Source organism: Rhinopithecus roxellana, chromosome 4 (assembly GCF_007565055.1).
Source record: "Rhinopithecus roxellana isolate Shanxi Qingling chromosome 4, ASM756505v1, whole genome shotgun sequence".
NCBI classification, from domain to species: Eukaryota; Metazoa; Chordata; class Mammalia; order Primates; family Cercopithecidae; genus Rhinopithecus; species Rhinopithecus roxellana.
In genome coordinates, this window is record NC_044552.1 from 51,140,785 (window position 1) to 51,284,963 (window position 144,179).

The following is a 144,179-nucleotide window of genomic DNA, read 5'->3' on the forward strand; positions in this document are numbered from 1 at the left end:
CCTGTAATCCCAGTACTTTGGGAGGCCGAGGCGGGTGGATCACGAGATCAAGAGTTCGAGATCAGCCTCACCAACATGGTGAAACCCCCGTCTCTACTAAAAATAGAAAACTTAGCCGGGCGTGGTGGCACGCGCCTGTAATCCCAGTTACTCAGGAGGCTGAGGCAGGAGAATCGCTTGAACCCGGGAGGCGGAGGTGGCAGTGTTCGCGCCACTGCACTACAGCGTGGGCGACAGAGTGAGACTCCGTCTAAAAAAAATTGTAGTACATCCTTGGCACAGAAATGGAGGTGAAAGTGCTGGGGGAGAGGGGAGAGAGAGAGAGTGAAAGGGAGGGAGAACGAGCTACAATAAGGTAGTCCAAATGCCATGTTTTGTTTTGTTTGGAACGGAGTGTCGCTGTCGCCTAGGCTGGATTGCAGTGGCGCCATCTCGGCTCACTGTAACCTCCGCCTCCCGGGTTCAAGGGATTCTCTTGCTTCAGCCTCCTAAGTAACTGGGATTACAGCGCACGGCACCAAGCCCAGCTAATTTTTGTATTTTTAGTAGAGACGGGGTTTCACCATATTGGTGAGGCTGGTCTCGAACTCCTGATCCACCAGCCTCGGCCTCCCAAAGTGCTGGGATTACAGGCGTGAGCCACCGCGCCCGGCCTGCCATGTTTTAATATTGGGATCCACCCTTCGGATGCGTGTGTTTTTATTTGCGTGGTAAGTCAGGTACCTATAAAAGATGCCTTAGTGTTTAAAAGAAGCCAAAAATGTAGGTTTTTAGTTTTAAAGGAGACTCTAGGGCTTAAATCTTTTTAGGGATAAATTTCCTCCCAAAGAACTCCTTAAATTTGGACTTTGAAATTAAATTGGGGGGAAAGGTTAAATCTAAAGATTTACAATAGAATAAAATGATAAATATGATTCTTTTACAAACTGAGAATGAAGTATTGAAATAGTTTCAGAACAAATCTGTTTCATTTAAAATGTTGAGTGCTAGTTTAAAATAGCCTGGTCAATTACACAGATGGTTTCTTTTATTCTAGCAAGTAGTTAAAGCTTAATAACATAATATTTGTAAAGATAAATTGAGCATTAAAACACTATTATGCTTCATAGCTACTAATTTTCTATTTTCAGTCAATTCCACAGTATACACTAGACCTCATTACAAGGTTATATTCTCATATTATATTTACAGGATTATAATTTCCTGAGGCCAAAACTACTGATCTAAGCTACTTAGTAGCCTAGCGGACTCTTGCTAAAAGGTAGACCTCTGTTTGCCAGGTAGACTTGCTTGGACAATTTGACTAAAACTGATCATTTTACTTTAGAAATTGCTTTTCATGGCAGTAGTATATGACTTGTTAGATTCCTTGTCATGTCTCTCTATCTTTTCGCTGATAATGATTTTCAGTTTTCATTTGCCATATGGGCTGGCTGTTAAATAGGTAAGCACAAAGGTAGATATCAATGTTATACATATGTCAAGTGACCAGAAGACCTTTTTCCATTTGGGAGAGGAAATCTAAAGAAGGTTGACTGTCTTATATCTTGCATGCTTCTTCCACAAGATCAAGAGGAGAGAGGGATTCAGGCCTTGGTATAGATTTTTTCAGTAAAAAACAATCTTCAGTCTGTAGAATTAAAAAATAAAAATAGTGAGAAAAAAACTGATATGATGATCAGCTGGTAATTGTAAACTCAGCGAACAGTCCACGAAGTGTTAAAGAGTTACTGCTTTATTGATTAAATTTGTGTTGCTTATGACCATGTGACCCAGCAACATTGGCACCAGAATCTGAGATTGCAGCCCAGATATTTGTTTTAACAAGTCCTCCAGGTGGTTTTGATGCTTCCCGCTAATGTTTAACAACTGTTGGCTTAGAACAATTATGTAAATTTAAAAATCAGGGACCTGGAAGCAACTTCTTTATTCAAAGCCCTGTAGCCTCATAAAGATGATTTTAGGTAATGTCTACAATATCACTTATGACATAAATGAATTTGTTATAAAATTACATGTTAGTGTTAGATCAGTTAACTAGTTAGATTGTTAACTAGTTATAGGGAATCTAACATGTTGTGTAGAGGGTATCTGACTAGAGTCAGTTTCCCATCTGGAGAAGAGTCTAGTCTTTACAACTGCTTGCTAACAACATAAAAACTGTTAAGAGTTCAAAGGAATGCTAACAATCAGTTGGGTTTTCATTTTATTTTTCTATAAAGGTAACATGAAATTTGCTGTTTAACCACTTTGAATACAATTCAGTGACACTGATTACTTAATTAGGTGGCATTAATGACGTGCCACCTCAGCTACGTTTTTTCAAATAAGAAAAATGTTTTCACAACGATTACCTTTCATTAAATGTGCTCAGAACGTCCATCGACAGCCTCCATATTTCTAAGTCTTGATGGTTGATCGAGCCTATCTGCAATGAGGCGTTCGTTTGGAGTCGGAGATAGCCTTGTGGTCAGCAGGCGTTAGGGGTCCCTGGGCGCTGTGCCGCCCTTGGCCCAGAGCTGCGCCGCGCGGCTCGGCCGGGCGAGCCGAGGCGAACGGGACGCGGTGCAGGGACGCGCAGGGCCAGCGAGGGGAGCTGCAGGGTAACTTTTCCCAGGGAAAGCAGCCGGTCGTCCCCAGTAGAAGCCACCCAGCCTTTTGTTTGTTTTCCTGCCGGAGGCTGGAAAACGGCCGGGTTCCTGCTGCACTACCATGCGCCGTGCGGCCCGTGCGACTCGGCGGACCTCGCGGGCGTCCCTGCACGGAGCCCTCGGCCGGTCTTAGCAGCGATTGTCCCTATTTCCAGCTCCGGAGCTGGCGGCTGTGCCCCGCTCGTCGAGGAGCTGCGCTCACCGCAGGGGCGGGCCCCCGCCTGAGTTCGCGGCGCCAGTAAGTGGGGCTCCGGGATTTGGGGGCTTATGCCGGGCGACCTGTCACTTTAGTAGCTGCTGGGCTGGGGCGGCGGGGAGACCCCTGGCCGGTGGCCCCGTGATGGATCGGAGGCGCAGGAAGACACTAATGGGTTATAGTTTCTTTCCGCGATCATATGGTTCTCTCCTTCCTGGTATGAAAACTCGGAGCCTAGAGGATTTTGATGGGTGTTTATCTTTTAGTCTTAAAGAGAGGGAAGACCCTAGCCCATTTGAAGCCTCGTTGCGGGGCACGTTGAGGACTTGCTCTTGGAATTTCCCTGACTAGGCCCTTGGCTGTCCCACAAGGGGTCTGAGCAAAAATCCTCGCGTACTTATTTTGCAACCATTTTTTTTACTGGATTTCTTTCTGCTCTGATTTCTTTCTTATTAATCTGAATAGCTGTTATGAGAAGGATATTGAAGGATTTTTCAGAACAACTGATTCTTTTGTAATGTTAACCTTTTAAAGTTTGACTTTGACACTAACATTAAGGACTTATATGTAAGGTAGCTAATGCATCATTCTGCAGAGAAGAGTATTCATTTCCACTTATAACTAAATAAGACCTGCTTTTGCTGGAGCTGGGCTAGGCTGAGGGATTTCCATACTGAATTTTACAAAGCGGGACTGGATTTCTCTAAGGTATTGGCGCTTGTGGTTTTTTTTTTTTTTAAACCGGGAGAACTCTTTGTAGTAACAGAAGTTTGATAGTTACAGTTTTCACTTCTCACATTTCCCAGCGAGTGGGGTTTCAGGGTGTGCTTCAATAGTGAATGGCACCATTGCCGAATATAAAGTTTAAATGAGCTTTAAATTTCTGTAGTCAACATATGAATTATTAAGAAGAATTTGTGTCTCAATCATATGCTGAACTGTGCTGGAGTTAATATATGCATAAATATGCACATTTAAAATAGTTTCTGAACAATGCGCTACAATTTGGTAAAGACTCTTTAAGGCTTTCCTATCTACTTGAGATCAGGACTTGTAAAACACTAGGAAATAAGCATAGAAAGGAAAGCAGTCCTGGGATCCTTTATTTAAAATGACATCCCGTACCATTCCCCATTCTCTAAATGACCCTGCCCGCTTTTTATTTCTCCGTTTCCACTTTGCCTTGTCCCCTTCTCCAAAGTCAAAACTGGCGGCCAGGCAGCGGCGAGGCCGCCACATTTCCTAATGAAACCAGTCTAGGTTCAGATGGTGGAGGGGGTTGCTGGAGGGTTGATGGAGCCTGTCTGATTAGGCAGACCCCTGCTGTCCTTGCCAAGGGAACTCAGCATTTGATCACAAAAAAAAGGTCTTTTCACTGAAGTTTCTTCTCCACAGACTAAGTGTAAATGAGCTACTAGGATGTCAAACAAGCCATTTAGGAGTTTTATTTATTGACTGTTCAATATCATCAGAGCCCTTTTTATACTTTATTGTTTGTTATTCTCATTGCTTTTTGAAGTTCCTAGTACAGTGGAAATTACATTAATCTTGAAACGTTGGAATTATCTTTAACCATCTTTTCCTTCATTTCCTTCATCCTCTGTATCAATGAGTCATCAAGACCTTTGAAATATGTTTTATATAGATCCCTCCTTCTATATGCTAATCTAGTCCTCACTCTTCCTCTCCTGCAGTACTGCAACAGCCTCCCAAGCCTGACTCTTAGTAAGCTCTCATTAAATGTTTGCTGAATGAATGAATGAGAAGCTTCCCTCTGGTCTTTTCAGTGTTCTGTTGCCTGTCTAATCTTTAAAATGACCACTTCATCGTGTCTATTCTGGACGTGCAACCTTCAGTTTCTCTCCATTATGTACTATCTCAAGTCTAAAATATTATGCCTGACTTCTCAAGGCCTATCAGCCTTGCCCTTCCTGTCTAAAATCCTCTTTTCATTTCAGCATGCATCTTTGCACTCTAAGCAGTCTGGTTTTCTCGCTGTCCTGCTAATGTCCCACAGTGCCACTGCTCATAGTGCTTTCCCTAGAAACCCCCTCCCTTCTCTTCACTCTCCTGTGTGACTCCTACCTGTCCTCAGAGGAGCCTAAGTCTACTTCTCTTACAATATTTTCTCTTTCTGTTTCTCAGGATACTTGTTTGTTAGCCCTTCATTATACTGGCTGTATTGATCTCCAATTGGTTTAGGTTAATTTAAGCCTCTTTAGGGCCGGAACCATATTTTATGCATGGTAATGTGGTATCATGGGCTTTGAAGTACGGCAGAATTGGGGCAAGGGCCTGACTCCACTTATTAATTGTGTGGCCTTCTGTAAATCTCCTAGTATTAATCTCACATGCAAAATAGGGAAAATGCTTCCCCCCAGTTTCACCCCTGAGTTGTAGTGTGAAGATGGTCTATAGTGCCTACCCATAACTAGCATATACCTGATAAAGGTCTGCTTGTCCCTTGACAGTAACTTAACAGAGTCCAATTCCTGAACACTCAGCCTGGAGGCCTAGAGAACCAGGGTAACCATGCAGTGAATCCTTAGTAAGTATTATCCTGCCCTTACTTAAAATGGCTTGAGCTTAGGTTATTCCTGGCTGCAGCTCTGCTTCTGGGATCTGTTGCTGTTTTTCCATCTGAACCTTGCCAGGAACACTACTGCTTAATTTTTTTTATTTTTTTTTTATTTTTATTTTTGTACTGCTGCTCTTGCAGCAGTCTCCTCGGTTTCATTTTGTAGGATCTTGCAGAGCTAGAGTGGTCCCTAATCCTTCTATTGATGTTTGCCCTGATAAAATGCATTTTTCTGCTTGTGGGATCTGTGTGAGTGTGTGTATTTGCCTGGCGGTTCCTTGGGAGAATTCTGGGTCTAATGACCCCTCTGTATGTTGATCTGAAAGCCTGTGAATAGTATCTCACTTAACTGTTGAGTCTTTCACCTGTGGTCTTTGATAACTGTCTCTTTCTGAGAAGGGCCTATGTTTAGAGTATTAGAAATCTCCTATCTATAGACCTCAGTGTTTATGGCTGACGTGGTTGACAGAGAGAATGTGCAAACAGAGGTATGTGCCAGATGACTTATACATGTGTTTTGGGATTATAGTATAATTGTATCTTAGTTTGTGGTTGTGCTTACCTTTGAAATACAGTTTTAACTTCCTCATAAAAACACATATGTTCTAGAAAATTACCTAGTAAAAAGAATTTAGTGAAACAGATCATTTTCTGGGGTGAATTGCATTAAAATGCTAAGGAAATGTTGTGGCAGAAAGAGAAATGTTGTGGCAGAAAGAAAATCAGAGATGCCTTTGATTGCAACCAAAGAAGTAAAAGCAGCAGCTCAGGTCTATGTCAAGATGGTAACCAAGGTTGATGTGGGCATCCTCATTCAATCTGTCTGCTCCTAGTGAACTGTTGTCCAATATTAGGAAAAACTACTACTCAACAGGTTTTAGGGAAACGCTCAACCCAAACAGTGGGCTTCTATTCCTGATTTTCTTCCAAGGAAACTGAACTACCCTTGCACATTAATTACCTGACTCACTGTGCTTTGAAAGTCTTCCTGGGTAGGAAGAGTGTCTTGTCGTGGCACTCATCTGAGCAGGCTGAAATCAAATCCAGCATATGTTGACATGTGAAGTCATGTTTGAGTTTGAGGATAGCACATCTTCAAAGATCTGCTCCCCTTTTTTTAAAAAACTGTATGGGCTCAAGATTAGCAAAATATTCATATGCTTTTTACTAACGGGAACATGGGGAACATTTGATACATCTTTAGTTGACTAGAAAACATGTATTATATTCACACATTTAAAAAATATGCTACTCGGGGCGGGGCGAGGCGGCTCATGCCTGTAATCCCAGCATGTTGGGAGACCAAGGCGGGCAGATCACAAGGTCAGGAGATCAAGACCATCCTGACTAACACGGTGAAACCCTGTCTCTACTAAAAATACAAAAAATTAGCCAGGTGTGGTGGCGGGTGCCTGTAGTCCCAGCTACTCAGGAGGCTGAGGCAGGAGAATGGCGTGAACCTGGGAGGCGAGCTTACAGTGAGCCGAGATCGCGTCACTGCACTCCAGTCTGGGCGACAGAGCGAGACTCCGTCTCAAAAAAAAAAAAAGTAAAAAAAAAGTTACTCAGAAGATAACAAGGATTCTGTTCTTCTTAGTTGGGTCTCTGGATCTCATCTGTAAAGTGAGGATGTTGAATAATCATTAAGGTCCTTTACAGAAAAAAAAAATTATAACTCTATTGTCTGAAGTTTCTTCAACATTAGGCTTTGAACATAGGTCCTAATGAATTTAGCATTCAAATCTATATTAATTAGCATTCAGTTATATTTTATCTTTAAATAAGCTAATCGTGGCTGTATAAAAAATAATGCCTCAGAACCAAACAATAAAGTATTGTAGTGTAATGTCCAACTGTATTTGACAATATCATGAAAGTAACTATCTGCTTGAACTTGTAGCTCCTAGCAAATGATTATCATCCTCACTCACTTTTTTTGAAATGAAAGGGCCAAAATGGTGCCTTACTTTTCATTTGGTGCTTTTCCCACCATGTCAAGAACGCTTAGTAGCCACTTGATAAATGTACAACGATGGCCCAGAGCTTATGAGAACCACACGTTTTTTTTAGGAGAGATCAGTGTGAGTTATTTTTTTACCTTTCTGTAGGTGAAGCATGACCTGTGATAAAGTATTGATAACATGTAACTGCCCTTGTGACTACCATAAAAGATGATGCCTGAGAACCGGAAAGGTAAAGTACTATTGTGTAAAAATGCCCAGCTACATGTTTGGCAATATCATGAAAGTTACTAGCTGCATGAACTTGTGGTTCCCCGAAGATAGTTATTAATAGTTTTGCCCTCTTGGACATTGCCTTTGCTTTAAAGGAGAATTTACTAGAGAATGATTTAACTAAGACAAAGGTGAGTGAGAAAAATGTAAGATATACATGCCTTCATGTTATCTTAGCTGTTGAAAAGCAAATTTTTTCCTAAATAAGTGTAAAAGTTTTTAGAAGGAATCATAATTTTGGTACCGTAGTCTCAATACAGTTGTCCAGTTTGCAAAGAAGTGGGGCGTGACAGGATGGCAGTGAGGGTGGACATGGTAGTATAGGAAAATCACCTATGGTCAGGATTGCCTTTTGAAGCTCCATAAGTTGTTCATTCATTAGTTAATTCATTCAACATGTCTTTATTGTGAGTCCGTACTTGTGCCAACTATGCCAGTTCTCTGGGAACTGAGTACTGGGAATACAGTTGTGAACACAGCAGTGTTTCTGCCCTCACAGAGCTTATATTCTAAGGTTAAACACAGCTTGTATGTAACCCTGTAACCTACGGGTAAATGAGGGTTCTGTGGAGAGTACTAAAGTGCTTCTGCTTATTTGGGAGGTTTCCTCATTTTCAAGGCTTGACAAAGTATGGCTTGTGTGCCAATCCTTCCTGCTGCCTGTTTTTGTAAATAAATTTGTACTGGAACACAGCCATGCCCATGTATTTACATATTGTCTTTGACTCCTTTCATGCTACAATGGCAGAGTGAAGTTGTGACGGAGATGGAGAGCCTGCAAAGCCTTACCTGTTTACTGACCCTTCACAGAAAAAGTGTGCTGATCCCTGCCCTATTTTATTTTTACATTTAGCCTTTACTTCCTTTACGTTAATTCATTTTGATTTTTTGTATACATGCTAGGAAAGCATCTTACCCTGAGATCAGCTCCTCTGTCAAATGTGTTGTAATATGTATATAGATACTGATAATATGTGGCTGACTTTGTAACTACCATAAAAGATAATGCTTTAGAACCAGAAAGGTAAAGTATTATTGTGTAATGTCCAGCTACTTATTTGCCAATATCATGAAAGTCATTATCTACATGAACTTGTATGTGATATGCTCTTAGTCACTCCCCTATCTTCACTATCCCTTATCTTGCCCACCCCTGAAACACAGGCAAGGAGGACTGTTGCCACCCTCGGCAGTTTTCATTAAGCTGGGGACTCTCATTCTAGCTCATCTACAGTTTCACACATGGCAGGGTAAAGGTTTGTTTTTCTGGCTGTTTTATTTTTTATTTTTTTAACATTTCACCTTTACATCAGTTCTTTACAGTCCACCAAAGCCAACTGTGTGTCCTAGTTTAAAAATCATCTGCAAGCGATTGAAGAATTTTTTTAAGGTTCAAGGCATGAGCACCTTTGATATTGTAAGAGAAGCGACAGGGAGTTGTGGAAGCTTCTCGTAGGATTAAGGACCTAGTGCAGGATGAGTTCTTTTTTCAGAAGTTGGGATTGAAAGAGGAGAGGGATGGTAAAGGTATGAAGCAGTTTCTGGGGCACAGAAGAGGGCACATCACGTAACGGATTATCTTGTCTTGTTAGCATCCAGTTGATGCAATAGCTGAACGCATCTTTAATTCACTCCTCTGTCAAGGTAAAGACAAAGCAAGATCCATGTAAAGAAGGTCCTTTTGGCTTTGTAGCTACTATCCTTATGCAGAAAAAAAGCAGTAGTCCAAGAGGCAAAATGCTTTAAAGATTCGCTTGCTAAAATGTACAGAGGCAGAAGAATTAGGTCCAGGAGAAAAATAAAAACCCAGATGTACTATTTCTAGTACCTTTTTAAAAGAAATTAACAATGTTCACTGACTTTTGTAAAGTTAGGACACATTCAAACCTAGAATACAAAGTGTAATTATAAATCTGTAAAGGTAAAAATAGAACTCGGAAGTACCATGAGAAGGGTCATCTAATGATTTTGCATATAATCCACTTTTCCCAGGAGGATAAATGAAAGTAACAGAATCTTTTCCATGTAAGATAATTAATGCAAAGGGAGACAAGCTTCTTCTAAGGAACTGAATGGTGTCAATGGGCCTGGTAAACCACAACTCCCAGAGAACGCCAAGTTTGTTGTAATTTTTTGTCTTCTGTCTTAGAAAATGTGTAATGATGGCATTAATTCATTGATTAAGGTTTCAAAATAAAGAATGAACTACAATTTTCCCTGCCCCTCGCCTCCGTTTTTTAGGCTGTGAATGAGCAAGGCACCTGATGCGAGCTGCTGGCCTTGAGCAGATGTTCTTTGCCTGCACCGAGGATTGAAGCTGAGGGGAGGGAATTGGGGCAAATCACAGGAAGGTTTTCCCCAATGTCACCTAGCCAGGAACATCCTAACATTGACTTCAGAGGTTTGCTGGAACTCTTTGAAAGAGAGATAAAGCTGTCTTTCTTTGTTAGTTGGGTACAGCCTTACCCAAAGGCCAGAGGCCTGATCTGACCGCATGGAGGGGACTTTCTGTGACTCTCTGAGACTCAGTCGTCCTGGCATTGTTGTGGGAGGGCCCAGGCTGCCTCCCTGCCCCAGCTATTCTATGGTATTCACTGTTCTTCCACTTCAGAACTTCCAAACTTTTAGTTGGGCCCAACAGTTTATCTTTATTTTGCGTATGACAAAATAGAAGCACTGAGAATTTTGAGGTACTTAGCCAAGGTGGTACAGAAAATAAATAGCAAAGACTAAAACTCAAATTTGGGCCCTTCAAACAATCATTGAGGACTTGCTACTGCAAGTGGAGTGAGAACACGAAGATAAAGGAATCTTGGAGAGTGTCGAGGATGAAGCAGAGGGTGCACCTGCAGGTCAGTGCCACAGGGAAGGGGCCGGCAGTGAGGTGAGGACAAGGCACTATGGCATCAAGGGAGAGGGGCCATTCTCTGGATCTATATGTGTGGGTTGGGGCAGGAGGCTTGGAAGATGTGATGTGTGAGCTCGGAAGAGAAGGAATTGATGTTTAATGTTCACTGGGGCCTGGCTGAGGCACTGGGGCCTGACTGAGGCACTGGGGCCTGACTGAGGCACTGGGGCGCTTGTGCGTCTCTTGAAAGAAAGGTGTGTAGCATATGGGGTCCTTCGGTGGCACTGTCTTCTCCACTAGCCTTTGTTCATGTGATGCAAAAAGCAGAAACATTTATCCGTTTTTTTCTTAGACAAATGCTAGCTCAATTCCTGATACAGAGTCACAGAATCACGCAGCTTTAGAGGAAGAAACCACCTTAGAGCAAGTCCAATGCCCTGATTCCACCGAAAGTAAACCCAAGGACCAAGAGATGCCCCGAGGCACAGCAGGTCAGTGCTGAGTGGAAACTGGGACCAGTCCCTCACTTTGCCTCCACCGTGGGCATGTTGGTGCTGCTGATGGCTCCAGTGGATTTGCTGATGTTTAATTGTAGAATGAAGCCAACAAGAGCATAGCCATATCACTGGTTTCCATATTTGGGCTTTGAGATACAAAATACTACTTCTGTTCCTCTCATTTTCAGATCCTCCAAAGATTTCATGATCTTTTGAAACCTTTTCCTTAAGTTTGGTACAGTCAGCCTGGGCTCCTATCTCATTTCTGCCGTATTAGTCGTATAACCTAGACATGTAACTTGTGTCTCAGTTTCCTTCTCTGTAAAATAGGGATAATAGTAATAGTACCTACCTGGTAGAGTTATGAGGGTTAAATATACTAATAATATATGCATAAGCACTTATAATAGTACTATGTGCATACTACTAAAATTACTATGTTTGGGGCATATTTGATATATTAGGGTGCTAAGTGTAGATTTGTTATAGTGAATGATTTATCCAAGTGAATTTCTTAGAGTCAAAGTAGAATTTAGAAATACTGCGAGTTAGAAATACATGCTAATTCTCAAGGTAATGGACAGGCTGCTACATTCCATTCATTTCTCAAGCAGTGTTAACTGTCTGTACCAGAAGCTGAATTTAAATGCTGTCAGGGCAGAGGAGGAAAATAAAAGACTCAAGGAAGCTGGGTGTGTGCTTGTCAAACAGTAAGAAATTGCTCTTCTCTTCTAAAAAAGAACAATTTTATTCCCTTCCAATTTTTCTTTAAGCACAAGGTGGTTTTTTTTTTTTTTTTTTCAGGCTTTTACTTTGTCACTTTTGATATAGGCATAGGAACAGAGAAATATTTTTCATCCAGTAAAACAAGTGGCTATGAAGGCACACACAAAAAAGGACAGCTTTAAAAAAAAAAATGGCAAGTGACAACAAGGAAAAAATGGGGACTGTGGGGAGCTGCAGAGCACACACCCAGCCTGAAGAGGTGGGGACATTTCTTCCATTTCTTATTACCATGAAGGGCTAAGGACCCCAGGTGGCTCCAAATCGGGATTTATATAGGACATTCCGTTTTTTCTTTTGAGATGGAGTCTCACTCTGTCCCAGGCTGGAGCGCAGTGGCGTGATCTCGGCTCACTGCAACCTCTGCCTCCCTGGTTCAAGCAATTCTCCTGCCTCAGCCTTGCGAGTAGCTGGGATTACAGGTGCACACCACCATGTCCGGCTAATTTTTGTGTTTTTAGTAGAGACAGGGTTTCACCATTTTGGCCAGGCTGGTCTCGAACTCCTGACCTAGTGATCTGCCACCCTTGGCCTCCCAGAGTGTTGGGATTACAGGTGTGAGCCACTGCACCAGGCTGAAATTCCTTATTTTTAAATCTGGGATTCAGCCCCCAGAGTGCCAGTGTGCCATCTCTGGTCCACACAGCATGGAATCTCCATATGCTAATGTCGTATACTCCGAGATTTCAGGCTAGAATTGTCAAGTCTTGTTCACTGTGCAAAGTTAAAGAGAAGTACGCTTCAATAAAGAAAATGTGGTACGTACACCCCATGGAATACTTCGCCGCCATAAAAAGATATGAGGTCATGTCCTCTGCAGGGACATGGATGAAGCTGGAAGCCATCATCCTCAGCAAACTAACACAGGAACAGAAAACCAAACACCACATGTTCTCACTCGTAAGCAGGAGTTGAACAATGAGAATACATGGACACAGGTAGGGGAACAGCACACACCAGGGCCTGTTGTGGAGTAGGGGGTCAAGGGGAGGGAACTTAGAGGACGGGTCAGTAGGTGCAGCAAACCTCCATGGCACACGTATAGCTATGTAACAAACCTGCACATTCTGCACATGAATTCTGGAACTTAAAGTGAAATCAAAAAGATGAGTACATTCTATATTTTAAAATGGAATGTCCTTGTTCACTGGGTAAGTAAGCACAGATTTCTGATTTCATTTCTAAAACACCCAACTTTGAATGGATGAAAATCGCTGCTGCGCAATTTAGATGACTGTGTAAAAGTCTTTGGGATGTTTTGCTGGGGAGCGATAGGCAAAATAATAACCTGCAAAGATACCAAGTTCTAATCCTTGGAACCTGTGAGTGTTACTTTATATGACACAATGGACTTTGCAGATGTGATTGAATCAAAGAATCGGAAATGGAGAGATTATCCTCCAGTATCTTGGTGGCCTTAAATGAAAACACAAGTCCTTATAAGCGAGAGACAGAGGAAGATTTAAAAACAGAAGACAAGAAAATGTGATCATAGGGCAGAGATTGGAGTGATGTGGTCATAAGCCAAGGAGTGCTTGCAACCACCAGAAGCTGGAAGAGACAAAGAATGGATTCCCTCTAGAGCCTCTGAAGGAAGTGCCAGTACCTTTACTTCAATGCAGGAATGTTAGTTTCGGACTTCGGACCTCCAGAAACCTGAAAGAATAAATTTCTGCTCTTTTCAGCCACCAACTTTGTGAACATTTGTTGGAGCAGCTGTGGGAAATTAATATAACTGACAAGGAAAACTGTATAGTTAAAAAAAATTAATTTTTGTTATCTATACCTGTATCGGAATATGGATAAGTGACCTGTCCTTAACAAGAAAAATTAGCTGTAGTTTAGAAATTGGTGGCCCAGAGCCTTCCTTGAGATTCCTAGCCAGTGATCCACAAAGTGACTCCTTCCTTGTGCACCAGTAGCACTCTCATCTCCACTCCACGTAGGAACTTAACCCAGCGTCCATGTCTCCTGGTCATTTGTGTATTTCCTACCTCTCCAACTGCATGAGAAGTCCCCAGAGGCCAGATCTGCCATTCGCAGATCTGTGGATCTTCTATCTCAATACTGAACATAGGGCCTTATACTTAATTTTTCACTTGAGTGATGCTTTGTTGATACTTTAGTGTCTTGAGCATATTTCACATATTGCTATGTATATGCTTTTTTAAATTAAAAAAATTTTTTGGGGGGACGGTCTTGCTCTGTTGCCCAGGCTGGAGTGTGGTGGTGTGACCTAGGCCCACTGCAACCTCCACCTCCCAGGCTCCAGCAATCCTCCCACCTCAGCCCCATAAGTAGCTAGGACTACAGGAATGCACCATCACGCCCAACTAATTTTTGTATTTTGTAGAGATGGGGTTTTGCCATGTTGCCCAGGCTGATCTTGAACTCCTGGATAAGCAGCATGCTCACCTGGGCCTCCCAAAGTGCTAGGATTACAGGTGTGAGCTACCACGCCCAGCCTATATAATTTTATAAAATAAATAACATATTTACATATATATTTATATATAATATATTTATAATATATGAATATTATATTTATATGTATGTGAATATGTATATAGATACACACACACACACACACACACAAATGCGAGTAAACCTCACAGCCATAGAAAACACAATAGTTGGCTTTTTTTTTTTTGAGACGGAGTCTCGCTCTGTCGCCCAGGCTGGAGTGCAGTGGCCAGATCTCAGCTCACTGCAAGCTCTGCCTCCCGGGTTTATGCCATTCTCCTGCCTCAGCCTCCCGAGTAGCTGGGACTACAGGCGCCCGCCACCTTGCCCGGCTAGTTTTTTGTATTTTTTTAGTAGAGACGGGGTTTCACCATGTTAGCCAGGATGGTCTCGATCTCCTGACCTCGTGATCCACCCGTCTCGGCCTCCCAAAGTGCTGGGATTACAGGCTTGAGCCACCGCGCCCGGCCAATAGTTGGCTTTTTTAACAAATTGTAAAGAATCCAACAGTAGAAACAGTCTTCTACTTATGGACTGAGGTCTCAATGGAGTGACTTATGGGTAAAATATTATGCTGCCAGTGTGTGGTGTCTGGTCTACACAGTGTGAAATCTTTGTATGCTAATGTCATATACTCAGAGATTTCAGGCTGGAATTGCGATGTCTTGTCAAGTATCAAATTTTTGATATTTGCCTGCTTCTTTGAAGCACTGACTCTGTAGATGTAGGTGTCTCCCATTAAGTATCAAAGAAGGATGTATTAATATTAATACACTAAAAATAGTCATTAGAGTGCTGAAACCTTTTTTCCTGTTAGAACTCCAATTGAGGCTGGGCACAGTGGCTCCCACCTATAACCCCAACACTTTGGGAGGCTGAGGTGGGAAGAGTGCTTGAACTCAGGAGTTCAAGACCGACCTGGGCAACATAGCAAGTCCCTGTCTCTACAAAAAATACAAAAGTTAACCAGGCATGGTGGTGTGTGCCTGTAGTCCCAGCCAATCAGGAGGCTGAGGTGGGAGGATTGTCTGAGCCCATGAGGCTGCAGTGAGCCATGATCACACCATTGCACTCATCTGGGAGACAGAGCAAAACCCTGTCTCACAAAAAGAAAAAAGAACTCAGCTTGAGAGTTCTGTGTTTGCCTTGGTTGCCTTTGACTGAAGCTCTGTGGCTGTCTATAGTAAATGTCACTATCGATGACATGCAGGGTGGTCCCCACATTGTGCCCCACTTGTCATGCAAAGTGGAATCCTTTCATGTTTCCCACCTGCCGTGTTACAGGCACATGACTGGATTCCACAAGGTCACACAGCTTCAGCTAGCTAGCTGTCCAAGCAACCTGGAGTGATACCGAGTGCCATTTTTGGACATTCTTTTACCACAATAGGTTTGTATCTTATTTGCATCATATTTTCTTTCAAAATGGAAGCAGGTAATGGAAAGGAAATGAACATTAGGCTGACAGTTACTTCTAATTTGTCTCCAGCTGTACACCTCTTTCAGTCTTCAAAACTATGCTAACCATAAAGGTCTATCTGTCACCTCCTGTAGAGAATTTTGTATTTTGTCACCTAAGTTAGCATAACCCACTGTATCAGGAATGCCTTCAGCTGTACTGGATAGATTAACAGTGACTTCTTCAACAGAGACCTTCAGTTAGGTTGCAAAACAATAAACCCAAAGGCATATATTTTCAGGGTTCAAGCAGCAGCCCACTGATGTCATCAAGGACTCAGCCTCTTTCTGTGAATACATCCTTCACAGATGGGATTCTCATCTTTAGGGTTGATGTCTTGTAGTCGTCTCTGCTTCAGCCCTAAATGTCACAACTTTACACAGCCATATTCAATGCAGCTTCTTTGTCAACTGTCTTTAATAGGGAGTAGATTCCTTCTCAGAAGCTCTTCTCCTTCCTCATCAGCTCACTTCACTTTTATTCTCATAAGTCCGAGCCATGGCACCACTCCTAAACAGATTTTAGTAAGGAAGTAGAATTCCTTTGCTTAGCTTAGATCTATCGTAGTACATGCCCTGGGGTGGCTGCCGTGCCTGAGTATGTCGAATCCTGAGTAAAATCAGGGTCCTGTAAACTAAGCAAGAAGGGGAGCATTGCTATGGAGTAGAGCAGCGAAGGTGCCTGCCATGGCTCCCTTCTTTTTTCTAGTGCATTGTCCATCGCCCTGTTTTCCCAGAGCAACAGTAAGTTTTTGTTCTTTACTTTCAGATTATGACATGAGTCATCATATTTGGACAACCACAAAAAGGATGAATAACAATAACACCATTCTCAAGTGTATTTAACCACATCCTGCTAGGATATGCTCAGATTTGACTATGAGCTGACTGGTGCTTCTTGTCTAATGCTAGTTTGGCTAATACCATTCACTTTTTTTCAGTATGGGAAAATTCACTAATGTGAATAATAGAAAGCTCAAAGAGTGCTCATGGTTTTGTCCTCTGGATCCATACCTAGTGTAACTAACCCTTCTCTCTGATGTCCCTTTGTACACTTGGGACAGTTATCATGGCTTTCCAAGTCTCCTTTGCTTCCAGCATCCGGTGTTTCTTCATCTACCCTTCTTGTACTTTCATTTAGATGCCACACTATGTTCTTCAATGTTTATCTTGAAGCATCTGGAGCAGTAAAACAAGGGTATGATGGGACTATTGCATTCCTTATTCTGAACACAGGCTGCCTTATCGAACAACTCCAGTGGGCACCTTTCACGTTGTGTTCTATGTGAATAGAGTACCCTGGAGTGATATGGTGTATCAGCCTTGTCTGAATGCTGTGTTCCCAATAAGAGCTCCAATAATACTCTATCTTTGGGGAAAAATAAAACAACCTTAGAGCTATTTGCTTATTGAGCATCTCCAGTGAGAGGTTTGGTACATACCTCAAATTCAGCGCCCCAGAAAACAGAACCCATATCTCTGTACATTGTCCAAATAACACAAGCACACACATTCGCTATCTCAAACCCATAGTCTCCTGTTGTATCTAAGACTCACCCAGTCCAGTGCCTTTGTTCGGGCCTTCATCATATTTCACCTGGGCTACTGGAGTAACCTCCTAATTAGTCTCTGCGTCTGATCTTGGTATGCTGACATCTATGTAGTCTCCAGAGGGATTTTATTCATGCTGTTTCTCTGCTTTAAAAACTCTGAGAAACTCCCTTCTGTCGGACAAAAATCAGACTCCTGCGTGAGGCCAGGTGCACTCACACCTATAATCCTAGCACTTTGGGAAGCCAAAGTGGGAGGATTGCTTGAGCCCAAAAGTTCGAGACCAACCTGGGCAAAAAAAAAAAAAGACCTCATCTCTTAAAAAAAAAAAAAAAAAAAAAAAAAATCATGCCTCGTAGTGTACACTAAGTACCCCCAGCTACTTGGGAGGCTGAGGTGGGAGGATTACTTGGGCTTAGGAGGTTGAGGCTGCAGTGAGCTGTGATTTTGCGCCACTGTACTTCAGCCTGGGTGACAGAGTGAGACCCTGTCTCAAAAAAATAACAAAACAAAAGCAAAAACAAAAAACTCCTGCATGATACACATACACGTTCATAATTGGGCCCATCCTAACTTTCTAGCTATTTCCTGCAATTTCCCCCTCTGCCCTCCGTTGGACTGATTTTATACCCTAGCCTTGTACTTATCCCTGGTTGCACATCAGACCTGGAAAACTTTCAGAACTCTCAAAGTTCAGCCCCCATCTTGACCTGCTTCTTGGGGCTGGGGCTAGGCGTGAGTAAATGTTAAAGGTTCTCTAGGTGATTCTGTATTCAACCAGGGTGAGAACCACTAGGCTGTGCCTGCCCTCTTGTGAACACACCAAGCTCTTGTATTCACCAACATTTTTACAGTTTCCTCCACTTATAATTTCTTTCTCTCCTTTTCTGCGTAAGAAAACCTTTTTCATTTTTTAATATCTTGATACTACCTCTTCTCTGAAGGATTGTCAGATCTCTCTCCTCCTCCCAAGAGTTGGTTGCTGTCTACTGCATTCTCATAGCAGTTTCTACATTTTTTGTTTATTGGTCAGTTGTGTGTGATTTAAAGGAGAGACCCTAGCCTTATCCATAGCGTGCCCAAGAACCTTGCATAATGCTTAGCATCTCATTAAAGTTTAAATAAAATTATACCATCTGCCATCAATGCTTGAAGAGACACTAGTCTGATCTATTGTATAGTTGTTAGGTAATTAGCTGAAGTAGCATAAGAAATTAGAAAGTAACTACCATGGTGTCGTGAGAGTCATATCTTGCCAGAGTACTTAGATTTTGTTCCTTGATAATATGACAGACTATAACAGGGAGGAATTGTTGGGGTGACTGTGCATTGAATGAATCCAATCTATCTGGATTTCCATGAAGTTCTTAATTCTTTCATAAATAGCTTTCTCAGTGATAATCTAGGAAACCATTGTTCCCATTGTACAATTTAAGTGGATGATGAAGGGACATTAACTATCCAGAAAAGACTTTATTATTAATAACGGATATAAATCAGTAGTATAATGCCATTGCAAAAAGCATGAGGGAAGCCCACGTGCTACTGTAATATAGGTTACTATTAAGTTTTGGTCACTATAGTTCATCAAGGAGATGGAGAAATGAGAAATGTGTGAGGATTCAGAGATGAATGCCAAAGGTAATTAAAGGAGTGGAAAATGCTTTCTCTAAGAAAAGGTCGTGTAATTAAGGCAGGAGAAGGCTGAGAGACATGCTTGATTACTAATTTCATGTGCATAGACATTTTTATCACATGGCTTCTTTATATCCACAGAAAAGTAGGCATGAAGAAATTTGCTTAAATTAGAATATGCAAGTGTTGGTTGGACATGAAGAAAAATATTCTAACTGGATTACAAAATGCAGATCTGATCATGTTAGCCCCTAGTTACAAAACTTGAGGTGACTTCCCATTGTCTCTAGGGCAAAGCCTCCTTTAAACAAAACATTGTTTATCGGTTGGCTGATTTTTTTGATAAATCAAGCTTCCAGTGATTTTTTGTTTTAGGAAGATGACATACAACAATGGTTTGGGAGTCTTAATTTGTTAGAAAGTGAAATAATGAATGATAGAGAATCCATACACAGATGTGTCTCAACTGAGAGTGGGGTTACATCGTAAGTTAAAAAATCATTGTAAAAAATACATTTAATTCACCTAACCTACTGAGCATCATTGTAAGCCTCCCCTGTCTTAAACATGTTCAGAACACTTACATTGGCCTATAGTTGGGCAAAATAATCTAACACAAAGCCCGTTTTATAATAATGCATTGAATAGTTCATGGATATATTGACTACTGCACTGAAAGTGAAAAACAAAATAGTTGTATAGGCACTCGAAATATGATTTCTACTAAATGCATGTAGCTTTGGTGCCGTTGTAAAGTCAAAATATCATAAGTCAAACCATCATAAGTTGAGGACTGTGTGTATGCTACATGAAAAAAATAGTTGAAGATAAATATTAAGAAGAAAAAGGGGAAAACAAATGCAGAGCCAAAACTGCTTGTGCTGTGGTCCAAATGTACTTTTTGGGTTAAAGCACAGCCTGAATCCAATCTATTCCATAATACAGTAATCATGAAGTGAAGGAACCATGGTATATCACAGTGTTCTGTCCTCTCAACAAGTTGTATTGAATAAGTCTGCATTTGTATATTTTGATCTAAAATAAAACATTTAAGATGCTTGTATCTTTTAAAAATTTCCCTTCTACCATTTTAGGGATAATTGAAATTTTTAATCTGTAATAATTTTAAATTTACATAAATTGCAAGAATACTAAAAGAATACCCATACATCTTATCTTAGTCTGCTTGGGCTACCATATATAACATAATATCAAAGACTGGGTATCTTAACAGAAATTTATTTTTTTCACAGTTCTGGAGGCTGGAGAGACTAAGATCAAATGGTTTGGTTTCTAGTGAGGGCTGTCTTCCTGGCTTTTAGATGGCTGCCTTTTTCCTGTGTCCTCGTGGTAGGGGGTGTGGGGGAAATTTGGAGGAGGGATATCATTCAGTCCATAGCATACCGTTTACCCAGATTTACCTGTTGTTAACATGTTACCCCATTTGTTCTGCCCGCAATGCACATAAAAATTTTGTTCTACCCACTTGAGAATAAATTGCATACATCATGGTCCTTTAACTGTAAACCCCTCAGAGTGTATTTCCTAAGAATGAAACTACGTTCTTTCTGAATCACAGGACAGTAACTACAGCTACAGTAACTTTAACACAGATAAATATTTTTATCTAATATACTGTCCATGGTTTCAGGATGAAACTGTTCCACCTCAGATCATCAGGCGTTAGTGTCCTAAGGAGCATGCAACCTAGATCCCTTCCATGGGCAGTTCACAATAGGGTTCATGCTTCTGTGAGAATCTAATGCCGCCGCCGCTGATCTGACAGGAGGTGGAGCTCAGGCAATACTGCTCACTCATCCATGGCTCTCCTCCTGCTGTGTGACCTAGCTCCTAACAGGCCACAGACTGGTTCACAGCCCTGGGTTTGGGGACCCCTGCTTTATAGCATTTTCTTCTCCAGTGCAGATTCCAGTCAAAACCTGTATTTTAAAAAATGGCATCTGGGTTCCTCCATAAACAAAACTCTGCCAACTCTTTCTACAAGCTCCCCGTTTCCCACCCCCTAATTTCAAGCCCCTGTCTCTTAGTTTCTGCTTCTTGGAGTACTAGAATCCCATTTGCCCTACAAAACACCTGCTTTTCTCTTTTTTAAGATAATCTTTTACGAAGATTTTTTCTGCCCTCCCTAAGCCCAGATGGAATTGACCCAGCTGGAAACCAAGAGGGCTTTCTCCTTAATTCCCCTCCACATCTTGTGCCCTAAGCGTACTGGAAATATCTTAGTTTGTATTCATGAGTGGTACATATCTGCTTCCCCCTTCCCATCCACACCCCATCCCCTGCCAGGAGACTCTAAGCTCTTTAAAAGAAGGGACCATATTTTATTGGTCTTTGTATCCTCAGAGCTTAAAGATAGGATCTGTCACACAGAATGTACTTTATAAATATTTATTAGTCATCAATGGAATACATCACCCTAAAGAGCTGCTGAAGGAGGTTGTAGGGAGTCTGATCCTGAAGAGTTTCAAGAAGGAAAATGCCCCTCCAACCAGTGGTTCTAGGGGAAAGGGAATGAGCGCAGGGTGGGTAGAGCGGGGCTTGATCTCTAAGCTTGTTTGATTCTGTGATAAAGCATGGTGAAATCAGGCAGGACCTTTATATTTCTTAAGATTTTTCAAGCTCACACACAGCTTTCAGGAGAATGTAGTCTAGATTTATTTATTTATTTATTTTATTTAAGAAAATTCTTTTGAGACCGAGTCTCACTCTGTTACCCAGGCTGGTGTGCAGTGGCGTGATCTTGGCTGACTGCAGTCTGTGCCTCCTGTGTTCAAGCGATTCTCCTGCCCCAGCCTCCCGAGTAGTTGGGACTACAGGCACATGCCACCACGCCTGGCTAATTTTTGTGTTTTTAGCAGAGACGGGGTTTCACCATGTTGGCCAGGCTGGTCTCAAATTCCTGACCTCAGCCTCCTAAAGTGCTGGGATTACAGTCATGAGCCACCGCGCCCAGGCCTATTTTTAAATTTTTAATCTTGAACTAATTTTAGACTTACAGAAAACTTGCAAAAATAGTACAGAGTTCCTAGAAACCCTTCACCCCACTTTCCCTAATATTAATAGCTTACATAACCATAGAACAATGATCAAAACCAGGAAATTAGCATTGGCACAATACTACTAACAACAGATCTTACCAACTTTTTCACTAGTGTCCTTTTCTATTCCAGGGTCCTGTCAAGGATCCCACATTGCATTTAGTTGGCATGTCTGCTTAATTGCCTCCAATCTCTGACAAATCTTTAGTCTGTCCTTGTCTTTTGTGATCTGGACACTTTGTAGGAGTAGTAGTCACTTTACATTATTACTACAGTTTCTTTATTATAGGCAGCCTGAATTATATAAATGAAAAATCAGTGACATTATTTTTAAGACACAAACTGAATGACTTTAAAAGGAGCACACCCTGCACATAGGCCTTGAATTCCTAGTTCTTTGTTTGGCTTCTGAATGTCTAGTAGTGATAATAATACCATTGATGCTGGGCCACACGTAGTTCATGGAACACACATAAGTTCTCTATCAGGAAAACTTTAGTTTAGCATTTCTTAGCTTTTGTATGTTTACATTGTTAATTGTAGCTCAAGTGTATAGAACACAGTATATTTAGCAGAAATTTTCATAGCTTGACAATTTTCATCGACCACAGTTATCTCTCAGTGTTTGCCCAGAATGGTTAGTCAGCAGAAAAGCATTGAATTGGAGCTGATTCATTTCTGAGTCAGTGACAAATTTACTTTCCAAGCATAATATCTCTAGTTGTATAAGAAATTATAAAAGAGCATTATTTAGACCAAGGGTTAGTGAACTGTGTAAAGGGCAACGTAGTCAATACACTAAGTCCTCATTTAACCTATCAGTAGGTTCTTTGGAAACTGCAACTTTATGCCAAACAACATATAACAAAACCAATTTTGCCATAGGCTAATTGATATAAACAAGAGTTAAGTTCCTACAGCATATTTCTGGTCATAAAAACATCACCAAACTTCTAAATAAAGACTAAAACACTTTGAATATTAAACATTGGAATAAATGTAAGTTATAAATACTTTTAAGAAAGATTTAAAAAAAAAAGGTAAGGTAATTATTACCTGCTTATTCCAGTTTACAGTTGTGGGTGGTAAACCTAAGCCTATCCCAGCAGCTTAGGGCCCAGAGTGGGAACCAACCCTAGACAGACACCAGTTGCAGGGCACATTCACACACACACCCCCTACACTCACTCAGGCCTGGGACAGTATAGACATACCAGTTCACCTAGTGTGCACCTCTTTGGAATGTGGAATGTGGAGCACCTGGAGAAAACCCACACAGACACAGGGAGAATGTGGAAGCTCCACATGGACAGCAGCCCCAGCTGGGAATCAAGTTTTTTTCCCTCATCAACATTATAACGAAATAACACTGTTCCAAAACCTGCTGTACTTTGGGCTTTGCAGGCTATACAGCATCACACAACTATTCAGCTCTGCTGTTGTAGTCATGAATGGTATGCAAGCATGTGGGTATGACTGTTCAATAAAACACAGATTTAGACTTATAAAAATACATATACTCAAAATGTATATATTAGCATTTATCCTTGTCTCTCATTTTTCTCTGCAGGCAGAAGACTGATTTTTGAAAATATGTATTTGGGAGATAGTCACGTCCTATTGAATACCTTGTGCTGGTGCTGCCATCGAAAAATCTGGTTACATTCTGGGGAGGACTGCTACCACTGCAGGACTGAACCGCTTCGGCCGTGAGATGAGTGTCTGGCCTGAGCAGGCACACCATGAATAGATACACAACAATCAGGCAGCTCGGGGATGGAACCTATGGTTCCGTGCTACTGGGAAGAAGCATTGAGTCTGGGGAGCTGATTGCTATTAAAAAGTAAGTTTGATCCTTCACTACTGTGATAATTTTATCTCTACCCTCACCATTTCCCGTCTTTGAAACAGTTCTAAAGGGGAGTGGATGGGATGCCTGGAGAAGAACCTTAGATAATGATTGCCGTGGGTTAGATGATTATTGATTCTGTAACACTCATGTTAGAGGTATTAAAAACATTTCCACTTTAGATTTACTACTTTGCACATAGTAAAAGTACTTGTTATCAAAGTGTTTTCTCATATTGTGAGGTAGTAACAAGCAGGTTAATAAACATCATTTTACATGAGAGGAAACTGAAACTCCAAGAAATTAAGTGACTTCGTTTGGGCCATCTACATGTGTGTGGTGGTCTGGTGACTGCTGTCTCTTTCCCTCTGCCCCCTTTGCCCTTCACAGCCTGAGTCCAGACACACTGTATTAGTTATCTGTTGTTGTGTAACAATTTACTCCAAGACTTGGTTGTTTAAAATAACACACATTTATTATCTCAGTTTCTCTGGGTCAGGAGTCTGAACACAGCTTAGCTAAGTTCTTTGCCTCAGTATCTCTCATGAGGCTGTAGTCAAGGTGTTGGCCAAGGCTGGGGTCTCATCCAAAGGTTGGACTGGGGAAGAATCCACTCCTGGGCTCATTTTGTGATTGTGGGTTGATCTGTGGGTTGTTGGCCTGAGGGCCTCAGTTCCCTGCTGGCTGTTAGCGGGAGGCTGCCCTCAGTTCCTTGCCATGTGGGCCTCTAAAGAGCAGCTTACAACATGGCAATTTGCTGCATCAAGACATGGGGGTCAAGAAGGCAATGAGAGACTTGTAGTAAGATGGAAGTCGTATCTTGCTTTTGTAAATTAATCACAGAAGTGACATCCTTGTCAAATTGCTATATTTTGTTGGTTAGAAGCAAGTTGTCGAAGGAGAGGGGGTTCTAAAAGGCTCTGGGTAGCAGGAGGTGGGAGTCTCTGGGAACCACATTGGAGACTGCCACAACCATCTCTATCCAGTTGCCTTGTCAGCATCTATATTTGGATGCCCGGCAGACATTTCAAACTCACCATGCCCAAAACTACACTCATATTTAGCATATTCTCTCACTCATACGCCAAATTTGTTTCTTCTTCAGTGTTCCCTATTTCAATAATTGGCACTATACCCTCAAAACCTGGGAGTCCTCCTGCCTTCCCTCCCCATTATGCCTCACCTTTAGTCATCTAGTCCTGTGAATTCTACATAATATTTATGTGACCCACCTACTTCTGTATATTCCCACTGCTAACCTCCATTCAACCCATTACCATTTGCCTCCTCCACCATGAGGTCCTCCGCGCCACTAGGGCTCCTGGCTTTTTTTCCCCCTATTCATATCAGACCAAAGGGATTATTTTAAACATACAACTTCAATCATCTAAAACTGCTTGACCAAGTGTTCTTTGTGTTCCATGAACATATCCCTTGCTCCCACCTGATGTCAGTGCAGTTGTAGTGCACAGCTCTATGCCTATGCCAGCACCCCACCCCAAGTGCATGTGGGAGACTTTCAACCAACGTGCATTCTGTCCAGCTCCTTAAAAGGTTCCCAGCAGGTCTGAGCCAGTTGCCAACCTTGTTACTGACTTACTCATATACCCGTTATTGGGTTCCCTACCTCTCTTTTCTCAGTTTCCTGCTCCTTGCCCTGCTTCCTGGAATCACCTCCCAAGTAAACTATCTGCACCCAAGTTCTTGCCCAGGCTCTGCTTTTGGAGGAATCCAAACTAAGACAGCTTCCAATGTCTTCCTGTCCGTTTTAGGATGAAGCCCCAAATGTTTAATGTGACCTACAAATTGCTGCATCATTTGGCTGAGCCACTGCTCCCTTCAGGTTCACTTTTATAGGCTCTTTTCCTTTCTTCACAACACTTGGTACAGAAAATTATTGTCTACCTTCCTGCCATGATATCAGTTTCATGAGGGATGTCTTTCTCATCATTGTCTCTCCAGTGCCTGACAAAACACCTACTGTACCACATAGCAGGGGCTAAATAATATTTGGGGCATGAATAAAGGATTTGATCACTCTACCAGGAGACAGTGTGGCAAGGACAGAGTGAACTGGAGAGATGGGAAGTTTGTTACTGGCCAGCAGTGAGACCTCGGGAAAAGTCCTGTACCTTCTCTATTTCTCAGTTTCCTCAGCTGTCCTGTCTGTTTCACAGGGCTGCTATAAGACAAATGAGACAATGTGACTGAAATGCACTGAAAAATATAACCTTGAAACCTGGATTTCTGATTAACTCATGGAGTTTTCTTTTCTCCACTCAGGCTCTAGACCAGGGGTTGGCAAACTTTCTCTATGAAGGGCCAGGCTGTAAATATTTTAAGCTTCACAGGCCATATGGTCTCTTGCAGCTACTCAGTTCTGCCGTTGTAGTTCGAAAGCAGCCACAGGCAGTATATAAATGAATGAGTACGGTAGTGTTCCAATAAAATTTCACTTACAGAGACTGGAATTTGAATTTCACACAATTTTCACATCGTGAAATATTATTCTTCTTTTGACTTGTCCCCCAATTTAAAAAGGTAAATGTCGTTCTTAGCTCATGGCTGTACAGAAACAGATGGGGAGGTTTTGGCCCATGGGTCATAGTTTGCTGACTCCTGCACTAGAGGGTCTAGAACTCTGCTGTCTAGTGTGATAGCAAGTAGCCATATGTGGCATTTAAATTTAAATTTAATTAAAATTAAAATTGAGTTCCCACATGGTTCTAGCCACATGCCAAGTGCTCGGTAGCCACATTTATCTGGTGGCTACCATCCTGGACAGCACAGAACAGTTTCATCAATATAGAAAGTTCTACTGAACAGCTCTGGTCTAGATAGAATAAGCCTGAGAAAGTTCCTTCCAGGGCAAGGTTAACTGGTTAGTGTAGAGCAAGACACTAGTCCAGGCCTCTCTGGACTGCACCACACCACTGCTACTGGCAAAGTTTGTGACTTAGGATTGATTATTGCATTGCCATTTGAAAATAAATGCTAGTTTGGGATAGTATAATACTGGGTAGAAATTTAAACCCACTTTAAGTCCTGTTAATTAGGTTCAGAAGGAAAGCATTTTTCTAAAAGCAAAGTTTAATCTATTACTGAGAGTAAGTAATAGATTTTTGTGCTGTTTGTCCCTTTCTTCTCTTCTAGAATGAAAAGAAAGTTTTATTCCTGGGAGGAATGCATGAACCTTCGGGAGGTTAAGGTATTTATTAATATACCAAGGAATAATTTATGGATGATTAAAATAGCTTTGTACATGCTTAGATTTATAGTTGATATAGTCATTTCGTTTGAATTTTTTCACTAATGCTGGAAAGGGAGGCAAATGATAACATTATAGCTGAAGCAGAAGATTATGATGTAATTGTATATACTGTTATTAGAAAGCTTTCATCTTTAATGGATCTCTTATATCAATATATTTCAATATAAAGAAGTTGAATATGTTGATTTAGTGAATTATTATTGCCTAATTATTTTCTTAATTATTAACATAAAGGAAAATCTATTTGTTGAGTGTTTTTCCCTAAACATAATAGCAGTACTTACTTCAGTTTCTTGCTCTAATAATTTGCACTCCACTTTCTGTGAGGAAATTCATTGATCAAGGTACACCCATGTCAAGCATTGTGGAGCACAGATCTTTACTTTTATTCAGCCTTCTGACTGGATTCACTATTCTCCTTTCCCCCTGTACCTTCTTCTATTGATTTGGTTCCAATTTTTCTCTCTGTCAGAGTAGATTGACCACATTGAGTTTTACATGCATAATTCTCTTCCTTGTGCAGTGGAGTGGCGCTTCATCTAATTTTAGTCTTCTCACCCAGCCCTGTTTGAAATACCTAACAGAATATTGAAAAACACCCTTTCTTTTTCTCCAAAGGAGTCCTGTACATGGAAGTGGGGTTACAAGTCTAAAGCAGGGATCGGCAAATGTTTTCTGTAAAGGGCCAGATAGTCAGTATTTTATGCTTCTAGGACCAAAAGGTCACATTGAAGATGTTGTATAGATACGTGTGTAACAAGAGCAAAAACAAATTTCCATAACATTTTTATTCATAAAATATAAAATTTAATAATAATTTAGTATAATTTTCTGTATTAGAGGTCTTCCAATGAGAAGAATGATATTCTTTTTGAGAGGACATAATATTTAACTTAATTGGAGTTCAAAGTTAGTGTTCCCTATCATCAAACTGATGACAACCGTTCATTTATAAAAGTATTCTTTTTTATCTTTTTTGGGCTGGGTGTGGTGGCTCACACCTGTAATCCCAGCACTTTGGGAGGCTGAAGCAGGTGGATCACTTGAGGTCAGGAGTTCGAGACCAGCCTAGCCAACACGGTGAAACCCCATCTCTACTAAATATACAAAAATTAGCCAGGTGTTATGGTGGGCACCTGTAATTCCAGCTACTCAGGAAGCTGAGGCTTGAACCCGGGAGGTGGAGGTTGCAGTGAGCTGAGATTGTGCTACTGCTCTAGCCTGGGTGACAGAGCAAGACTCAGTCTCAAAAAAACAAAAACAAAAATATTCTTAGCTTGTGGACCATACAAAAACATGTGGTGGGCTGGATTTCACCCATGGGACATGGTTTGCCAACCTCTGTTCTAGAGAATAAAAGTTCAAGATGATCCAAAAACATCAGATATAAAAAAACAAACATCAGAGATAAAAAAACAAAGATAATCCAAGGACATTTTCTCTGTGACATGAAGTTCTGAGAGGTATCCATGGCTTGGATGTTAAACCTTTATTTTTCCATACAGCTAATTGTATATTAGTTCTATTGCAAAAGAGATTACTCATATAAACCAGTTTAGAAAAACTGTGGGCACATAGCATCTTAGGAAGCAAGTGACTGCCTCAGCAAGGTAGTTGAAGAAACTGCTCCTCTAGCTGATGACCACCAGACAACTCTCACTCTTTTTCCTTGCCTGCACAGATGCCACATCGGCTGCCAACTGGGATCCTCCCCACCCCCACACCCCCGCGCTTGTTAAGCCTCACACAGACTTAGCAGCACTGGGCTACAGCCTAACCCTGAACACGGGAGGGAAGGCGGAAGCGGGTAGAAAGGAGGCACCTTACAAGATTCCTCATCCCTTCCTCCTTGCTGAGGTCCTTCTTTTGTGCCTACTGACTCAGAAGGGGAAGGGAAAGGAAGGTCACTGAAGGCCTCTTGTCACTATCATTTCTCATTTCCTGCCAGCTGCTTCATTCCAGCAGCAGAGGGAACTGAAGGGAAATCCTGGGTACTCACCGCATCACTGTTCCTTCTTCATTTCCTTTCTCCTTGCTTCTGCCTGTCTGTACATTTCCACGTCTGCTCGTGAAGACCCTGTGGACTTCAGGGAGATTCTGCACCTGACGGCCACGGCAGGGAGAGGAATCCCTGCTCCTGTGATGTTATGTGGGAATGGCACCTGGTGCTATTTTTCTTAGAAGGATAGCCTTACATGGCACTATGCTATTCTACACACCATCTTGAAACCATAGGCTGCCTATATTCTGCCTACTGTGTTCCTTTGCTGTTTCGGTTTTTTTTAACCATCTTAATTTTTTATGTCGGTAGGTTCTTGCTCCAACAATTTCCCCCTCCTTCCCATATCTTTAAACTCTTTTTTTTCCACCCGCTCGTTCTCTTTAGTCTATAAATGTGCCCACCATTCTCTCTAACCCAAAAAAGTCCCAAGCCCCTCTCCCCTTGAGTTTCTACCTCTTTCCTTTTCTTACATTACCTTCCAAACTTCTTTCTTCAGTGCAGCTTTCCCACACCCCAGTTACTTTTCAACCTCCTGGAGTCAGGCATCTCCCTCTGCAACTCTACTTAGGGCAGCAGATTCACCAGAAGAACTCAGCAGGTATATACCCTGCGTCCAAATGGTTTGCCCCCTGCCCACTTCTCCAGCCAAAGTCTTACAGATGAGTCTCCCTCAGAACCAAATTAGGTTGATTCTCATCCTTCATCCCCCAGACAGAGTCCTCCACTCAGTTTCCATGCCTCAGCTGCAGTGGGCTTCCCTCCTGACATGCCCTCTTCCTCCCAGCAAGCTCATCCAGGTGTCACTCTTCCTTCAAGTCACATCTCGGTTATGCTCCCACTGACCACTCAGGGTTTGCTGATTACTCCTTGACACATCTCTGATGGCCCTTGTTTCTGTCATTCCCTTGGCACTTAATATGATCTTTCTTATTTTATTAGATGTATTTTGTATCCATGTCCTGACTTTCCAATTAGGTTGTTTGCCTCTTAAGAAAAAGCACTGCATCTTAAGCCTCAGTATACCTGGGTGCCCAGTACATTGTTGTTTTAATAGTTAGAAACTGTTGATCAGTCCCTGATGTGGACAACACTGGTAATATCCAACTGAAAGCTTCATCCATGAGGATAAACAGTCCCCATTTGGACTGTTGATCAGGCTTAATTTCCTACTTCTGCTTCTCCACTCTGACACAACTGACCTGCCTCTATCTCTGCTTTGGAATCCTTTCCTGAGCCAAAATAAGATGCTTCTTTGGAAATACATCTTCATAAAGCCAGTCACATGACATCCCCCACACAAAATTACTTCTTCTTATTTTAATCTACTATGGACTTTCTTGTTCATGAGCCTCACCTAGAAACAAGAGCTGTGAGCTGCTGTAGAGTTGGGCCAGTAATTCATGGCTCCAAACACACTTCAGGCCAGGAGCTGGAGGCATCCCACTCCTTGCCTAGAATTCTCTCCCAGAAAAGCTTTAAAACCACTTCGTTTTCCACTGAATGAATTTTCCCCAAGGCTGCTCATCCACTAGCTACCTCAGGCATGCTTGTGATGCGTTTTAAGCAAACAGGCATAAAAGATAGCTGCGATCACTGAGAGTTTAGTGAATACTTACAAGTTAAGCAATGTTTATATTTGTTACTCATGGAGAACCAGGAATCCAACTCAACTAAAAGAAGTAATCAGCCCCTTTGGTCCATACTAGAAGGATCTAGCAAAACAATTGACCAAAACAGCTGAGGATTCCCTGCCAGAGAAGTATCTTGGCAGGAACTATTCTTCTGGCAAGGAAGCTCCAGAGAGTCTTATTTTGTTCTCTTTTACCGACCATATTTCATCTCTCTTGCCAGCTGCTTGAAGTAACTGATCATATTACACATTCCCAAGCTTTGAACCCTGGGTACTTTATCACTGAGTGTTCTTCTAGATGAGGATATTCGTTTTAACACTTTCCTCTTCACATGTTTTCTTTGTTTTATAAAAAAGGATGTTCTTTTTAGTGAAATTCAAAGATAGCAACTTAATATTGGACTCCCTTCTCTATGTATGAGGAAAGGGCTATTTTAATTAAAGGACTCACCTCACTGGCCAAAGTGACACTTGGAGGCTTTCATGAAGGAGACAGTCGATCAGATTCTGACTATCCAAACCAATAGTTTTTAGGTGTGTCTGCTGTACAAGAACAGGGATGCTGCTCACTAATACAGAAGTGATTGGTTCACTATCAACAGAACTAAGGATACATACAGAAAACAGTGTGCACATGGCTATACTCACATGTATGCATGTGTTCAGGAAGACAAAAGGTACATATGTGTGAAGATGAGTAATCAGAAGGCCATGCACCATTTTCTGAGCCACCCTCTAATTCCTCATCCACTGCCTGACTTTTTGCCTTTGTTCTTGGAAGCAGAGGGATTTCTCTTGTCTTACTGCAGGGTCCTTCCGTCTCCTTCTGGTCCTCTGTAACTCAAACTCACATTGTAAGAAGAAGTGCTCTATGCCTCGTGGACACACACATGAGTCCGACAAAAGTCAAGAGAAGCAGGCCATCAACCCTTTGTCATTTTGAACAATTTCCTATTCAAAGTGTCTGCAGCCTATTAGCTGGTGATCTCAGCCCAACACAGCTGCATTCTCCAGTGCTAGAAAAATCTAAGCTTCTTTTATTGATTCCCCTCTGGCTACTTCCACAGCCTAAATTCTATCATCTGGAGGGGGTGGGCCCAAAATAGCCCTGATACATTGCCTGGTGCTGGGGGCAGCTAGAAATACCAGTTACGGGTCGAATATGTACTTTTTGTCAGTTCATTGAAGTAGTTTTTCTATATAAGGTTACTATCAATTTCAGAGATATACTGTTTATTAAATTGTCAATAAAATATAATTTAGGACATTTCTGTGGTTCTAAAATTAGATGTTTCTTTCCAAGTATACATAGGATTACTTTTCTATTTCAACAACAGATTTTCTCTAATATTTGTTTTGTTTTGTTTTTCTTCCTTGCCTTTTAGTCTTTAAAGAAGCTCAACCATGCCAACGTAGTCAAATTAAAAGAAGTTATCAGGGAAAATGATCATCTTTATTTTATCTTCGAGTACATGAAGGAAAATCTTTACCAGCTCATTAAAGAAAGGTACAGTTTGGTCATCATTATCTTATTATAGAAATAAATAGGCAAAGCAAATGTGTTTTCTTTCTGCTTTTGTGTTTTCTTTCTCTGTCTCTTCTTTTCTTTTTGCATTATTCTGATTCTTTCTCCAATCCTTTAACATTCACGCTACTGGGCTTTAATGTTGAAAGCTGCCAGTTAGGTTTGGGGCCCACCCATATTTCTACTTTAGAGGCCCTCTGTTAGATTCAGGGAAACTTCTCAATGCAGTCGTTTTCTTGTTTTAAAGAGTTATTCATCCAGGCTGGGCGCAGTGGCTGGTGCCTGTAATCCCAGCACTTTGGGAGGCTGAGGTGGGCGGATCACCTGAGGTCGGGAGGTCAAGACCAGCCTGACCAACATGGAGAAACCCGTCTCTACTAAAAATACAAAATTAGCTGGGATGGTGGGGCATGCCTGTAATCCCAGCTACTAGGGAGACTGAGGCAGGAGAATTGCTTGAACATGGGAGGTGGAGGTTGGGGTGAGCCGAGATCGCACCATTGCACTCCAGCCTGGTCAACAAGAGTGAAACTCTATCTCAAAAAAATAATAATAATAATAAGAGTTATTCATCCAAAGAAGCTCAGATTTAATAGACATTGCAGTTTTCCATTCCCACTAGGACATATGGGCAGAACAACTAGAAGTCAAGGGTAGACACAGCTTCCTGGATTTTGAGACCTCTGTTGAAAAGTCCTAGGTTTATTTCAGTTCCTCTCTTGCTGCAGTACTCAGTTGCTTGCATGCTGGCAAAAGGAGGCTAATAAGAAATTTACCTGTGACGGTAATTTTGAACTTTAAAGGTGAACCATGTGGAACCTCTTGGGCACATTTTTTGTGGCAAAATGAATGCCATTCTCAGTACCCCTCTGAGTGATCTGAGTGAACAAATATCATCTTTATTGACAATGACAGCAGTGTGCTGTGTGTTTTGCTCAGCCAGGAGGAAAATATTAGCCATTGCATTACATAAGGGCTTCATCTGGAAGACCTCAAATTTTCCCCACCAAATTATTTTAAAGTTTTAGTTTATATCATGGAGAGAGGAGATTTTTTGATTTGTGTATGCTATGTTGGAGGAAAACTTTTTTTTTTGGCTTACTATCGAATGTTTACTCTTTTCGTTTTTGTAACATGTGAATATATTTGGTGTTTATAAGGTAGCCCCCCTGTATAGACAAATGGTATTCTTTAGTATTTATTATCAAAAGATCTGGCCTTTGATTTATAACTTTGTTTTCCTCTGCCTCATACAGAAATAAGTTGTTTCCTGAGTCTGCTATAAGGAATATCATGTATCAGATATTACAAGGACTTGCATTTATTCACAAACATGGTAGGTGATTCGGAGTGTTGTGCTTTTGAAGAGCAGTGAAATGTTGTTATCAAGTAGAAGTTGTAGGAAACATTAATATTTTTTGTAACTGACTGCCAGAAAAGGTTAAAGAGGTAAGAGGCTGACAATGGATTTTAAAATATATTAACTTTTATAACTTGATCTCTGAATTTCCCTCGTTACTTATTGTGTCTGTATGTTTTTATTCTGTAGGCTTTAACATTAAGCTTGTTGGTTATAGATCTAAATATTATTCCTGACCATTGACTAGTATGTTAAATGAAAAACTTACAATTAGAATTCTGAGAAGTTTCACATACTATGTTTGGTCCACTAACAGTGCTTCACTGTTATTTCTCATTTTTCTAATGTATTTATATTTCAACTTGTTTCAAACGAGTTTCAAAGTAGTCTCACAAAATGTATGTGACACAGGAAAATAGAATAAATTTAAAATTAGCAAACTAAAAAAAGAGACAAAGGCAAAACATGGTGTGGATATAGCCAGAGGTGAGGTTAGTCCTCAAAATACATGCCAGCAAGTTTTATTTCAGTAGAAGAAGCAGGCTAAGATTTGATTGTGAGCTCGTTGTGAGACCATACAAAATGTGAAATAGTACCAGTTACAACACACATAGGTAAAAACAGACCAGTTGCCCAAGAAAAGCAGAACTATTCTTGATGCCAAGACCAGGGAGAAGCTTTTTTCATGGACCCTTTAGAAAGGATGGTATGTAACATGACTTTATCATAAACACAGTGACGGGTTTTAGAGGGCAGTTTGATATCAGTCATATCCCTCAATGGAGGCCAATTACATCACCTAATCAGAGAAAACATTTCTACAGGGGCCAGTCTGAGTTGTTCTACAGATGGTCTGGTTAGGCTGGGGAGAAATTTAGAATATCCGAATGAACGATGACCACATACCATTCTGGAAATCCCCCATCACTGTTGTTCTTAGCTGAGCTTTTGAAAGGTATTAAGAAGCAATGAGTTTGAGGTTCTGTTTTCCAGCAACTATCTGGAGTATTGCTGTTTGTCGTTACTAATTAGACACAGACCCAGCTGGGGTTGGATCAGTACTTGTGAGCACAGAGCCACCAGATGGATGTATCCACAGGTGGGTCAGAAGTCTTCGCAGGAGGTCATTTGAGGTCATTGTAGTATACAGACAGATGGGCCAAGCTGATTTTGCATAGGTAGAAATCCATTTACTCTCAGTCCAAGGATGTTGTTGCCATTGTCAATATTGTACCAAATGAGTTTTATTACTCAATAAGGAGACTGGGCTGAAGCCCTTTGATAATATAGTCAGTTCAGATTTTTAAACTTTTTTTAAGAGATGGTCTCTTTATGCTGCCCAGGCTGGCCTTGGACTCCTGGGCTGTAGCGATCCTCCTGCTTCAGCCTCCTGAGTAGCTAGTTTAGATTTGATGTAAATTGACAGTGAGAAGAAAAGACCTTGTGCTGAAGAAGGTGGCATAGTACATCTGGGATCATTACCAGCCTGTCCTTTACTTCCAAGGTAGCCCCTTACAATTAGAGACTAAATGAAACATAGACAAACTTAGGCTATCTACAAATCCTAGTCTGCCTTAGGCACATACTGAGTAATCAGCATGTCATGCGCAAGACTGAGTCAAATTGTGAACCAGTTCTAGTCAAAAGTTTCTAGTACAAGTTTTCTCTGATTCCACTTACATTTGTAGAACTAGCACTTGGGCCTTTATTCACAAGAATTCACAAGAGATAGTGTGAATTTGCAAAACATTAAAAACTTCTGGCATGGTATCTTAGGGACAAATAGGAGAAAGGTCACTTACTAGATTAAGAGCTCAGGAAAAAAAAAATAATGAGAACTCAGTGGGATTCTCAAAAGAGATGGCATATTTTCAGATAGAGATCAGTCATTGTGTCTCAGTTATTCAGGCTATTTTCTCAGTACTGGGAACTGAATGGTAGACTTAAACAAAAGTTAATATTCTTTGGTTTTCTTTTCTTTCTCATTTTTGTTGCTGTTCTTTAGACCCAGATACTTGTTGCCAGAAAGTAGCCTTTTGTCCAGGCTTCTACCTAATCAAATGTATGCATATATATATATATATATATACACACACATACACACACAAACACGTAGACCACACATAAGCACCCCAAGCCCCAAGACACGTGCATACACATGCAAACATCTACATGTACACATACCCACATGCATATATACCTACATATACATTCATCTTACACACACACACACACACACACACACATCTGTAGTACATAATTTAGCATCCATATATTACTGTGTCAAAACAGTCTGTGGAACTGCACTGTGTTTCCCTCTATGCACTAGACACTCAGACCACAAGGTACCAGGGAAGGCTCAGTTTATGGAGAAGGTTGGACCTCGGCTTTTATAACCTCAACACCATTGCCATTACCAGAGATTCTTGTTGACACTTTTCCTCAGCAATTAAGTGCCCAGTTCCAGTTTGAGCTTAACATTTTATCTGTTACCTTATTTCCTTTCCAATTTATCAGGTAGAACGAATAGGTGATATCTAGTCTTTACAAAAAAGAGGAAACTAAGGTTCAGAGAGGTTCAAAAACCTGTGAAAGTTCCCATTACAATAAAGTGGTTGAGTAGAGATTAGTTCAGATAGCCTATGCCTGTTTGCCACGCTTGATTAGAAAAACCTGTCTGTGCTCAGCGAGAACAAGAGAATAAGAGGTGAAGAAAATAATAATCATTGTAAGTGGTATAGATACTAATTTCAGTCTTGCTCTGTCACCCAGGCTGGAGTGCAGTCATGCAGTCTCGGCTCACTGCAGCCTCTGCCTCCCAGTTTCTAGTGATTCTAATGCCTCAGCCACCGGAGTAGCTGGGACTACAGGTGCGTGCCACCACGCCCGGCTAATTTTTATGTTTTTAGTAGAGATGGGGTTTCACCATGTTGGCCAACCTGGTCTCGAACTCCTGCTGTCAAGTGATCCACCCATCTTGGCCTCCCAAAGTGCCAGGATTACAGGAGTGAGCCACTGCACCCAGCCCCTATCCTATTTTCACTGATAATGATTTTTAGAAACTGTTTAATGGTTTTTGTGTGGTATTGACTTTGGTTAAGTGCACATGTATCTCTATATTCCTTTCCTTCAGCAATGGAAAAAAAGCACTTAAAGCACTTCAAAGTCACATGAATTTCCGGCTTGTCTCTGGTAGCCCATTCTCACTGTGAGGAGGTACATTCTGCCCCTGGGGAGTAGACTCCTCTGAGAGGGGAGAACAGTGCTGCAGTTAGTTGCTATGGCCATACTTCGTGTCACTGAGTATTTCCTCCCCACAGAGAATGAAAATGCAGCTCTACTTGGTGCTGATTGAGCAATGCCAAAGCATATGTCCTTTGCAGGAATTAAATAATTAATGCAAATAGTCTGTTTCAACTCTGACTTGACCTTACAGATATCCAGGTCACACTTATCCGTGCCAGAAATAGAAATGCATTGGGCAGTCTGAAGGACAATGTTTTGCACCAAGAGATGGTTCTCTGCCTCTGTGTTTCCTCACTGTCTTGCTGTGCATGACCTTGAGACAGCCCATTGCCTTTCTATGCTATTGCTGTCCTTGTAGCCTTCTTGATAAAAACATTGTAGGTTTGAATTTAATAATATCTGGGAAATTAAAGTTTCCATAGCAGGAAAGTATCCTATATAAATTCATAGTGTTTGAAGATTCTCTGGTTATTTCCATATATTCATATCCGATTCATCAATAACAAAATGTGGTAGAGGGGAGAAAGCCTTCTTTGTAGCTTGATGTTTTCCTTGCCCAAGGGTTATTAATGAAAAAGTAAGCACACACATTTTCTGCCAGGATGAAAGAAAATCCCTCTGTTATTCAACTGGCATATAGGACTCTGAAATTAAATTGAAGGTCTGTTCCTGTCTTCTGGAAGTCAAACAGTTTTCAACAGGAAAGTTCTTATCATAACAGCATTTTGCTGTTGCGTGATCTCTGAATGACCCCAACTAAAAGGGTTTCCATTGTGAATCAGAAGCCCAGGGGAAGAAGTAGGCTTATTGTTATAGGTCACGTTGCACACATCAGCAGTACTGGAACCCTGCTACGAATCAGCTTTAGTACCACCTCCTCACCGATGGGGCGTGTCAGATGTAATTCTTATTGGCAAAGAATGGAGCCATGTCTGCCTCCCTACTTTATCAGGTTGTGGGAGGGTAAAATGAGAGAATGTGTTAATAGTAGTACTGTTAATGACCAGCTCTTGCAAGATATTAATGTGCAAGCACTGCTCAAAAAGCTTTACATGCTGGGCACGGTGGTTCATGCCTGTAATCCCAGCACTTTGGGAAGCCAAGGTGGACGGATCATCTGAGGTCAGGAGTTCAAGACCAGCCTGACCAACATGGCGAAACCCCATCTCTACTGAAAATACAAATATTAGCTGGTCATAATCCCAGCTACTCTGGAGGCTGAGGCAGGAGAATAGCTTGAACCCAGGAGGCAAAGGTTGCAGTGACCCGAGATGGCACCACTGTACTCTAGCCTGGGTGACAGAGCGAGACTCTGTCTCAAAAAAAAAAAAAAAAAAAAAAAAAGCTTTATAAATATAACATATTTAATCCTGCAGAACAACCCCATTAGGTGCTATTATTTCCCCATTTTACAGATAAGAAAACTAAGGCACAGAAAGGATAAGTACTTTCCAGCCAGTGAGTAACGGAATTATGATTTGAAATTAGGCAACTTGGCTGGTCTGCACACCAACCCACTATGTGACATTGCTACTCATAAGGAAATACGAATATCATGTTAAAATAGACATGAAAAATACCTGTATGTGACGTAAGGATCTTATACTTTTAATTACCAGGAATAGATCTTGTAAGGCTGATAATAAGGCTGATAATAGCCCATTGCTATATTATTCAGTACTTAACAGAGGGCTAGATAGTCTACAGATATATGCACAAATTTGTTATAAAGGCTTCTACTTGAAGACAGTATAACAAATACAGCATATATCAACCTACAGATACAGTCTTTCATCAGTCATTTTTATAGTCTGTTAGCAAATAATTTTCTTTCCCAGCCATTTTCCGTCGCTTGTTTTGAGCCTGAAGTACAGCCCATAAAAAGAGAAGTTGCTTAAAGAGATATGTGGGGAATCGGAATCTTCCTTCCCCTCATTTCATTAGTGTGCATGTCCTCTGTGGAAGTAGGATTAAAGAAGAGTTAGCAGTGAGGGAGAGGATAAAGCTTGGCTGATGGGAGGGGTGGCCAGTGTTTGCAGGAGCATGACTATGGTGGAAACAAAGAACGAATCTGGAGTATGAGCATGATACTTGCATCTGAGTACGAATTGATGATAAGATGAACTGAGCAGAGAGAAGACACAAGTTTGTTGTGGTGGGTGTTCTAGATGATGCCAGGGGAAGTTGCCGTAGTGGGTAGGGACTGCAGAACAGAGGACTCATTATAAGGAAACTGCCACATAAGTTTGGAAATAATAATTACCCCAACTAAATGAGAAAAAGGGAGTCTACGAGGAGAAACAGCATTAATCTTAGGCTTGATCAAAACAACAAATCAAGATTTAGCTATATGGGCCAGGCACAGTGGCTCATGCCTGTAATCCTAGCACTATGGGAGGCTGAAGCAGGTGGATCACTTGAGGCCAGGAGTTGGAGACCAGCCTGACCAACATGGCGAAATCCTGTCTCAACTAAAAATACAAAAATTAGCCGGGCGTGGTGGTGCAGGCCTGTAATCCCAGCTACTTGGGAGTCTGAGGCACGAGAATTGCTTGAACCTGGGAGGTGGAGGTTGCATTGAGCTGAGATGGTGCCACTTCACTCCAGCCTGGGCGACAGAGCAAGACTCTGTCTTACAAAGGAAAAAAAAAGGATTTAGCTACATGCATTGAAAGGGAGAGTAGAGCTGGACACTATAACAGCTATGACACATTTCTTGGTGGAATTGGGAGTAATTCATCTACCGCCCCCTGCCACCATGACTCAGTTTTCCCATCTGTTCAGTAAGAAAATGATGCCTGCCATTCGTTTTTTTCACTGGAATGTTTTGAACGCTCTGAGTTTTTAGGAAGACAAACCATGGTCTCACAATTCATCTGTTTTCAGAGGTCGCAGGTGCATTGACAAAAGATCACTGTAATCACTGCTTGTATCCTTACACATTCTTAAGCCAATTCCAAAATGGAAACACACAATCAGGCCTTCTGCAAGCTGGAGGGTGCTCTGAAGAACGGAGGGTCTAAACACAATGACTCAGTTATACTAAGTCTTAGAGATGTCACCCACTGTGGTAGGCATGAATAAATCTTCATTTAATTAGGCTGATCATAAGCATCCAAATGTGTCCATATCAGAAATCTTTTCTTTCATTTTAAAGGCCATTCTTGACTGATACTGAATGCTCTTTGCATTTATTGAGTTGACAACCTCAAGTTTGGTTCTTATTATAATTTTGGTTTGATTTACTATTACATTCACTAGGATATTTCAAGGAATTGTATGAGGATTGCCATTAGGTATGTACCAGTACAATGGCAGGATAAAGAATGAGCAGTGGAATATATATATTCATAAATATTTCACAATATACCTACAAACCTGTGTATGCATGTGCTATAAAATAGCAAACTTGCTGTGCCTGTCTCTGGTTTAACCCATGTCTAACTTTTTTTAACTCGTCAATGCCTTGGATTGTGGAAAATAGAAGCAACCCCGTGATTGGAAGGAAGTACTTCCTCCTCTCACTTATGCCCTCTTGAATGTATCTGATCACTTCTATACCTTCATCCCCTTCTGTGTTTACTGGGTTCTAGGCTCTGTAATTACATTCACTTTGTCCATCTAAGCCAGCTACTTCTCCTACAGATCTGCCATTATGCCATAGTATAATACTGTCCATTCGGAACTTGACCCAGTATTAAGTACTGTTGTCTTTAGAATGATGAACAGAGAGGATTGTCCTTTTACTAAAATATTGTTCCTTTCCATGATAATGGCAATTAGTGTATTTTCACATATAACCACATCACAATCACCCTCCCTTTGCTCTAGGGCAGAGACAGAAAACAACCTTGACCAATAGATTTAGTCCTACTAGAGTTCCTGCCTTCATTCATTCAACTAATACTAATACAACTCCCTCTGTCACAAGGACGACAAGCTCTGAGCCCTCATTGTCCCCCGCACTACTGGGTTATTGTTCTCTCTCAGTTCTCAGTGCTGTCTCATGGATTTCCTCCCTCCTATCCTCACAGCTCTGGTCTGCTCTCTGGTTGACCCTGGCATTTGGCTCAGGTAGATGTGTTGACATTAAGCTGTTTATGTTCCCTACAGATGAAAGTCCTTTGTTCAACGAACAAGACTATATTATGAGACCACTGTGTTCCTGCCACTGTGCCAGGCGTTCACAAGAAATATAAATGTGGCCTCTGCCCTTAAAGTGCTTCCATCTAATTCATAAAAAATAGTTAACATACCTGAAGTTGATAGAGCTCAACTGGAGTTAGAGAGGAGGGCCTATTATGTCCATGAGGGCAAGAGTCATGTCCGTTGCATTGTTTCTGAATCCTTAGAACCTAATCTGTTGCCTGGCATGGAGTAGATGCTCAGCAAAAATTTGTTGGTAGAATGAATGAATGAATGAAGGCTAGCATATTAGAATGGTATCATGCTGTGGTCCCAGCTACTTGGGAGGCTGAGGCAGAAGAATGGCATGAACCCGGGAGGTGGGGCTTGCAGTGAGCCGAGATGGCGCCACTGCACTCCAGCCTGGGTGAAGAGTGAGACTCTGTCTCAAAAAAAAAAAAAAAAAAAGAATGGCATCATGGAAGAATCAAAACAAAACAGGTGTTGGAGGATAGCAAAAGTTGAGATTGATATAGACAAAAAGGAGCAAAGGGCAATTATTAATGGAAATAAATACAGTATGCATAACTTGATGACTGGATATGTTCTGAGAAATGTGTGGTTAGACGATTTCGTTGTTGTGCAAACATCATAGAGTGTATACTTACTTAGACACAGCTAGATGATATAGTCTACTATGTAGCTAGACTATATGGTATAACCTATTGTTCCTAGACTGTAAGCCTCTACAGCATGTCACTGTACTGAATACTATAGGCAATTGTAACACAATGGTAAGTATTTGTGTATCTAAACATAGAAAAGGTATAGTAAAAATATAGTATAAAATATTTTTTTAAATGGTACACCTGTATAGGGCACTTACCGTGAATGGAGCTTGTAGGAAATGGCTCTGGGTGAATCAGTGAGTGAGTATGAAGGCCTAGGACACTTTATAAACATTGTACACTGAAGCTACACTAATTTTAAAAATTTCTTTCTTTAATAATTAATCTTAGCTTGCTGAAACTTTTTATTTCATAAACTTATACATTTTTTAACTTTTTGACTCTTTTGAAATAACATTTGGCTTAACACACATACACATTATATGGCTGTACACAAATATTTTCTTTATATCCTTATTCTATAAGCTTTTTCTGTTCTTAAATTATTATTATTACTTTTTAAACTTTTTTGCTAAAAACTAAAACACAAATACACACATTAGCCTAGGCTTACACAGGGTTAGGATCATGAGTATCATTGCCTTCCACCTCCACATCTTGTCCCACTGGAATGTTTTGAGGTGCAGTAATACACAGGGAGCTGTCCTCTCCCATGATAACAATGCCTCCTAGGTACCTCCTGAAGGACCTGCCTCAGGCCATTTTACAGTTAACTTTTGTTTTTTGTTTTGTTTTGTTTTGTTTTGTTTTTTAGTAAGTAGAAGGAGTACAATTCTAAAATAATGATTAAAAGTATAGTATAGTAAATACCAGATAAGTATTTTTCAGCTTCATTATAATATTATAAGACCACCATTACACATGCAGTCCATCATTAACTGAAACTTCGTTATGTAGTGCATGACTGTACAGTGAACTTAAAAGGAATGAGGAGTTGTACCTGATTGGAGCACACTTTACATGTATTAATAAGTGTTGGAAAATAAGTTTCTCTCTTTAGGTAGAGTGAAAGGAGTTCAGCCCTGTTAAATATAAAAAGGAGTCATGGATGGCTTTTGTGGGTGAATGAGAGAGTGACAAGGGAAAGATAGTGTTTAAATGATCAGGATTATAGGAGAGAAACTGGAGCAAGGAAGATCTGCAAGAAAGTAGTGGCAATGCAGGCATAGGCAGTGAGAAAGTAGAAAGAGACAGATATGAGATTCCCACTCCCCCAAACCCCCTGCGCCGCTCCAAAATGAAGTCTTGCTTTGTTGCCCAGGCTGGAGTGCAGTGGTGTGATCTCAGCTCACTGCAACCTCTACCTCGCAGGTTCAAGCAATTCTCCCACCTCAGCCTCCTGAGTAGCTGGGATTACAGGCGTGTTCCACCACACCCGGCTAATTTTTAAAATATTTTTAGTAGAGACGGCGTTTCACCATATTGGCCAGACTGGTCTCAAACTCCTGACCTTCAAATAATCCACCTGCCTCAGCCTCCTAAAGTGCTGGGATTACAGGCGTGAGCCACCACACCTGGCTGATATGAGATGTTTTGATAGAAAATACAACACAATCTCATAACTGGGTAAGGATGGATCCAACATAACTACAAGGTACCTAGAAATCTTATCCAAAGTTTAGGAAGGAGAGATGATTTGAGAGAGGACAAAAGTGGTTTTGGATAAGTTAACACAGGGATGATAGTGACGTCCAGTTGCTATCCAAACAGAGATTTAGGTCTTCAGAAGGGTAGAGAAGGCACATTAGAAATGTAGACTTGAGCATTGTCAACATACAGGTTGTCAAGGAATCGTGTAGATCTTCAGTGATCGCTTTTAATTTCTCCCATAATGTGCTAGTTAGAATCCAACTTTCACAACATTGATACAGATTGAGTATCTCTTATATGAAATGCTTGGGTCCAGAAGTGTTTCTGAATTGGGGGTTTTTTCAGATTTTGGAATATTTGCATTATATTTTACCAGCTGAACATCCCTAACCCAAAAATCCTAAATCCAGAATGCTGCAATAAGCAATTTCTTTAAGTGTCAGGTTGGTGCTCAAAAAGTTTCAGGTTTTGGAGCATCTCAGATTTTGGATTTTCAGAGTAGGGAATACTCAGCCTGTAATGATAGCAATGATAACGTGTAACAAATAATAGCAGCTGCAGCAGGTGAGTTATATTTCCAGTGTTGGTGTCCCATTAAGATTTGGAGCCACATTGAATGATGTCTAGGTTGGTGATACTCTCAGGAAGTGGGAGGTTTGGGGTTTTCAGTGACATATATTGCAATTCATTGGGTGTTTGAGTGAACTTGGAAGATTGCCATGTTGACTATCTCCTGCCTGTACCTCCAGAGCTCTGCTATGGCTGAGACGGGCTTCCCACATGATGAGTTATCTTTGCCTTTCATGTCAGCTGTAGATGTACCATTGTACTTCCTCATTAGGCAAAGTAATAAGTACTTAACATTTAAACATATGTTGCAACATACTCCACAATCTCAGATATGAGTAGGTCATATTCATAAATTCTTTCTTAAACAAAAATTATAATTGTGTTTCTGCTGTGGTATAAACTCTCAATTCCCATCAGACAGTTATCTGGGCTGGGCATGGTGGCTCACACTTATAATCCCAGCACTTTGGGAGGCTGAGGCAGCAGGATAACTTGAAGCCACGAGTTCAAGATAAGCCTGGGCAACAGAGCAAGACCCTGTGTTTACAGAAAAAAAAAAACTAGCCGGGCACCATGGTTTGTGCCTGTAGTCCCAGCTGCTTGGAAGGCTGAGACAGGAGGATCGCTTGAGGTGACACTGCAGTGAACCATGGTTGTGCCACTGCACTCCCACCTAGGCAACAGAATGAGATGCCATCCGTGATATTTTTCCCTTGAGTGACAGTTTATTTTTGCAAAGTTATCTCGGCCTGTGATCCTGTTTGATATTTTAAAAGAAATTTTCTGTCTTGTAAAAAAAATTATGAAGATCACCTTTGAATGATTTGCAAAGGGAAATGAATGTAATCCTATGAGAAGTTCAAAGGACTTTACATTATCTGTGGGAAGAACGCATAAAGCCTTTGGTGCCATGCCAGACTACTTTTTAAATTATAAGTATTTTGCAGAGAGCAATACAATTGCAAAGAATAATATGGAAGCAAACCTGCATTTGGATTTCTTCTCCTCTACTGTCTCTATAGGCTTCTTTCATCGAGACTTAAAGCCTGAGAACCTCCTCTGCATGGGACCAGAACTTGTGAAAATCGCAGACTTTGGTTTGGCCCGAGAAATCCGATCAAAACCTCCATATACAGATTATGTATCTACCAGATGGTGAATACTATTTTTCTCAAAATTATTTAATTGCACTTCTTTAAAAAGATATCATTATGCTAAGGATAATGTTAAAGTCACAAACGTTAACTTTTCACTAAGAGAAATAGTGCAGTCTGAAACACATATTTATAGATATGTTGGTAGTGTATAAGGTTAAAAATCTTGTGTTCTAAATCATGTTAAAAGAAAACCTATTATGCTTTTCTATAATGTACGTAAAATTTTATATATAGGCCTTCCTGAGGACAGCTTCCCAAAAGAATTGTGTAAAATATTTTGCAAAGACCTGTCTGAGAACCATCTAATTGCTATTGTGAAAACTTCGAGACACTGGGAATTTGATTTAAGCAGTTTGCCGTGACCAAGTAGCCTACACACAAGTTGTAGGTTTTTTCCTTCCTCTCCCTTTCTCTCTTAGTTTTCCCTTCCTCTTTCTCTTTTCTCTCTTTTTTCCTAATTCTTACTTTCTCAGTGTTTCTCAAAGATGCCATAGAGAAGTCTCCTGTAGATAAATGCTCAATAGAAAATATTGTGAACTAGAGAGGCACTACTTGTCAACAGCAGCCCACGGCAATTGCCACGTTCTCACAATTCCATTACACCACAGTGAACTAGAGAGAAAATAGGAACATATTCACCCCCTCACTGAGAACTGATTGTTATTTAATTTAATGTCTGAGCAGTGGAAGCAATAGCTAGCAGTTAACCTTTGTTCCTCCAGGTACAGGGCTCCAGAAGTACTCCTGAGATCTACCAACTACAGCTCCCCCATTGACGTCTGGGCTGTGGGCTGCATCATGGCAGAAGTTTACACCCTCAGGCCACTCTTCCCTGGAGCCAGTGAAATTGACACGATATTCAAAATTTGCCAAGTGCTGGGGACACCAAAAAAGGTAATGATACAGAACAAAGGCCGATGGGCCAAAGCCAACAGCCTGCCATGCTCCCTCCGCTCAGCCCTGTTCAGCACTGGCACGATTGATCACCTGCCCATTCTAGACTTTCTCTTGACCTCAGTCATTCTCCACTGCCCACATTTTCAGACATGGCTGACTTCTCTTCTTCCTCCTGTTCTTAAGTATGACATCTGTCATGGCTCCTTCTGTCTTCCTCTCTATATCATCTCGCCTCCCTTGCAGAACTTCTCAGTTCTCTTTGCTACAACTCTTATGCCTATTCAGAAGTCTCCTAAATGTAATCCTTAGCCCCTGCCTCCCTCCATTATTACTCCACTCACATGTTTACAACTCTCTATGGGATTTTCTCCTGACTCCCTCACCATCACCTCAAACTCATCATTGCCTTTTGTTTACCACCCTACTAGCTTCCTTCTTTCATTCTCCATGTTCATTTGTGGTCTGATCATAATCCCAGAGCCCCCACCTTGAAGCTGAATTTCAGCTTTGCCTTCTATCTTTCTCCTACTCCCCGTGCCCTTCATCCAAGCGGCTGGTGGGTAAATCCTGTTGAATATTGCCACATTACATGTCTCACGTGGCTCTTGTTTCTTCAAGTCCACTGCTGCCATCACAGACTGGACCGCAGTCACCTGCCTGTGTCTAATGGCATCTTCCCCATCTTTCTGCCTTCAAGTATTTTCACTCTGGCTTCTTGTCCAGTCTGTGGCCAGATTCAACCTCCTAAAGAACAGCTCTGGTACTGACTTGCCCTCATAAAAGTATTGGTTGACTCCCCATTGCCCAGCCTCGTAACTCCTATTCCTATCGCTCACTTCATTCATTCATGTGTGTGACTTGGTTGGCGGCTGGGCAGGAGGGATTGGCTTAATATGAGGAGGTGGGCCTGCCTTTTCCAGGGATGCCTTCTGTGGTTTTTCTGAATCCTGAAGGTTCTCTGTGGTGCTGCCTAGTGGGTGTCCAACTTGGAAGTAAGGATATGGAAGTGCCTGGAATGACAAATAAGGCTGGACTTGAAGCCAAGAGTTCAAGACAAGCCTGGGCAACAAAGCAAGACCTTGTCTTTACAAAAAAACAAAAACAAAACTGCGATCCTCCTGTCTCAGCCTTCCAAGTAGCTGGGACTACAGGCACAAACCATGGTACCCAGCTAGTTTTTTGTGTGTTTTTTTGGTAAAGACAGGGTCTTGCTCTGTTGCCCAGGCTTGTCTTGAACTCTTGGCTTCAAGTCCAGCCTTATTTGTTGAAGTGCCTAGAATGACAAATGTACCCCTAACAGCTGCATGCCCTGAAATTTCCCTGCTTCTGTGCTCTGCATGTAACACCCTCTGCCTGAGTGATATCTGTCACATGGGCATCAGTAATCTCCCTCCTCACTGTTTCTCTAATCTCCTCCCCATCTTCATCTGTGTCCTATGTTATTAATATAATGATTTGTATACATAGTTGTTTCTTAGACCATAAGCTCACTCAGGACAGGGATTTGTTGTACGTTTATTTTCCCAGGTCCCAGCACCATTGCTGGTACAAACTAGATCCTCAAAAAAATTTTTTAATCATTTGAATGAATTACTAATGCCACCTCTTCAAGAAAATTTCCTGAGTCCAATGCTGGAATCTTTCTCCTCTGCATGTCTGTACCTTTACCTCTCTTGCAGCTTCTGTCACTTTTTACTGTGCATTATTACTTTGTTTTTAAATAAATGCTCTTTTCTCTTTTAAGAACAGTAATACTCTTAAGCCCAGGATTTATATTGGATCATTTTTGGATCTCCAACAACACTAAGCATATAGTGGGCATTCCAGAACTGTCAAGTGAATGAATGATAAAAGCTATATGTATTGCCACTTGGCTTTAAAAAAGAGTGGAGGAACAATTACCTTAGGCTGTATGTTATAAAATAGTAGAGTGTTAGAACTAGAATGAACCTTAAAGACCATTTATTTAGCATTTTCCATCATTCACTCCAGCATTTAGTGTCCCATAGAAATGATGCATGAAAAAGTGGAAAGCTTGAGACTGGGTGAAACACCTTTCTTTGCTGCTGGTCTTCACATGTATACTCTGAATTATCAAGTTGAAGATAGCATAGGTAGAGTTTCACAAATTTATTTATCCAGGAACGGGATTTTGTTTTGTTTTCTCCAAAAGAATATCTCGTTTGCAGTTTCAGAAACCTCTGTCTCATGGAACACAGTTGGGGAAATATTAATTTGTTTCAATCCCAAAATCTCAAGAGATGGACTATCTTACTTAAAGATTATTAAACAAGTTGGCAAATCCAGTGTCTTTTCCGCTATTCCCCCAATTTCATGATCTTGATAGTCTCTCTATTAATCCAAATCTATGTCTCATTCCACACAGTGCCATGGTAGTGAATGTGGGTGGTTAATGAATATGGGTGGGTAATGGCATGGTTGCCTTTCCATTTGAGGCACACGTGCCAGAATACAAACTTATATCACAACAATTGGCTGAGCAAGATTTTCTATCTTTTCCTTCTTTCAGACTGACTGGCCTGAAGGCTATCAACTTTCAAGTGCAATGAACTTCCGTTGGCCACAGTGTGTACCCAATAACTTAAAGACCTTGATTCCCAATGCTAGCAGTGAAGCAATCCAGCTCCTGAGAGACATGCTTCAGTGGGATCCCAAGAAACGACCAACAGCTAGTCAGGTTTTCTTCCATTTTCTTCTGTTATGGAGTTCATATCTAACTCTGAATAATTTCTATAAATTGCATGGGAAATATTTAGTATTTAGTATTATGGGTGAGAAATAGTACAGAATACCACTAATGGTGTACTATACAAGGTATGAGAACTTAAAATAGTTTGAAACTTACTGGGTATAAAGTAGTTACGATGTAAACAATACAGTTGCTTTGAAAATGGGCATATAATTCACATGATACATCACCATTTATATGAAAATGGAAATAAACAAATATTTATCTGTCTTTGGAGAATGTTTTCAAATCTATTCTCTAAGAGTTTCAATTATATAATAGTTGGTTTATAAGCCGGTACTGGTTGTTGAAAGGCAACTTCTTGTTATGTAAAGTCCAACTGACTCATGACCTAAAGAGATTGACAGATGAGACAGAGCTAGGATAGTAATTGCACTTAGCATTTCATAGCACTTTATAGAGTGCAAATGCTTGAGTATATTTTATATGATTTTTAATCCAATGAAGACTCCATGCAACAGGCATTATTGTTTTCAATTCTGTAAGTGAGAAAACTCAATCTTGGAAAGTTTAAGCAATTTGCTGTAATAACTCATTCGCTAATTAGTTCAAACAGTGCAACTAACTACAATTAAACCAACTGACCTGAAGTATGAAGTCAGGTCCACTGATTTCATTGCTCCTGCTTTCCCAATCTATCTTCCCTTGGGCCACTTAGACTTAAATAATGAAGTATACCCAAAAGAGGTGTAGTAATGCTGTGGTCTCTTATCACTCACAGGCCTCTTACAAGCCTCCTTTTGTGCTAGTTACATCTGGCTCCTTCTCAACTTGTCTCACTGACAGTTACTTTGCTCAGAGGATCAAATAAGTGACCAATTCTAATCAGAGAAGATGATTCATAAGAGTGATGAGGGTATTTGAAGAAAGTGCCAATGTGGTGGTAGAATTTGTGATAGCTGGAGAGATGATAGCTGGAAGAATAATTAAGGAGTGTAGAAAAGCAATTTTTCTGAAAGCTGAAGGAAAAAAGAACTACGGTTTGGTGTCGTAAGGCTTTGGATGGCTCAAGGGTTGGAAAGCTCTCAGGAATGCACTTCTGGTGGTGAAATTCACAACTGGCTACAGGGCAGAGAAGAAGCTTTTTGATGAACCCAGTTTTTTAATGGATGCATATAAGAAATGAAAAGAAAAAGATTCTGTAACAAGGAACCAAGAGAGGAATATATGCTTTTAAGAATAGTGTGAAAAGCTAAAAATACCCCCCAAATCAGTTAAGACTTGCAAAAATGTCTGCGACTACAGAGAAGGCTCTCAAGTTATAATAGATGCTAGAGTCTGGGACCTCTACCAGGCTATTCCCATTAATTGCCTCTGTATCTACACTTGCATATAATCATTACAGATGTTTTTAACTGTCCCAGGCCTACTCAGAAAGATTATGTTATGCTTAATAACTTTCATTCAAAAAGACAAGAGAATACAGGGAATATTTCAGAAAGAATTGTAAACCCCTCAACTTTAAGTTATCTCTTGGCCATCCAGAAAACTCAGTTATCCAGAACAACTGACACGGTTTTGTTCTTGATAGGGAAGGGTTAACTATATCATGTGTTACACTCCTGGCACTTTTGGGATAAAAGCATATGTGCCTGCTTATTTTGTACTCAATTCTTCAGAATCTTCCAGGATCATTATGTTTGGCTCTTTCAGTTTTATATTATTTTTTTCTTCTTCTGTGGAATGAGGAAATAGGCTTGGAAGGATGAAATACCCTATTTAAGACACATGGCAAATAAGTTACAAAACCAGGATCTGTGTTGATCCAGAATGCTTTTTAGAAGTAGCCAGGGTAACAGCAGTGTAACTGACTACCATATATAAATAACTTTGTGTTGCAATCATTACATATATTTTATGGTATCTTAGATAAGAAAAATCACAAGAGGTGTTAAAAATTCAAGATGCTGTTTTCTCGTTGGGCTAAGAAACAGTAGTAAACTGGTCACAATGAAATATAGCCCAGTAATCAAGACAGTGGTAACTTTCCTGGCTAGATTTTTCTCCTAAAGCCTTTTTTGTCATTCCAGGCACTTCGATATCCTTACTTCCAAGTTGGACACCCACTAGGCAGCACCACACAGAACCTTCAGGATTCAGAAAAACCACAGAAAAGCATCCTGGAAAAGGCAGGCCCACCTCCTCATATTAAGCCAGTCCCTCCTGCCCAGCCGCCAACCAAGCCACACACACGAATTTCTTCACGACAACATCAAGCCAGCCAGCCCCCTCTGCATCTCACATACCCCTACAAAGCAGAGGTCTCCAGGACAGATCACCCAAGCCATCTCCAGGAGGACAAGCCAAGCCCGTTGCTTTTCCCATCCCTTCACAACAAGAATCCCCAGTCGGTGAGCAGCCCAGATTCACCAGTGAGCTTCGTGTCTGTTTATTCCTCTTCTGACCCCATTATTGGGTGAAATATTTTCTTTTTCAGTATACAGAGTGTAATCATGGTAGATTTATGTTTGCAACAGCATGGAATTGTGGAAAGACCCTTGGCTTTGGAGTGAAAGATCTAAATTCAAGTTCTGGCTCTGCCTGTTAATAACGTTGTCACTAATGGGGGCAGTATAGGGTAGTGGTTGAGAGCTGGCTTCTGCAGCCAGACTGCCAGGGGCTCAAATCTCAGCTCTGCTGTTTAGTAGCTTGATACTTGTGCAAGTGATCTGGCCGCTCTGCTCCTCATTTTCCTCATCTGTAAAATAAGGATAATAATAGTACTTACCTGATACAATTGCTTTGAGGGCTAATGAGTTAATACTTGAAAAGAATGTAGAATAATACCTGGCACCTAGTTACAACTCTGTAAAGGTTAGTAATTATTATTAATCCCTATGGACTCAGTTTCCTCATTTATAAAAGGAAGATTATAGTACATGTCTTATCTACCAGACAGGGTTGTCATGAGGATCAAAGGTCATGATGTTTTTGAGATGTTTTGAAAAGCATGAAGTGCCATATTAAAATTTTTAGATTGTTATCTACATTATTGCTGTTAATCGATACTGTTAATGCTGGGCTATTAACTGAGCCCAGATCTTTCTGCTCCTCTTGGGCTGGTTTTCAAAAGAAAACAGTGAGTGTTAGATTTAATAAAATAATAACTTGTCAGGGGGTTCTATTTTTCATTAACTTTGCAGTGCTGTCTGAAGAGGCCAACTGTCTATCCTTTATGAAAAAGTGGCACTTTCTGTGTCAGTTAGTATTTGCTGAGTGCTGGCTCCCAACCACTGTGATGTGAGACACTGCCAGAAGCTGCAAGGGTGGTATCTCTGGCCTGCTCACTTTATTGCAGCACACAGTTTAGAAGTGGTGTGTGTATGGAAATATCCTGTTATAGCTAATTCTTTGTAGCTAAGAGATAGTAACCATATCTAATGAGAAGGCAAAAAAAAAACATTATTTGCACTGATTTCTATAAAAGGGCAAGCTGACATCTTAACCTTAATTTCTTACATCCATATTTATAACAGTGGAGATCGTATTAACTCATCTAGGATGAGACTGAGTATGAATTTAGCCATCTTCCTGGTGTGTGAGAAGTATCTTAAAATTTTTTTTATCATTATTTTTTACAACTTTAACATTCTCCATGGATGGCAGCCGATGTGATCCGTGAAGGATGAGTGAGACAGAAAGACTGGGAATGTGTTTTCCACAGTTGCCCCTTCAGATAAGTCATGTTATGCCCCAGGAGCCTCCTTTGCATAGCAGAGGAAGTTCAGAATGGATATTACTCATGGATGAGTTCTGTTAATGCCATATATTGCTTCCCCCCAACCCAATTTGTTTACACAGAAAATCACAGCTGGCCTGGAGCACAAGAATGGTGAGATAAAGCCAAAGAGTAGGAGAAGGTGGGGTCTTATTTCCAGGTCAACAAAGGATTCAGATGATTGGGCTGACTTGGATGACTTGGATTTCAGTCCATCCCTCAGCAGGATTGACCTGAAAAACAAGAAAAGACAGAGTGATGACACTCTCTGCAGGCAAGTGTGCTGCTCACATTTGTAAACAGACTGATTCTGGGATTTGTGAGATTATCGGTATGTATCTGAGGATACCCACTGTCTCTCATGCTGACCCATGCCATGCTGTCTTCATTCAGGTTTGAGAGTGTTTTGGACCTGAAGCCCTCTGAGCCTGTGGGCACAGGAAACAGCGCCCCCACCCAGATGTCATATCAGCGGCGAGACACGCCCACCCTGAGATCTGCAGCCAAGCAACACTATTTGAAGCACTCTCGATACTTGCCTGGTAATATAAATGACTTGGCTTTACTTTGATTATTAATAAGAAACCCTGTCCTTGCAATCACATATTCACGAAGGTTCTGTTTTAGAAGGCAGATACTAGGGGGCTTCCCTTCAGAACTGAGGGGAACATCATAAATATTTGCTGAAGCCCAAGCCTCACTTTTTTTTTTTTTTTTTTTTTTTTGAGATAGAGTCTCTCTGTCGCCCAGGCTGGAATGCAATGGCGCCATCTCGGCTCACTGTAGCCTCTGCCTCCTGGGTTCAAGCGATTCTCCTGACTCAGCCTCCTGAGTAGGTGGGACTACAGGTGCCCGCCACCATGCCCGGCTAATTTTTATATTTTTTAGTAGAGACATGGTTTCACCATGTTGACCAGGCTGGTCTTGAACTCCTGACCTCAAGTGATCCACCCGCCTCTGCCTCCCAAAGTACTGGAATTACAGGCATTAGCCACCGTGCCTGGGCCCAGGCCTCACATTTTTATCTTTTATAGTCACCCAAGATAAGAAATATGGTATAGGAAACTGGGTCCAGCCTCCAGGGAGGGAGGAACTGGCAAAAGCTGGGCAGCATGTCTGAGGCTCCTCTACCAGACCAGGTTTAGGGGAAATGGCCACTAGGGAAACCAGGGTGGGAGCTTAGTCACAGCATCCTGGCAGTACTACAGGGGTTAAATGTCAATGCTATAGTTTGGTGGGTACCCAAGCCTGTCTCCTGATTTTCTATATTCCAAACTTACTGCATTAGTGAATCATTCATTCAGTACATACGTATTAAGCATCTACTGCATGCCAAGCACTGCGAATATTATTGTAAACAAAACAGCCAGGCAGGGCCACTGGGTCACACAACTCTGGGGAATTCCTTCACTCTGTAGTCTACACAGTGGCTTTATACAGCAGCTTTGCAGACAATATCCTCACCCTCACACAGCTTATATGCTAGTGGTGGGAGAGAGACTTTAACAAATAGACAAACAGTAATCACAGATTGTTAAAGAATGGTCTCAATAAGCAACTTGGCTGGGCCCCCAAAGAATGAGAAGGAACCAAATGTGCAGAGAGCTGAGGGCAGAGCACACCAGGGAGAGAGTAAACAGTGAGTGCAATGGTCTGGAGGCAGGAGAGGGCTTGTCCTGTGAGAGGAACGGCAGAGGCCAATGTGGCCAGAGTGTAGTGAGAAAGGATGTGACGTAGTGTGTAGTATGAGGCATCTTTTGGGGCCTTGTAAGAAATTTGGATTTTGCTTCATGAGCGATGAGAAGTCCTTGAAGGGTTTTAACTGAAGGAGTGATGTGGTTGTATCAACACCTGTATGCTGAATAGGGGAGGAGCCAGCAAGCTGGAGCTGTTGTCCAGGTGAGAGGGGGTGGTGGCACAGGCTGGGGTGCAGTCAGAAGGGAGGAATGGGGTGAGAATGGCAGGCCCTCTTGATGCATGAAATTCCTACCCTCTGATTGGGAATGTGGTTTCTAAAGATTGCTAGACTTCATCAGGATTGACATTTTGTTCTTAGAAGACTGGCCTGACAGGCCCCAGGGTGAGCTGGAAGAAGAGAAATCCAGATGACAGGTATAGAGTGATCCAGTATGAGGGGCCAAGCCTTGAATTACAGTGACCACAGGCAAAAAGGAGCAGGAAGTGAATCAGAGAGCTATTTTATTTCTTTTTGGTTGTAGGGGAAGAAGAAGAAGGATAAAGGGGGAATTTAAACTTTGAGTTCTGGAAGAAAGCCGCAGTGCCTGTGGGAATGGGAGTGATCTGGATGAAAAGTGGCTTTTGTCTTGAGGTCAGGGTCAAGGCAACCCTGTTCTGGGAGAGACAACAGTTGGTGAGGGTTCCTTGTACATATCAGAGTCATCAGCATGTGATGACAGTAATGGTACAGGTCGGGTGAGAAGATGGAACCCTGGGGACGAGACAGAAAGAGGAGAGCAGAGAGCTGCAGAGTTGGAGGCTGGGGTTGGGGGATGGAGAAGAAACTGAAAAGGTGACTGAAAGGAAGTGGTCTGTGAAGGGGAAGAACAGCATGTCCAGTAGCAGTGAAGCCCGGGATGGCACCAGAGGGTCAAGACGTGGGACAGATCCATTGGTAGAAGCATAAGAGGCCTCTCTTGGGCCACCCACCAGTGAGTTATCTTTCCTCGGACATCTGTCAGATGACATCATCACAGTCAGTTTTTGCTTTGATTATTGCATCATACAGAGGTTTTTGACAAATTGAGTTCTACATTAATTTTATCTTTGTCGTCTGGTGTAAGATTCATTGTGTGTTTTGCATTTTAAAATCATTTCTTCTCTATTAGGCATCAATATAAGAAACGGCATACTCTCGAATCCAGGCAAGGACTTTATTCCACCTAATCCATGGTCTAGTTCTGGCTTGTCTGGAAAATCTTCAGGGACAGTGTCAGTAATCAGCAAAGTAAATTCAGGTGAGTAATGATCATTAACCCCTAAATGACAAAAAGCAAATTCCCTGGATGCAGCAAGGTGGGCAAAAGGAGCCATGGGACGAGCTTTGGAAGCACAGGGGCCTTTGTGGTCTGAAAGCTCAGGCCTCTTTACCAGCCCTATCCTCCTCTCTTTCTTGGTAGTGGTCCCTCGGGACTCAGCCAGCTCCCATGGGAGTCTGCCTTCAAGGGTAGCTGGAGAGTAGAGCATAGTCTTTGCTGGCTCAAGGGAAAAACAAAAATACCTTTACAGACTCCTACTAGGCCTGACAGCTAAGGCCCTGGCTGCAGCAAACACCCTCCTCCTGAGGTAGAAGTCACCCTTGGCTGTGTCTGCCTTGTTCCAGCCCGTTCCCTCCTGATGACCGAGCCGCAGGCCCAGAGTATCAAGATCCCTTCTAGTTGGAAGGTGGACAGTTTGGAAGACCCTCCCCACTTTTTTTGTTAAATGGATGAATGAATTTCCTGAGTCCAAAGGCTGACCAACCCTGTTCACAGTAGAGGCATTTCCTGCATCATTTTTCCCTCAGGCAGGCAGCCCCTGCTATGTGCTGCTTCCCCTCTGCACTTCCAAGTGCACTGCTCTCATCCATTAGGTGTTTGTTTACTTTAAGGAATACAAAAAAGAAGGAGATAATATAGCAACACCTGTGTAGCCACCACCCAGCTTAAGAAGTCAAACTTTGGCCAGGTGTGGTGGTTCATGCCTGTAATCCCAGCACTTTGCTCGGCTGAGGCTGAGGCAGGCATATCACTTGAGGTCAGGAGTTTGAGACCAGCCTGGCCAACATGGCAAAACCCTGTCTCTACCTAAAATACAAAAATTAGCCAGGCATAGTGGCAGCAGGCCTGTAATCCCAGCTACTGAGGAGGCTGAAGCAGGAGATCACTTGGACCGGGGAGGCGGAGGTTGCAGTGAGCCAAGATCGCGCCACTGCACTCCAACCTGGGTGATAGAGATTCTGTCTCAAAAAAAAAAAAAATGTTCAACCTGGCAAATACACATGAAGCCCAGTGTCTGTGCCTTTCCCGCCTCCCTGCTTCCCCTTACCTCCCCCCATGCCAGCCTGATCGAGTGTTTATTTAGGTTTGTATAAACTTCATAGTGTGGTTTTGCAGGTTTTAAAATTTATTTGAACATAATCTTGGATTACTGCTACATGTATTTAAATAGATATATGTGTAGCAATTATAGAGATATATGTCATATATTATATAACATATACAATATACATCTATACAACACCATAACATTATTTATATAGACGATAATTTATGTATGCCTTCTCTTCTTGATAAATACATAAGTTGATTGTAATTTTTGCTGTTAGAAAGAGTGCTGAAATGATTATTGTACCCCTATTGTTATGCACATGTGTGAGGGTTCCTCTGGGTACGAGAACTAGGAGTCAACATTTTATTTTATTTTATTTATTTATTTTTATGTATTTGTGTATTTTAAGATGAAGTCTTGCTCTGTTGCCCAGGCTGGAGTGCAGTGGCGTGATCTTGGCTCACTGCAACCTCTGCCTCCCTGGTTCAAGCAATTCTCCTGCCTCAGCCTCCTGAGTAGCTAGGATTACAGGTGTGTGCCACCACACCCAGCTAATTTTTTTTTTTTTTTTTTTTGTATTTTTAGTAGAAACAGGTTTCACCATGTTGGCCAGGCTGGTCTCGAACTCCTGACCTCAGGTGATCCACCCGTCTCGGTCTCGCATCGTGCTGGGATTACAGGTGTGAGCCACCATGCCCAGCCAGAGTCAACATTTTAGGTTAAAGGGTGTGCTCATCTTCAGCTTCACAGATATTGCCAAACTGCTCTCCAGAGGGATATGGGAGTTGCTCTACATCCTTGATGACACTTGGTACTGTCAAGATTAAAATTTGTGCTAATCTGATGAGTGTGAAATGGTATCCTATTGTGGTTTAAACTTGCATGTCCTGTTTACTAATGAGGTTCATCACCTTTTCTTGTGTTTATTGACTGTAAGTTTTTTCTCTTTTGTGACTTACCTGTTCAAATTCTCTTCCCATTTTTCTTCATATTTCTTCATTCACCAGAGTGCAAAATACACCCCAGCTGACCAACACAACTCCTCACACAGGCATTCTGAACTGTGTTTCCTACTCTGCCTTAAGCAGTTGCTGAAAAGGCTCTGTGTTGTGGAAAGAGAGCAACTCTACCACTTACTGACTTCTTAATGGTTAGAACTTGCGTTTCTATAATGAGCAATAATAGCAGTCTTCATTATTTCATGTGTACCTTTAAGCCTAAATAATAAGCATTATATTCATTCACCTATCCAATCTTAATTGATTACCTGTTATATGCAAGGCATTCCGTCATCCTCCCCAGAATACAAAGATGAGTAGCATACACTCCCTGCCCTTAAAGCACTCTCATGTGGAAATGACATAAAAAGTGAAGGTATTTACTATTTTAAAAAAATGGTTAATTTTTCTGATGTGGATAAGAATATTTAGTGTGTAATTACTTGTCACAGCTAAATAATTGAATATAACCTGTGTTATTTATATGTACTGTTATTTATATGTACGGACATGGAAGGACAACTATTCTATATTATGGAGTGAAAAAAGCAAATTTTAGAACAATCTAAATCTACTTTTACAAAAGAAAATAAAGAACAAATGTCACCTTTCCCTTTTTAAAAAAAATTTCACAACCAACCCACCCTCTATTTGGTTGCCCCCACGGGAGCCACACTGTCTTTGACCCTTGCAGTCTTTCTGACAGGGTGGTATGGTGGGATGCTTGGCTCTGAACTCATTTTCATCATGATTTGCTCTTTTCCCTAAAAGTAAAAACTTAGTTTGTTATTGCTCTGCAGTGCTGTCATTTAACCTTGTTGGTGTCCTGGGTACATGTCTTGGTAGTAAAGAGCTTTTTGCTTTTGCAAATCAGTTGGTTCCAGCTCTACAAGTTCTAGTGGACTGACTGGAAACTATGTCCCTTCCTTTCTGAAAAAAGAAATCGGTTCTGCTATGCAGAGGGTACACCTGGCACCTATTCCAGACCCTTCCCCTGGTGAGTTGTATTTTAAATTATTCATGATTGACTCAACAAATGGTTACTCAACAACATGTGCCAGGCATGTTTTAGGCCTGGGATCCACCAATAAATGAAACTTGCACTCTACAGACAGTAAGTAAGCGAAATAAGTGCTGTATAACGTATAGTAAGTCAGATGCTTACTGACTTAGTGCTAAGGAGAAAAATACAGCAGACAGGAGGTAGAGATTGTGGGGGCTGGAGTGTGGGGTACAGGTTGCAATTTTAGACAGAGTAGCTAAAGAAGAGCTCACTGCAAAGGAGTTGTTGAGTAAAGACCTGGAGGAGGTGATTGAGCAAGCGTGCATTATGAGTGAGGCTTTTCCAGACAGGAGATTCTTCTGTGCTTGAGCTTTGAGGCAGAACTGGCCTGGCAAATTTAAGGAGCATCAAGGAGGCCAGAGTGCAGGAGTGACAGGAGTGAGAAGGGGAGTAGCAAGATGAGGTCAGGGGCGATATGATGCCTGTAAGCACATTGTCATGGATTCTGAGTGACATGGAGTCCCTGGAGGGCTTTGAGTCCATAAGTGAGGTGATCTGACAGCCATCTCCACAGGCTCCCTCAAGCTGCTGTTGTCATGAGACTGAAGCAGGGACAAGGTAGGAAGCAGGGAATCCAATTAGGAGGTGTTGAAATTATCCAGGTAAGAAATGATGCTAGCTTGGGCCAGCGTGGTAATAGTTCAGTTGGTAAAAAGTTACCAGGTTCTGTAAATATTTGGAAGGTAGAACTAATAGGCTATCCTGACAAATTGTATGTGGGATATGAAAAAAAGAGAGGTCAAGAATGATGCCATTATTTTTGGCCTGACAACTTTAAAATGTTATCTTTAACTGCATGCAGTAGAGAAGATTGTAAGTAGGAGACAAGATGCTCGTCTTGAATGAACTCCTTATTTTCTCATGTTTTTGTCACCAAAATGCATTTATTTGCACTTTGCTTGCATTGGCCCCATATCAGTCATGCTGGCCTTTTTCTTTCATTGCAGGTTATTCCTCCCTGAAGGCCCTGAGACCTCATCCTGGGCGACCATTCTTCCACACCCAGCCTAGAAGCACTCCTGGGTTGATACCACGGCCTCCAGCCGCCCAGCCAGTGCATGGCCGGACAGACTGGGCTTCCAAGTACGCATCTCGGCGATGACTATCTGCCTTGGTGATGAATCTCTTCATAGGGAGAAGCAGGACACTTTCCCTTAGCTGACTGGTGTTCTTCCTGCAAGATGTGCAGAGGGCATAAGAGCAAATCAACACTTTATAGTTATTCTTCTGAACTAAGACATGTCAATATTCTTTTTTAAAGTTTTTTTTAAAATATTGATTTGAATGCAGTACGCTTTTTTGTATAAAATTATTTTATTCTAAAACTGGGTCCCATTATTTTCTTAAACAACAGCATTTTGTATATATGGATTATGTTTTAGCATTTTATACAGTCAACTTTGTAATGAACTTTTTAAAGATTAATTGATTTTCCTTTGGGGTTCCAGATAATATTTTCTACAGACTTTGAAAAATGTAATAATATTAATGCAGTATTGCAACAGGGGTGCAATTTAAGGCTATGTGATAGAGGGTTATTTACTCAGTGTGTGCAGATATTTATGAAGTGGTTAAATTTTAAGTGTGGCTCACTAGGTGCTTCAGGCCTTCTTGGACTGTTGTTAGAAAAGTGATCCTCTGCTTTTCTTAATAGGTCATTGGTTTGATTTTTGGATACCACTCTGCTGTTCTGAAAGGACTATTATATAATTCACTTTGTTTTACTTTTGTTCCCCAGATGAAAGAACTCTAAGTAAATACATTTTTAAAAACTTTTTCAGCACCCTTTAATGTGGTCGCAGATATCAGATGAAACCAAGCTTAATCATTCTATGCCATTGTATTCTAATTTATTCCACTTTTGAAATCAAGTTGTATGTGTATCAATAAAAGGAGAGCTTTTTGTTTCAAAAGGCTCTCAACATGAAGGTTAACACAGTCAATCAAACTTACATTCCTGCCAAGATGCATGGCCAAAAAACTAAGTATCAAAGCAGCAGAAAGTTTTTGATTATAGTAACTGAGATGGAATTTTGCACCTAGCTCAGTTCTCCAGATCTGGCTAGGAGCAGTCAATGACTAATCTTCTGTCCTAGCCAAATTCTCAGGACAATTTGGGGAGCAGAAAGAGTTATGGCAGAGGTTCCACTCATCTAGGAAGTCGCAGTCACGTGCCACATTTGATCTCCTAACCCTGGTGTAGTTTCTTTCAAGAATGAGAACTCTATTTGTTGGGCAGAGGCTGTTCCATTGAGAGGAATGTTTACAGCAATTTTGAAAATGACAAAGCCAGTTTGGAGACAGAAAAAGACAAAAGGTCCAGTCTCATCCATCCAAATTTATATGGTAAATTTGCCTCACTTATGGTTGCCTTAAAGGCAAGAGGGAAGGTCACCATCAGTGAACGCAATGCAGTCTGAACAGTGTATTGACTCGTATTCTCCTAGGGCTCAAAATACTCTCTATTGGTTCCAGGATAATGACAAGTGTAACCGTATGTAAGTAATCTTTTTTTTTTTTTTTTTTTTTTTTTTGAGACGGAGTCTTGCTCTGTCACCCAGGCCAGAGTGCAGTGGCGTGATCTTGGCTGTCTGCAACCTCCACCTCCCAGGTTCAAGCGATTCTGCTGCCTTAGCCTCCTGAGTAACTGGGACTACAGGTGCCTGCCACCACACCCAGCTAATTTTTGTATTTTTATTAGAGATGGTGTTTCACCACGTTAGCCAGGATGGCCTCGATCTCCTGGCCTCGTGATCCACCCTACTCCACCTCCCAAAGTGCTGGGATTACAGGCATGAGCCACCACATCCAGCCAAGTGATCATTTTTATAGGTTAAAATGATAGGTGAAATGAATCTAGACACTTTTGTATGGTTCAACCTAATGACTTGGTAAATTATTGCTTTGGTGTATTAATAATATGTTGCATTCTGAACAAATTACCGTGGCTTCCAAAGAGCCGTAACCTAAAATCAGAGAGTAATTTATGCTTTGGAGAATCTGACTCAAAAATATACTTGACCAAGCACCATGATCCCTAGGGGCATGAGAAAAGCACATAATGGATGTGGATGTGATAGGTGGTCTTTTCCTGTTAACAAGCTGGCAGCAAAGCTTCAGAAAATATATATGCAAGCACAACTTGAAGCTGAATTCATTTCTGTATTATATTCTCAACTCATTATCTAAAGCATCAGAAAATGTGTTTTCAGAGATGAGTCCTTTACTATAAGGTTAATATTTATTTTCATTTTCTGTATTATATATGAAAAGTAAATTAATGTGAAACCTTGCCCAGCTTGCTGGAAAGCAGGTTTTAAATTGTAAATATTCCTTAGAGGAGCAAATGGATTGTTTAATACCATAGTCTTGGTAATCTAGCTTATATAAGGTCATTACATTTTTTAATTGTAAAACCTAGTTACCTGATTATTACACATTATAAAATTGTTTTTCTTCTAATACTTTATAGGGCCCAACTTCAGAAAATACTTTGCTTTCTTCCTTTTACACTTTCCTTTGTTTACCAGCAAACAACTTCGCTGGGGAAGCCAAACATATTCATAAAAAAATCAAGTAGCTGATGTACAGTTGAGAAAAACTAAAGGACGGAGAAAACAAATTCTAACTAGCAAATGCTGTGAAGTACTCTTCCTCCCCCTCTCTGAAATGGGTAAAGGACCAATTGTGTAAAAAACCTATGCGCTATAGAAGGGAATGGTAACCATTTCTTTTGTCTCTCTGTTTTTGTTCTGACTGAGAATCTGGGCAGCCATTTCTTGTTACATGAAAATAAAATGCTACTTGTGACCTCTATTTTTTGTTACTGTAGAATTATAAAATGTAGTGTAAGACACCAACAGAAATGATATACCTGTAACTGTACTTATCAGGACTATACCTCATTTACAGTCAGAAAGCTTACTGGGACGTCAGGAAATGAAACAGGGTTAGTTCTCATTTCGTGCTGAAATGAGACAGATGTTCAGTGACAAAGGTGCGCTGTGGGGGTATCGATGTCCCCCAGGTAGAGCCAGCAGAGCAGGGAAAACCGCATTTGCATAAAAACTACTCTTGACATGATTGTTCATTTTACAATAAAATTCCATTAATTACCAAGCCCTCACCCAGCTCATGTATGATAAAATTTATGTTGGAAGAAACTTGATTTTCAAATAATTTTTTAAATGTATCTCTTGCCTAAAGGACTATATACATCTAATATAGTAACACTGTGTCATCTTCTGGAGTTATCAAAAATTGTATGCAATCAAGACAACACAAAATAAGAATTATTTTATTTTTAAGTGCACATACAGGTACTGTTGGAGTTGATGGGCACCATGCTTTCTCATGAAGTAGCATTTCCCTACCATCAAGCCATTGTTTTGTGCCATTCAGGAGAGGAAAAAAAGGAATTTATGCTGAACATTTCAGTTCAGTGTATGACCAAAAGCAATATGTTTATAAGAAGATGTTTGACATACTAATTATTTTATATCATTTAAACCATACTGTAGCAACATAATATATGTAGCTAATTTTTAGAATTATTTTTACGATTTCCAACCAAATGTACTGTACTGTTATATAATTTATTGTGAGGATCTTCTCATGGAAACCATTAGGAAGACAAACTGGAGGTAAATATCACATTAATCTTTATTATCAATTTCTCATAGACACTGTGCTAATATGAATTTTAAATGACCTGCATCAAGTCTTCTGATATCAGATAACTCAGTACAGATAGCAATTAGTCACCTGATTTGATTACAGTGGAGTAACTGACAATATATTTATTTATAAAGCAAATATTCATAATAGAAAAATTCAGAGTAACCACTTAAGCAAGACCCTTCTGAAATAAAAATGTTGCTTTTTAAATAGTTTGTCCTAAGGTGTTTAAAAATGTCAACCTTATGTAAGGAAAAATTTCCTGCTCCAAATAAAGTTGAAGTTTAAGAAAAATTGATTTGAGTGTTCTGTTTTTGTTTTCATGTTCTTCCATTAGTATTTTCTAATTTTGGTCCTTTGTTAGTTCATTTGCAACTTTGATGTTTTATAACTTCTCCTGAATGCTTAGTATCATGTTACTGCTATGAAATTAGATGCATAGACTTTGAGTAGCAGAATGAAGAGTTATCCTGCAACGTGGAGGTTTTTTTAAAATTCAGCTTTTAGAAAGTTAGGCGTCTGGAAGTGGTGGCTCATACCTCTAATCCCAGCACTTTGGGAGGCGGAGGCAGGAAGATCCCTGGAACCTAGGAGTTGGAGACCAGCCTGGGCAACATGGCAAGACCCTCTACCAAAAATCTCTACCAAAATCACAAAATTTAGCCGGTGTGGTGGTGTGCACCTGTGGTCCCATTTACTTGAGGGGCTGAGGAAGGGGAATCGCTTGAGCCTGGGAGACAGAGGTTACAGTGAGCCCAGATCACCCCCCTGCACCGCAGCCTGGGCAACAGAGCGAGGCCGTGTCTCAAAAACAAAAACAACAACAACAAAAAGCAAAAGCAGGTGAAAACAGTTTCTTGTTCCTGAGTTCATCATTTTAACCTGCCTTGTATGTCTTTTAACTTTTCACAGCACATTCTCATATACAATATAAACCTTCAAAAGAAGTTCATAACTTCATGAACTACAGAAAGAATGTCACAAGAAATTCATTTTCTAAACGTTCTTTGACTCCTTGACAGGATTTTCTAGGAACATGATCTACCAATCAAACTTGCATTGGGGAATCCCTAACTGTGCCTCTTGCCATCAGAACACAGTGACTTTACTGTGTAATCGTGGGCATTTGTCTTTTTGGCATCACGCTGGGCCCATGGCTGCCCCTTCAGAAACACTGAAGAAGCCATTTCAAGCTCTCAACCATCTTTCCTGATAAGAAAACCCACTTGTTAGAATAGGGTCTTACACCAATCGCTTATAGCTAAGGCTGAATTTAAGTCAAATGTTGCCCTCTTCTGGGAGTATACAAAGCTCTTAAACTGAGATTTGAAGCTCTTGACTTTTGTGCAAGCGGTTTTACCTATTACTGAGCAGATGAGTGAAGGCTTGAGGCTAAGAAGATTTCTCAGGGCCTCTGAAAATGTAGGTGGGTGGATAGGTAGGTAGGTAGAATAGATAGATAAAATGAGTAAGACTGTCTCAGGATGAGGGCAACTCTAAGGGTCTTCAAGAATAAGCAGGTTGACGATGTCAGGGGCTTCAAAGGAATAAAACGCCTTTGGGATATCTGTCATAGAGTGCAGAACTATTATAACAGGATTTTTCATTTCTCCCCAAGCCTGTGTAATAACAGAGTCATGCTGCTACCTTAGTTACACTTTCAGGTGAACAAGGCTGAGTGTTGCCAGAAAAAGGTGTCCTGATCCAGATCCTAAAAGAGGGTTCTTGAATCTCGCACAGGAAGGAATGTAAGGCGAGTCACAGAGTGCCATGAGAAGCAAGAGTTTATTGAAAGCGACTCAGTTACAGAGTAGAGCGTCCTCAGAAAGCAAGAAGAGGAATGCCTTGTCTTTGTTTTTTATTCGATAGGGGTCTTATCTATGTAAAAGGTAAGCTAAGTAATGTCTACGTGCGAGTAGGCTAACAGAATGAAAAAAATTAGTACTTTGTTAATTTAAAGAAAGGTATCCTTGGCATTTCCATGCGTAAGCACGTGAAAGCGTGACTATAATTACCTTAAAGGCGTTTAGCATTATGCAATATTGGAACATCTGGATATTCTACTGTCATAGGAATTTGTCCTTCCAGGTATCATTAAGCTATTTCTTCAGCTATAGACATCTTCAGATGGAGTTGATTTTTTTTTTTAATTTTACTTTAAGTTCCGGGATACAAGTGTAGAACAAACAGACAAGAAGTGTGTGTGTGTATGTGTGTGTGTGTGTGTGTTGGACAGGGCATCATTCTAGACTTTTCTTCCTCCTCCCTTCCCTTTGACCTGATTAGTACATCCTTTACCACCTACCTCTTTACTATTTCACCTTTTCTTACCCATTTTCTTCAAACTCATGGTGCTACTTTAATTTACACAGACACAACAGGTTTCTTTCTCTACCCCTACTACCCCAATTCATTCGCCTCACTTTGGCCAGAGAAATCTACTGAAAATAAAATCTGATCATGTTAGCGGCTGCAATTGTTCAGCACCCAGGCTTGTCAAGCAAGGTACTCTCGAGCACCCCCGTGGGTGAAGAAAATAACATCTATAGCCTGAGAAATAGCAGAAGCTGCCTCTATAAACAAGATGTATTTTCGAAAGCATGTATTTCAAGCTTTGAAATCCATGTGAATTTTGCAATTGTTCCATAATATAGCCCTGATAGTTTTAAAATATTTTTAACGTTTTAACTAACTTGCCAGCCAAATTAGTTTTTTTTTTAGCACCACCCCCAACCCCAAAGACCCCCCCCTTCCAAGCAGGTGCTGACTTGAGGCCATGGCTATAGAGCACGTGACTCTAAAATGTACAAAATGAAGAAAAATCTCAAGATGTCCCACTGAGATGAAGAAAGAAAGAAGTTAGGGTCTACTGTTTAAATTAAATAAGGGTTGACGGCGCTTTCGATTTTAATCTGTATGTGGTACTTTGCCTACTTAACACCCATATGTGGATTTCCTGATGGACTTGACATTCCTGTCAGGAAAGCATTGTGTACTTGCTGTTTAAAACCCATCCAGGCCGGGCGCGGTGGCTCACGCCTGTAATCCCAGCACTTTGGGAGGACGAGGCAGGGGGATCACCTGACGTCAGGAGTTCAAGACCACCCTGGTCAACAAGGCAAAACCCCGTCTTTACTACAAAAACAAAAATTAGCCGGGAATGGTAGCGCGCACCTGTAATCCCAGCTACTTGGGAGGCTGAGTCAGGAGAATCGCTTGAACCCGAGAGGTGGAGGTTACAGTGAGCCAAGATTACAGCCTGGGCAGAGGTGGGCCTGTTGGCTGGAGCTGGGGTCCTTCTTGGAGTGCGCGTATTTTTTTTTTTTTTTTTTTTTTTTTTTTTTTTTTTTGAGACGGAGTCTCGCTCCGTCGCCGGGGCTGGAGTGCAGTGGCCGGATCTCAGCTCATTGAAGGCTCCGCCTCCCGGGTTCACGCCATTCTCCTGCCTCAGCCTCCCGAGTAGCTGGGACTACAGGCGCCCGCCACCTCGCCCGGCTAGTTTTTTGTATTTTTTAGTAGAGACGGGGATTTCACCATTTTAGCCAGGATGGTCTCGATCTCCTGACCTCGTGATCCGCCCGTCTCGGCCTCCCAAAGTGCTGGGATTACAGGCTTGAGCCACCGCGCCCGGCCGCGTGTATATTTTTTAAACCCCTTCTGAGGAGTCTGAATGCATTGGTGGAAGGTGGGCCTGGATGGTCCCCAGGGCCTGACTGGGCGGCCGCTACGCCTCTGCGTGGACTGGGCTGGGCAGCCGAGCACGGGAGAGTGCAGTCTCAGATGTGAGACTCCGTCTCAAATAAATAAATAAAAAGGGTCATTTCAAAAGAAAGGCAGACTGCCACATGCAGCGCCTCATTTGGATGTGTCTGGAGTCTTGGAAGCTTGACTACCCTACGTTCTCCTACAAATGGACCTTGAGAGCTTGTTTGGAGGTTCTAGCAGGGGAGCGCAGCTACTCGTATACCCTTGACCGAAGACCGGTCCTCCTCTAGCGGGGATGGTCGTCCTCTTCGACCGAGCGCGCAGCTTCGGGAGGGACGCACATGGAGCGGTGAGGGAGGAAGGGGACACCCGCCTAGCCAGCCAGATCAGCCGAATCAACCCTGGCGATCAATGGGGTGACAGATGTCGCAGCCAGATCGCCCTCACATCCGAGATTTCCTCGCGGCGCACAAGCTATATAAACCTGAAGGAAATTTCAACTTTACACTTAGGTCAAGTTATTTATCACACTAGAGCTTCAGCAGGTAATTTTAACTAAAATCAAATTTAACCAGCATATCAAATATCATTTATTCCCCAAATGCTAAAGTTTGAGTAGAAACGTACTTGATTTCGGGCTGTTTTGACACTATCCAGAATGCCTTGCAGATGGGTGGGGCATGCTAAATACTGCAGTCTCTATTGGTGAGGTCGTTCCGGAGCCTCGCCCAGCTCCCGCGCGCTAGAGCCGCCTGCTGGTCTCGCCTAGCCGCGGACTGCTGGCCTTGCGCTTTGTGCGGCTCCAGGTCTCCGAGCGGACTCCAGGTCTGTCTCTCTCCTGCGGTCACCCCTTTCCCCGCCCTTTCTCTCTTCTTTTTTTTCCCTTCCCTCTACTCTCCGAGTCTCACTCTCACATTCTTCCTTCATCCCCCCAATTCAGTCCTTCTCTTTTCTCCCTCTTGTCCTTTGCCCTCATCTCCAGTCTGGGCAGAGGTGGGCCTGTTGGCTGGAGCTGAGGTCCTTTTTGGAGTGTGTGTATTTTTTTTTAACCCCTTCTGCGGAGTCTGAATGCATTGGTGGAAGCTGGGCCCGGATGGTCCCTAGGGCCTGGCTGGGCGGCCGCTACGCCCCTGCGTGGGCTGAGCGGGGAAGCCGAGCATGGGAGAGTGCAGTCTCTCATGGCCAAACCCTGGCCCCGGTTCCTTTTACAAGGCCGGGGACTCATCTCCCAGTAGGGGTGGGGGACACGTGGGACCTGGGGGGCAGCCCCCGCATGCGTGACGGTGGATGCACATTTTGCAGACAATAGTAGTACTCGGCCTGTTCACCTTCTAGTTGCCGTGATAATAAAATATGATGTATATAAAAGCATGAATACTTGAAGAGGTTCCAGTGGCTGTGCGATTTTCCTTCGCGACCCTCTTCAACGCTTGCCACCCCCTATCCCCAAGCTGAATCTGGAAAATCTGAGATTCTCAAGGTCAAAATATATAATGTTGTGAATTTGTGAAATCCCGTACTGCTAGCACATGTTTTTACAACAAATGGCCCCAGCTTCCCAAGATCCAGGATAAGAAGTCATAAATAGAAATCATATAAAAGCCAAGGTTTTTTTTTGTCCATGTTTTAAAATGGTGGTATGTTTTTTCTTGAGTGAGGGAAAATGCAAAAACAAAAATAAAGAACAGTTTCCCGTGCCAACATCCTGAATATTCATTTCGCCCCTGAGCACTGGGTTGAAGACGCGAAATTGGGACTGCTGGTGTGCGAGGAGCTGCTGCATTTGTTTTTCAGAAAGCCTGAAAACTATCATGGCAGCAAGGCCCAAGCTCCACTATCCCAACGGAAGAGGCCGGATGGAGTCCGTGAGATGGGTTTTAGCCGCCGCCGGAGTCGAGGTACCTTATATGCTGTTTCTTCACAGATTTGTTATACAGTTTTTGATACCTCTGAAAGAAAAATAGGTTTTGAAGTACCATTCAGTTCTAGTGCTCGTCCACCAAAATCACAGGCATGCTTCACTGAGTCACATTCCATCCCTGAAGGGACTTTTCTTTATAATTAGAATGTAGTTGATGGAATTCTATTTTCCTTTTGACTTTTACTTAATTATTGGCTTCTGATCTAGCACCAATGAATATTTATTAATAAGAAGAAAGGAAATGTACCTGGAAATTGTCAGTTACTCTGAGCTCTTATTATGCATTCTTAGGGTAAATTTCGTGTTTTCTTCAGTGGCTTCAAACTGGCAGCCTTGGTATCTTGCTTGCATATTGATTTTATACTTTAGATTATAGTCCAATGACCTAAATTGCCTAAATTGTTACAGCTTTGGCCACGGTGCTCTTTCAGGTTTACATTTTTTTATTTCACATTGGCCTTTTTTTTGTTCTCAGCACTTTCTGACACTATAAAATGCTCAGTGCTCATCTTGTATTAATATTTTCCCTGCCCTAGCCCTAGAATCAGGAATTTCTTAGATAGAAAAACGGTATTAACAGGCCGGCACGGTGGCTCACACCTGTAATCCCAGCACTTTGGGAGGTCGAGGTGGGCAGATCATGAGGTCAGGAGTTTGAGACCAGCCTGACCAACATGGTGAAACCCCGTGTCTCCCCAAAATACAAAAACTAGCCAGGTGTGGTGGCACGCGCCTGTCGTCCCAGCTACTCAGGAGGCTGAAGCGGGAGAATGGCTTGAACTGGGAGGCGGAGGTTGCAGTGAACCGAGAGCGCGCCACTGCACTGTAGCCTGGACCGCAGAACGAGACTCCGTCACAAATAAAAAATAAAAAAAGAAAAGAAAAGGTATTAAAGTCAAGATCTGGGTGCTAGATGTCTACGTTTGTTTTTAGTGCCATTTGTTTGTGGAAGAAACTGCCCTGTAAAATTTTCCCTCTTCTGGATTTGGTTTACTTACCTTCCAGGTGTTGCCTTGAGGTAACATGGTAAAGTGAGGCTACCCTTATTTGAACATGCTCCTCTATTATCTGTACTTCCCATAAATTACTAGCTGGACCCAGAGACATGATCACTTCAGGCTCCTTTTTTCTTTCTCTTTATTTTTTCCTGCCAGACTATGTCAGAGGAGATACTGTGAACACACTTCTGTTGTACCACGTCAGGGGCTGTCTGGTGTCTGGTTGTCTCGTTTTCAGTGATGCCGAGTTTCATCGGTGTGTTCCTGTGATGTCAACCCCAATCCACACATTCTAGTTTCTCCCAGTTTCTTTTCAACTTGTGGTTTTAGCAGCTATTGATCATCATCACTGTTAGGGTTTACAAAATGGCAATTCTTTTCATTTCCATCATTTCACCTATGTTTATGAACTGTGATTCTCTTCTAAGACAGTACTTGTCGCTCATTAACTTTAAAGTGTGTAAAAATGTTATGTTTAAATCATAAACGTTAAAACTCAGTTACTTTAAAATGTGCTTCATATAGAAAAGGCAAGGTAAATGCTTGATTATAAATTTTCACAATAATGTGTTGTTACCCTAGCAACCTCCAAAGATGGCAAATGTGAGTTGTTGGGTTATGGGTTTTGTGTTTGTTTTTGTTTTTATTTTTTGCATATGATAACTTGCCACATGGTGTTTTACAATTTTCTAAATGAGTTGACATTATGTTCATATGCAAATTCTGATTTCTGACTTGTCTTTAGAAATTGGAAGATGTGGTGATCCTGAGTCCTTATTTTCACAGGGCAGCAATTGTTGGATCTGAATAAAGACTGCCCCACCTCGCCCTCTTGTCTCAGGGTGTATTTGCTAACTGTTAAGAGGAAAGTGAAAAACATTCATGGTCCCAGGACCTGAACCTGCCCAACTTCACTTGTGTCTGTCACATGTCTAACTCCGTAGGCTTCTGAGTTTGTAATTCTTGATTCATTTCATAGGCTTTGAATGGATATAACCCTTCGTCAAATCTTCTCTCTTTCTTCATTCTACCCTGCCCCTCCTACCCACCTATGAGTCAACATTTTTGGTTACAGTAATAAAAACCCAATCTTAAATAAGTTAAACAAAAAAAGAACATGAGTTATCTGACCCACCTACCCCAGTCCAATCTGTGACAGGAACAGGCTGATCTGGTAGAGTAATGAGCCCACTCCTCAGACCAGAGTGGAGGAAGCTGCATTGGTCTCTCTCCCAGGGCAACCACATGGTTTACAAGGTGGTGGAGAGGGGGCCCCTCCCCACCTCTTTGCCAGTTAAGTTTGTGCTCACATAGATCTGAGACAGTCAGGAGGGACCAGCTGGCAGCCACCAGACAAGTCCATGATTCTCAATATCCCATGATTGAGTTGAACCTAAAGTTGAAGCACATACATCTGAGTTACTAGGTCACTAAAACCTACTGAAAAACAGCCTGTTCTCATTCAGGGAGTCCTCAATGTTGGTCAGTCACTTAATTTGAGTCATCATTGACATGGCTCTATGTTGGTTGTTTCTTCCATGGTTGGAACTTTATTTGCCTGAAGACCCCTTAAAACCCAGGCAAATCACCATTGAGACGTGGGAGATTTACACCATTTCTACCATTAACTAGGAGCATAAGTTGAGCACCTTGTCCCTGCATATATCATATAAACTTTCTGAGCCAAATGTGGTGGCTTGAGCCTATAATCTCAGCTTCTTGGGAGGCTGAGGGTGGCAGGATCCCTTGAGCCCAGGAGTTTGAGGCTGCAGTGAACTGTGATTGAGCCACTGCACTCCAGTCTGGGTGACAGACCTCTAAGAAAAAATAAATAACCCTTTCTGTTAACTAATATGATGTTTTAACTTTTGATTTTAGTATGTTGTAGTACAAATATCCAGGGACAAATTCCTCAACTGAATCTATCTGAGAGACATTGTCAATTGATCCAGGAGTACTGCCTGCACCACATCTGACCATCTAGGCTTGGAGCATTGTTGCCCCAAGGATACTGTTCATGAGCATTAGATGAAGATCCTCTGGGAGCACTGAGTATCCTTTCCTCACACCATGAGCACCCACCCTGGCAAGTAGCAGAAGCCAAGCCTCCACCCTATGATCCCGATTCTCCCCCACCCCTCCAAGTTGAATGTTTTTCAACTAAATTCACCAATTCTTAACATTTTGCTACATTTGCTTTCTCCCTTCCTTTTTTTCCTGAATCGTTTCAAAGTAGTTGCAGACATCAGCATGTGTCTTCCTCCCAGTGTTACAGGAAAGCGGTCCTGATCCAGACCCCAAGCGAGGGTTCTTGGATCTCGCACAAGAAAGAATTTCAGGCGAATCTGCAGTGCAAAGCAAAATCAAGTTTATTAGGAAAGTAAAGGAATAAAAGAATGGCTACTCCATAGAGCAGCCCCAAGGGCTGCTGGTTTCCCATTTTGATAGTTATTTCTTGATAATATACTAAACAATGGGGTGATTTATTCATGCCTCCCCCCTTTCTAGATCATATAAGGTAACTTCCTGACATTGCCATGGCCTTTGTAAACTGCCATGGTGCTGGTGGGAGTGTGGCAATGAGGACGACCAGAGGTCACTCTCATCACCATCTTGGTTTTGGTGGGATTTAGCTGGCTTCTTTAATGCAATCTGTTTTATCAGCAAGGTCTTTATGACCTGCATCTTGTGCTGACCTCCTGTCTCATCCAGTGGCTTACAATGCCTTAGCCGTCTGGGAATGCAGCCCCCCAGTAGGCCTCAGCCTCATTTTACCCACCTCCTATTCAAGATGGAGTTGCTCTGGTTCGCATGCCTCTGACACCAAGGCAAAATAAATAATTGTCCTAATAACCACAATACCATTGTCATCACCAAGAAAATTAACACTGCCTTCACAACATCTAATATGCAATCCATATTCAAATTTTCCCTATTTTCCCCCAAATGTCTATATAACTGTTACACATCCGTTTAGCAGTTTTAACAGTTTCCTCTCCTCCGAGATCTACTTCCAATTTGGTTGTTATGTATCTTTAGTTGATTTTCATCAACAGGACCTGACTTTTTTTTCATGCCCTTGACTCTTGAGAAGTCCAGGCCATTATGTTTATAAGGTCCCACATCCTGAATATACCTGATTTTCACCTTTTGTGTAGATTCAGGGTAAATATTTTTGGTGCTGTTTTAGCAGGTGTGACTGTGCCTTTCTCATTGTGTTACAACAGAAGGCTCAGGATGTCAGTGTTCTGCACTGACTGGGGAGCCAAGTTTGATTGTTTGGTTAGACCGAGGGTGAGAGATCTCCCGATCTCTCCATTATAAATCGATACTTTCCCTTTATCACAATTAAGTAACTTAATTAAGTCTTCTGTAAAAAAGAGCTTTTTCTTCTCCCTAGCTTTTTTTTTTTTAGCATCATCATTTATGGACATAGATATTTTGTTGTTGTATGTTATAATCCGTAATTGACATCATTCTTTTTGATGCTTAAATTTTCCCAAATTTGTTAGGGAATTCCCGTCACAGGGCCCTCCATGCCTTTCTCTTTCACCTTTGAGTACTTCCTTGCTTTCTGGCATAACAAAATCAACCTTCTCTTATAGGAGCCCTAGTTCCTTTTAGGGGGCAGTGATATTTAGAAACCAAGATGTGGATGCTAAGTCTGCTCTTTCTCTCTGCTTCTTAAGACTGTTTAACTTGGTATTTTTAGTCCTGAGTCTGTATGATGTTTACCTCCTTTTGGAGGGTGAGGATATCTTTTTTAAAAATTGATACACAATGTACATATTTGGGGGATACATTTGATATTTTGATACATGCATATCATGTGTAGTGATCAAATCAGGGTAACTAGGATGTCCATTACCCACCTCAAACATTTATCTTTCCTTTATGGTGGAACATTCCAATTCTTCTCTTCTAGCCATTTTGAACTGTGTAATACATTATTGTTAACTATAGCCTACTATACTATTGAACACTAGATTTTATTTCTTCTGTCTAGCTGTATTTATGTACCATTAACTAACGTCTTTTTCACATCCTCTTCCTCTCTATACACTTCCCAGCCTCTAGTAAACACCAATAACTTTCTATTTCTATGAGATCCACTTTTTTAGCTCCCACATATGAATCAGAACATGTAGTCTTTGTCTTCTTGTGTCTGGCTTATTTCACTTAACGTAATGACCTCTGTTTCTGTCCGTGTTGCTGAAAATGACAGGATTTTGGTTTTTTAATGGCTGAATAATATTCCACTATGTATATATACATTTCTTTTTTTAAAATTTAGTTTGATGAAGAATTTCTGGAAACAAAAGAACAGTTACACAAGTTGCAGGATGGTGAGTATGAAAATGAAACAACTGCCTCTAATACTGATTTTCCTTTAAGAACTGCTGTTTATGTGGAAGGGCAAAAATATTCAATGACATTGAACATTCAGAACAGTATCCTAAAACGAAAAAAAGCAAGAGGGAATAAATAGTTGAAATTGCCAGGAAATCACTTCTTATTCAATAGTTCCATGAAAGCTGGCTGAAGGGGGTGAGCAGTTCCTTCCCCATCCAAGTGAACAGCTCTCCTCCATCCCTTTCTTCTCCCCTCTCTCGCCTCTAATCTCTTCCTCCCCCTTTCTTTCTCTCCCTTGCCCCTTCCCTCCTTCTCATCTTTCCCTACTTCCTTCATACTATCTGAGGCATCCTGGCCTGTTTGAAGTATGCAAATAAATACACGCAATGGGGATACTTTCGGAAGTGAATACCACACAGAAGCGAAATCAACGAACTGCCCCCTCCCTTCACCTTTAATTCCTGGTCAGCCCTGCTCCCTCCTTGCCCATCCATTATAGCAGGAGCCACCAGTAGACCCATAAAGAATGCACCCATCAACCTGTGAGCAGCCTCCCTCCCAGCCAACAGCAGGGTCCTCAGGCCCAGCTGGAGGCTGCCTTGTATGGCACCAGCACTCCAGGGCTGTAAGGCCCCCTTTTGTGTGCGTTGGTGGCTGGAAGCCACTAGGCATGTGCTAAGTACTCCTTTCCCCTCTACCCTCACCTGTTCCGAATGCCCAAACCCTCAAGGGCCAAGCTGTACCGTATACAGGCATCTCTCCCCAGGGTTTGGTATGTGGAAAGTGTTGGATTCAGGTTTGTTAAAGAAAACAATGGGTTGTTTTTTTAACTAGTGACAGCGAACTTGGTAGTAAACAATCTGTTCTGTGGCTACAGAGTAGCCACAGAGTATACATGAGCCAAAGAGTATACATGAGTCTCAGCTAGTTACTTAGGTTTCATGATCAGATTCTCTAAAAACAGTGCTGTCCAGCAGAACATTCTACAGTGAAGGAAACATTGTATTCTGCACTGTCCAATATGGTAGCCACTAGGCACGTGTGACTATTGAGTACATGAAATATGTCTAGTGCAACTGAAGAACTGAATTTTAAGTTTTAAAGATTGTAATTAATTTACATTTAGATTTATATAGCTGCATGTAGCTTTGACTGCTGTATTGGCCTGTGTAGCACTGAAGAAATATCTTCACTACATTCCCCTCAATCCCTTATCGCTTTGGATAGGCATTTTTCCTGAGGTGAAAATGAAAAGGGAACGTTTATAACAATGCTAGTTTTCAGGCTTCTTTTTTCTTTTTTTTTTTCTGAGACAGAGTCTTGATCTGTTGCTCAGATTGGAGTATAATGGCATGATCTTGGCTCATTGCAACCTCCACCTGCTGGGTTCAAGCAATTCTCCTGCCTCAACCTCCCAAGTAGCTGGGATAACAGGCATCTGCTACCACTCCCGGCTAATTTTTGTATTTTTAATAGAGGCAGGGTTTCACGATGTTGGCCAGGCTGGTCTCGAACTTGTGACCTCGTGATCCACCTGCCTTGGCCTCCCAGAGTGCTGGGATTACAGGCTTGAGCCACCGTGCCTGACCCCTTCAGGTTTCTTTTGTGGCTAAATCTGCTCTCCTGAATGAAGTTAAAGTTATCTGTCATCTGGAAGCTTTACACTATTTCCTAAGGCCATGATTCCACGTTTCTTTTCATTCAACAGAGCATTTTTTAGGGGTTGGGGGACAGAGAAGAAGAGATCACTTCTAACTCTGGGCTTCCATTCTCAGGTAACCACCTGCTGTTCCAACAAGTGCCCATGGTTGAAATTGACGGGATGAAGTTGGTACAGACCCGAAGCATTCTCCACTACATAGCAGACAAGCACAATCTCTTTGGCAAGGACCTCAAGGAGAGAACCCTGTACTGTGGCCCCTCTTGAGTGTTGTCACTTGTCAGCTTACTGATGCCTTAGCTGATTAGCAGTCCTCTGCAGCACACCACATTTACTTTATGTCTTACATAGTTATGAGATCAGGGAACAAAAACCCAAGAAGGTCACGAAGACCAGTTGGAACTTCAATAGAGAGAGTCTGAGTAAAACAAAAGAAAATAATTGGATTCAGATATTGAATACTATATCTAGGGTGTCATTGTTTCAGATTTCAACATTTTTAAATGCTTTGATACCGCTTTTTACCTTTCTTACACATTCACTATTGTTAAGTATTAGGATTGAGGAGCTGCTGTGACGTTCAAGGCCTGGGAGAGTGACCATTAGAGACCATTAGATTATAATTTGAATTCAAAGCCAGGTCCTTGCACCCCTTAGATGTATGACCCTGGGCAACGTGGGTATAAGAATAGTACAGTTCTCATAGTGTCATGTGATTTAATGAGATAATGAATAGAGAGTGTTTAGCACCATGCCTGGTACACTCTAAGCACTCAGTAAATGGTATTCACTACTTTCATGAAGATGAAGTTTGACCCATACTAAGAGACCAAAACACAGATGCTGGGGTGAAGGTGGAGGAGTAGGATGCCAGGAAGAGAGCACTCGTGACTCTCAAGCTGTCTGATCTGTGACAGATTTTTGTGAGTTACAACTAGAATTGACCTTACCTCTTTGCTCCTAAGAGACAGGTATAGGTAAATGCTTCTAGGGACTTACGTTGCCAGCATCTTACAAAAAAAAAAAAAGGCACTCTGAATTCTTAGTTGTGGAAACCAATGGCTTCAAAAAGAGGAGAAACTGAGACAACTGCTTTTTTGTTTTAAGGATTGACATGTATGTGGAGGGGACGCTGGATCTGCTGGAACTGCTTATCATGCATCCTTTCTTAAAACCAGATGATCAACAAAAGGAAGTGGTTAACATGGCCCAGAAGGCTATAATTAGATACTTTCCTGTGTTTGAAAAGGTAGGTGGCAGAGATGCCTGTGTACACAGAGTAACCAAACCACAAAGAAGCTGCCACAAACACCCTTTTCTGTCCAAGCATTTTAAAACTGAGCCCAGTTGGACTAACCTAAGAGCTAATGGACTCCTAAGAGCTAATAGTAGCCTAGCACAAAGCTGGTGTCTTAGAGCCCCTCAGACTCTGTTAGGACCACATGATTCAGAAGTCTAGAAAAAGTATGGGCTCCCTGCCTTTGTCCCTTATTGTTCCTTGCATTCACCAAGTTCCCACCTTGTGTGGATACAGCAGAAACTTCAGAAGATACAGAAAACAGAAACTGCCTCATTCATTCATTCAACAAACAGTTGTTGAACAGCTATCTCATAGCTGACATCCTCCCTGATAATTTGATATGAGGAGAAGAACATTTCCATTTTATTTGTCTTCCCTTTGCTCTTTTTGTTTTTAGTTTTGTTGTTTTTCTCTTCTTGTTATATCTGCTTTTCTGAGCTTCTAATTCTTGATTCCTGAACTGGGAGGAGTATTTTTAGTGTTTCAGTGCAAACACTAAATAAGAGGATGTGAAAATATGGGAAGGGCTATCTGGCAAGCTTCCTCTGACCATCTTTATGGAACTGGATTTAGGCAAAAGGAGAGGTATTTTCTGGGGTTTCTGTAGCTAGGTTTTATGGTATCTTTCCCACAGGCACTTTGTGAATGTAAAATAGGATAATGCAGAAATGTGGTCTGGAAAGGGCACAGAGGACATGGTGCTTCGGCAAAGGGTCACTGCTCATTCTTAGGTCCCAAGGGCCCAGACTGTGTCAGGGTTTCTTGCAACACACCTATGAGGTGAGAACTGTTGTCCCTTTTACACATAATGAAATGAAGTCATGGGGAGATTCAGTGGACCTGTCCAAGGTAACATGGCCAGAAAACAGAGAGCAGGGTTGGAACTCTGGCCTCTGACTACAAATTCAGGATACATTGTACTATGCCACTCTGGCTCCAGCAGCTATATTTGACCTGGAATTGTGTTCAGAATTCCTGTCACACACACACTTGTGCACATGCAGATACCCATGGGCATCCAAGAGTTCCCTGCGAAGGGGATCTCCCCGTTGCTACCACTGCTCCTTGCCTCTCCCTAATCACAATCTTTTCTTATAAGCCCACACCTGTATGTTACCCTCAGAATGGGAGTCAAGATGAACTCAGGCTTTTAATTTTCTCTGTTTTGGGACTTGTAAGAGGAAGCCTAATTTTTAATTGGGTTGAGTTTATTACTGCATGTTTGATGTTCTAGCAACAGAACTGGGAAGTAAGAGTGGGCCCCTTAAAGATGATCTATCACTTAGATTTCTTAAATCACCCCGCCCCTCCCCAAGCCTCCTGCATGCATTTCTGTAGATACATTTTTGGAGTAGATGCATCCTTTCAAAACACCAGATGCTAAATCCAGAAATAAGGAATTTTCCCTTCCCCACTTCAATGTCTCATTCAGATCCACAGCAGATATTTAAGGATGCTTTCATTTCCATGCCTTTTTTGTACTTTCTCTCTCTCCCCTACTCTCTCTTGCTCTCTCTGTCAGAGATAGGGCATGTTCTCTTAATTGATGTTATTTATGAAAGCATGAAATGACAAGTTCATAATTTCACCTCTTCTCAGTTACTGCGCTGATTCAATAGCCTCATCAGTCTCTCCATGTGGAATATTATGACTGATGCACACCATTTCCTTACAGATTTTAAGGGGTCACGGACAAAGCTTTCTTGTTGGTAATCAGCTGAGCCTTGCAGATGTGATTTTACTCCAAACCATTTTAGCTCTAGAAGAGAAAATTCCTAATATCCTGTCTGCATTTCCTTTCCTCCAGGTAAATAAAACTATGTGTTAGAAGATTGGCCTAGAACTCTTGGGCCTCCCTTCAGTGCCTATTGTTTGGTTGGCTTTGGGGGAGTGTGTGTGTGTGTGTGTGTGTGTGTGTATGTGTAATATTTTTAAGATTCTAATTTGGCAAATGAAATGAAAGTAAGGACCCAAAGTTGTTTTTCTGGTCCTTAAATCTTTCAAGTTGAAAGATCATTGATGTGTAAAGATTTCTTTTTTTTTTTTTTTTAGATGGGATCTTACTGTGTTGCCCAGAATGGTCTTGAACTCCTGGGCCCAAGAGATCCTCCCGCCTCAGTCTCCTGAGTAGCGGGGACTATAGGCATGTGCCAGCACACCCAGCTCAGAAATTTTCATCTTAATTTTGTTCCATAACTGCACTCCTGGAAAAAACTCCATACACAGGGAGTTTGCCACTGGGGACTTTCCATAGAAATAACCATAGAGGTGAGGTGCTCTCACACTCACATATATCTACTGTTGGGATAGTGGGCGAGATAAACATCAAAACAGTCTCATTCATCAGGCTATGACCCCCTTTCTCAGAAATAGTATGGTCTCAAGTTAGGAAATTCTAAGCCTGAGCTCTGAGAGCAAATGAGAGATGATAGCACCCTAAACATCACCCCAAAGGGTTCCTACCATTCTCCTGAGAATTCTAAGGAAAGACTTGTGTGGTTCAAATTATCCCTCAGGGTTATTCTGGCAGGATTGATCATAGAACTTTAAAGGAGAGAAGGGCCTTTTAAAAAAAACTCATTCAGTGACCTCAGTATTCACTTGAGGAAGTAGAGACCCAGGATAAAGAAATCAGCCACCAAGCTGGCTTAGCCAGTGGATGCTTGAGTTTTGTCTAGAACCTTAGCCTTTTGTCTCCAAGTCTAATGTGCAGACTGTAACCCCTGGGCCAAACCTGGCCTGCCACCTGTTTTTGTGAGTTAAGAATAGTTTTTACATTTTTAAATTGTTGAAAAAAATCTGTGGAATAATATTTCATGACACATAAAAATTATATGAAATTCAAAATGTAGTATTCATACATTTCATTGGTACAAAGCCATGCCCACTCATTTACACAATGTCAAGTTTGCTTTTGTGCTTCTACAGCAGAGTTGAGTAGATCTGATAGAGACCATATGACCTACAGAACTTAAAATATTTGCTGACTGGTCCTTTATAGAAAAACTTTGCCAATCCCCGATACAGTGCAGATACGGACCATATTGCTGTATGTTTGACCAAGTTATCAAAAGCCAAGAGAGATACACTGACTCCCCGAAGAGTAACACACATGCTTAAAACCATTTTTTGCCAAGTCTGTTAAATATTTTGATACACTAATGAGGGCAGTTACCACCAGTTCAATAAATACATCCAGAAAATGAGAATAAAAATCTTCAAGGCAATAAACCACCATATCATTTATGATGTTATAGTGTATATAGTTTTTTTTTCTTTTTTTTTCATTTACTCTTGCAGACACGGAGATTGGCTTTCCTTAATTTGATTTTATTCGTTCAGAACTGACTTAGGATACTTTTCACCTGAAATATTCTTTTGCACTGTTAAAAAAAATTATTTGTTTAGCAGAGAAGGGAAATCAGAGGAAGGGATCTGCAACTTATTGAGAGCCAGCTGCATTCTCGTCAGTCTGCTAGGCACTTAACATGCATTTGCTCATCTGTCCCCTCAACCCCACCTCAATAACCCTAGGAGATGGGCTTCACTATCTCCATTTTACAGATGAAAATTACAGACTTGGAAACATTACATTCTGCATAAAGTTGCAAGACTGGATGATTGATTTGGGAGCCACAGAGGAGTCTGGGATCTAAGTCTGTACTCTTTCCACTAGACTGTGTGGTTTCTGAAAAACACATTTAGAAGTACTAGAAGTACCTATGGCCCTAAATAGGTGAGATGCTGAACCCAGAAGTAGGTAGAATGCTAAACTTATTAAATGTGAAATCTAGGCTGGGCGTGGTGGCTCACACCTGTAATTCCAGCACTTTGGGAGGCCGAGGCAGGTGGATCACTTGAGGTCGGGAGCTCAAGACCAGCCTGGCCAACATGGTGAAACCCCATCTCTACTAAAAATAAAACAATTAACTGAGCATGGTGGCATGTGCCTGTAATCCCAGCTACTCGAAGGCTGAGGCAGGAGAATCGCTTGAACCGGGGAGGCAGAGGTTGCAGTGAGCTGGGATAATGCCACTGTACTCCAGCCTGGGTGACAGAGCAAAACTGTGTCTCAAAAAAAAAAAAAAAAGTGAAATCTTTCCAGGCATGCATGTATATACATTCTTGTGTACACATACACACACACAAAAAAGTGAAATCTTTCCAGGCATGCATGTATATACATTCTTGTGTACACATACACACACAAAAAAAAGTGAAATCTTTCCAGGCATGCATGTATATACATTCTTGTGTACACATACACACACACAAAAAAGTGAAATCTTTCCAGGCATGCATGTATATACATTCTTGTGTACACATACACACACAAAAAAAAGTGAAATCTTTCCAGGCATGCATGTATATACATTCTTGTGTACACATACACACACAAAAAAAAGTGAAATCTTTCCAGGCATGCATGTATATACATTCTTGTGTACACATACACACACACCTCACAGACAGTAGAGAACTTTTCACTGAATAGACACAAAATATCTAGAAAGTCTAGGGTAAATGATAGAGATCAAGGTTTCTTGGTAAACTGTAGCACCAGGACCTATTGGTATTTTACATTGATGATACTATAATAACAACCCCTTTTTAAACCCCAAGGCATTATCTGTGTAAATACAGTTTTATTCTCTGATCAGATTGAGCATCAATATTTAAAAACTTCAGAATCGGACACCAGATCAGTGTTGAATTTAAAGGGTTATTCCTGTGTTGATTAATGGATTTAAAAGTCACAAAAGTTTTACTATACATGATAACTATGAACCCCAGATAAATCTTGAAACAATACATCATTTGGAACAAGCTTCTAAATGTTGGTATAATATTCAAAATCAGATAACACAAGTAGAGCTTAAGTACATAATGAAAAGAGAAAATTGTCATATATATAATTAATTGGCATAATTATTAGGGTTTTTGTTACTATTAGTGGCATATGTATGTATGTTTGTGTGTGTGCTTAATTAAGGCTGTGTCTTGCACATAATAGGCAATTAATAAATAGTAGCTATTTAAAACAACCTCTTCACTTTTAAATAAATTGTTTTATTTAAATAGATTTAAAAGGTTTTATTAGAATAATTATATATGATGAGCATATGCTTCTTCATATAGTTCAGATTTTTCACTAGATAAAATGGGCTTTTCTTTTCAGTTACTGAGAATTGGTAAGATTTGATTCTATGAATGAAAAATACAATTTTTTTCTTCCATTCCAGTTTACATAAATATTTGGTATCTGAGCCAGAGGCTATGAAAAAATGCAACTGGCGATTTCCTGAACATAGCCAGAAAGAGGATTCATTTACTGATAGGAGTAAAAACTCTGAAGAAGCTGAATCTTAAGATATAAATTGTACCATCTGGTGACTTTTTAAAGCACCTTTACTTAAGTGGCTCATGCATTTTCTCCCAGCAGATCAGTGCACTTCAGGTGGCTAGTCCAAGTGGTGTTTACAGCTAATTGATCACAACAAGTTACAGATTTCTTTTTTCCTTCCCCACTCCCACTGCTTCAAATTGACTAGCATTAAAAAACAATACAGAAAAAAACAGTGGAGGTGTTTTCAATGAGTTTTCCCCTTCCTTTTTTTTCACCTTAAGTGTCATAATTCTATTTTGTGTATGTTTTTACTTTTGCCATTGTTGTAGAGTTCTTATCTTTTTGTGAACCTGGAGATTTGCCTAAACTCCGATCTTGATACAGGTGATTGATGACAGCGATTGTAAATAACCATAGAGATCAGATCTTGACCCAGCCTTGTCCAACCCATGGCTCATGGGCTACATGTGGCTCAGGACAACCTTGAATGTGGCCCAACATAAATTCTTAAACTTCCTTAAAACATTATGCGATACTTTGGGATTTTTTTTCCAGCTCATTAGCTGCCGTTAGTGTTAGTGTATTTTATGTGTGGCCCAGTGAAGCCAAAAGATTGGACATCCCTGCTAAACAAATGCTAGATTTCAGTTCTGCTTGGAACCCTTCAGCAAGTATTTATTGAACAAATTTTGATGGGCCATTTTGCATAACCATATCTTCGTAGTAACTAATACCTTTTTTGTTAGCCTTAAACTTTTGGGTTTTCCTTTTTCAGGAGTACACAGTGAAACTAAGTAATATCCCTACAATTAAGAGATTCCTTGAACCTGGCAGCAAGAAGAAGCCTCCCCCTGATGAAATTTATGTGAGAACCGTCTACAACATCTTTAAGCCGTAAAACAACACATCCATCTGTGAGTGAGAGCGTGTTCCTAGAGATGGTTCTGTCCACAGTCATGTCTTAATGGATCCCAGCTCTGTCATGGTGCTATGTATTATGTTGGGTCCTAAGTTTGGTCTTTTGTGTCAAAGAGATCATCTCTTTCTAGAAATATCAACCTTTTTTGTGCAGTAAATAACTGTTAGGGGATCTTTTTTGGAAAACTTTTTTGGAGAGACTGGTATTTAAGTTAGATCTGATCAGGCTACTAATGTCCTGTAGCCAGTTCATCCTCATAATGAGAATGGGCAGGATCTCTTGTTCTCTCCTGAGTGTGTTTCTGCTCTCCTTATCCTGTTCTCTGATCCTTATCCCCTCCAGTCTTTACCTAATTTTTAGTGTTTAATAACAACCAAATGTCTAGTGAATGACTCTCCTCTGAACTGTAATAAATAAAATGGTAGCAATCAGTATTAGCCAAAATAAAGAATTTTTGAGTCATTGCTCATTGCTTTGTTGCTAGAATTTTTTAATTTTTTTCAAATAAAGAATACATTTGCATGGTTCAAAAATCAAAAAAGTATAAAAGGGTCTACAGTCTTGGAAGTCTTTTCAACTCTGCTTCCCCACAACCGAGTCCTGCTTCTCACAGGCAAACGCAGTTACTATTTGTGTACCCTTCCAGTTACATTTGACACATGTATAAGAAAATGCAAATATACATTATTTTTATCTTCTTACTACCCAAATGGTTATTTGTAGGCTTCTAAATTTTTGCATTTCAGAACTAAAAGTATGGTCTGTTAATATAATGCTGCTGTTAAACAGGCGTTGATTCACGTCTCAAATACTCATCAAGCCTCAACTGGGCGCAGTGACTCACGCCTGTAATCCCAGCACTTTAGGGGGCCAAAGTGGGTAGATCACCTGAGGTGAGGAGTTTGAGACCAGCCTGGCCAAAATGGTGAAACCTCGTCTCTACTAAAAATGCAAAAAGTAGCCAGGCATGGTGGCGCACCCCTGTAATCTCAGCTACTTGAGAGCCTGAGGTGGGAGAATTGCTTGAACCTGGGAGGCAGAGGCTGCAGTGAGCTGAGATCACGCCACTGCACTCCTGCCTGGGTGACAGAATGAGACCCTATCTCAAAAAGAAAAAAAAATACTAATCAAGCACCTATTACATGCCAGGCAGACTGCCAGGAGGCAGAATCGTAGAAAAAAGCCCCTGCTTTAGAAGAATTCAGCATAGTGAGAGGTGACGATGTGCTAGCAGCCCTCGCTCTCAGTGCTTCCTCAGCCTCAGTGTCCACTCTGGCGACCTTGAGGAGCCCTTCAGCCCGCCACTGCACTCTGGGAGCCCCTCTCTGGGCTGGCAGAGGCCAGAGCCAGCTCCCTCTGCTTGCTGGGAGGTGTGGAGGGAGAGGCAAGGATGGGAACCGGGTCTGCAGGCAGCGCTCACAGGCCAGTGCGAATTCAGCCGTAGCGGGCTCAGTTGGCCCAGCACTCGGAGCGGCTGGCTGGCCGGCGCCGCCAACCCAGGGCAGTGAAGGGCTTAACACCCGGGCCAGCAGCTGCGGAGGGTGCCCCGGGTCCACCAGCACTGCAGGCCTGCCCGTGCCCCACTTGAATTCTCACCTGGCCTCAGTCGCCTCGTGCAGGTCCCCAGGCTTGACCCACAAGAAGGTGTGCAAGAGCAAAAGCCTGGTGGCAGGTGCAGCCCCGAGGCAGGCCTGAGGAACAGTACTGACCTCGGCTGCTGTGCTGAGAAAGAGGCCCAGCGTGGCCAGTCCCCTGAGTGCAGTAGACCACAACAAAAAAAGAACATGGGAAGTGTGTGGTAAAGACTTTCACCTTGCCCCACCAGAAGTCTGGCCTTTGCTGCTGGAAGGCAGTCTCTTAAGTCCTTTGAATGCTAGGCCTGACAGGAGTGTCTTTGTTTGCCTGGGGGTCTTGGGCCAGTCAGCTAGTAACAGTATGATTTAGGGTGAGAGCTTTGAGTCACACCAGCAATGCGAGACTGGGTGAGAGCTCTGGGTCACATGGTATCAGATCAACTCTAGAGGGAGTGAAAACAGATCACCTGTTGGGCAGTCAGCCATGCTTACCTGATGGACCCCCCAATAAAAAACCTAGGTTCCAAGGCTCAGGTAAACTTCCCCAGTTGACAATACTCCATGGATATTGACACACAGTGTTCCCAAAAGGAGTGAACGCTGCCCATGGCTCCACAGGAGGACCTCTGGAAGCCCGTGTTTGGATCCCTCCTGGACTCTGCCCCATGCACCTCTTCCCTTGACTGGTTTTCATCTGTATCCTTTCCCTGTAATAAACCATAGCCGTGGGCATCACAGCTTTCAGTGAGTTCTGAGTCCTTCGAATGAATCATCCAACCTAAGGCTGGTTCCCCTCAAACTTCCCTCTGAACTCTTCAGAGAAGATAAACATTTTATACACATTTAGAGACTAATTTATACCTGGGAACCAGACAGTTGACTTGACAATCCTCAGGGGTCTGTATTATAGGTGGAGCAACCCAAATCTGAAATCCGAAATGCTCAGAAATTCAGAATGCTTTAAAATCCGAAACTGAGTGCTGACATGGCGCTCGAAGGAAATCTTCATTGGAGCATTTTGGATTTGGGATTTTTTGGTTTGGGATACTCAGCCAGTAAGTATAATGCAAATATTCTAAAGTCCAAAAAAGTTCTAAAGTCAGAAACACTTCTGATCCCAAGCATTTCAGATAAGGGATACTCAAACTGTACTGAGTTTTGTGGGATGGCAGCAAATTTGGGCTAGTTTATATTACTGTGTTGCTATTTTTACTACCCAGTGCCACTGCCTGATAATTTTAATCAAGGTCTGTTTATATAGACCTTAAGGCATTTTGCAAGTACTTGCTTTTGGGTTTTAATTCTCTTAGACACAAGGGGGCCCCTGAATCTGGTTCTTTTAGGAAAAAAACAGGGAGGAAGGTTGGTTTCTGCATTGAAGTAAAGGATTAGAGAAAATAAAAACAAGAGACAAGGCTCTCTCCAACAAGAAGTTCCCATGTTTCTCGTGTTCATGGTTGTATGACCTTAAATTGTGCAATTCACTTCGCATATTGGAAACCAGCCCCCTCCTGTCCCGTTCTGCCTCAGGTGGCATTACCCCAGTTTCATCATTTCCTTTTTTGGTGCAGGCTCCCACCCTTTAGTGTCAAGCCTCCAACCACCACCACCACCATTACCCCCCACAATTTTCACGAGTTACCAGACTTTGATAATAAAGTCGGAAGTCAGGAACAGGATTGTTTAGCCTCAAAAAATATCAGCATGCTGAGCGTTCAAGGCTAAACCCAAAGTCAGCATGAGTGAGACAGGGTGCAAGAAAGAGCAGAAGGAAGACAAGAGGCTCACTGAGTAAAAGCCATGACAGGTGAACCAACGGGGTTAAAGTGCACAGCCATGCCTAAATGGGGCAGTTGCAGAGGCTTCAGTGTCAGGGGCAAAAGAGGAAAAATGGACAGTGTGGGACCCTGGTGTCTAGGACAGAAGTGCCAAGGGACCTGGCCGGGCGCAGTGGCTCATGCCTGTAATCACAGCACTTTGGGAGGCCGAGGTGGGCGGATCATCTGAGGTCAGGAGTTTGAGACCAGCCCGACCAACATGGAGAAACCTCATCTCTACTAAAAATACAAAAAATTAGCCGAGTGTGGTGGTGCACGCCTGTAATCCTAGCTACTTCGGAGACTGAGGCAAGAGAATCGCTTGAACCTGGGAGGTGGAGGTTGCAGTGAGCTGAAACAGCATCATTGCACTCCAGCCTGGGCAACAAGAGCAAAACTCCATTTCAAAAAAAAAAAAAAAAAAAAAAAGTGCCAAGGGACCCAGAATAAAGCCACACTTTCAGAGAGGTTTTGGCAGATTGAATACCTGACTCTGACTCTCCTCCTGTCCTCACCTGGCCGAGGCAGTTCTGCAGCGTCCAACATCCCTGGGGGACGGAACAGAGCAGAAAGTGAATCCCACTGGACAGGGGCTGCAACAGACAATAACCAGCAGGGGATTTTTTATTTACTGATGTTCCCTCATGGCTGATTGTGCGTTTTATGCCTTTAACCCAAATAACAAGCCTCAGAACATTGCATGACAGGCTCTGCCTTATTCCTTTAGTGCTAACATCCCCACGTGAGGGAATCCTCTCCTGACCATAAGATCTACAGAGCTTCCCCCGCACTGCCCCCCCCCATATACCCATATACCTCTCTCTCTCTCTCTTTTTTTTTTTTTTTTTTTTTTGAGATGGAGTCTCACTGTGTCACCCAAACTGGAGTGCAGTGGTGCGATCTTGGCTCACTGCAACCTCCGCCTCCCAGGTTCAAGCCATTCTTGTGCCTCAGCCTCCTGAGTAACTGGGATTACAGGCATGCACCACCATGCCTAGCCAATTTTGTATTTTTAGTAGAGACACAGTTTCACCATGTTGGCCAGGCTGGTCTTGAACTCCTGACCTCAAGTGATCCACCTGCCTCAGCCTCCCAAAGTGCTGGAATTACAGGAGTGAACCACTGCGTCCAGCCCCTACATACCTCTTTCTTATCCTCTTGTTTTATTTTCTTCATAGCACTCAGCACCCTCTGGCATGCTTATTTGTTTAATCAGTTTATGTCTTTATATGTGAAGTGGCTTGCTTATATATGCACAGTTGAGTCTTGTTTTTTTAATCTATTCATGATAGTCTTTGTCTTTTAATTGGTGTATTTAAGACCATTCACACTTGAAGTAATTATCGATGTAGTTGGCTGTATACCTACCATGTTTGTAGCTGTTTCCTATTGTTGCTCATTTATTTCTTTTTTTTTTTCTTCCATTTGTATGGTGTATTAGTCTATAGGGACAGAACTAATAGGATATATATATATATATATATATATATATATATATATATATATAAAGGTTAGTTACTATTAAGTATTAACTCACATGATCTCAAGGTCCCACAATAGGCCATCTGCAAGCTGAAGAGCAAGAAGAGCCAGTGCGAGCACCAAAACTGAAGAACTTGGAGTCTGATGTCTGAGGGCAGGAAGCATCTCGTGTGGGAGAAAGATGTAGGCTGGGAGGCTAGGCTAGTCTGGTCTTTTCACATTTTTCTGCCTGCTTTATATTCTAGCTGTGCTGGCAGCTGATTAGATGGTGCCCACCCAGATTAAGGGTGGGTCTGACTTTCCCAGCTCACTGACTCAAATGTTAATCTCCTTTGGTAATACCCTCACAGGTACACCTAGGATTAATACTTTGCATCCTTCAATCCAATTAAATTGACACTCAGTATTAACCATCACATATGGTTATATTATTTATATGATTCCATTTTCTCTCCTCTCTTGGCAAATCAATTATACTTTTTAAAAACATATTTTTAGTGGTTGCCCTAGAATTTGCAGTATATATGAACAACTAATCTTGACCACTTTCAAGTAACACTACATCACTTCTCAAATAGTGCAGCTACCTCATAACAGAGTGCTTCTCATTGCCCCTTCCCATACTTCGTAACTTTTTTTCATACATTAACTCATACACAAGTTATAATCATCCAATACATTGTTGCTATTATTTTGAACAAACCACATTAAAAATATATATTTATGTACTGCCTGTCTTCCTCCTCTAGAATGTAAGCACCATAGGTGCAGAAATGCAGTCATACTCACCTTTGTAGAGCCAAATCCTAAAACAATATCTGGCAGAAAAGGGTATTCAGCAAACAATTGTTGAATGAGCCAGTGGAATGTTACTTTCTTCTTACTTACTTAGCTCAATGAGCTATCAAATATTTTTTAAAAAGTGAATGTAAAGTGAAACCCCAGAGGTGTGGCCCCAACTGGAATGACTGTTGGTTGATACTTTGAGTGGGTAGAGCTTTCAATTGGAAAGGAGAGGGTTATAAATCCTCAGTTAATCTCCCCCCAGCACCCTGGAGACAAGAGCCTAGGAGAGAGAAGGTGAGTAGTGAAGTTCTCATTTACTCTTTTTGGGGCCTGGTTGGACAGTTATAGTATTTTGCTGCCCAATTTTTAACTTATACTCAACAACTGTTTTAACTTTGTGGTTAATTTAATGCATATTATTTCCAAGCCTGTGTCTATCGAATGAAATAAACAGATAGTGTTTTCCGCAGAGTAGATAATGTAAATGAGAAAGAGCAAATGTACATGTAGAGAAGGCCTTTTGAAGGTTTTTATTGTCTATGCATGATATACATACTATCAGACATATTAAAGTATCCCCACACCTGAATCACACATTAAATATAATTTTAAAAATTATTTAAGAGTTAAGTGGTGTTTCAGTTGATTGGTTGACATAATATGCTTAGTAGAATTTAAAAATATTTATTATTTGGACCATTACATTTTTTCCACCTCAAGCAAATGTCAGATAATTTTGTACCCAGTTGAAAAGAACATAGGCCCCAGTCACATTGTACTATAGTGTCTAATGGGTAAACTAAGTCTTCCTGCACCTACAGATCTACTCCATGTATGCTTGGAAGATTTAATTCAAATGATCTGACCCTGGGGTCTTCCTTCAGGGTTCTACGTCCCCGGGGAACTATGCCAAGATGAGAACTCAAAGTTCTCACACAAATTTTTCTAGGACTCGCTCCAGTCTTTTGACAGCAATGAGCCATGTGATGACTCACTTTATTTATTCTCCAAGAAGTCTCAAAAACCTGGGTAGATAAAAGTCTCTTTCTTGACTCATATATTTTTAACCTAAATACATTTGTAAGCCTTGGAGGTATAAGTCAATCTCTTGTGTGTTTTGGAAACATGAATCAATCCATTAGGCCCTAGTTGAAAGGAAATTTAGTTTCTGAAAATGAAATGTAGGGCTCTCTGGAGAAGATGCTTTTTATACAAGCTTGCAGTAGACCTCCCTCCTTAATCATTTTACAATGTAAGTGACCATCACCTCCTCCACAGTAATATTGTTTGGTTGTTTGTGTACTAAAAGTGCCATGTAAATACTTGAGATCTTTTTTGGAAGGGCTGGTTCTATGTAGGAGACCATGTTTGCTAGTAACATGTCAAACTGAACTAATTCAGTCTTTTGCTAACATGTCATATGTTAGAAAAGTAGAGAGAAATAATTTATAATCAATCACTGTAAATTTAAAGTTATACTGAAGCTACAATAAAGCTATACTTTAAAGCTGTACTGGAACCCTTGGTTGTGTTTTTATCATTGGTATCTTCCAACTTTAAAATATTCTTTCTTTGTTGTATTATATACTTAAGGCAAAAATAAGGCTACATCTTTCTAAACTAGCAAATCTAAATTCAGGACTAGCCAGGAGAGATTTTAGTTCCAGTGACATATTCTTATCTGCTGGTTGTAATAAAGATAGGCCATTCTGATCCATTAGTGAAGCTAAGTTAAATGTTAAGGATATTTCTATTGATAATATATTTAGAATTGACATCTTATATTCTGGCCCAAAACATCTCTAAAACTGGCGGTCTCCTAAATTAACTCCTTATAATTTTTATTATCTAGAAAACTCACTAAAAATCTGCTTTTGCCTAACTATTCAAGTAATTGAGAAAAACGTGCTTGTTTTGCCTCAATGATCCAGAATGACGGTTAACATTGTCAGTAGAATGTCACTGCAAAGAGATTGGCTCCCTTTCCAAGGTGTATTCAGCAGATAAGAGCACAGGGCAAAGTATGAATGCATGGGAGGAGAAACAAGATTATGAAGACCCTTGAAGGCTGGGTGTGATGGCTCCCACCTGTAATCCCAGCACTTTGGGAGGCCAAGGCAGGAGGATGGCTTGAGCCCAGGAGTTCGAGACCAGTCTGAGCAACACAGGGAGACCCTATCTTTAAAAATATAGAAAAATTAACCTGGTGTGGTGATATGCACCTGTGGTCCTAGCTACATGGGAGGCCGAGATGGGAAGATCCCTTGAACCCAGGAGGTCAAGGGCCCAGTGAGCCATGATCATACCATTGCTCTGCAGCCTGGGCAGCAGAGCAAGACCCTATCTCAAAAAGAAAAAAAAAAGTGGGGGGTGGGCAGTTAAAACTGGAAGAAACTAAGGAGACAATCTGATTCCAAACCAATTCCTCATTTTATAGTTGAGGAAACTGACATCTCTTTTTGACCCTGCCTCAGGGCTGGAACCCACACATCTGGCACATTGTTAAATTTGGGAATTGAAGGTGGACCTTGCCAGCTTGGACATCATGTCCCTGGCTGGGCCCAGTGCTGGGTGGGGCAGCTCTGAGGGAAGCTGTTCCCTCCTCAGCTTGGTTACTGTTGGGAAGCGGGCCCAGGAGAATGTCCCCTATGGCATGTCGGTGGTGGAATGCAACACCCCCATGATGAAGTGGTTGTATGAACTAAGGAAGGCATGGGAGACCCTAGCAGCTGAAGGCTGGACTTTCACTGGACTCGGAATTTGCCACAGGACAGATCTTAAAGAAGCAATTGGCCGCTTGTCCTCTGTTACATCCATTCCCTGGATCTGGGCATGCCAGAGGCTGCTCTTTGGTGTAAACTTGGTATGGAGACAAAGCCTTGGAGGCTGAACCGGCATCCTTGGGCAAGGACTGACCTTGGAGGGAGTTGTTCTTGACTTTGGACATCCTCACCCCCCAACCCCATATACATGGTTTTTGACATGAGTGTACCCCTGCTTAGTTCCTCTTGTGGGGCTGCATTTGGGGTGCTTTGCCCTCCACAATGAGAGTGAAGGGCCAAGGGATCCCCCCAAGGCTGTCTCCCTGGTGGCTTTGTTTCTTCCTTCCTTCCTTGGCCTCTGACCTTTGCTGACTTCCTCTTCCTTACTCAGCAGGCTCTGGCTCCCTGGGAACTCACCTTGGGTTGGGGCAGGGAGGAGGGGGCCTATCTATTGCTTTTTCCAAACCTTCCTAGTGAGAGGTGACAACGTGCTAGCATCCCTCACTCTCGGTGCCTCCTCGGCTTCAGTGTCCACTCTAGTGGCACCTGAGGAGAACTTCAGCCTGCCACGGCACTGTGGGAGCCCCTCTCTGGGCTGGCCGAGGCTGGAGCTGACTCCCTCTGCTTGCAGGGAGGTGTGGAGGGAAAGGCACAGGCAGGAACCGGGGCTGTGAGCGGTGCGAGCGGGCCAGCACGAGTTCTGGGTGGGCACGGGCCCATCCGGCCCTGCACTTGGAGCAGCTAGCCAGTGCCACCGGCCCCAGGTAGTGAGGGACTTAGCACCCAGGCCAGTAGCTATGGAGGGTGCACCAGGTCCCCCAGCACTGCTGGCCCACCTATGCCACACTCTAATTCTCACTGGGCCTCAGCCACCTCCCCAGGGGGCAGGGCTCAGGACCTGAAGCCCACCATGCCCAAGCCCCGCACCCCTCCCTGTCCCCCACCCTGGGTGGGCTCCCGTGTGGCCTGAACCTCCCTGACAAGCACCACCCCCTGCTCCTCAGCCTGGTCCCATCGACCACCCAAGGGCTGAGGAGTGCTGGTGCATGGAGCGGGACTGACAGGCAGCTCTGCCCATGGCCCCAGCATGGCATCCACCAGGCAAAGCCAACTGGGCTCCTGAGTCAGGTGGGGACTTAGAGAACTTTTATGTCTAGCCGGAGGATGGTAAACGCACCAGTCAGCATTCTGTGTCTAGCTCAAGGATTGTAAATGCACCAATCAGCACTCTGTGTCTAGCTAATTTAGTGGGGACTTGGAGAACTTTTCTGTCTAGCACTCTGTGTCTAGCTAAAGAATTGTAAACGCACCAGTCAGCACTCTGTGTCTAGCTCAGGGTTTGTAAATGCGCCAATCAGCACTCTGTCAAAACAGACCAATCAGCTCTCTGTAAAATGGACCAATCAGTTCTCTGTAAAATAGACCAATCAGCTCTCGGTAAAATGGACCAATCAGCAGGATGTGGGTGGGATCAGATAAGGGAATAAAAGCAGGCTTCATTCTTGAAGTTAGCAAGACCAAGAACCCACCAATTCCAGACACATTTTGGTGACCCAGATGGGACTATCGCCTATTGCTGAGCAGTGAGACTGTCACTTATTGTCAAGCAGTGAGTACCATCAGACCCCTTTCGCTTGCTATTCTGTCCTAGTTTTCTTTAGAATTCAGGGGCTAAATACTGGGCACCTGTCAACCAGTTAAAAGTGACTAGCATGGCTGCTGAACTAAAAACACAGGTGTCAGGCTTTCTGGGAAAGGCTCTCTAATAACCCCCAACTCTTTGGAGTTGGGAGAGTTGGTTTGCCTGGAACCAGCTTCCGCTTTTCCTGTACTTCTGGACTGAGCCGAGGGTCAACAGAGAGGAAAGCCGTGCAGCTCCAGGGTCCTGACAACAAGTTGGTTGACTCTGCGGCCATGAGCAGAACTCTTAAAGGCATGTTGCCCAAGCGAGACTCGCCCATCTATCCTATCTATCCTGACCCTTGCCCCCTGGGTCCTAATGCCTGCCAGACAAACTTCCTCTCACCTCTCTTCTCTGAGGTTAGTCCTGCTTCTAAAAATCACTCCCTGTTTCTGGTGCTTTTCTAGTTTGTCCTATAAGATTGATTTCTAGTATAAACTCCAGGACTTTGTTATGTTCTTTAAGCACCGAGCTCACCAATCAGAAAGACGTAATTTTTGCCCAAAACCCTGTCGTATGGGGGACTACCTGGAATTTTAGGGTCCCTCCTCAAACTAGCAGGCCTAACAAAAGCTATTCCTGAAGCTAGGATATGGGGAGCCTCAGAAATTGTATCCTTCCTATTCATATAAGTGAGGATAAAAGGTGTCACTCTTCCAACCCTGGAGGTCCCTTCCCTCCCTCAGGGTATGACCCTCTACTTCATTTTTGGGGCATAACGTCTTTACAGGACAGGGGTAAGGTCCCAATACTAATAGGAGAATGCTTAACAGCCTTTTGAGAATGCGTCGGTAAGGGCCAATAATCGGATTTTTCTTGGTCCTCTTTGTGGTCTAGGAGGACAGGCAAGGGTGCAGGTTTTCAAGAATGCATTGGTAAGGGCCACTAAATCCAACATTCCTCGGTTCTCTTTGTGGTCTAAGAGGAAAACTGGTGTTTCTGCTGCTGCGTTGGTGAGCGCAACTATTCTGATCAGCAGGGTCCAGGGATCGTTGCGGGTTCTTGGGCAGGGGGAGAAACAAAACAAACTGAAACTGTGGGCAGTTTTGTCTTTCAGATGGGAAACACACAGGCATCAATAGGCTCACCCTTGAAATGCATCCTAAGCCATTGGGACCAATTTGACCCACAAACCCTGAAAAAGAGGTGGCTCATTTTTTTCTGCACTATGGCTTGGCCCCAATATTCTCTCTCTGATGGGAAAAAATGGCCACCTGAGGGTAAGTACAAATTACAATACTATACTGCAGCTTGACCTTTTCTGTAAGAGGGAAGGCAAATGGAGTGAAATACCTTATGTCCAAGCTTTCTTTTCACTGAGGGAGAATACACAACTATGCAAAGCTTACAATTTACATCCCACGAGAGGACCTCTCAGCTTACCCCCATATCCTAGCCTCCCTATAGCTCCCCTTCCTATTAATGATAAGCCTCCTCTAATCTCCCCTGCCCAGAAGGAAATAAGCAAAGAAATCTCCAAAGAACCACAAAACCCCCCAGGCTATCAGTTATGTCCCCTTCAAGCTGTAGGGGAAGGGGAATTTGGCCCAACCTGGGTACATGTCCCCTACTCCCGCTCTGATTTAAAACAGATCAAGGCAGACCTGGGGAAGTTTTCAGATGATCCTGATAGGTACATAAATGTCCTACAGGGTCTAGGGCAAACCTTTGACCTTGCTTGGAGATGTCATGCTACTGTTAGATCAAACCCTGGCCTTTAATAAAAAGAATGTAGCTTTAGCTGCAGCCCAAAAGTTTGGAGATACCTGGTATCTTAGTCAAGTAAATGATAGAATAACAGCTGAAGAAAAGGACAAATTCCCTACCGGTCAGCAAGCCATCCCCAGTATGGATCCCCACTGGGACCTCAACTCAGATCATGGGGACTTGAGTCCTAAACATCTGTTGATCTGTGTTAGAAGGACTAAGAAGAATTAGGAAAAAGCCCATGAATTATTCAATGATGTGCACCACAACTCAGAGAAAGGCAGAAAATTCTTCTATCTCCCTAGAGCGGCTACAGGAGGCCTTAAAAAGTACACTCCCTGTCACCCAAATCACTCAAGGGTCAATTGATTCTAAAAGATACGTTTATTACCCAATCAGCCACAGATATCAGGAGAAAGCTCCAAAAGCAAGCCCTGGGCCCTGAACAAAATTTGGAAGCATTATTAAACCTGGCAACCTCAGTGTTCTATAATAGGGACCAAGAGGAACAGGCCCAAAAGGAAAAGCAAGATGAAAGAAAGGCTGCAGCTTTAGTCATGGCCCTCAGACAAACAAACCTTGGTGGTTCAGAGAGGACAGAAAATGGAGCAGGCCAGTCACCCAGTAGGCTTTGTTGCCAGTGTGGTTTACTAGGACACTTTAAAAGAGATTGTCCAATGAGAAACAAGCTGCCTCCTCGTCCATGTCCACTATGCCAAGGCAATCACTGGAAGGTGTACTGTCCCAGAGGATGAAGCTTCTCTGGGTCAGAAGCCCCCAACCAGATGATCCAACAAGAGGACTGAGGGTACCCAGGGCAAGCGCCAACTCATGTCATCACCCTCACTGAGTCCCGGGTATGTTTAACCATTGAGGGCCAGGAAATTGACTTCCTCCTGGACACTGGTGTGGCCTTCTCAGTGTTACTCGCCTGTCCTGGACAACTGTCCTCAAGGTCCATTACCATCTGAGGAGTCCTGGGACAGGCTGTAACCAGGTATTTCTCCCACCTCCTCAGTTGTAATTGGGAGAGTTTGGTCTTTTCACGTGCCTTATTATGCCTGAAAGTCCCACACACTTATTAGGGAGGGATATATTAGCCAAGGCTGGAGCTATTATCTACATGAATATGGGGAACAAGTTACCCATTTGTTGTCCCCTACTTGAGGAGGGAATCAACCCTGAAGTCTGGGCATTGGAGGACAATTTGGAAGGGCAAAAAATGCCCAGTCCAAATCAGGTTAAAAGATTCCACCACTTTTCCTTATCAAAGGCAATATCCCTTAAGGCCTGAAGCTCATAAAGGATTACAGGATATTGTTAAACATTTAAAAGCTCAAGGCTTAGTAAGGTAATGCAGCAGTCTTTGCAACACCCCAATTCTAGTACAAAAACCGAACGGTCAGTGGAGACTAGTGCAAGATCTTAGACTCATCAATGAGGCAGTAATTCCTCCATATCTGGTTGTACCCAACCCCTATACCCTGCTCTCTCAAATACCAGAGGAAGCAGAATGGTTCATGGTTCTGGATCTCAAGGATGCCTTCTTCTGTTTTCCCCTGCACTCTGACTCCCAGTTTCTCTTTACCTTATAATCCCACTCCAAGGGTTTAGGGATAGCCCTCACCTGTTTGATCAGGCACTGGCCCAAGGTCTAGGCCACTTCTCAAGTCCAGGCACTCTGGTCCTTCAGTATGTGGATTATTTACTTTTGGCTACCAGTTCAGAAGCCTCATGCCACCAGGCTACTCTAGATCTCTTGAACTTTCTACCTAATCAAGGGTACAAAGTGTCTAGGTTGAAGGACCAGCTTTGCTTGTAGTAGATCAAATATCTACACCTAATCTTAGCCAGAGGGACCAGGGCCCTCAGCAAGGAATGAATACAGCCTATACTGGCTTATCCTCACACAAAGTCATTAAAACCGTTGTGGGTGTTCCTTGGAATCACTGGCTTTTGCTGACTATGGATCCCCCAGATACAGTGAGATAGCCAGAGCCCTCTATATTCTAATCAGGGAAACCCAAATAGCAAATATTCATCTAGTAGAATGGGAACTAGAGGTAGAAACAGCCTTCAAATGTAATCCCAGCACTTTGGGAGGCTGAGACGGGCGGATCACGAGGTCAGGAGTTCGAGACCATCCTGGCTAACACGGTGAAACCCCGTCTCTACTAAAAAATACAAAAAAAGCTAGCCGGGCGAGGTGGCTGGCGCCTGTAGTCCCAGCTACTCGGGAGGCTGAGGCAGGAGAATGGCGTAAACCCGGGAGGCGGAGCTTGCCATGAGCTGAGATCCGGCCACTGCACTCCAGCCTGGGCGACAGAGCGAGACTCCCTCTCAAAAAAAAAAAAAAAAAAAAAACAGCCTTCAAAGCCTTAAAGCAGGCCCTAGTGCAAGCTCCAGCTTTAGGCCTTCCCACAGGACAAACCTTCCCTTTATACGTCACAGAGAGAGTAGGGATAGCTCTTGGGATCCTTACTCAGACTCGTGGGACAACCCCACAACCAGTGGCATACCTAAGTAAGGAAATTGATGTAGTAGCAAAAGGCTGGCCTCACTGTTTACGGGTAGTTGCGGCGGTGGCCGTCTTAGTGTCAGAGGCTGTCAAAATAATACAAGGAAAGGATCTCACTGTCTGGACTACTCATATTGTAAATGGCATACTAGGTGCCAAAGGAAGTTTATGGCTCTCAGACAACCGCCTACTTAGATACCAGGTGCTACTCCTTGAGGGACCGATGCTTCAAATATGTACGTGTGTGGCCCTCAACTCTGCCACTTTTCTCCCAGAGGATGGGGAACCAATCAAGCATGACTGCCAACGAATTATAGTCCAGACTTATGCTGCCTGAGATGATCTCTTAGAAGTCCCCTTAGCTAATCCTGACCTTAACCTATATACCAATGGAAGCTGATTTGTGGAGAATGGGATATGAAGGGCAGGTTATGCCATAGTTAGTGATGTAACCATACTTGAAAGTAAGCCTCTTCTCCCAGGGACCAGTGCCCAGTTAGCAGAACTGGTGGCACTTACCGGAGCCTTAGAACTGTGAAAAGGGAAGAAAAATAAATGTGTATACAGATAGCAAGTATGCTTATCTAATCCTACATGTACATGCTGAAATATGGAAAAAAGGGACTTCCTAACCTCTGGGGGAACCCCCATTAAATACCACAAGGAAGTTATGGAGTTATTGCACACATGGAGGTGGCAGTCTTACACTGCCAAAGCCATCAAAATGGGAAGGAGAGGGGAGAACAGCAGTATAAGCTACTAGCAGCGGCAGGGAAAGACCAGCAGAAAGGAAAAGAGAGAGAGAGAGACAGAAACAGAAAGTCAAAGAGAGAGTCAGAAAGAGGAGGAGACAGAGAGACAAAGAGAAAGAGACAGAGGAAGAGACAGAGAGACAGAAAGTCGAAGAAGGAAAGAGAGGAAGAGACAAAGAGGGAGTCAGAGAAAAAGAGAGAAAGAGACAAAAGAGAATTCGAGGAGAAAGAAAGAGAGATGGAAGTAGTAAAGAAAAAACAGTATACCCTATTCCTTTAAAAGCCAGGGTAAAGTTTTGTCTACCCAGCCAAGGCATATTCTTCTTATGTGGAACATCGACCCATATCTGCCTCCCCACTAACTGGACAGGCATCTACACCTTAATCTTTCTAAATCCCAACATTAACATTGCCCCAGGATATCAGACCTTATCAATACCCCTCAAAGCTCAAGTCCATCAGCTCAGAGCCATACAACTAATACCCCTACTTACAGGGTTAGGAATGGCTACTGCTACAGGAACCGGAATAGCCAGTTTATCTGCTTCATTGCTGCCCGTCAGTCCCGCTTTGCCCATGGCCTTGGCGCAGCATCCACTAGGTGAAGCCAGCTGGGCTCCTGAGTAGGGCGGGGACTTGGAGAACTTTTATGTCTAGCTGGAGGAATGTAAACGCACCAATCAACACTCTGTATCTAGTTAATCTAGTGGGGACTTGCAGAACTTTTCTGTCTAGCACTCTGTGTCTAGCTAAAGGATTGTAAATGCACCAATCAGCATTCTGTGTCCAGCTCAAGGTTTGTAAATGCACCAATCAGCACTCTGTATCTAGCTAATCTAGTGGACACTTGGATAACTTTTCTGTCTAGCCTCTGTGTCTAGCTAAAGGATTGTAAACGCACCAATCAGCACGCTGTCAAAACGGACCAATCAGCTCTCTGTAAAATTGACCAATCAGCTCTCTGTAAAATGGACCAATCAGCAGGATGTGGGTGGGGTCAGATAAGGGAATAAAAGCAGGCTGCCTGGGCCAGCAGTAGCAACCTATTGGGGTCCACCTCCACACTGTAGAAGCTTTGTTCTTTTGCTTTTTATAATAAATCTTGCTGCTGCTCACTCTTTGGGTCCACACCATCTTTAAGAACTGTCACACTTACTGCGAGGGTCCACAGCTTCATTCTTGAAGTCAGTGAGACCAAGAACTCACCAATTCCAGACACACTAGTCCTGCTGGCCTAGATGGGTAGACTATAGGAGAAACTGGTTAGTAGGCTGTACTGCTGTGACTTCCGTACCCTTGGTTAGTAAACACAAATGCTTGTTTTTCTAGGTGGGGGCAAAAAGAAGGGGAGCCTTGAATTCTAGGAGTTTTTCTCTTAAAAGAGGGTTAATGCAGATGATCTAATATGAGGAATTTACTTACAATTCTCCAGTCTTTCCTCTACCTTTCTCTATCCACAGCCACATATGACTCCACCACTTTATTTAGCCCACCTTTTAAAACATTATGTCCTGCAATGTATGCCTGCCCAGCAGTTCCTGGGGAGAACAACCCAGGGCCAGACACTGAGCCCCAGAGGCAGATTATTGGTTTTCATTCTAGCCCCGCTTCTGAAATTTAATTTTCATATACATACGAATCTCCAGCCGATAGTGTTAAAAACACAGGCTCGCTCACTCAGTAGGCCTGGCTCAGGGACTGAGATCCTGTATTTCTAAAAGGCTCCCAGGCACCACTGCTGCTGTTCCAAAATCATACTTCCAGAGAATGCCCTACACGTCTATTAGAAGCAAGTTTGACTGCTTTTCTTACTTGTGAATGTTGCTGTAATCTGGAGCTGTATGTGTGTGTATGTGGCATTTTTTGAGTCCTTACTATGTTCAACAGTTTGCGCACACTATCTCTTTTCAACCTCATACCAAATGAATTAAGTACTATTAGCCTCATTGTGCAAATAACGAAACTGAAGCTCAGAGAGATTAAGAAACCTGTTCACATGAGAGAGAGAGAGAGAGAGAGACCTGAGATTTGAACGTGGGTCTTTTTTCCAGTACCCGGAGCCTAACTCAGATTAATGTGTTCGGGTAAATGTGTTCTTCCACATTTTCAAAAAGATCTTGGGCTTTATTTTTATTTTTTTATTTTTTTATTTTTTGAGATGGAGTTTTGCTTTTGTTGCCCAGGCTGGAGGGCAATGGCACGATCTCGGCCCACCACAACCTCTGCCTTCCGGGTTCAAGTGGTTCTCCTCCTTCAGCCTCCCGAGTAGCTGGGATTACAGGCGTGGGCCACCACACCCAGTTAATTTTGTATTTTTACTAGAGATGGGTTTTCTCCATGTTGGTCAGGCTGGTCTCAAACTGACCTCAGGTGATCCATCCGCCTTGGCTTCCCAAAGTGCTGGGATTACAGGCGTGAGCCACTGTGCCCAGCTGCGAGCCTTTTTTTTTTTTTTTTTTTTTTTTTTGACTTAAAGGCTAGTCTTCAACTAGCCAAAGGTCATCACGCTATCTTCACTGCTTTCTTCTCAGCCCACCTTAGATATGTACTCAGGGCTGTGGGTGGGGGAATGCGTCCCTACGGCTGGCTCATCTCAGGTGAAGCTGCACACAGGTGAAGTTTTCAAGCCCTGGGAGATAGGAATTAATGTCCAATGTTATAAGACCCATGTGAGGACACACCTGTTGGCCAATATCAGCATCAGAAAAACCAGAGGTGAGGAGATGGGCTTGAGTATCTGCTCATCTTAGCTTCTAAGGTTCTGGACCTTCCAGCAGCAGAGTTTTCAGAGTGTTTGCATTTTGGATGAAATCCAGAAAGCACTGCTCCTTCGTTCCCTGCTTCTTCATTTCCCACAGATGAGGTATATATTTACATTGCACCTGTTCTTTTAAGCTTTGACAGTATACTTTTAAACAATCAGAATAATTGAGTTTACTTTTTGAAGCATAAACCAACTTGGTCTTCTGTATTACTAAGCTGTGATTTAGCCTAATCTTTGTCGAAATTCATTAGAGGTCAAGGAAAAAGGATTAAAGGACCTGGTTTAGGCCCTTAACTTACAATGCCATGGGGAGGAGAAGCATGAGAGGTCAGACAAACAAATTTATCTCTGTTTGTACTCATTCAGAAAGGCTCTGTTCAATTCTTAATGCCATATTGTACTTTTATTAAACACTTATTTCATTCTGACTTACCTTATAGTAGTCTGGGTTTTTTGATGGCAGGAAGTACATCTTATTTATCTTTCAGTGCCCAGAGTACCTACCCTAGTACTTTATCCATCCAGGGCGGTGGCTCACGCCTAAAATTCCAGCACTTTGCGAGGCTGAGGCGGGCAGACTGCTTGAGGCTAGGAGTTCCAGACCATCCTAGCCAACATGGCAAAACTCCATCTCTACTAAAAATACAAAAAATTAGCCAGTCGTGGTGGTACACGCCTGTAATTCCAGCTACTCGGGAGACTGAGGCACGAGAGTCACTGAACCCAGGAGGCGGAGGTTGCAGTGAGCCGAGATCGTGCCACTGCACTCCAGACTGGGTGGCAGAGTGGTACTCTGCCTCAAAATAAAAAATAAATAAATAAATAAATAAATAAATAAATAAATAAATAAATAAAAGGAGCTTAATAAATGTTGATGTTGAAAGAAAGAATAAAAGACTGAACACAGGAATATTATCAAGTTTAGAAACTGGTATCCCAAAGTAGTACATTGACAGTATCCACCACACATACTGCACAGCCACTGTGCAATATAGCACAGGGGGATGGATGAAACATGACCTGACCCTGCCTTGCAGGAGTCTGCCACCTCCTCAGAATTTTGCAGTGTAGAATCCAGGGAGAGAAGGTGGCTTTTGGCTGGGCATGAGACTGTAAGATGTATGGGGCCCCTTCTCTGCACTCAGCTGTTCTACAAGGAAGAGCTCTGCCTGGGAGGAGCTCGGGGTGGAGAATGGAGTCCTGATGAGGCTTTTGGGCACTCTCTAGTTCAGTCCATTCATCATGCCTCCTGAGAGCCTAGTTTATTTATTTTTATTTATTTATTTTGAGACAGAGTCTGGCTACATCACCCAGGCTGGAGTGCAGTGGCGCGATCTCGGCTCACCGCAACCTCTGCCTTTCAGGTTCAACCAATCTGAGTGTCTAATTTAGAATCCCATGGAGCCAAGGCTGAGAGACCAGGTACGGCGACTACTTGGCCAGAGCCAGCTATTTATGGGGCATACAAACACTTGCTGAGATTTTTACAAGTGGTAAGTGCTTATAATTTGAGGTGCTGGCCTTCAAAGTTACATCCTTCTGTCTCCCACTTGCCTTGAGAACACGCAGGGGACAGGCAGGAGTGAAGTGGGGAAAACTATGCTGACCCAAAGCTGTCACACAAAATTCCAAAATTCACTACCGTAAAGCACCAAACAATGAAAATTCTCCAATTACGCTCATAAATCACAAAATGAAGGCAAAAGTCACTCCAGATCTTTCTTTTAACACACCTTTTATTGCAATACCTAGTCAAATTTACAATAGCTTTAGCTTCCTTTTACAAAATATCGATTGTGTTTACAACACACATTTTTCACAAGACATGGAAAACTGACAGACAAGCTAGTCTTAGTAAAAGACAATCTAGAAAACACTAAATCAGTTTGTAATACCTTTAAAGAGACATGGAGGACTCTACTTGATATAGGTCATAGAGTGCAGCACTTATTTTTTTCATGTTTTTTTTCTTTCTTAAAATTTATTTATTTTTTATTATTATACTTTAAGTTCTAGGGTACATGTGCACAACATGCAGGTTTGTTAGATATGTATACATGTGCCATGTTGGTGTGCCGCACCCATTAACTCATCATTTACATTAGGTATATCTCCTAATGCTATCCCTCCCCCCTCTCCCCACCCCACAACAGGCCCTGGTGTGTGATGTTCCCCTTCCTGTGTGCAAGTGTTCTCATTGTTCGATTCCCACCTATGAGTGAGAACATGTGGTGTTTTTTTTGTGTCCTTGCAATAGTTTGCTGAGAATAATGTCCCTATGAAGGACGTGAACTCATCCTTTTTTATGGCTGCATAGTATTCCATGGTGTATATGTGCCACATTTTCTTAATCCAGTCTATCATTGATGGGCATTTGGGTTGGTTCCAAGTCTTTGCTATTGTGAGTAGTGCTGCAATAAACATGTGTGTGCACGTGTCTTTATAGCAGCATGATTTATAATCCTTTGGGAATATACCCAATAATGGGATGGCGGGGTCAAATGGTATTTCTAGTTCTAGATCCTTGAGGAATCGCTACACTCTCTTCCACAATGGTCAAACTAGTTTGCAGTCCCACCAACAGTGTAAAAGTGTTCCTATTTCTCCACATCCTATCTAGCACCTGTTGTTTCCTGACTTTTTAATGATCACCATTCTAACTGGTGTGAGATGGTGTCTCATTGTGGTTTTGATATACATTTCTCTGATGGCCAGTGATGATGAGCATTTTTTCATGTGTCTGTTGGCTGCATAAATGTCTTCTTTTGAGATGTATTTGTTCATATCCTTTGTCCACTTTTTGATGGGGTTGTTTTTTTCTTGTAAATTTGTTTGAGTTCTTTGTGGATTCTGGATATTAGCCCTTTGTCAGATGAGTAGATGGCAAGAATTTTCTCCCATTTTTTAGGTTGCCTATTCACTCCGATGGTAGTTTCTTTTGCTGTGCAGAAGCTCTTTAGTTTAATTAGAACCCATTTGTCAATTTTGGTTTTTGTTGCCATTGCTTTTGGTGTTTTAGACATGAAGTCCATGCCCCTGCCTATGTCCTGAATGGTATTGCCTAGGTTTTCTTCTAGGGTTTTTATGGTTTTAGGTCTAATGTTTAAGTCTTTAATCCATCTTGAATTAATTTTTGTATAATGTGTAAGGAAGAGATCCAATTTCAGCTTTCTACATATGGCTAGCCAGTTTTCCCAGCACCATTTGTTAAATAGGGAATCCTTTCCCCATTTCTTGTTTTTGTCAGGTTTGTCAAAGATCAGATGGTTGTAGATGTGTGGTATTATTTCTGAGGGCTCTGTTCTGTTCTATTGGTCTATATCTCTGTTTTCGTACCAGTACCATGCTGTTTTGGTTACTGTAGCCTTGTAGTATAGTTTGAAGTCAGGTAGCGTGATGCCTCCAGCTTTGTTCTTTTGACTTAGGATTGTCTTGGCAATGCGGGCTCTTTTTTGGTTCCATATGAACTTTAAGGTAGTTTTTTTCCAATTCTGTGAAGAAAGTCATTGGTAGCTTGATGGGGATGGCGTTGAATCTATAAATTACCTTGGGCAGTATGGCCATTTTCACGATATTGATTCTTCCTGTCCATGCAGCACTTATTTTATCTATTGCTTGCTTCCATCCTCAGGCCCCACAATAACCCTTCAAGGTGGGTAGTTCAACCACCACCCCCCATTTTAAAGATTAGGAGACTGAGGCTTAGATGGAATAAGCTTGTGTCACTATAGTGAGAACTCATGCCCCTGAGGCCCCAGAGACCCCTGCCTTTGAAAGAAGGAGATATTAACACTCACTTATCACTTGCACTTGAGAATTGTACAGAACATGGTCCTGTACTTGGCATGGAACAGATGAACAGGAGTGGATCCACACCTGGGTTTCTCAGTGTTCATTCCCTTGGCGAGGTCAGAGCAGCTGTTAGCCCACATCCAGAAGGTTATGTTCCAAGGAGCAGAGGTTTCCCCTTTCACCCTGTGACTCCAGCTCTCCCAAAGGAAAAAATGCATCCCATCTCTAGTACCCAGACTGTTGTCCACTTGTCTGATTTTGTCAGACCCCACTGGTTTATTCCAGCACATCCAAGGGCCCATATCTCTGCATCCCTTTGAACGTTGGCTCTGCAATGCCAGCAAGAAGCTTGCCCTGTTTTTCTCATTTGACAACGGCATTTTGCTGCCGCTCCTATCGTCTGGGAGATTTTACTATCACTTGCACGAGGTATAGCCATTGCTATCTCACCTTCTTGACCAGGCCTCTGGGACAGACATAATATCTAGAGCTAGATAATCATGACACTCATTGTTACATTAGGGACCCATCTCCTGTGGGCAGCCCAGAGCTGAGAGTTTTCATTACTAAGAGAATAACTAGACAGAAGAAGGACCAGCCAGCCTGCATTTTAAGAGACCACTGCCTGGAAACAGCTTTCTGACCGGGAGTGGTGGCTTACACCTGTAATCCCAGCACTGTGGGAGGCCGAGGTGGGCAGATTGCCTGAGCTCAGGAGTTTGAGACGACCCCAGGCAACATGGTGAAACCCCATCTCTCCTAAAATGCCAAAAATTAGCCTCACATGGTGGCGTGCTCCTGTAATCCCAGCTACTTGGGAGGCTGAGGCAGGAGAATTGCTTGAGCCTGGGAGATGGTGGTTACAGTGAACCAAGATCACACCACTGCACTCCAGCCTGGGCAACAGAGTGAGACTCTGCCTCAAAAAAAAAAAAAAAAAAAAAAAAAAAAAAAAAAGAACGAAAGAAAAAAGAAACAGCTTTCTGGAGGCCACTAGAAGTGACTTTATCTGGATTCACAGGACAAACCAAAAGGTAACAGTGTCTAACTGGGGGAGCCGAATACAACCACTGTATAAAGAATTTTAACAGTCTTTCCTGTGTCCATGTTCTTTCACCCTAGGATTAGTTTCAAATACAATTTGGTCTAATAAAGGTTTTAGTGAAACAGAACCACAGGAATTAAACAGACCAGCCCCCACCAGCTTTACAGATTTATCCCATCTCTCAGAGCAGGTGAAGAGGGAGAGATGGCACTTCCCAAGTGGGCTGCTGATACTGAACTTCAACAGTACTGTTTTATCTTTTTTGTTTTGTTTTGTTTTGTTTTAGACGGAGTTTTGCTCTTGTCGCCCGGGCTGGATTGCAGTAGTGTGATCTCAGCTCACTGCAACCTCAGCCTCCTGGGTTCAAGCGATTCTCTGCCTCAGCCTGCTGAGTACTGGGATTACAGGCACATGCCACCGTGCCTGGCTAATTTTTTTATTATTAGTAGAGACTGGGTTTCACCATGTTGGCCAAGTCTCTAACTCCTGACCTCAGGTGATCTGCCCTCCTCGGCCTCCCAAAGTGCTGGGATTACAGGCATGAGCCACTGCACTGGGCCCAGTGCTGCTTTATCTTTCTCAGAAGGCAGCTGGGTGGAGTGAGGCATCACTTGTCAATGGTCCAGTGGCTTTTGCTTTGCTGGTTGCCTGTCACCTGGTCAGTACCTGGAACATGGCCCATTTATAAGGTGACTTTGCCAGTGCTGGAAGTCACCAGGTATGCTGTCCCGTGGTGCTTTTGGCATATCTGTGAACTCCTTAGCTACTCCGCTTTTGACCTCTAAATGTGTGATAACTCCTTTAGCATCCTGCTTGGGTCACTGGAGGGGGCCAGGGAATTGAAGAGTTCTCTTGTTGAGGAGAGATTCACAACAAGGCACAGTCTCTCCTCTCCCTCTTCTCATGTTTTCTCCACATTCATTTCATTGTAAGGTTCGTGTTAAGGTTTATTGGGATTGAGTCACTGAACCACCACATGGTTTCTCTAATCAGGGCATTTGGATTAGCAAAGTGCCTTTTTATCATGGTGTCTCCCAAGACAGTAAAGTCATAAATTTTTAGGAAGTTCTTGCAATTTTCAACATGCAATAGCTCAAGAGTCAATGTAAAAGGACTGAATCTTAATAGCAACTCAATAGAGATGGTGCCCAGAGGGTGACAAGACTGTAGCAAGAAGGGAATAAGTTCACTTTTCTTAGTATCAGAACTCACTCTTGTTAATTGGACTCTACACGTGGCAAGTAACCCACATTTCAGTGACATGACTATGCAATTTTTGCCAAGGGAGGAGTACACTTGTATAACAACTATGATTTTTTTCTGTCTTTCCCAAATCACCTCAAAAACATTTTTCTTTTCACCTACCTGATACTGCCAAGACCAGCTTGGTTGGGGAAACCCTAATCCAGCAGCCCCAGAGGAATTAAAGACATACACATAGAAATATAGAGGGGTGGGGCCGGGCACGGTGGCTCACACCTGTAATCCCAGCACAGGGGATTGCTCATGCTATTGTTTAAGAATGCCTTTAAGTGGTTTTCTGCCCTGGGTGGGCCAGGCGTTCCTTGCCTTCATTCCGGTAAACCCACAACCTTCCAGCGTGGGTATCATGGCCATTATGAACATGTCACAGTGCTGCAGAGATTTTGTTTATGGCCAGTTTCGGGGGCAGTTTATGGCCAGATTTTGGAGGCTTATTGCCAACATGATGCAATGGTCCTAGGACTGGGGCTGCAACTACAAGTGCTGGAAACAGGGATTTCTAAGCAAGAAACTGTCAGTGTTTTTCAGACCTTATGTCAGAATTCCTAAGGGCCTGATGGGGAAGGGTTGTGCCTTCATCCTGTCTAGCAAAATTGGGGTGAATGAATGCAGCTATATTGCCTGGTGGTAGAAATAGCTCACTAGTTCTGCACCTATGGAACTGAACCCCACCTGAATGGCAGTCCAGCTGAGGAGGAGGCACTTGCTAGACTAGTATTGCTGCTTGCAATCTAGACCAGCACAGTGGCGGTTCTAATGTTCCTCCCAAAGGTGGAAAATGTTTAGGTATTAATGGAGCAGGGGAGAAGTAGCTGAGCGCAAAGGAATGAATAAATGAGTTATAAATGGGGGGAAATCCAATATTACAGTAACACCTTGAAAGGGGCTCTGAGCAAGAGATGATATGTCTGTTAACTCAATTATAACAGATGTCTGAAAGGGTGCAGCTATATGTTTGCTCCTACTTTTGGAACTGAATGAAAGGAAACCTGCAAACCCGAGTGACTTCCCTCTAAAGACATTAATACAATATGATGGACTGGACTAATTCTTACTGATTGAATGGGATTCTAGTAATGTGGCAGTACTTTTTAAATTGTATGTCCTTTTAATGTTCAAATACCTTGGTGTTCAAAGGTGGGGGAGGGTAAACTGCTATTGCGAAATACATATTTGGTCTTCCTCTTGTAACCGAGCGAGTTATAGAGAAACGCCACACTCTGAGACAAATTCAGGAGTCCTTTATTAGCCAGTGACCAAGAGATGGCGAAGGAGCTAGATTTTCTTTTATACTTTGGTTTAGAAAGGTCAGGGGGGAGTCTAGTTAAAACAATCTTACAGAAGTAAAGCAGGCAAAAAGTTAAAAGGATAAATGGTTACAGGAAAGCAAACAGTTCCAGGTGCAGGGACTTTAAATCTATCACAAGGTGATAGAGGCAGGGCTTTGGTGTTATCAACTGGACACAAACGCGGGGGCTCTGGGTGCTATTAACCAGGTGAATTCCTGGAAACTGCGGATATAGCTTGCCACAGTATCTTATCAGTTAATTGCATTCTTGGCTGTGCTGGGAGTCAGCTTGCACAAGTTAAGTCCTTGAGGAAAGAGGGTGGGTGGTAAGGGGCTGCAAGTGAAGGAGCCAAGATGGAATCTCTCTGGCTCTCTTAGCTAAAGGAGAGTCAATTCACGTTAAAACAGGGTAGGGTGCGGAGTGCAGTGGCTCATGCCTGTAATCCCAGCACTTTGGGAGGCTGAGGCGGGTGGATCACAAGGTCAGGAGATCAAGACCATCCTAGCTAACACAGTGAAACCCCGTCTCTACTAAAAACACACAAAAAATTAGCCAGGTGTTGTGGTGGGCGCCTGTATTCCCAGCTACTCGGGAGGCTGCCGCAGGAGAATGGCGTGAACCCAGAAGGCGGAGTTTTCAGTGAGCCAAGATCGCGCCACTGCACTCCAGGCTGGGCGATAGAGCAAGACTCCCTCTCAAAACCAAAAAAATAAGGTAGGGTATCACACTCTGCTTTTCCGGCATACAACTCCTAAATTCAGGAAATCTCCAGTGCTGTTTTTTGTATGCTAATGTTGACTGATAGTTGCAGAATGGGGCTGGTCAATTGGAAGGACAAAGACATGGTTAAAGGGTTGGGACTTTCAGCCCCAAACCCCAACCTCTATGTAGGGAAGAGGACCAATGGCTTAATCACACCTATGTCATGAAGCCCAATGAAAACCCAGGACTGGATTCCAGGAGTTTGCGGACAGCTGAACAGGTAAAGGTTCCTGGAGGGTGTTGGGCCTGGGGAGGACGTGGAAACTACGTGCCTCTTCCCCACACCTCACCCTATGCCTCTCTTCACCTATATCCTTGGTAATACCCTTTATAATAAACTGGTAAACTTAAATGTTTTTTTTTTTTTTTGAGTTCTGCGAGCTGCTCCAGCAAATTAATTAAACCCAAAGAGGGGGTTGTGGGCATTCCAACTTGGAGCTGACTGGTCAGAAGTTCTGGAGGCCTGGACTTATGACTGGTGTCTGAAAGGTAGGCAGTTTGGGGACAGAGCCCTCACTTTCTGGGATGTGATGCTGTCTCCAGGTGGATAGTGTTGGAATTAAATTGGAGGACACTCAGCTGGTGTCTGCTGCAGAATTAATGGCTTGCCAGTGGGGAGAAATCCCCACATATTTTGGGGTCACAGAAGTGTTCTGCGTTGACTGTTTTTGTGTTTCTAGCAGAGCAATATGGTTTGAGGGTTTTTTTTGAAACAATATACATAATTTGTTCTTTCATTTTTCTTAAATTGTGAGCTAGAGCATTTATACGGTAGGGTGCAAATGCATTATGTGCAATTTTAAGACTAATTATAAAGACCACTAATTCCGCTTAAGAAATAGAACATTGTTGGCATGCCGGAAACCTTAAATGCTCCTCCCCAATAACAACCCCATTCTCCTCACTAGAAGTAACCATTATCCTGCTTCCTTGGTAATTATTCTCTTGCTTTGCTTCATAGTTTTACCTCCTATGTATGAATCCCTCAACAATAGTTTTGTTTTACCTGTTTTGGAATTGCTATAAATGGGGAAGAAATACCATATGGCTTGTCAGTATATTGTTTAATTTTTTTTATATCCTTTAGAAAACTTTGAGCCAGGAATCATGGCAGCCAGACCCAAGCTCTACTAGCTTCATGGCAAGGGCAGGATGGAGTCCATCCGCTGGCTGCTGGCTGCAGCTGGAGAGGAGGTTGGTTCCTGACTGGGATTGGGAAGGATGGTAATTTGGGTGGGAATGAAGTAGCCTCCTTTCCCCTTCAAGTTTCGGAATGGTGCCTACAGGTTTTATCTATTATTTTCCTTTCCAATTGTCTTCCTTTGTAAGAGGTGAGGGAGGGATCATAGGATGATGGAGGATTAGGGAGGATTTGGGGAGCTGTCAGGAGAGGTGGTGTTCTAGAAGCTTCATAGGGGCTAAAAAGATTTTTGTGGATCACAAGACAAAGAAGAGAGAGGAGACCCACATCTGCCTCATTCTCTCCATTGGGACTGGCTGATTTTCTGGGGTCTTTCATCTCTGCCTTAGCACCCCAGTCCTGTAGTACTCATGGCTGCCAGCTGGAATGTTAGGCCCAGCTGCAGTCTGGCCTCCCCTTTAACTCCTCCCTTGAAACATCTGCCCCATGGGATCTTTCCTTAACTCTGAATTCCCTCCACACTGACTTCTCCATAGATTTTTACAAGGGCCTTGGAATTGTTTTCTGCAGGTGTAGGCTTCCTTTTCCCTATCTGAATGCCATCTCCTCTAGAGCAAGGACTCATTACCTTGTTTGTTTTTCTCTATTTCCTTTTAGGGACATCTCCCCTTACACTGCCTACCCACATCTCAAGGTTTGGGGGGACCAAAAAAAAATCAATCTTTCTCACAAAAGCTTTAGAAACATCAACAATAAATCATGATAATCTCACCTGATTAAAGATCTCTGGATTCCTTTCATTGAATATATGAGCATTAAAGAGAAATTTAACTTGTCTTTATATGAAGGGAAAATAACAGACGAGGAAGAAGAAAAAGAAGAGGAAAAATCACTGGGGAAGTTGGAGAAAGGACATGAGTTTGGAAGGAAGGAAGAACTTAGGTGATGAAAAGGAAAAAGAGGAATGGGAGCAAAAATAAAAAACCAACAAAAAACAAAATCTCTTTGTTTTCTTGAGGACTTTAAAGTTGGAATAATGTCTCTTTATCTTTTATTTAGTTTGAAGAGGAATTTCTTGAAACAAGAGAACAATATGAAAAGTTGCAGAACGGTAAGCCTAGATTTGTTCAATATTATCTTATTAGAGAAAAATGGAAACCTGCTTTGGGAAGTATTTGTTTTGATAAAAGAGACAGAGCTCTAGAACGGCTACTGTTAGAAAAGGCAAGCAATGTTAGCATGACTGCTAACATTGATTGGCTGTTCGTCATGTTCCTGACACAAAGCTTAATTTGCATCAGCAAAGGCCACACCAGTTAGCCTTCAGAAACTCTTATCAAGTAGGTCATGACGGTGACTTTGGTTAAGAGGATAGAATGAAAATCGTATGTGTCAGCAATAATTGGTTTAATTCTTCCCGTCTCACTGAACAATCCTTTTAAGAATCCCCACATCCCCACTCCCCCACCTCCCACCGCCCCCCCCCCACCATGTTGGCCAGGCTCGTCTCAAACTCTTGACCTCAAGTGATCCGCCCACCTCAGCCTCCCAACGTGCTGCAATTACAGGCATGAGCCACTGCACCCAGCCAACACCCTAAACTTTGAGAATCAGAAGCAGTTATACTATGACATATTTACAGTAAATGCAGAAAATCGTAAATAATCACATTAACCAATACACAAAAGTGCATGAGACTGCCAAACGAATCTCAGATTTTACGTGAAGCAAATGGTAGCCATTTCCTCAACAACTGGGGTCTTTAATTCATCACTTTGGATAGAACCTAAAAATCACAGACAGAAATTAGAAGTGAACCATCCTTAGATTTACTGCAACCACTGAACAAGGGTATCTTAACCTCTCTTCGCTCAAACCACAGATGGACGCTTGCTTTTCAGCCAAGTGCCTTTGGTTGAAATGGATGGAACGGTGCTGACACAGACTAGAGCCATCCTCGGCTATCTTGCTGTGAAGTACAACTTCTATGGGAAGGACCTGAAGGAAAGAGTCAGGTACCATAGTGTTCATTACTCTACTTGATTCTTAGCCAAACTTCTTCAGTTCTCCACCAACTGAGACTTGGTTCAGGTGTACCTTTCAGCCTGGATTGAGACAAAAAAAGACAAATGGGACAAAGGGGAAATGACTTGCTAGACCTGGCATGCCTTGTACTTATTCTTTTTTTTTTCTTTTGAGACAGGTCCCACTCTGTTGCCAGGCTGGAGTGCATGATCGCAGCTCACTGCAACTACCGCCTCCTGGGTTCAAGCAATTCTCATGCCACAGCCTCCTGAGTAGCTGGGACCATAGCCATGCACCACCCTACCCAGCTAATTTTTGTATTTTTAGTAGAGACAGGGTTATGCCATGTTGGCCAGGCTGGTTTCGAACTCCTGGCCTCAAGCGATCCACTTGCTTTGGTCTCCCAAATTGCTGGGATTATAGGCGTGAGCTACCGCGCCCGGCCACCTTGTATTTATTCTTCACAAGTACTCCACATCCCCCTTTTCTGTGTACTACTCATAGTGCACTGAATGTTGCATTCAACATTCTCATATTCTCTCTCCACTCCTAACAAAATATGTTCTTAGAAAATAAACTGGTAAGTTATTCTACATGAAGGTAGAAATGACTGATTCATCACACATACTAAGCATTGTATCAATGATCTATTGACTATAAATAATGCTCTAAAACATATCTTGAAAACTCTAAAACAAACTTGAAACACAGTGACTTAAATCAGCAAGCATTTGTTATTTCTTACCTGTCTATGGGTGAGCAAGTATCTGGGTGGCCTATGTGAGTCAAGCTTGACTTAGCTAGGCTGCACTCACTGATGTCTGTAGTTAGCCAGGCTCTGGTCGTGGGTGTTGGCTGACTATCAATTGGGATATGAATGGACCATGTGTCTCTCATCCTCTCATCCTGAGCTAGTTCTCATGGCAGCGAGGCAGAGTTCTGAGAGTGAGAGTGAGAGTGAAAGCATACTGGCCTCCTAAGTTCTGGGTTCAGAATTGACACCTCATCATTTCTACCTCATTCCACTCATTAAAGGAAGCCACAAATTGACTGGGAAATAGACCCCATCTATTGATGGGAGGAGCTGCCAAGTTTCATCACAAATACAGGAGGGTGAAGTTTTTGGGCCATTTTTTGGCCTCTGTATACCACAGACGTCTATGCTATGCTGGGCATTGTGCTAGGCCTGGCAGAAAATGATTGGGTAATTATTCACGGGGATAGTTTAGTTTCATAAGAAATAACTAGACTTAAGACAAAACAAGTACTTGCAACTATAAAATCTTACCTGGATTTGGGGTCATGGAGCCTTTTCAGAGGTCCCTAAACGGTCATCACTATATAAGCATGGATACAGTGCGCGTGGTCAGTATACACAGAAGACGCAGTGGGAGAAAGCCCAGGGCTCAATTGTTCAGAAAAAGGAGAAAGAACATAACATAGGAATGAGCAAGGCCCACAAAAAGTAGCAGCCCATGCCAACTTTCCCATATCTTCATCTTTAAAACAGGCTTAGTCATTGCAACCTGGAATTCCGAAGGTATATGGCAAGAGAAGCAATGTCAAACAGTATGTGAACATGATACTTTTGTAAATAAGTACAAATATGCAAACGCACTCTGTTATTGTTTTGATGCAAAGTTTTTGGTCTTTAAAAATCTCCTTGTTTTTTTCTAAGACATGCCTTGAGCTATAGATGGTGTTGTTAATATTCTTTTTCTTTGGGTTAGCCATAAACTATAGTAAACTAAAGCAAGTGGACTAGGTGACACTAACATAAAAGAAACATTATTTGTAATTCAAATAGGACAATTAAAGTGTATTATTCAATTTTTTTCTTTTTCTTTTTCTTTATTTTTTTTTTTGAGATGGAATCACGCTCTGTTGCCCAGGCTGCAGTGTACTAGCGTGATCTCGGCTCACTGCAACCTCTGCCTCCTGAGTTCAAGTGATTCTCCTGCCTCAGCCTCCCAAACAGCTGAGACTACATCCACGTGCCACCACACCCTGCTGATTTTTGTATTTTTAGTAGAGACAGATTTCACCATGTTGGCCAGGCTGGTCTCAAACTCCTGGCCTCAAGTGATCTGCCCACCTTGGCCTCCCAAAGTGCTGGGATTATAGGTGTGAGCCACCATGCCAGGCCTTCTTTTTTTTTCTTTTTAATTTTTAAGAGATGGCATCTCACTATGTTGCCCAGGCCAGACCCAAACTGCTGGGCTCAAGCAATCTTCCCGTCTCATCCTCCGGCATAGTTGGGCCATAGATGTGCCACTAAGCCTGACTCCATTATTCTTTATATGCTGTTAAAAAGAAAAAGACTACAGAAGACCATTAAAACAAATTCATTAAGCAATTAGCATATAATGGGGAATACAAAGACACTCTTCAAGAGATAACTAGCACAGCATGAACGTGTAATAGGCCAGTAAATAACAGCAATAGAGATACTATGGCTTGTTTATTTATTTAGTGCTTGGCAATGAAAGGAAAACTTTAAAGGAAATTAAACTTTTCCTTCTCAGTTGCCAGGTCAACAGAAGACCTGTTAAATTATCTGTCTTCTCTAAATAAGTGAAAATGTTCTGGTACTAATTGTTTTGTAGTTTTAATAAACTTCATTGAGTTTAGTTTTTAAAGCCATAGTAATTAATTATTTGTTTATGGCAGATTTCAACTTAAGGGCATTCATGAATTCTTTCATACATCCTTTTATTCAATAAACATTTCCAGAGACTCTACTATATCCTGGGCACTTGGCTGGTTCTGGTGCTAGAAATCATTCATGGGAGTGGAAGCTTAAGAGGAAAAATAAACATTATTTGCTCCTGCATCTATTTACACCAGAGAAGTGTTGGAGTAAGAACCCTGCACTCAAAACCTCCTCTCTGCCTGACGGTCAAATGGTTGTTTTGTCAGGATCGACATGTACATTGATGGCACCCAGGACCTGATGATGATGATAATTATGGCCCCCTTCAAATCCGCTGAGGAAAAGAAGGAGACCCTTGCTTCTATCATGCAGAAAGCTAAAACCCGGTACTTGCCTGCCTTTGAAAAGGTAGGCTTCAGGTATCCAGGGCTTTTACATTTTGTTTCTGAGAATATTTCAAGAGTGAATATCTGAAAAGAGACACAGAGGCCATGTTAGAGCTTTACTGCCTTTGGATCAAAACTTTAAAAAGGATTCCAGAACAAATTACAGGTAAAATTATGGAACCTCCAATGAAATGGAGTTGGAATATACCAAGTACAACGAAAGCATACAGCATTTCTGTTCTGTCTTTTAAAATAAGACATCAGCCTAAGGTGTGACCACCGTGAATACTATCAGGTTTTTTTTTTTAGGTCTAATACTAGAGGCTAATTATGCCTCAATCAGAAGACAAATCTCTCTCTCTCTCTCTTTTTTTTTTTTTTTTTTTTAAGACAGAATCTCACTTTGTCACCCAGGCTGGAGTGCAGTGGCGTGATCTCGGCTCACTGTAACTTCTGCCTCCCGGGTTCAAGTGATTCTCCTGCCTCAGCCTCCCGAGTAGCTGGGACTATAGGTGTGTACCACCATGCCTAGCTAATTTTTGTATCTTTAGTTGAGACGGGGTTTCACCATGTTGGCCTTGGTCTCGAACTCCTGGTCTCAAACTTCCAACCTCAGATGATCTGCCCGCCTCGGCCTCCCAAAGTGCTGGGATTACAGGCGTGAGCCACTGTACCTGGCAATCAGCCATTTTTTTAAGGAGCTCTGGTTTCTTTTATGTTTAAATTTTTCATGCCATAGTAGTCATAAAGAATGATGATACTTGTATGGCGTCGGCACAAACAGGCAAAGCAGCTGGCAGCTGGAAGAGACTGCTTTGGGGGCTCCATCACTCCAAGCCTCTTTTGACAACCTCAAGAGCTTGCAGTTCAAATTCTCTCTTATTGGCTGGGCGCCATGGCTCATGCCTGTAATCCCAGCACTTTGGGAGTCCAAGGCAGGTGGATCACTTGAGGTCAGGAGTTTGAGACCAGCCTGGCTAACAAGGTGAAACCCTGTCTCTACCAAAAATATAAAAAATTAGCTGGGTGTGGTGGCGGGCTCCTGTAATCCCAGCTACTCAGGAGGCTGAGGCAGGAGAATCACTTGAACCCGGGAGGTGGAGTTTGCAGTGAGCTGAGATCGCACCATTGCACTCCAGCCTGGGCAACAGAGCGAGACTCCGTCTCAAAAAAAAGAAAAAAAATTCTCTGTTATTGACACACAGCAGTGAAGTGTGGCACTTGGGTGATGCATTCTGGCCCAAATAACCCTCCTTAATCAGATGTTGGATTGTTTAGAACGCTCATTTATAAGACTATTTTATTTAACTTGGAGTTGGATATGGTAGTTTTTGAAAATGTACCTTAGTGTCTGTTATAGTTTGTTCCCAGAGAATCTTTTAAGAAAGTGGAATGATATGATTCATGTATATCATAGTTGTTATTTCTGAAATAAGTAGATGCTTAATACTTGGGTCTAGTCTTTGGCCAGGACTATGTTACTTCCATTCTGTAAGACACAATGTACTGAATAGTTTTGATTGTGTTTTGGATTTAAATGCAAAGTTACTAATTTCCTTATGTTGAATTAAAGAACTGGGAACTATTCAAAATGCAATGACACCCTCACTTGCCATTGAGACTTGGGCTTGTGTTATTTTTTTAGTTGCCAAACCATCTTTTCATGATATTTCTTCTGATCAAGAGAATATATCCTGGAGGCTACTGTTTCAAACAAAGCATTCTCTCTGGGGCTTTGGAACAGACCTTTTCTCTGATACTGAGCAGAAAACAAACCCTGCTTCTCTTATTCACCTATTACTGGATAATTAAACTGCTTTTTCCAAATCAAAGAATACTGTACTTCAACATAATACTTCAACTCAATAATGTAGATGCTGTATTTCAAAATATGTTAAGTCCAAGTTTTTGTATTTAGATATCAAATTTTATTTCTGAAAATGAGGTGAGTTTTAAAAATTATTTTATAAGAAGTAGATGTGGCCGGGCACGGTGGCTCAAGCCTGTAATCCCAGCACTTTGGGAGGCCGAGACGGGCGGATCTCTAGGTCAGGAGATCGAGACCATCCTGGCTAACACGGTGAAACCCCGTCTCTACTAAAAAATACAAAAAACTAGCCGGGCGAGGTGGCTGGCGCCTGTAGTCCCAGCTACTCGGGAGGCTGAGGCAGGAGAATGGCGTAAACCCGGGAGGCGGAGCTTGTAGTGAGCTGAGATCCGGCCACTGCACTCCAGCCTGGGCGACACAGCAAGACTCCGTCTCAAAAAAAAAACAAAAAACAAGAAGTAGATGTTCATCATATAAAACATTAGACAACACAGAGCTGTAGAATGTAGAAAGAAACCAGTACTATCCTCACCACCCAAAGATATATCTCAGTCAGTATTATTTTTATATGGTTCTTCCTAGTCTTTCCCCTATAAATACATTTTTATTTGTTTTTTGGACTTTTAGATAATTATGATTATACAGGAGATAATTTTGCCTGGTATTCCATTACAATTAACCCCTGATCAACATGTGAATTGGGGCATACAACTTTTGACCTCTCAAAAACTACGAATAACCTACTGTTGAATGGAAGCCTTACTGATAACATAAACAGTGGATTAACACATATTTTGTAGCTATATGTATTAAGTACTATATTCAAAGTAAGCTAAAGAAAAACTTTATTAAGAAAATCATAACGAAGAGAAAATATATTTACTATTCATTAGTGGAAATGGATCATCATAAAGGTCTTCACCCTCATCGTCTTCACATTCAGTAGGCTGAGGAAGAGAAGGAGGAGGGGTTGGTCTTGCTGTCTCAGGGGTGGTAGAAATGGAAGAAAATTATGTATAAGTGGACCTGTATAGTTCAAACCTGTGTTGTTCAAGGGTCAACCGTATTTAAAATATTTTCAGGGCCGGCCGCAGTGGCTCACGCCTGTAATCCCGGCACTTTGGGAAGCCGAGGCTGGCAGATCACAAGGTCAGGAGATCGAGACCACCGTGAAACCCCGTCTCTACTAAAAATACAAAAAACTAGCCGGGCGCGGTGGCGGGCGCCTGTAGTCCCAGCTACTGGGGTGGCTGAGACAGGAGAATGGCGTGAAACCGGGAGGCGGAGCTTGCAGTGAGCCAAGATCGCGCCACTGCACTCCAGCCAGGGGGACAGAGCAAGACTCCGCCTCAAAAAAAAAAAAAAAAAATTTTCAGAATCAGAACTGCTATGTACCTACTACTTGGCAGTAACAAATGTCAGTACTTTTATTTTCTTGCTTAAGAATTTTACTTTCTCATTAAAACAAATGTATATAGATAGCTGAAGTCTCCTTTGAACTGTACTCAAACATTATACCCTTCCTCTCTTCCTTCTCAGAGGCAACCACTATCAGAAATTTGATGTAAATTCTTTCTCTTCGTTTTTAAAAATAGAGACCTGGCTTTGAGCTGTTTTAAAAGTATTTACACGTGTGGATCTTAAAATATTTTTATGTACATAGCATCATACTATAAGTTTGTTCTACTACTTGTTTTGATCAACCAACTTTGTTTTTGAGCCTTATAGGCAAATATCTTGCCATTGCTAATACATTTGTATTTATCCTTTTCGCTTTATTTATTCTATTTACAAAAACAAAACTTTTCTTTGAGTTTTCCTCTGTTTTTCTAGATCCTGGTAGATGATCTGGTTTTCTTTATCTCCAGCTTTTCTTCTATGGTTCAGAAGGTAAACATTTCTTTCTGAAACTATTAATCTTTATCCTTCTCTTGATAGGACAAAGATTCAACTTTTCTCCAAACTTCTTCCTGTTTCTGTTTTTGTTAAATAATACTTTATATCCAACTTGCTTTTAAACTTCTTCTAATTTTTTTTTTTTTTTTTTTTTTTTTTAGCTACAACTTATGTATATTTATCAACACATTTAACTGACTCCTTGGCTAACCATTGCTCCTTGCTTCTCATGCCTTTCTTCTGGGTGCTTTTTCCTTCTAAAGGAAGAACATCTTTTTTGGAGTTCTTTCAGGAAAGGTCTGTAAGTGGTTAGCTCTTTCAGTCTTTGCTAGAAAATATCTGTATTTTTACCTTTACTCTAAAATAATGATTTAGATGTTTATAGAATTCTAAATTAATAATTATTTTACTTCAACACTCCGAAGATATTATTACGTCTTCTGGCCTAGATTATTGCTTTTTAGAAGTCTTCCATTAGTGTGGTTATTTTTCTTTTGATGGCATTATGTTTATCTTTTTTCTCATTTTAGATTTTCTCCTTGTCGGGTATATGGTATACTTTCTTCTTTCTTTCTTTCCTTTCTTTTCTTTTCTTCCTTTTTTTTTTTCCTTCCTTCCTTCCCTCCCTCCCTCCCTCCCTTTCTCTCTCTCTCTCTCTCACACACACACACACACACAGTCTCACTCTGTTGCCCAGGCTGGAGTGATCATACTCACTTTAGCCTCAATCTCCTGGACCTAACGATCACCTCAGCTTCCTGAGTAACTGGGACTACAGGCGCATGCCACTGAGCCAGGCTAATTGTGTGTGTGTGTGTGTGTGTGTGTGTGTAGAGATGGAGTTTCTCCATGTTGCCCAGTGGCCCAGGCTGGTCTCAAACTCCTGGGCTCAAAAGATTTGCCCACCCGGGCCTCCCAGTGTTCTGGGATTACAGGTGTAAGTCACCGTACCAAGCTATTGTGTGTGTGTGTGTGTGTGTGTGTGTGTGTGTGTGTTGTAAAGATGGGGTTTTGCCATGTTGCCCAGGCTGTCTGATATACTTTCGACACTGTGTGTTTACTTCTAGGTTTGTTTGTGTTTATCTGCTTAGTGTTCCTTTTTCAATCTAAAGATTCTCCCTCCTTTTTTTCTTTTTCTTTTTCTTTCTTTTTTTTTTTTTTTTTTTGTATTTTTTATTCTGGAATATTCTCTAACAAATAGCATTGATAATCACCTCTTTTCTTTTCTATTTTGTCCTTCTGGGCTCCTGTTAGCTTTATGTTGAAACTTCATTCTGTGTTCCTTGTCTGTTACCTTCTCTTTCATATTTGTGATTTCTGCCTCCTTAGATGTTTGTGTCAAATTACTGATTTTTTTCACTTTCTTCATGGAGTTTTTATTATATCAATGTTTATATTTTTCATTTCAAAACTTTATTTGTATCTTCTTCAAATCCATATGCTCTTTCTTTCTATATGCCTTTTGTGGAGTACTACTTAGGGAAAAATGGGAGCAGGGAAAAGCCAAAAGAGAAAGCAGGCCGGGCGCGGTGGCTCAAGCCTGTAATCCCAGCACTTTGGGAGGCCGAGACGGGCGGATCACGAGGTCAGGAGATCGAGACCATCCTGGCTAATACGGTGAAACCCTGTCTCTACTTAAAAATACAAAAAACTAGCCGGGCGACGAGGCGGGCGCCTGTAGTCCCAGCTACTCGGGAGGCTGAGGCAGGAGAATGGCGTAAACCCGGGAGGCGGAGCTTGCAGTGAGCTGAGATCCGGCCACTGCACTCCAGCCTGGGTGGCAGAGCAAGACTCCGTCTCAAAAAAAAAAAAAAGCAGTAAGCTACAAGTCTGCCTTTCTTCATGGGCCAGGACACATAGTACTCCTGTGCAAATAACTCACAATCTTCCTGTGCCCAACCATCACCAGACACCTGCAAGTTAGCTCACTTCAATCATGGCATTATCAGTACTGCACAAAGCCCTCTTTTGCAGACTGCATAGACACTATCTATAAAATCTTCAGCAAGCCTTTGTTTCTTTGCAGTCAGCTTCTCTTCTGCAGATCCTGCCCATTGCCTCCTCGCAACATAGTTTCCTACTTTCTTGAACAAATCTGCCTTTCTTTACAACTATCTTGGTAAATTCTTTGACCCGGTGCCACCAGCCCAGAGAGCGCTTGCTCACCCACAACACCTTTTTATCATCTCTTTGATTTGAAAACATTTTTATGCCTTTACAGGATCAACTCTTATTTTTGGCTCTGTGGTTCAAAATTCTCCTTTTTCATCAGTCTGTTACCTCTGTCTCATAGATGACTTGGGTTTCCTGGCCGGGCGCGGTGGCTCAAGCCTGTAATCCCAGCACTTTGGGAGGCCGAGACTGGGCGGATCACGAGGTCAGGAGATCGAGACCATCCTGGCCAACACGGTGAAAGCCCGTCTCTACTAAAAAATACAAAAAACTAGCCGGACGATGTGGTGGGCGCCTGTAGTCCCAGCTACTCGGAAGGCTGAGGCAGGAGAATAGCGTAAACCCGGGAGGCGGAGCTTGCAGTGAGCTGAGATCCGGCCACTGCACTCCAGCCTGGGCGGCGGAGCGAGACTCCGTCTCAAGAAGGAAGGGAGGGAGGGAGGGAGGGAGGGAGGGAGGAAGAGAGAAGGAGAGAGAGGAAGACAGAAAAAAAGAAAGAAAGAGAAAGAGAAAGAAGGAGAGAAAGACAAAGAAAGAAAGAGAGAAAGAAAGAGAAAGAAGGAAAGAAAGAAAAACTCTTAAGTGCTTCCTACTTCGCTGGATGCTGGGCTAGGGATGCAGTGGAGATGAAGGTAGACATGGTCCCTGCCCTCAAGGTGCTTATAGTCTAATAGGGAAGATACTCAAACCACTAATAATGATAATAACAATAATACTATATGATAAGAATGATGATGTGGCTAGAACAGGTTCCCATGGGAGTTCATAACAGGTGTAGGAAGCCTGGATGAGGAGGGGATGGGGAAGTAGTGACATCTAAGCTAAGACCTTCACCCCTGTTTCCACTACATATACAGGTTTTCAACTGGAGATTAACAGATTTTTTTTCTAATGCTTTGCAGTATTCCCTCTACATTGATGACCACACTATCATTATATATATTCCTGGACTCTGAAATAGACCCCAACTCCTCATCTTGTCAGGGCAGTCCTGCTGTCCCCTAAAACTCCAGATGGCAAAATCTTTACCCCACAAAGTTTTTGTTCCCACCCAAATGGCACTCCCCACACAACTTTCTTCCTATCAAAATTATTCCACTCATTGGCACCATTTTTGACTCCTTCCTCTCCTTTACCCTTTTGTATGCAACTGGTTCCACTATAACAATAGATGAAGTCATTGAAAGCTCACTTCATGGCAACTGGATGGAAGGTATAGCAGCTACAAAGACCCGTAAGATAATACACATGATCTCAATGCTCTTGTAGTTTAGTAAAGAACCATCACATAAGCAGATAATTTTAATGTAATATTATAACTGACATGATGGATGGCAAGAGTGTTATAAGAGTAGGATAATGTAAAATATGCTTAACAATAGATTTTAGGAAGGGCAGGGACTAATCAAATTGGACACCAAAACAATCAGAATGAAAGTCAGCCCTAAACAACCACTGTGGTTGTCTCCACAGTGGGTGGGTACAGCCTTGCTTGGGATTTTAATTAGGGATATTTAGCCCAGTTTTGGGTGAGAAGGGAGGTTATCTCTTTCAGGAGAGTCTGGAAGGCTCAATGTTAGCATGAGAATAAAAGAGGTATAATGTAGGCACAGGCATTGAAAAGAGTGGCATGTGTAGAAATGTTTTGAAGTTTATGCTCCTAGAACATAAAATGAGGGCCTTCAATCACCAGGAGCCACTGGAGGGCTTTAAATCTGAGTGTAATAGATTAGATTGCATTAGGGAGTCAATTTTGTGCAGAGGGGCTCAGTGCGGAAGGTGAATGATAGCAGGCACATTTGGTGGCCCATGCAACAGCCATTTCTCAGTTTTGTTCGGGCATCACCCTCTCATGCAATCAGTTCCATCACTGAATTTTGATTAGTCTAAGACAATCATGGTCATGTGTTTATGTGTCTATGTACAACTTTGACTTAAAAGGAGAAAGAAGTCAGCTGAGAAGCTTGCAGGAGAAGTTTCACTTTCTCACAAAAAGACATGCTCAGGAGAAACCCTCTCCTGCCAAAATGTGTCATGGGAAGGCTGTGGTAATCCTCGTCTGGCACAGGGCACAACCTTGATGAAGCCACTCAGTGGACTCACAGGGTCCTGGATCATGTTGTGTTGCCAAGTTAATCATCTCTAGAGATACTTGCAGATTTATTTTGCTTTTATTCCCTAGGCTAGACTGCAGTGGTGCAATCACGACTCACTGCCGTCTTGACCTTCCAGGCTTAGGTGATTTTTCTACCTCAGCCTCCTGAGTAGCTAGGAGCACAGGCATGTGCCAACACGCCCAGCTAATTTTTTAATTTTTGTAGAGACAGGGTCTCGCTATGTTGTGAGACTGGTCTCAAACTCCCGGGTTCAAGTGATCCTCCCACCTTAGCCTCCCAAAGGGTTGGGACTACAGGCTCAAGCCACTGCACTTGGCCTACTTCCAGATTTCTTGCTGAGATGTTATCTTTCTTACTGCTATTCAAAACACTTCTGAGTTTTCTCTTATATGAAGCTGAAAGCATCTTAACTAATATATAGGGAAAATCAAGGGTCAGCGAAGGAGGCTTCCGTAAGAACTCAGGTGAGTAATGACAGGGCCATAAATAGGGCAAAGGAAGAAGGGTGGGGAGAAAGAGATGGATTTAAACACAATGAAGAGAATCAGCAAACTTGATGGAAGGTTGGGTTTGGGAGTGAGGAGGAGATGGAGGAAACCCATGACTCTCAGCCAGCCACCAGCTCCTTAGATTCTTCCAGCAAAATAGTGCTTGTGTTTAACCATATCTATGGGAGGAGTCAGGATTGATGACAGGTTTGCATTTTACAGAAACTGAAGTTCAATAGACTCTTTTGAAAATTCATAGTTGCTTCATCTGTTCTTTTATGACATTTTATTGAGCATATCTAGGCATTATTTGATGACAAGTCCTTGGTCAGAAATAAAAGCTATAAATATAACATGGTTTTTAATGGGGGAATACACTTTAATTTATAAAACCTGCTTTAGAACATAGTTTCTAGGATCACATTCTAATGAAAACTTGGGATTCCATTTATTTTTTAAGCCATTACCGCTGTTGTCTGGATGCAGCCTGTCCCTTCAAGGTCCCAGTCCCAGTAGGTGCAGACAGGTCTCTATGTTGATTGCACTGACCTGCCCTCCCCCTCTCCACCCCCACAACTGGGTGTTTTTGTTTATTGGCCCAAATTATCTTAATTTTTGTGTTTTATTTTGTCTTTAGCTCTGCACTTGCTTTGGATTGCACTTCTGATAACTGAATCTTTGTCTTGGCCCAGACACTTCTTTTGTGAAATTCTACCTGGAAAGTCTCTAGCAGAATTTTATTTTATTTTGTTTATTTATTTATTTATTATTTATTGAGACAGAGTCTCTCTCTGTCGCCCAGGCTGGAGTACTTTTTTGAAGTTTTAAGTTAATTTTTAAACTTAATATAGTTTCTTCTTTTCTTTTCTTTTTTTTTTTCTTTTGAGATGGAGTCTCGCTCTGTTGCCCAGGCTGGAGTGCAGTGGCATGATCTTGGCTCACTGCAACCTCAGCCTCACAGGTTCAAGTGATTCTCCTGTCTTAGCCTCCTGAGCAGCTGGGACTACAGGCACCTGCCACCATCCCCAGCTAGTTTTTGTATTTTTAGTAGAGATGGGATTTCACCATATTGGCCAGGCTGGTCTCGAACTCTTGATCTCAAGTGATCCACCCGCCTCAGCCTCCCAAAGTACTGGGATTATAGGCGTGAGCCACCACAACCTGCCTCTCGCAGAATTTTAAACACTCCCTTTGCCCAATTAACCAACACTCTGGCCGCCAACTGGCCTCAGAGGCTGAGTCTCGCAGTTTGGGCCTTGCTTACACACACATCTCCTGTCTGTCCATACAAAGTTCTACACACATGCTAATAATAATTGTAATAATGGTGACTGTTTTTAATAATTAGCTGCTATTTTACTCATAGTACCTCATTTAAACCTCACACTAATCTGGTGAGGTAGGTGTTACCATCTCTATTTTACTAATAAAAATTAGGCTCTGAGATACTAAGCAGCTTACCTTGTTTACATAATTTAATGAATAGTTGAGCTGGGTTTTGAGCCTAGAACTCAAAGGTCGGTGCTCTTCATTTATTGTTCATGTGATATAAGGAGACACTAAGCTGATAGAATTTAAAGTAAAGCAAAGTTAAACCTATGCCAGTCCACACCATGCTAATGCATATTCTGGGAGGCACTAAATGTGCTATGCAGGGCAATGTAATTCAGTGCTTTTCCATATTGCATAAGGCTGGCAATGTTAAGCACACAAATCTGTGTCTAGGTCAAGTGTATTTCCTTCTGCGTCATTCTTCCTTTCATTTCTTCTTCCTTGCCTCCATTTTCTACTGGAAGTTCCCTTTTGCTTCATCTCTGTTCTGATTTATATTAATTACTATGAGAATGATATTAAAATTCCAGTACATTTGAAGGGAAAATTAATTTGCCCATAATATCATAACCCCAATGCACATTATTTTTCTCGTTCTGTATTCCTCTCAGTATTTGCCCATGCACATACAAGTCTTCATACTGATAACCATAGTATAGAAATAACCGAGTATTCTGATTATTTTTATTACTTGCCTATTTAAAATATTACCTTTTTTTCTAAATTTCAAACATAGTACAAGCTTACTGCACAAAATTTGCAAAAAAAAAACCCCAAACCTAAATGCACACATGCACTTAAGAGCTCATGCACGCACACATCACCTCCAATTCCACCAGCCAAAGATAACCATTGTTAATTATGAAAATGTGTATGCATCTATATTTTTCTATACAGAATCTACAATCTAATGGGATTAAAGTTTGGCATTTAGGAAGCACTATGATTGATGCAGATATGTAATGATTAAGACTTACAGATCATGCTTTTATACTATCAGGCCCTGAGCTAAGCACTTAATCTTTAATCCTTAACAACAGCCTTATGAAGTAGGTATTATTATCACCCCATTTTACATATGGGGAAACTGAACAAAAAGAGGCAAAGTAATTCATCCCAAGCCACACAGTATCAAGTGCCAGTGCCATGATTTGTTTATTTATTTTTTGGGGGATGGAGTTTTGCTCTTGTTGTCCAAGCTGAAGTGCAATGGTATGATCTTGGCTCATTGCAACCTCCACCTCCCAGGTTCAAGAGATTATCCTGCCTCAGCTTCTCAAGTAGCTGGGATTACAGGTGCCTGCCACTGTGCCTGGTTAATTTTTGTGTTTTTAGTAGAGATGGGATTTCACCATGTTGACCAGGCTGGTCTCGAACTCTTGACCTCAAGTGATCCACCCGCCTCGACCTCCCAAAGTGCTGGGATTACAGGCTTGAGCCACCACGCCTGGCCTTGTGCCATGCTTTGAACCCAGGCAGTTTGGCTCCAAGACTGGCTTGTGAACTACACTGACATGAAGCTACACCCTCACCCAGGCCTGGATGTGTGGGTATGTCAGGGAAAGCTTTCAGCAGGCAGTGGCCTTTCTGTGGCCTAGAAGGTTAGAAGGAGGTAGCCAAGAGAGGAGGTGGAAATGAAGACATACAAGGAGTGTGTTCTAACACCCAACAGCCTGTGCAAAGGCAGTGAGGGCAAGAGGGCAGGAAAGTCTGAAGGTGAGCATGGCTAGGTTAGGGAGGAAGAGTGGCCAACATGAGGCTGGGCAAATAAAGAAGGTGGGTTATGCAGGGCTTTGTAAACTCTGTTGAGTTTGGATTTCACTGTGAGGGCATTAATGGCTCACTGAAGGTTTTGAGCCAGAAAATGATGCAGACGGCCCAAGAACACCGAGTCCAGTGTGCAGGATACTGCAGCAATGGGGCCACACGTGAGGGCAACCTGCTGACTGGACAGAGACTGAGAAGGAAATGGCAGGACACATAGGGAGACGGGGGAGTTAGGGTGGATGGCAGATTTCCAGCCTGGGCAACTGGGTGGACCAACAGTGTGGATCTTTAATCTCTAAGATTTGAAACCTGACTTCAGTTTGGGACAGGGCCAGTTGGAGTTGCCTGAGAGGCTGGTAGGTGAACATGCCCAGAAGGCAGATGTACAGGATCGGGGATCTGATGCCCAGGAAAAAGGTCTGGGCAGAGTGTCTTCCCAGAAACCTGCCTTGCAGTTCAGTTGCTGATTTCACTAAACTCTTCTGGCCACATCTAATGAAGTTGATGTGCCCAACTAGAGTTGCCCAGACCTTTCTCTACCTCAGAGAGACGTGGGAGGGATTGCTGTCCCAGGGGAAAACAGATCTGAGTGGCTCTTCTCAGGGCTAGCTCTAGGTATGAAAGTTGACACCAACCTGTCTCACTCCATGAGTGTGATGTGCCTATGTTATAGGAGTCCTAACCAGTGACCAGGACACATTCTCCACTCTCTCCTTGCCACCGGCCCCCCACCCCCGACAGAATGGGACACAAGCCATAGCAACTCTACCTCCTAACTACCTCACATATCTCTGTCCTTCTCCCATTCCCTTCCACTTTGTGGGTCAAACCCTCATGGTTTCTCATCTCCACCACCCCAGGGTCCTCCCCGTGGGTCTCCCTGCCAGCAGCTTCACTTCGCTCTAGTCTCTTCTTCACTTACAACCAGAGTAGGTTTGCTCAAACACAAATCTGAATATCACCGTCTTTCTTCAAATTCTTCAGTGAGTCTCCATGTCATGCAAGATGCATCCTCACCACACTCCTCACTCTCATCTCCAGCTCAATGAGCCCCTTGAGAACAGCAGGGCCTCCTTTCTCCCTGCCTGGGTGCATTTGCTAGCCTAGCCTGGCAAGCTCCGTCCCACTGGCCACATCTAACTCCTATCTCATTGCTTCCTGGGAGCTTTGGCCTCTCCTATATGCCCTCTACAGAGTCCTGGTGAGCCTCTACTAACACCTGAGGGACATTGTGTCTGCACAATTGTCCTGTGACCTCATGGTGTGTGGCATGGCCTGCTGGGTCCCCATTCCTGCACCACCAAAGAACAATAACAGCGGCACAGCTCCACACATATTTAGAGGAACTGAGGATATAAGGCTGGGCTTTGAGACCTCACAAATCCCCACACCCTCTGCCCTACTCTGCATCTCACCCATTTCTACAAAACATACTGACGTGTGTCCCTCAAATGCTATGTATGGACCTTGCATGGGTCCTGACAAAAATAAACCAATGGCAAAGAAATTTTTATGAGACAATTGAGGAAATTTGCATGCAGTTATTTGACAAAATTAAAAAACATAAACTTTCAGTGTTATAGTAGAATAAAATTATGATGTCTAGAAAAAAGCACTTACATTTTAAAGAAACATACTAAAGCATACCTCCAGCAATACTAAAATGCATATGCACAGTGTTCTTCATTGCAGCATTGTTTGTAATTCCAAAACATCAGAAACAACCTAAATGTCCACACATATAAGAATGCTTGCAGGCCAGGCACGGTGGCTCACACCTGTAATCCCAGCACTTTGGGAGGCTGAGGTGGGCGGATCATGAGGTCAGGAGTTCGAGACCAGCCTGGCCAATATGGCGAAACCCTATCTCTAATAAAAATACAAAAATTAGCCAGACATGGTGGTGTGCACCTGTAGTCCCAGCTACTTGGAATACTGAGGCAGAAGAATTGCCTGAACCTGGGAGGCGGAGGTTGCGGACAGCAGAGATCATGCCACTGGACTCCAGCCTGGGCTATAGAGCAAGACTCCGTCTCAAAAAAATGAATAAATAAATAAAAAGTGCTTGCATAAACTATGATGCATTCATATGGTGGAGTATTTTGCAACTGTAGAAAAATAAATGAAGACATCTATGAACTTAGATGGAGGTGATTTCCAGAATTTATCATTAAGTGTGTGTGTGTGTGTGTGTGTGTGTGTGTAGGGGGAGGCAACAACCACACAAAACAAGGTGCGAAAGAGTATTATAGTATGCTGCCCTTTATGTAAGAAAGAAGGGGTTATAAGAAAATATGTACTTGAGCAAAAGAAAAACAAAAGGGGAAAGTTAGAAATTAGTGAGATTGGTTATCTACAGGGGGATGAGTGAGAAAAGGGTGGGAAAAAGAGGGACTAGGAATGGGGAATTAGGGACAGAGAGGGACAGTGTCTCCAAAGACACTTTTTTGTTTAACTCTGGCTCTTGGAATCATGGTAAAGTTCTGCATACCAGAAAACTAAGTAATTAATTGAAACCAACCAGGATGTAAGGAAACCCCAAAGTGTAATATACAAACACTAACAACCTAACAGCATTTCAAATGAATAGATAACCAAACTGAAGGAGGTGGGAGGGGGAAAGAACTGACCTAAATAACCATAGAAAACAGCATTTTGACTGGATATTGTAAGGCTCAAGACCAAAAAAAAAAAAAAAATACAGAAAGAAAGAAAAATACTGTATTCTTGTTAGTAGATCTGTTTTTCACAGAGGTATGCATTGGCAATTCTGCAGCTATTTTATGTGTACTAGGATTAAACGAATATGCAAATATTGTATATTTTAGATAATCACAGCCAGGTTTCTCACTTGTCAGAGAAGTTAGAAATAAGGAAAGGAGATGACTAAATGAATCTATTGAATTGAAACAGTAGGTATCAGTATGAACTCATTTTTTAATCATATTTATACAGGTAGATATATAAATACATACAGAAGTATATGTATGTGTGGGTTAATATACATACATATCTCTCCCACTGGGGAGAGCCTAGAAGCATTGAAAACCCAGAAGCAATGAGTACACATAGTTCCGAGATCCTAGTTTTGAAATACCTTCCCCAGTAAAAGGAAACAAGGATCTTTGGCTGACTTCAAGGCTGGGGCACAGACAATACAAGATAAGCCTGGAACATCTTTGGCACAGAAAGTATCTGGAAATACTCACAATAAGAGAGGAGGTTTGTCATAAAAGACACAGAAGCCAATCTGAAGGAGCTCCTACAGGCTAAAGCTTTATTTGAGCAATAAAATAGATATTGATGGTATTAGATTATAACCTTTAGAATAAAATATCTATAAATCTGTACTAAGAAAATAATTGAATGAATGGAAGGATAAATAAAGGAGAAGAGATAACTTTTCTTTACAGAAGAATTCCTATTATTAAATGTAGATGGAAAAAGGGAAATAGAAAGTCACTATCAGACACACATCATAGTAATATTGGCTGCATGCAAGATCCATAATGGATGCTCAAGTTAGTGAGTAGAAGCTTATTTTGAAACTGAATATTTTTATAGTCACAAAGTATCTTCCACAAGATATTTATGAATTCCAAAGGGATAAATAGTAATATTACAGTTGATGAACCTGGCAGACACTACTTTAATCAAGGGATTAAGGTTAAGATCACAATGAATAAGACATACTATGTCTTGGATATGAAATTATGTGTGGAAATGATAAGCTGAGACTGGAACAACTGCTGTGACATTTTGCAAAAACTGTGTGTCATCAATCAAGTCATGAGAAAACATCAGATAGACCCAAATTGAGGTACGTTCCACAAAATAATTGACCATTACTCTTCAAAAGTGCCGCCATCATGAAAGACAAGAAAAGACTGAGGAACTGCCATAGATTGGAGGTAACTAAGGAGATGTGACAATGAAATGTGGTGCTGGGGTCCTGGGTGGGATCCTGGGCTAGAAAAAAGATACCGATTGAAAAACTGGTGAAATTCAAGTAAGGCCTGGAGTTTAGTCAATAGTGTATCAATGTTAAATTCCTGGTTTCCATCATTGTACTATAGTTACATGAGATGGTAACATTCGAGGATGCTGGGTGAGGGGTATTTGGGAAACTTGTACTAGTTTTGCAATTTTTCTGTTACATAAATAATTCCACCCCCCCCCCCCCCCGCAAAAGTCTGAAAGATACACATTAGATTATTGAGGAAAAAAACTAAGTCTGATATTTGCTTCAAATATTGTCAATAATTGTTGAAGCAAGGTGATGGGTACATCAAGGCTTTGTAGTGTTCTTTCTAGATTCATGTATGTCAGACAATATCCTTTAGAAAAATAGAAATTACATATACATGTATTAAGCCCTTTTTATATGCCAGGCACTGTGGTTAGCCATGGGGACTTGGCTAACAACCAGGACTTGAGGCCCTGCCTCAAGGAGCTCACAGTCAACAGGGGGAAAGCAGACATGACGCTCAGGGAGTGTAGAAAGAGTGACGTGACAGAGGAAGCACAGGATGCCTGGGAGCAGGGGAGAAAAGAGTGCACCAAACAGAAGAAACGGCATGCAGAGCCTTGGGCTAGCGATAAAGGCTAGCTTGTACATCATAGAGAAAAATCTGCAAATGACCTCAGGGAAAGCAGCTGAGGTCTTTTTTCTGCCCAGGGCAAGGACAACTCAGCCAGATTCTTTGGGCCTATAAAACTTTGTGACATTATTTGTAATTTAGTCTTTTTAAACAAATTTAGAAGGCAATCTCCCCATGCTCTACCAAATCTCCCTATCCTCTTTCCTGGCATCACCCTCTTATGACACTTTCCTCCTCTCTCCACAATGTTTTCTCATCTGTCATAAAACTGCAGCCTATTTAACCAGATCCTCCTTAAGCAGTGTTTACAGGATACTGGTCCCCAGTGACCTTCTGAGGCAGCCAAATAGATCTGAAATCTTTTTGTGCTTTTATGGATAGCCTTGAAATTAATTGCTGTCATTTTCTTCCCAGCAGAGCTTGGAACTCTGGAGACTAAAGGGTGTGGGAGTGGCCGCTCCCAACTAGACTCCACCCTCTTCAGAAGGCAGTTGTCATAGTATTTAAACCGCCTAACATGTACATCAGGAGGTGGCCTTGAGAAGCTGAGCGGAGACCAGCTGGACTTTAATCAGGTTAGTATTGACCTTAAAAATCTTCATAAATGTTCTCATGTCTACTTCACTAAGGAAAAACAATTTTAAATTTGTTAGTTTATGTGAGTACTTTATGTCCTTGCTGCTTTTGTGTGTGCTTAGGAGACAACTTAAGCATTGTTTGTTAGTTCCTGAAGGACATGTCGGTAAAGAAAAATAATATTCAACGATTAGAAAACAAGGGCAAAGAATTTGATGATATGAGAAAAGTGAGAGTGGTATCATTGTGGGCAATCTGAAGATACAACCACATCAGTGACAGGCCACATGCTGCAGCTTGCTTATGGTAAAGCTGTTTCTTAAAAACATGTATTCATGTGATTCATACAGGAGTCAACACGCAATTATACTAGATTTAAAGTTGGCAGGGTCACACATTTGGGAGCACCACTTGATCAGTGAAAAGAAAATACATCTGGATGGTTGTATTCCTCTAGGACTGGTACTTCCAAATGGGAAACCAATCATCAATGCTTGCCAGTCAGGATCTAAATTTACACTTCCATCATTGATTTTACACAGATTAGTTTATTGCTCATACAAGTGATTTTGTGACTGAGCACCAAGTAGCATGCTGTTTTTCCTTCTTCTTCTCCTCCTTCTTCCCTCCTTCTATTTGTTCTCTTTGCCCTCTTTTTCCTTCCTCCCCCTCTTTTTCCTCTCCCGCCTCTTCTTCCTCCTCATCCTCCTCCTTCTTCTTCAACATATCCGGGACCAAAGGGCAAACAGGGTTTAAAGTCTCAAAATTGCAAGTGAATCTAAATATATAGGACTTTTAGGGTAGTAGGCAAGTGGATCTAAGAACAGTAATAACCCCCTCTTAAGCTGTTATATTCCCTGTCCAACAGAACGTGCAAAGTCCTTCTATGTGCAAGTTCTTCCTATCTGCCAAATTAAATATTACCCTGCGCTACCCTGCCAAAGCACTTACTCAATGTTTTATAGTAATTTTTTGTGTAGTCATGATGTTTCTGCTATGTGGGAGAGTTTGGTTGCTTTGATCATTCTTTATAAACAGCAGATTGGTGGGTTTCATAATCAGGATTGGTTGTTTTATTGCCATAATTCTAGCTTGTTTTTTTTTTTTTTTTTTTTCCCCCCACAGTTTTTGTTTGTTAGTTTTGAGACAGTCTCATTCTGTCACCCAGGCTGGAGTGCAGTGATGTGACCATGGTTCACTGCAGCCTTAACATCTTGGCCTCAAGTGATCTTCCTGCCTCAGCCTCCTGAGTATCTGGGACTACAGGTGTGGAACACCAATCCTGGCTAATTTTTTTGTTTTAAATAGAGACTTTATTTAATTGCCCAAGCCAGTCCTGAACTCCTGAGCTCAAGCAATCTTCCTTCCTCAGCCTTCCGAAGTGCTGGGATTATAAGTTTGGGCCACCATGCCCAGCCCTGGTTTGTTTTTTAATTACTCTATACACTGTATTCTAAAACAGCGACCCCTATGAGGCAAATGGAAAAAAAAAATAAAAAAGGATTGCTCTTGAGATATCGAGCCATGTTATATCCTATGAAGCACGGACTGAACTTTGAGCAATGCGTTACACTGTGCTTAAAGACGATGACAACTTCTCTGCTGCCCAGGAGCTCACAGTTTGAGGGGTGGGGGACACAAAAATGGTAACTTCTGCAGGCTGTAAATATTCAATAATAAGGCAAACAGGAAGAAACTGGTCTGAATGTCAGAAGACCTAGGTTCTAATCCAGACTTTGACACTAACTAGCTAGTTGGCAAACTGCACAAACCTGGAGGAAGAGCTAGCTAGATCCCTTCTATCTCTATAATTTGGGAAGTTTTGAGGGGAGAGCTAGATATATCAATAGAACATACAGTTTTTATAAGGCACATGAAGTCACCAAACAGGTTGGAACATAATGCAAGTTAGTAGTGCCTGAAATAATTACCAACATAAAAATAAATAAATGAAAACAAAGGTCTTACACAGGAAAGCCTCAGAATCTCAGAGGGACCCTGTGAAGTCACATTGGTGTTGGACCTGTCTAGTGCAAACAGAATTCACAGGTGAAAACAATCCTGCTAAGAAGAAGGAAGACACTCCTGTTGTTCCACCACATATATACTAGCATGCATTTTGCTTCTCTAGACTCATTCATTCAACCATCCATGCGTTCATTCATTCATTTTAGAGAAACCAAGAGACTGTTACCATGGCGGGGAAGCCCAAGCTTCACTACTTCAATGCACGGGGCAGAATGGAGCCCATCCGGTGGCTCTTGGCTGCAGCTGGAGTGGAGGTATGTTCTGAGTTAGGTCATCTTAAGTTGGACCTAATTGATTGTATCAAAATATTTTAGTAAGCCAAGAGACTTCCATACTAGATGACCTGTGAATATTTTGGCCTCCAATAAAAACATTCCCAGTTATTTTTTTAAAAATGGACAGATTTTACCAAATGAAATTTTAAAAATCTGTCCATCAAAGAGCACATGAAAAAGAAGACATGAACAATGAAAATATATTTTGAAAAGAATCATCAACTAATCACAATGAGTGGAACTTATTTGCATTAGGGTTTGAACAAACTATAAAATATAACTTACAACACATAACAATCAGGAACCTGAATATTGATTGAATATTAGATAATATTAAAGGATTTTTGTTAAATTATTAGTGTGATTTTGTGATGTTAGGTATGATGTTTCTGTTATGTTTCAGAGATACACACTAAAGTCTTTAGGATGAGATAATATGATGCCTCAGATTTGTTTCATATTATGACTAGAGGAGGAGAGAAGTTGGGCATACAAATGAAAGACTGGCTTGGGTTGGGGATTATTGCAGCTAGATGATTGAAACAAAGAGGACTGTTGTACTTTATGTGTATTTTATATACATATGAGAAATTTACACAATAAAATGGTAAGTACATAAGAAACTAAGTGCCATTAAACATAAACTATAAATCACAATGAAGGCAGGGAGGGAGTGGATTGTAACAAACTGCCTGTTAAAGACTGAGTATATTCAGTCAGCAGCTATTTTGTTGTGCACCTACTAAGTGCCAGGTTCTGTCTTGAGGATTGACAGTGAACAAGGCAGACACAATTCCTGCCCTGAGGCAAACTACATACATGTCTACGAGGACTCAGATAAGTAAACAGGTGATTAAAATCAGGGGTGGGGGCTTCTAGAACACCCAAGCATTCCCCAGTGCTACCAGGCCATCCTTCCAGTGTTTGAGCAGGAAATGCTGGAAGGTGTCTGTGGGACTCCGCTTAGCGCTGTCCTCTAGAGGTGTCACTGAGAAAAACACTTCCCAGTCCAGACAAGAGTCCCTCAGTAACTGCCTGAGGGTTTTCCTCCAGGGAAAGTAATGGAAAAACTCAGAAGATCTTGTCCCTCGGGTGTCAGCAGAAAAGGAGGGTTTCAGGTGAAGTGGCGTCCTGTGAAGGGAAATTCTAGTGCACCCCTTCAGCTTCACAGCGCCATGGGGACCTGAACCTTGGGACGGCGCTTTCTCCATTGCTTCACGAGGCCTTGAAACTTTAGCCTCACCCTTTCTCAATCAGATAAGGAAACAAGCACATAAGAAATCCAAACACTGTCATTCCAGGTTGTTTTCTTTGTACAAATGAATACCCTGTTTCACTGTCACCCAGACATCAGTTCTGCAGCTCAGTGCCTTTTCTCCAGTGACATTCCCTCCCTAATCATGGACATTTGTGAGACTGTGGGGAGGGGAAGTGAACTAAAAGACGGAGCAGGCCAGGAGCAGTGGGTCACACCTTTAATCCCAGCACTTTGGGAGGCCGATGGGGGAGGATTGCTTGAACCCAGGAGTTCAAGATGAGTCTAGACCACATAGTGAGACCCCAGCACTACAAAATAGAAATAAAAAATTAGCTGGATGTGATGGTGCATAAATATCGTCCCAGCTACTCACGTGGCTGAGGTGGGAGGGTCACTTGGGCCTGGTAGATCAAGGCTGCAATGAGCTGTGATCACACCACTGTACTCAAGCCTGGGCGACAAAGTAAGACTTGGTCTCAAAATAAATAAATAAATGAAAAAGAAGACTGAGCAGTTAATTGGTCTGACCCATGCTTGTTTCTTGAGGGATCTAATCTAAATTTCCAAGCAGCCATGACGAACTTCTTCTGTGTCCCCTGCCAAACTCAGAAATCTTATGTTCTCCAAATTATGTACCAGATGGGGGCCATTCAAGGTCACAAGTCTATAATGCTACGGAACAAACTAACAAGAACCCATTTACTGTTTCTGCTTCCAGTTTGAAGAGAAATTTATAGAAACTGCAGAAGATTTGGAAAAGTTAAGAAATGGTAAGATCAAGTCTCTAAGTGCCTCTGATGAGGGTATCTGGTATCTAGTAGAGAAGGTACAGTTGAAGATTTTTTTTTTTTTTTTTTTTTTTTTTATGAGACGGAGACTCGCTCTGTCGCCCAGGCTGAAGTGCAGTGGCGCGATCTCCGCTCACTGCAAGCTCCGCCTCCCGGGTTCATGCCATTCTCCTGCCTCAGCCTCCCAAGTAACTGGGACTACGGGGGCCCGACACCATGCCAGGCTAGTTTTTTTTTTTTTTTTTTTTTTTTTTTTTTTAAGTAGAGACGGGATTCCACCTTGTTAGCCAGGATGGTCTCTATCTCCTGATCTCGTGATCTGCCTGCCTCGGCCTCCCAAAGTGCTGGGATTACAGGCGTGAGCCACCGCGCCTGGCCATAGTTGAAGATTTTAACACCAGGCGATGCCTGGTGGTGGAGAGGGAGAAAGTGGTTAAAGTGGAAGGGATGTGGCTCTCTGACAAGATCTGGCAACTCTCTCCAGGCTAAAAGGCCAGACTCTCAGAGTATTTGCTAGAGGAACCATCCCCAGTGCCCTGAGAATGCCCTTTCCTTGTTTTCATGCTTGGGGCACCGTGAATGAGCTGTGGTCATCAGCTCAGGATCCCACACAGACTTCCCCATCCAAGGACACACAAGAACATTAATAAGACGGAAAGAATAGAAATAGATCTGGCCATTACCTTGAGTTGTTTTCCTTCATGGGTCATGTGACGAGGTCATATTGTAGTAATATTGTAGGCTTGGAAGAGCACAGAAAGGGACCTCTACATAAAATCGTGTTTCAGAACCTACTTTAAAGGACATGGATATTGTGAGACTTACCCTGGGAAGTTCTCATTTTAAATGACATCTTCCTGGCACTCCCATTGTAACCTGTCTCAACTTTTTCCTAAAATATCATGAAGATAAATCAATGCAAGAAAAATACAAGGGACCTACTATGTACCTGGATGGGGAATAAAAGCATAGATGAAATAACAGGCTAAAAGGTAAAAGGAATCAGATCAGAAAAAGAACTACAGGCAGCTAAAATCAAAATACTATTTCATTTTGGAGGTTAATAGGCAATAATTTCTTTTTCATTTTATAACCTCAGTCATTTCAACTATCATCTTTTATTTCTGAAATAGTGGGATTCATAGAAATTTCACGCTCCTTTTTTTTTCCTTCTTTCTAAAGATGGGAGTTTGATGTTCCAGCAAGTACCAATGGTTGAGATTGACGGGATGAAGCTGGTGCAGACCAGAGCCATTCTCAACTACATTGCCAGCAAATACAACTTCTATGGGAAAGACATAAAGGAGAGAGCCCTGTACAGTATATTTTCTGTTCTTCCATCCGCAGAGAACACAGAGTGATTTAGGTCCTTCCTTGAGTGGGTGGGACCGTGGCAGGGCATCATGACTAGCAGCAGGCTGGGCCTGGGGCGTACATACTGAGGTCCAGTATTGCAGAGTCCCGTGGAGATGAGGGAACAGTGAACATGGGGAGGGTTCAGGCGAGGGTGATTCTAGAAGAGGATGCAGACCATGGATCCAGCACCCTGACAAAGGTTTCCAAACACTCATAAACCCTATGAACTGAGGAGAATGGGGAATCATGATTCCAGGTGGTCAGGCCTTCAGAGGCTGGACTCCAGCCAACAGCTTAGCACAGGCATAGAATGTTTGAGAGTCTGTAGATGAGGGCCTGGGGAGGGAAGATTGCAAAGAAGCTGAATATCAGGTCCCAGTAATTCCAAGAATGATGATCAGGAACCCAAGTTACCAGCCAATTATATGGACTGGTAAACTTGAGCAGGGCTAGTAGAGGCTGGCACCCAGAACTCTGGGGTTACCCTGACACATTGATTCAAGGCTGAAGCAGCTAGATTTATAAAATACCAGCAAAGCCATGGGGTCTTCTCACTGTTGCGATAGGGCTGCCTGATTCTAAATAACATCCTATGTGAAACTTCAAAAAGTTTAATGTAAAGTTACCAATGACCCAGCAACTCCTCTACTAGGTATATACCAAAAGAATCAAAATACTTCCACACCAAATCTTGTACATAAACATACAGTGCAAATAACAGCAATTTTCATGGTATTCAAAAAGTAGAAACAACCCAAATGTCTAACAACCAATAAATGGAGGAACAAAGTGTGCCTTAGCCATGCAATGGAACAATATTTAGTCATGAAAAGAAATGAAGTACTGATGCATGCTACAAGAAAGTTGAGCCTTAAAGACACGTTACATGAAAGAAATTAGACACAGAAGGCCACATATTGTAGGACTGTGTGTATGAAATGTCTAGAATATTCGGGCAGCAAGTAGACTAGTGGTTGCCTGAAGCTAAAGGGTTTGGGGTTTGGAGAAAAATAATACTCAGTGGGTACACATGTCCTTATCAGGGTGATAAAAATATTCTAGAATTAGAGTGTGATAGTGTTTGCAGAATTCTGTAAATGTACTAAAAGTGACTGAATAGTATAATTTAATGGGTGACAACTATAATATGTAACTCCACATCAATAAAACTGTTGTTTTAAAAGGTACTGTGGAAAACCCAGTTAAACACAAAAGAAAAAAAGTCTCCTAAAATATGTCCTGGTTGTAACTGTGTAAAGAATTTCACCAATGAAGGGGATCTTTTAGGTGGGGTCTCAAGTAATGCACGTGTGGCTAGAGTCAGGCAACAGCACATGGGGAGGGCTGTAGAATTATGTTTCATGGGAGTTATGGGAAAAACTGCTAATATTGGGCATAGAAGTGGGCCTGGGAGATGTAAAATGATGAGACAGGATGAGGAACATGACAGAGTTGGCTATGCCAGGGACTCTTTTGGGATTACTCAGGAGGCAGGTCTTTGGCCATTTGACTCACACTAAATTTATGCACAGAACAAACCATAATAAAGATGATCAATCCTGGCACAGCATCAGTGGGTACCGGCAGTGATTCCACCAATTTCTCTCATGACTGTGACTGTAGACAGGTCACCGATGCTCTTTGTACCTGTATTTGGTCATGTGCATAGCAAAGATTTTAGAGATATATCTACCTCGATAAGTTGTTTTAAGAAATAAATGGCGGCCAGGAATGGTGGCTCACGCCTGTAATCCTAGCACTTTGGGAGGCCGAGGCGGGTGGATCACGTGAGGTCAGGAGTTCGTGACCAGCCTGGCCAACATGGCGAAACCCTATCTCTACTAAAAATACAAAAATTATCTGAGCGTATTGGAAGGCATCTGTAATCTTAGCTACTCAGGAGGCTGAGGCAGGAGAATCCCTTGAACCCTGGAGGCGAAGGTTGCAGTGAGCCAAGATTGTGTAACTTCACCCTGGCTTGGAGAACAAGGGAAACTCCATCTCAAAACAAAAAAAAAAAAAAAAAAAAAAAAGAAAGAAAGAAGGAAATGTCAATATACATGCAAAAATCAGAGCATACTGACTAGAATATAAAAGGCACCCACTGGAGATGAATTACTTTGCCACCATCTGACCCTCTATTCTTTTAGGTTTTTATAAACCTACAAAATCTAAGGCAAGAGGCATTTGATGCTTTGGCTGTTTTTGTCTTTCAGAATTGATATGTATACAGAAGGTATGGCAGATTTGAATGAAATGATCCTTCATCTGCCCTTATGTCGACTTGAGGAAAAAGATGCCAAGATTGCCTTGATCAAAGAGAAAACAAAAAATCGCTATTTCCCTGCCTTCGAAAAAGTAGGTGAAGCTGTTCAGCAGTTTGGGGCACTGAGTTTAGAGGCCAGTAGAAAAATAGTGGCTGGGCATTCCTGGGACACTGACCTTCACTTTCAGTGAGACTTCCTGAACACCAATGCAGCGCTCTGACTCTCAAGGCATTTTATGAAAATTGACTTAGAGGAACAATGATACCACTTATCTCCAAGTTATAATTTTCCAGCAAATTTCAATTTACTAGACTCCAGTATAGAATTCTCTATTCAACAAAATTTTGTTTGTAAGTAGAACGTGGGCTGTGGAAGGCTCTGCATCACATAGAGGTTGCTGTTGAGTCTATGGAACATATGGAGAAATGAAGACTCTGAAATAGTCTACTCCTGGAGGAAGAGTGCTGTCATGAAGGTGGAGTCGTTGCCCAAGACAGATTGGAGAGGAAGAGAGCAGAGTGTAGAGCCACATCCTGAATGTCAAGGCTACACACTGTAGGGCCTGGGGCAGACAGAACATGCAGCAGCAGGTGCTAAACCCCTGGCCCATGTGGAAAATGCAAGCAGGGTGGGTGGTGTGGATGCCACAGTGATGTGGAATGAGAAGAGAAAATGGAGCCTAGGCTCCAACCGAGGAGAGAGCTAGAGCCACATTCTTGCTCCCTCACTCAATCAGGGAACATAAACAAAGGCCTGGACCTTCACACCATCCAGTTAGGCCACACAGGTGGGAATGTCAGGCTGGAAAGACTCAGGGAGAAGCAGGGGTCCCAGCCTGGGTGGGCATGTGTTACTGATCTGATGCCTCAAATTCTCCAGGTGTTACAGAGCCACGGACAAGATTACCTTGTTGGCAACAAGCTGAGCCGGGCTGACATTAGCCTGGTGGAACTTCTCTACTATGTGGAAGAGCTTGACTCCAGCCTTATCTCCAGCTTCCCTCTGCTGAAGGTGACCCATTTCACAGCCCTCAGAGAGGCAGCTCCACATGTCCCATCTTGGGGTCTAGTATCTGGGTCCTTGGACTGGCCATGTTCTGACCCCAGCCTTTTTCAGGCCTTCACTACCCCCAGGTCTCCAAATAGAGCTTCCAGATTCCAATTCTGAGGCATGAAAGACTCTTGTTATGGAAAGGAAATTCGTGGTTCATGCTACCCGATGAAAAGTATTTCACCTTTTATCATGGAAAGGACCCAGGGCCCAGCATCTTCCTCCCTCCCCCATTCCTCTGTGGTCTGTTCCTGAGTTTTCTGTGGTGCCCTTTATCCCAGGACTGTCCTTGTGTTCCCACGCTGAGTTGGTCTGAGCAGGGCCCTTTCCATCTGGTTCCTTCCTTAGGCTCTGGCCAGGGTAGCCAGCAGGAGCTGTCAGATAATTGTGTTCCTCCGTGCACAGCTCACCAACCACACTGCCCCCAACCCTGTATCTCTCACTGAGAAAAGGTGGTCCCATGGTTTGACTTTAATATTTTCTATAACATTTTACTTTCTAACTCATTTCTCCGTATTTTCATTTCTGCTTAGAGACTGATCTGTGTTGATATCTCATGGGCACATTATTTTTTCTTGTCTTATACAAGAGTCACTAATCTATAGGATTAATATGTAAGGAGAAAGATAGGGATGACTGAACTGATTAAAAGTTTAAGACATCTTTGGGGAAAATAAAGTGAGCTAAATGTCCTTCCTCTTATCTGCATTTCTCACTGGGTGTCTGTTTCTGCCTCCATGCTGGTGCTGATGGAGGGGACTCGCTTGGTCTTTGGCAGGAGGGGTCAGATTCCCTGGGTGGTATAAATGGTGATGGCAGGCCTTGGCTTCGCTCTGAGGCTGTGCTTTGTGAATTACAGGCCCTGAAAACCAGAATCAGCAACATGCCCACAGTGAAGAAGTTTCTACAGCCTGGCAGCCCAAGGAAACCTCCCCCAGATGCAAAAGCTTTAGAAGAAGCCAGAAAGATTTTCAGGTTTTAATAAACCAGTCATGGAGGCCAAGAACATGCAAAACCAATATTCTAAAGTTTGCAACAATGAAGTGCTTTACTTAAGTGTTGACTGTGCTTCTTGTTAAGCTAATGAACCCTTTCCAATTACATGCTAATTAAGTAATAAAAACTCCTATTTGCCAACTTAGTTAAAATTTAAACCTTTTCATTAGGATCTGATATGAATTCAGATTTCTAATCTCCTGTTAACCTGTCTCTTTCTTGAAATTAAAAATTTAGTAAAAATGGGAAATGTAGGTTATATGGTTTGTTTGATTTTTACCAAGAATTATCCTGTAACATTTGTCATACAATCTATTAAAATATCAATGTAGAAATGCGCTCCTGACATTTTCAGCTATGCACAGGAGAAGAGTTACCATTCTGGGTAATGGCATAAAGACATTTTCTTCTTTTCTTGGACAGTCATTTTATTTCTGATAAAAGCGTTATTTCTCCTGCATTTTCAAAATGACGATTCTGTCTGCTGTGGATTCCTGTCTTCTAGGAGATAAGGAAATATTGAAGAGCAAGCAGACCTATCCTCTGCCCTCAGGCCACCCTGTTGTCCCTTACAGTGTGTGTGCTCCTGGTTCATCCTCACTCTGCTCCTTAAGGCTCTGTGGGGTCCCAGGCATGAACCTTCCCTCACTTCCCTCAGTGCCACTCAGACCTGGGCTGCCAAGATACAGATGGTATATGTGAATTACATACAAATAACTATATGCAAAATCATTTTTCCCTGGTGTGTCATTGTGCCAGAATGCTTCGATTAGGAGTGCTTTCTAGTTTCAGCCCCTACTGGGCCTATAATGTTACTCTCTCCCAGGACACCTGGGCTTCTGCAATTTGAGTTCTCCTGTTAGAGTGAGCTTCCCCACAGTTGGCAGAGGTGGGTGAGGGAGCAGACAGACACACAGGCTTCCTATCTGCAGCTACACTTTGCTCTAGTCTCTTCCCCACTTACAACCAGAGTAGTTTTTCTGAAATGCAAATCTGAATATCACAGAATTCTTCAGTGAGTCCTGACTGCATGTAGAATGCATACTCACACCCCTCCTCACTCCCTGATCTTCAGCCCAATCAACCCTCTGAGCATGGTGGGGCCTCTTGCCCTCCTGCCTGGGTGCATCTGCTAGCCCTGCCTGGCAAGCTCCTTCCCAGTGGCCACAATTAAGTCTACCCCGTTGCTTTTCAGGAGCATTGGGCTGTTCTCTGTGCCCTCCTCACAGCCCCATTGAGCCTCTAACAACACCTGAGGGCCACTGTGTCTGCTCCTTTGTACTGTAAGCGCGGGTATGGGACATTACATGAACTAGAATGCTGAAGTTTTGATGAATCTAGGAAATTATAGAATTTTAATATGATAAGAGAACAGTGTGATTATGTTTCAACAAGTAGTTCTTCCTTTCTAGAGATAAATACTGGTATTTACCGAAGAAATGATATGCTGTCTGGAAATTGCTTCAAAAGAATCATTTGGTAGTTGGGGGAGTACGTGGAAGTTTGTACTGTTTTCTTGTGGCTCCTGTCACAGATTCCTACAAACAAGGTGGTTTGAAACAACAGAATTCTGAAAGCCAAGAAATCTGAAGTCAAGTTGTGAGGGCCACATTCACCTGGAAGCTCTAGGGAACAATCCTTCCCTGCCTCTTACAGCTTCTGGGGGCTGTTGACATTTCTGGACTTTCTTGGATCTTGGCCACATCACTGTACTTTCTGCATGGGGCTTCCAGCACCTCACCCTCTGTGTGTCTGTGTCTTCTCTGTTGTGGGCACACTTCTTATTGGATTTAGGGCCTATTTAGATAGACCGGGATGGTCTCATCTCAAGTTCCTTAACTTCAT

The 144,179-nt window shown here is 42.1% G+C and overlaps 3 protein-coding genes across 5 annotated transcripts; all 3 read left to right on the top strand.

The window, feature by feature from the left end:
• Positions 1 to 2,647: 2,647 nt before the first annotated feature.
• On the top strand, positions 2,648 to 63,435 carry CILK1 (ciliogenesis associated kinase 1). Of its 3 annotated transcripts, XM_030928999.1 has the most exons (17): positions 2,648 to 2,889; positions 5,319 to 5,395; positions 7,534 to 7,618; positions 10,860 to 10,998; positions 23,524 to 23,796; positions 26,956 to 27,010; positions 32,091 to 32,212; positions 33,487 to 33,566; positions 44,833 to 44,965; positions 45,690 to 45,861; positions 48,395 to 48,562; positions 50,665 to 50,985; positions 52,436 to 52,626; positions 52,746 to 52,894; positions 55,199 to 55,327; positions 58,272 to 58,394; positions 59,408 to 63,435. In XM_030928999.1, exons 5-17 carry the CDS (start codon positions 23,696 to 23,698, stop codon positions 59,560 to 59,562), a joined length of 1,899 nt encoding a protein of 632 aa, XP_030784859.1. In that variant the 5' UTR covers positions 2,648 to 2,889; positions 5,319 to 5,395; positions 7,534 to 7,618; positions 10,860 to 10,998; positions 23,524 to 23,695; the 3' UTR covers positions 59,563 to 63,435. The 3 variants fall into 3 exon arrangements, with proteins under 3 accessions (XP_030784859.1, XP_030784860.1, XP_010362356.1); XM_030929000.1 differs by lacking the exons at positions 7,534 to 7,618; positions 10,860 to 10,998; XM_010364054.2 differs by lacking the exons at positions 5,319 to 5,395; positions 7,534 to 7,618; positions 10,860 to 10,998.
• A 4,099-nt stretch (positions 63,436 to 67,534) lies between these two features.
• On the top strand, positions 67,535 to 83,807 carry GSTA4 (glutathione S-transferase alpha 4). Its single transcript, XM_010364074.2, has 7 exons — positions 67,535 to 67,667; positions 68,637 to 68,740; positions 74,056 to 74,107; positions 75,890 to 76,022; positions 76,882 to 77,023; positions 78,750 to 78,881; positions 83,197 to 83,807. Exons 2-7 carry the CDS (start codon positions 68,654 to 68,656, stop codon positions 83,317 to 83,319), a joined length of 669 nt encoding a protein of 222 aa, XP_010362376.1. The 5' UTR covers positions 67,535 to 67,667; positions 68,637 to 68,653; the 3' UTR covers positions 83,320 to 83,807.
• A 48,460-nt stretch (positions 83,808 to 132,267) lies between these two features.
• Positions 132,268 to 142,593, top strand: LOC104662944 (glutathione S-transferase A3). Its single transcript, XM_010364084.2, has 7 exons — positions 132,268 to 132,315; positions 134,491 to 134,598; positions 136,596 to 136,647; positions 137,848 to 137,980; positions 140,238 to 140,379; positions 141,168 to 141,299; positions 142,198 to 142,593. The coding sequence occupies exons 2-7, from the start codon at positions 134,512 to 134,514 to the stop codon at positions 142,318 to 142,320; spliced, it is 669 nt and encodes a 222-aa protein (XP_010362386.1). The 5' UTR covers positions 132,268 to 132,315; positions 134,491 to 134,511; the 3' UTR covers positions 142,321 to 142,593.
• Positions 142,594 to 144,179: the final 1,586 nt, after the last annotated feature.

Coding starts and splice junctions, on each gene's coding strand:
- CILK1 (XM_030928999.1), top strand. CDS start 23,696: ATGAATAGATACACAACAATCAGGCAGCTCGGGGATGGAACCTATGGT. Junction 27,011..32,090: donor TGAACCTTCGGGAGGTTAAG/GTATTTATTAAT, acceptor CTTGCCTTTTAG/TCTTTAAAGAAGCTCAACCA. Junction 48,563..50,664: donor AACGACCAACAGCTAGTCAG/GTTTTCTTCCAT, acceptor TTGTCATTCCAG/GCACTTCGATATCCTTACTT.
- GSTA4 (XM_010364074.2), top strand. CDS start 68,654: ATGGCAGCAAGGCCCAAGCTCCACTATCCCAACGGAAGAGGCCGGATG. Junction 76,023..76,881: donor GACCTCAAGGAGAGAACCCT/GTACTGTGGCCC, acceptor TTTTGTTTTAAG/GATTGACATGTATGTGGAGG. Junction 78,882..83,196: donor CTGCATTTCCTTTCCTCCAG/GTAAATAAAACT, acceptor TTCCTTTTTCAG/GAGTACACAGTGAAACTAAG.
- LOC104662944 (XM_010364084.2), top strand. CDS start 134,512: ATGGCGGGGAAGCCCAAGCTTCACTACTTCAATGCACGGGGCAGAATG. Junction 137,981..140,237: donor GACATAAAGGAGAGAGCCCT/GTACAGTATATT, acceptor TTTGTCTTTCAG/AATTGATATGTATACAGAAG. Junction 140,380..141,167: donor ATTTCCCTGCCTTCGAAAAA/GTAGGTGAAGCT, acceptor CAAATTCTCCAG/GTGTTACAGAGCCACGGACA.